The sequence below is a fragment of the Malaya genurostris genome, chromosome 3, assembly GCF_030247185.1.
Source record: "Malaya genurostris strain Urasoe2022 chromosome 3, Malgen_1.1, whole genome shotgun sequence".
NCBI classification, from domain to species: Eukaryota; Metazoa; Arthropoda; class Insecta; order Diptera; family Culicidae; genus Malaya; species Malaya genurostris.
The window spans coordinates 130,985,857-131,130,035 of record NC_080572.1 but is presented as its reverse complement, the minus strand read 5'-3'; the positions used below and the strand labels follow the sequence as shown (position 1 = coordinate 131,130,035).

General features: G+C 38.1%; 1 protein-coding gene across 3 annotated transcripts; it reads left to right on the top strand.

Annotated features, from left to right (window-relative positions):
• The first annotated feature begins 43,137 nt into the window (after positions 1 to 43,137).
• On the top strand, positions 43,138 to 139,001 carry LOC131434746 (uncharacterized). 3 transcript variants are annotated; one of them, XM_058601823.1, is made up of 7 exons: positions 43,138 to 43,435; positions 93,967 to 94,120; positions 94,180 to 94,213; positions 111,847 to 111,960; positions 117,787 to 117,903; positions 125,890 to 126,380; positions 138,638 to 139,001. In XM_058601823.1, exons 4-7 carry the CDS (start codon positions 111,859 to 111,861, stop codon positions 138,882 to 138,884), a joined length of 957 nt encoding a protein of 318 aa, XP_058457806.1. In that variant the 5' UTR covers positions 43,138 to 43,435; positions 93,967 to 94,120; positions 94,180 to 94,213; positions 111,847 to 111,858; the 3' UTR covers positions 138,885 to 139,001. The 3 variants fall into 3 exon arrangements, with proteins under 3 accessions (XP_058457806.1, XP_058457804.1, XP_058457805.1); XM_058601821.1 differs by lacking the exons at positions 93,967 to 94,120; positions 94,180 to 94,213; XM_058601822.1 differs by lacking the exons at positions 43,138 to 43,435; positions 93,967 to 94,120; positions 94,180 to 94,213 and adding an exon at positions 43,445 to 43,636.
• The last annotated feature ends 5,178 nt before the right edge of the window (positions 139,002 to 144,179 follow it).

Below are 144,179 nucleotides of genomic sequence, written 5' to 3'. Positions count from 1 at the left end.
AGCTATGGTTTCACCCCTTAGTTGAAGCGGTAATTGTGCTGGTTCTCGCTTCCTCGAAAATACAACCAGCTCAGTTTTCTCCGTAGAGAACTCGATACCCATCTGAAGAGCCCATGTTGTCGAGAGTATCTTGTAATGGTCCTTGGAGATCGGCAGCTTTGGGTCCTATAATGGACACAACGCTGTCGTCGGCAAGTTGTCTTAGCGTGCAAGATGTGTTGATACATTCATCGATACTACTTACGTAAAAATTGTATAAAAGGGGGCTTAACACTCCTAATACCAAGCCTAAAAAAGTTACGCGAAGCACCAAACCTAAAAAAAAGTTGGAACGGTAACTTCGAGCTATCATAGCTCAGTTGTTACTTGACCAATTTCGATACATTTTTCACCCTCGAATTTTGTGAAGTTTGTAGATTATTTTAAGTGTATCATTATTGACGATCTTTTAGGAAAAACTAATGAAAATCTGTTTTTTCCCGTTCCAAGTTTTTTTTCAAGCTCAAAATGTGCCCTATCTGCATTCATGCAGCACCTGCATCGCGAATCGGATATTGAGAACTTCAACTTTACCGAGTCATAACTTTGTTGTTAGTCAACCGATCTTCAAAATTTGTTCACCATTGGAAAGGTAATACTTCCAGAAATAAAATGCACTGATAAAAACTAAAAAAAGGGTTGTCTACCCAAAGTTATAATGAAAACTGTAGATAGATGACCTAAGAAAAGGTGAGACTTCTAACAATGATCGTAAATATCTCTAAATTCAAAGCGATGACCTATATTTTTTTACACATCATTCGATTGCTAGTGATACCAGCTACAATTTTCGCTGAACTACCATTCCTGCACAATCAAAAGAAAACATTAAAAAATCGATAAATTTATAAATATATATGAAATTTTCATTTTTTTTCACATGTTTGTATATAACTCAAAAATTAAAGCGATGACATGTACATTTTTTTTGATTCAGAATATTGGAATCATAACCAGAAACAATGTATTGATGACCAAAATTATGTATCCGTTTCAAGAAATTTGGTACAAATACAGAGAATTTGTATTATTGGGAAAATTTTGCTAAACAACATAAAATCAAAACTTTTAAATTTTATGACGTATATTTTTGTTTATTATTTTAGTTGGAAATTTATTATAAACAAAATTTACAAAAAAAAACTGAAACTTGGATTTCACTGAAAATTTTAAAAATGTTATTGAATAACCTAAAACTCTAAAAATAGTTATATTTTTGTATTGGACAAACGATCTAAACAATTTTTATGCACAACCCAAACGCAATTGATAACTACTAAAATTCTGATTTTGTTGTAGGTTTGCCGTAGAGTCTCAAAAAATAGGTAAAAGATCGGATATTTTAAAATTTCCGAATTAAATTGCATTGCACAGTGGTCCGGATCCACAATTTAGGGGGACAAAAACATTTGTGGCTTAACCTTATACTTTAGAGCTATGATGTCTTCAACACAAATGATCAGTGAAGATAAGTCATATGTCGATGTACATGGTATTAGGGTGGCTGTTATTATTAAGGTGATCCAAAACTTATTTTCCGGATGTATTGAGATAAAGGACTGCATTCTTCGGCAAAATTGTAGATAAACTTATATCGAGCAGCTTTGCTAAAGACACCATTGTGGTATCTCCAACGGTTTTAGTGTTACAGCTATTTTTAAAGAGCAACTTAGGGTGTTCCTAAAAAAATCAGATTTTTTGCTCTAGTATTTATATTTTTCTCTTTTCGTATAGGTATCTTTAAACATATTTTAAAGTTTGTTAAAACCAATTTTTTAATGACTGGCGTATTCTGGTAGCGATTTCTGAACCGAAGTTATGAGCAAAACTAGTTCAAAACAGGTTATTTTTAAACTGCTATACATTGAGGCAAACGTAAAAAAACCGTTTCTTGTATTTGACAGAAAATATTTTCGAGCATGTTTATAAAAAAGGCGGAGGAGATATTTTTAAATTTTTGCCTTTCTCATATAGAAAGGTTATGCAATCACTTGAAAAACCGACGAGTGAAAATTGGCCCGGAGGGCCAAGTGTCATACACCATTCGACTCAGTTCATCGAACTGAGCAATGTCTGTGTGTGTGTGTGTGTGTGTGTGTGTGTGTGTGTGTGTGTGTGTGTGTGTGTGTGTGTGTGTGTGTGTGTGTGTGTGTGTGTGTGTGTGTGTGTGTGTGTGTGTGTGTGTATGTGTGTGTGTGTATGTGTCAAATAATCTCACTAGGTTTTCTCGGAGATGACTTAACCGATTTTGACAAACTTAAATGAAAGGTCTCGTAGTCCCATACGGAATTCCTGAATTTCATCCGGATCCGACTTCCGGTTCCGGAATTATAGGGTAAAGTGTGTTCAATATTGTACACCGTCACTTAAACCGGCGAAGCAAAAAACGTAAAAATTTTTCTAAACTGGTCTCAAAACTACACAAATCGATAGTTATTATAAGTAGGCAACTAAACAAACCGATTCCGGCTATCCTGGTTCCCGGTATCCGGTTCCGGAAGTACCAGAAATAGTGGTCATATATACAAAAATGGGTCTCACTCACTTTTCTCAGCGATGGTTTGACCGATTTCCACAAACTTAGATTCAAATAAAAGGTCTTCCGGTCCCATACGGAATTCCTGAATTTCATCCGGATCCGACTTCCGGTTCCGGAATTATAGGGTAAAGTGTGTTCAACATTGTACACCGTCACTTAAACCGGCGAAACAAAAAACGTAAAAAATTTTCTAAACTGGTCTCAAAACTACACAAATCGATAGTCGTTATCAATAGGCAACTAAACAAACCGATTCTGGCTATCCTGGTTCCTGGTATCGGGTTCCGAAAGTACCGGAAATAGTGGTCATATATACCAAAATGGATCTCACTCACTTTTGTTAGCGATGGTTTGACTAATTTCCACAAACTAATATTCAAATGAAAGGTCTTCCGGTCCCATACGGAGTTCCTGAATTTCATCCGGATTCGACTTCCGGTTCCGGATTTATAGGGTAAAGTGTGTTCAACATTGTACACCGTCACTTAAACCGGCGAAGCAAAAAACGTGAAAATTTTTCTAAACTGGTCTCAAAACTACACAAATCGATAGTCATTATCAGTAGGCAACTAAACAAACCGATTCCGGCTATCCTGATTCCCGGTATCCGGTTCCGGAAGTACCAGAAATAGTGGTCATATATACCAAAATGGATCTCACTCACTTTTCTCAGCGATGGTTTGACCGATTTCCACAAACTTAGATTCAAATGAAAGGTCTCCCAGTCCCATACGGAATTCCTGAATATCATCCGGATCCGACTTCCGGTTCCGAAATTATAGGGTAAAGTGTGTTCAATATTGTACACCGTCACTTAAACCGGCGAAGCAAAAAACGTGAAAATTTTTCTAAACTGGTCTCAAAACTACACAAATCGATAGTCATTATCAGTAGGCAACTAAACAAACCGATTCCGGCTATCCTGATTCCCGGTATCCGGTTCCGGAAGTACCAGAAATAGTGGTCATATATACAAAAATGGATCTCACTCACTTTTCTCAGCGATGGTTTGACTAATTTCCACAAACTAATATTCAAATGAAAGGTCTTCCGGTCCCATACGGAGTTCCTGAATTTCATCCGGATTCGACTTCCGGTTCCGGAATTATAGGGTAAAGTGTGTTCAACATTGTACACCGTCACTTAAACCGGCGAAACAAAAAACTTAAAAAAATTTCTAAACTGGTTTCAAAACTACACAAATCGACAGTCGTTATCAATAGGCAACTACACAAACAGATTCCGGCTATCCTGATTCCCGGTATCCGGTTCCGGAAGTACCAGAAATAGTGGTCATATATACCAAAATGGATCTCACTCACTTTTCTCAGCGATGGTTTGACCGATTTCCACAAACTTAGATTCAAATGAAAGGTCTCCTAGTCCCATACGGAATTCCTGAATATCATCCGGATCCGACTTCCGGTTCCGAAATTATAGGGTAAAGTGTGTTCAATATTGTACACCGTCACTTAAACCGGCGAAGCAAAAAACGTGAAAATTTTTCTAAACTGGTCTCAAAACTACACAAATCGATAGTCATTATCAGTAGGCAACTAAACAAACCGATTCCGGCTATCCTGATTCCCGGTATCCGGTTCCGGAAGTACCAGAAATAGTGGTCATATATACAAAAATGGATCTCACTCACTTTTCTCAGCGATGGTTTGACCGATTTCCACAAACTTAGATTCAAATGAAAGGTCTTCCAGTCCCATACGGAATTCCTGAATTTCATCCGACTAACCGACTTCGATTATACCGGTTCTCGGGTTCCGGTGCCGGAAGTGCATATAATGTTGAACCCATTTCGTTCTCTTAAGGATGGCTTACGCAATCAAAGCACTGTTTTATTCTGTATGTTATGCATAAACAATCACTTGGTTTCTTTCAAAAATCGAAGAGAAAATTTTTGAATAGAATACCATAATATTATATGTACATGAGAAAGGCATCATTACACCACTAGGTGGATTAAAACAGGTTTTTTATATTATGTTCATACATTGGGTTTTTTCATTGAAAAACATTCGTATCATGTAAGTCATTTATTAGCTATATATGAAAATAAGGTATTTTTGTCTTCTAAAGTGTCAAATTAATTCAAGCGCATATTCGGGAAGAAATCGTTATGCATTCTTCGGGGAATGCAGAACGGTGTCGTTTTTGTAAAATCTCTAAGGCCTCTCGGTGGTTGGAGGTTTTATCAACCGTGCATTTTGGCACCTGCAGATATTTCAACATCCTTTCGGGGATGCAGGACGATTTATTTCTTTATGTTTTGTGCTGTTTTACCACCTCACCCAATTCCCAATTCCCTTCCATGTTCCTTTTATCCTTCCCTTCCCATCAGGAAGTTGATGAGAAGCTACGCAAGGCACGAATCTCCAAATAACTAGGGGAACATGCCACTTGAGCCAATCAGTTCTGATAACATAGGTGCAGGGTTTCATTCAGTAAAAAGCATTTAAACGAAGAGGTTGTTTTGCGAGACGAAGACAACTGTAAGCTGCAAATAGATTGGTTGGTTGGTGCTAATCGCAAAGGCTACTGCAAAGCCAATATTTGGGGCGATTCCAGTTTCATAAGTACCTGAAATAGTGGAACTCACTTCACTGAGAAAGATAGCCTAACCGATTTGAGAACTGTTTCATTTTGTAGGTTACACTAGTTCATGCACTAGCTTTCATGTTTTTCAAAAATCAAAGAAAACTGTGTGAAGAATGCATTTTTTATATGAGAATAAGAGAGATATGAGAAAGGCATCATTATACAACTAGGTGGATAAAAACAAGTTTTACTTAATTTCGTGTGATTTTTTGTGCTAAATTCAGAATTCTACTTTTTCTGAATTGCTTACTAATAGAAAATTCAAATAATTATCGAATTCTATACATTCCGAAATAATTCTAAGTTTGTGATATTTAAATTTTAATATTCTATCGATTATAATTGATGTTGTTTAGGATAGCGGAAAATTTAAGATATATGTTTTTGTTCTTGATTGCTTGTGAAACAAAAATCAAGCAATAATTTTTTTAAATTGTAGTTGGTTTCTTTTGCCATGGGTTAGTACAGGGTGATTTTTTAAGAGCTTGAGAACTTTTTTAAACAATAAAACGCATAAAATTTGCAAAATCTCATCGGTTCTTTATTTTAAACGTTAGATTGGTACATGACATTTACTTTTTGAAGATAATTTCATTTAAATGTTGACCGCGGCTGCGTCTTAGGTGGTCCATTCGGAAAGTCCGCTTTTTTATCGACAAATTTTGTTCAGCGATGAGGCTCATTTCTGGTTGAATGGCTACGTAAATAAGCAAAATTGCCGCATTTGGAGTGAAGAGCAACCAGAAGCCGTTCAAGAACTGCCCATGCATCCCGAAAAATGCACTGTTTGGTGTGGTTTGTACGCTGGTGGAATCATTGGACCGTATTTTTTCAAAGATGCTGTTGGACGCAACGTTACAGTGAATGGCGATCGCTATCGTTCGATGCTAACAAACTTTTTGTTGCCAAAAATGGAAGAACTGAACTTGGTTGACATGTGGTTTCAACAAGATGGCGCTACATGCCACACAGCTCGCGATTCTTTGGCCATTTTGAGGGAAAACTTCGGAGAACAATTCATCTCAAGAAATGGACCGGTAAGTTGGCCACCAAGATCATGCGATTTGACGCCTTTAGACTATTTTTTGTGGGGCTACGTCAAGTCTAAAGTCTACAGAAATAAGCCAGTAACTATTCCAGCTTTGGAAGACAACATTTCCGAAGAAATTCGGGCTATTCCGGCCGAAATGCTCGAAAAAGTTGCCCAAAATTGGACTTTCCGAATGGACCACCTAAGACGCAGCCGCGGTCAACATTTAAATGAAATTATCTTCAAAAAGTAAATGTCATGTACCAATCTAACGTTTAAAATAAAGAACCGATGAGATTTTGCAAATTTTATGCGTTTTATTGTTTAAAAAAGTTCTCAAGCTCTTAAAAAATCACCCTGTATATGAAATTCATATAATTTTACGTTCTATTTCTTATTGTACAAAGCCATTGAAATAATTTAAAAGTTTTGTGTTGCCGAAAAATTTATTTTATTATTAAAAAACAAATTCTACGTCCCTTTGAAACAGATGAAATCAAAACGGATTCCAATATTTTCACTTTGATTTGCTAAACGTTGGAACGCAATAGATATCAGAAATTTTGAAATTTTCGATCTTCTACCGATTTTTTTAGATTTAACGGAAAACCTAAAACAAAAAAAAACTAATTTTAGTAGTTATCAATTCCGTTTGGGTTGTGCATAAAAATTGGTTAGATCTTTTGTCCAATACAAAAACATAGTTATTTTTATAGTTTAGCAAAATTTTTAAGACTTTCAGTGAAATCCAAGTTTTAGATTTTTTGTAAATTTTGTTCATAATAAATTTCCAACTAAAATAATAAAAAGATATATGTCAGAAAATTTTAAAGTTTTGATTTGTTTATTTTTTGGCAAAATTTTCCCAATAATAGAAATTCTCTGTATTTGTACCAAACTTCTTGAGATTCTTTGAACGGATATCTAATTTTGATCATCAATACATCAATACATTGTACATGTCATCGCTTTAATTTTTGAGTTATATACAAACATGTGAAAAAAAAAGATATATATTTATAAATTCATCGATTGTTTAATGTTTTCTTTTGATTTTGCAGGAATGGTAGCTGAGCGAAAATTGTAGCTGGTATCACTAGCAATCGAATGATGTATAAAAATATATAGGTCATCGCTTTGAATTTCGAGATATTTACGATCATTGGAAAAAGTCTCACCTTTTCTTAGGCAGTGTTGTTGATTGCTGAAAATTTGACAGAAGCTGCTCGATTTTTATCTATATTGTATACAACATTTTCAATCCGGTAGAAGATGCTACAAGAATTCGAGTCTCTCAATGCATGAACCTCGAGAGAATTTTTCTACATTTCTTCGCTCCACTTCATACTCTGAGTATTTCATGGCCCTTAAAAAAATTTCAGTCTGATAATGATCGACGCTGTGTGGAATTTACCAAGAGAGAATCGCAAGTTGACAATTATCGCAGAAAATCGAATCGATGATTCGACTTGATGATTCTCATACTAGGTTGCAATATTTCAAAACCCTTGTGTCGAGCATTCACAGACATTTTTATAGACACAACTTATACAAAGGTTTTATGCACCTAGTTAGAATAAGCGGCAATAGTAAAATGATTCTATCGCAATTATCCACTGCCCATACAGAATCGGATCGCGAAACGAGAATAAGCGACCGTTTGTTGCTTCAGAGAGAATCCCCACAGCAGCGTGCTAGCCGTTGATTCTCAGACGGTTCACCGAGAAAAATTCGCTCTCGCACTAGTGTCTATTCTATGTTAAATGTACCATGCCGGTTTTTTTGTTGTTGCGATGATTTCCGATTCTCTTTAATGGCACCGATTTCATCGTGGAAGAGTTGCGAGTGAGCATTCTTTGATACGATAAAAGCCATCCTTGTTCTTAGGTCATCTATTTACAGTTTTCATTATAACTTTGGGTAGACAACCCTATTTTTAGTTTTTTTCAGTGCATTTTATTTGTGGAAGTAGTACACTCAAATACACGTTCGATTCACTTGAAAAATCACGTAGAATGGTTTCAAATGTCAAATTGAATATTTTACGTGACGAAAATGAATGTTATACGAACATCCCCTAAAATGAATAGAGTCATCACATAAGGTTTACGTGAATTGACCAAACGTCAAACAATCTACGTGAATTTCCAACTCGATTTTGAAAATGGCGAGCAGCCCTCGAAGTGTAAGTAGTGTAAATATTTGCGAGAAAAGTTATTTAATTACATTTTTTTACTCCATCGACCGGACCATTCCAGTATGAAAGTTTCCATGTGTTCAACTGGACCGAGTGCCTGCGTGAGTCCGGAAGTTTACCCGCTCCTGCCGAATGCTTCAAATAGGCCGTCGGTATGAAGCTAGAGATACTGTAACCATATAATGCGACTTCAACCTGCATCGGTAGTGTTGTGGGAGTTCTTGGATCTCGACTTCGGCTTCGGTTGGATGGCAGTGACAACATAAACGATTTCTGGAGGTTTGTCGATTTGAGATACCACGACGTTATTAGTTGCTTTTTGAGCCATTGGAATTATATGACAATTTTCTGAAATAAATGTTTTATATTTCATGGCATTTTTCATTTCATAGATTTATATCAAAATCTGGAATCTCCCTTTTGACTTCAACCAATATATAATAGTAATTATCTGGTATCTAAATTTGATATGAACTGATAGATAAATGTGACATGAACAGTACATTACATTTTACCTATGAAACATGTAACTTGTACTGGATTATACATTAAACAGCTTTTAAATGCCAGTCCATTAAAACCTACGTGAAAAGTAGGGTGGAAAATATTCACATAACTTTTCACGTAACTATAATATGATTATTATTTTGAGTGTACCTTTTCAATGGTGAACAAATTTTGAAGATCGGTTGACTAACAACAAAGTTATGACTCGGTAAAGTTGAAATATTCAATATTTTCTATGCGACATTTATGCCACAGGAAAGAAAATTGAAAAGCAGATGGGGCATATTGGGCGCGTGAAAAAGTACGGGTGTGTAATGTCAGAGACATAACTGGATGTCGTGAATACGAATATGACACGCTTTATTTATACTTCCGAATTCGAATTAGTAGTTGATCGATTGTTTGAATTGTGCAACTTCCCCCTCTTTCATTACTAGAATTTTAAACGATGCGCCTAGACTAAATTACAGATTAGTTACATTAAACATTCTGAAACGCAATTAAATATTATGAAATAAGCAGTATAGTTCTTTATAATAAAATAATGGTGGCTCTGAAAAGAACCTTTTATGAAAGCGTTCGTGATGGAGAGTGACGAGTTGAGTTCGAATTCCGTTGGATACCGTTGACTTTCGATGGATACCGCTGACTTCCTTCATCTGTTTCCAGGCTGACCAGGCTGTTGTCCGTGGGTGCAATACTGATATGGTTTGTGTAGGTATGTCGTTCACAATCGATTACAATCTTCCAGTAAAGGAAACTTCAAGTTGCTGGATTGATCAATGATACAATAAGCCTGTGATATGAAAAGTATGAAATATATCTACGGCTTTCTACATTGATGTTCCTAGCAAAAACAAGATCGATACATGTGCCTCCAAGCGTAGTAGCTTGTGAAGGATCAGATTCCATATCCAGCTTCATATACTTGCTCATGAAATCAATGAATTTAATATTATCTTGTTTTGAGGCATCTATATTGAAATCCCCCACAACGATCATCGGTGTAATTTTACGAGAATATAAAAATAAATTACGCGTGATGAAAAATTGCATCTCTTTGTAAGTTGTATCTGGCGAAATATATAGAACAACTAAGAGTGTTTTTATACCATTTAGCATAATATCGATTGCACATATGTCGCCGAAATTGTCAGCCAACAACAAATTTTCATCATATTGCTCACTAAGTTGTTCGAGTTTATGAACAGTAGCAATCAAAGACGCAGTGTCATTTAGGTAAATTGCAACACCACCAGCTCTACAATTAGAACGTTTATATTCGGCGATGCAATTATAGCCTGTTATACTCACTGCAGAACAATTGTCCAACCAAGTTTCACTAAATGCTGAAATATCAACTTTGGTTAGTATACACTGAGCTAAATTTTCTTTTTCACATTATATGATATTCTAATGATTTTGCACTATTAGCATTTCCAATAATAGTTACAAGATGTGTTCAACATCATGTCAAATATATGAGATAATCTTATGAAACATAAAACTCTTCTTAACGTTATTTTTACAGGATTTCCATATAACGAATGAAATTTCCAGTCTGAGTCAAATTTATTGGCGCGTCTTATAACCATTACTAGATATCCGTACAATATACATTGAAACAATTTATGAAGCGCATATTATATTCACTTCGAATTTATTTAGATAGGTTCATATATACCATATGACTAGTTTTATGAAATTTATTTATTCATATATATATATATATATATATATATATATATATATATATATATATATATATATATATATATATATATATATATCTATATATATATATATATATATATATATATATATATATATATATATATATATATATATATATATATATATATATATATATATATATATATATATATATATATATATATATATATATATATATATAACTTTCAATGGAGGTCATACGAATAGCAAATAAGATAAGCAGATAATAGCAGAACTACTTTTCGTTGAGGATTCAAGCTTTACTAATATTCCATTCGGTAAGGGAGCACCTCATGATATTTGCGAAAGAGAAGTGAGATCCCGAGACTGAAAATAAAAAAAAATGAATCTTACTAGACAGATAGAGTAATGAAATGTACCGGATATATATTTCATGGTCCGTTAACGCATATCCTTGAACGAAGTTGGATGAGCTGTCTTGTCAGCAATTTAAAATTACATTGAGATGCGGAACCTCCTGAAGAAATGGTTTGGAGCAGTTGATGAATATCGAGGACACAACTATTCACGACTTTCATTGGATTTCCATATAAATTATATGGGATATTTTCATAACTTTCATTATGATAACGTCCATTTAGATTTGACGTACACATCAAATAAAGATTATAAGTTTCCATATAATTTCTATGAATTATATTCTGCATATGATTCATATGACAAATCTAATGAATATAAATAGGATTTTCATTTCAGTGTATTGTCAGTGAAAATATCTGAAGCATGAGCATTTAAGCTTTGAACATTGAAACTGATTAAGCTTAAACCTTGATTTGTCATAGCGATAAAATCCAACAGTGCGTCACTGATTGTGGATAGTTTATGACTGGATAGTCGGTTCAACTCTGTTCTCAGTTCCGTCATTCTGGGCGAATCACTACCATTTGAGTGCCAAAATTTGAAGATGTTCTTTTGGTTAGTTAAGTAAAGCCTATCCATTGTTGTCACCCGTGACAATTCAACATATACTAGTTATTGTTCCAAAGATTTATCGTAGTCAAGTACAATTTCAGAAAATGTACCTCCCTGCGATTTATGGACCGTGAGTGCACATGCACTAACTATCGGAAATTGAATTCTTTTACAGTTGATGCTACCAAGCTTAATATTGGCTGATCGTTTTAATATAGGTACCCAATCAAATTGCAGTTGACACACTACACTAAAGGTCTAGATTTGACCTTTAAACTGGCACCGATAATATTACTCTCAAATTTTAGCCATAATCGAATAATGCGCTCTTCGGGATTATCATCATCATGTTCGATAAATTTAAGCTCTTCTATGGCCCCGTTAACTAGCCCATCTTCGACATCAATGTTAGTTGAGATCATATAGGGCATTCCAAGCGTCAACCGTAATAGATAAGGTAGACCGTCTGTTTCCACTACGCTCATCTTATGCATCTTTAATCTAGCACTAGCTAGTTGTTCCGCATTTCGATAACCTGTGAAAACATAGTTGACAATAAAATCATAGCCCTCTCGTTCACTCAATGCTTCCGTATTATATCTTTCAACATCCATATTGCGATGGAAGAGACGTATAGCATTCGGAACATTTTGTTTACACCACTCAGCTGTTCGAAAGCGGCTTTCAATACGCTCATTTTCAGAATCAGTAAGTGGCATACCATTACCTATTTTAGTAAGTATGGAAGAAAATTCAATGTCAGCTTGTCGCATAACTTGAACTAATGGGAAGAAATTAAGTGATTGCCAGAGTACAGGTCCAAGAATAGAGTTTTTACATGGCTTGAAAATTGGCCGTGCGTTCACAGGTGGCAGTTGGCGAAGATCACCACAGAATATTATATGAATTCCGCCAAAAGGATCATCATAGTTCCCAGTGATGTCTTGCAACCGAGTGTTAATAATATTAAGCATATCTGCGCCAATCATGCTTACTTCGTCGATAATAATCGCTTTAACGCCTGCAAAAGTATTGCGATACAGTTGAAGTGCTTCGAACCCAAGTTTTGAACTACTTCTACGTGCCATTGAAATTTGAAAAGCAGAATGAACTGTTGTGCCTCCAATAGCTACCGCTGCTTTCCCTGTTGATGCACAGGCAACATATGCGTTTTTAAGCAAATTGTGTGCTTGACTAAAACGATTATAAGTCTCCATCAATATTTTCAGAGTAAACGTTTTACCACATCCTGCGGGGCCAGTGAAGAATATCTGCAAAGGCGTGTTCATACCGTCGAACGCATGCAAAATATCAATCAAATGTAAAATCAATTTTCTTTGATCTACATTTGTGGCCCTGACCATAGCACAATAATCCTGTTTTCTCATGACATTGGTACGTTTTTTGATGACAGCTGACAGAGCACCAGTAGGCAACTGTTCTATATCATCATCGTTGGGCTCCATAGTTATGGCCCGTACGTACTCATTGTGTTTATCGTTGGATTTTTGTTGATCATCACTTTCATTTTCTTCTGCAACACGAAGATATTCTTCGACGATCTGTTCCAACTTAATATCACAATCATATTCCTTTAACTTGTCAAATATGATAGTTTTATTTTGATCATACAAATCAATGAACTTGTTACGATCAAGAATATCACAATATTCATTTCGAAATGGTAGAAACAGAAGAACCATTTCACGCTTGTAATCGTTTAATTCAGATATTTTATATTTCAACCATCGCACTATGCGAGGTGCATTTCGCTTCTTATACGAATTCGTGTTACTGTTATCCTTCGTGTAACACGCTACGAAGTCAGCTAAACAAATGTCATCAAGATCTGCACGCTCTTCATATTTTGGTACTATGTTCAGCGTCCAAACATCGGTAGAATCATCATCAATTCCTTCCTCGTCCATTTGTTTAGTATGCTTTCTAGACTTTACACGTTCATGTGGCCACATGGTGGGTATAAATTGTACTTTCCGGCTGGCTTCTGACATTGGTTGACGTAGTAAGTACCAAGCAGCTTCTTGGGCACACATTTCTACTGAATTTAGCATTTTAATACTAACTTTTTTCAGTAATGAAGCATAATCTTATTCAGGGTATTCTTCTTGTAACTTAACTAATTCCAGATGTAAGCTACTAATACCTCTGTTCATTTTATTAACATATTCAACAACATACGCAGCATATGAATATTCATCTAGAATAAATTGAAGATCCATGTTTGACAGTAATTTGTTTGCAACCCATTTATTATACGGGTTGGTCCAAAGTTCTTCCATGGAACGTTTCAAAAGAATTATAGGTCTTGGTGTGGAGGCACGAATCACATCCAAGTAGTCATCGTATGAACAATAACAATCGCAAAGGTATTCATCTAATGTCGCATAAATTTTTATATTCAAATTTTCGCGCATTTCTTCACCTTTTTTTATCAACCGATTACGACGGGAGTCATTCGATGGCATTGGCAAAATAATTCTAATTTGATCCATGGGCCAATATGGGATATTAAACCGACATCGCTTTTCGTTCCGTTTGTAACAGGTAAATGTATGCTTATGTACCTGATTACTGTTAGAATTGATGGAACAAAGTCTATTAATAAGTTCAATTGTAGCGGGCATGTCCTCTGAAATTGTTTCTTTAGGATCATTGTTTAACCACAGCAAAATGTGTGCATGTGGACTGCCACGATGCTGAAACTCTATTCTTTTGAAATAATCGACCACATAATATTCGCCAAAGGGACTAAATCTTGACGAAGATAATATGTTGAGCAAGGTATCCACGAGTTTATTGAAATAAATGCAACAAGTGACTGGATCCTCACTAACGAGTGTAGCTCGCTGCAAAGCAGTCAGTTGCTCTGCTGGATTTGCTAAGTTAGCGATATGTTCATCAGAAGCGCTATATAAAACCTTCAACAATTCGGGCCATCGAGTTTCGTTGGCACTCAAAGTCATGAATATTGTTGGTCTTCCAAGTTGTCTAATCATAGCGAAAACATCATGCTTACGTTGTTGCCAATATTGAACTGAATTTGGGATAGATTTGAGAAACGATAAATTACGCTCAATGCAAGTCTCCAAGAACTCTCGGTTCTTTAACATTTCGCGAGTTATATTCGCAGTTCCCATACACTTAAAAGTGCTGTGCAAACCTTCTGAAACACGAAGTCGCATTATTTTTGCTGCCATATACAACAGGTGTTTCGGTTTGGCACCTCGCCTATCCTGGCGCCTGAGCTCACTTGTAGCCATCATAAATGGTGTAACATGAACATCAGTTCTATAAGTGCGTGGATGCCCGAAATAAATATCTGGAAATGAGAGTTCTTCCGCAAATTCGTCATATATTATTGACAGAGGAATTCTATTCTGAGCGGGCGCAATTTCCAAACACTGGTCTTCATTCCAAAGGAGCGTTTGTTGTTGTCCAATTAAAAGCTCAAAATCACTCTCAGAATCAATACATTCCAGCTCGTTGTCAGGATCAAGTAATGTTGACGATGAGTGGTCAAACTGGTTTAGTTGATCTTGATTGATGACTATATTATAACGACGGTATAATGGAGTATCAACAAGGTACATAAGCCACTTTTTCACAGTAGCTTTTTTTAACGAATTCATTCAAATAGGATGATTTGTGAATCGAATGCTTCTTAATGCTAACATTGAATGAATAATCATCATCAATGTTTCTAGGAAGCACGCGAACCATCTCAGAAACATCTACTGGTACATTAATAATTTGTCCCATAATTGAATGACTACCTGCAGCATGACGCAAACGGCGAATTTGCATAAAAGGTATTCTTGGTGAGATGAGTCTCTCACTTATGGGATCAAGTGGAGGTAGACCTAGCGGACGATTGGGATATACAAAACCATTCGTTTTTGCTAGCTTAGGTACAACCCCACGTCTCAAACTGCTTCGGCATGTTTGACATGCTCTAAAGTTATCTGTGGACTCAAAAGAAGCTAATGTAATAAGCAAATTTTCCTCTTCTCTGTTAATAGTTTTCAAATCATTTTGAAACCATAATCGATCGCAAACGCTACACACAACACCAAACTCATTATCAGTAAACCGCTTTTTGAACTCGCGATCAGCCCTTTCATAAACACACATCATATCTATAAAGAAATATAAAACCATTCATACATTTCATTCTCGGCAGATAGTAATGGAATGCAAAACTATATATTCTAAGCGTAAAACAATTCATTTTTAATATACTAATATAGGCTGGGTACAACAAATTTGTGAAGTAATTTCATTGAAAACTTTCAAGTACGAAGATTTCATTGAGAGACAATTGCAATGGTCCGTTTTGGAATGTGTACTTCTGTTATGCAATTGTAATTTTGATAATAATGATAATAAAATAATAATAATAATAATAACAATAATAATAATAATAAATAATGAAATAATAATAAATAATAATAATAATAATATTTATAATAATAAAATCATACTAATCGTAATGAACAAATGAATAAATGACATTAAAAGTTTTGAAGTAATAAAATCAATCATATGAAATATCGATTATTCAGCGCGCATTAAGGTTAATCAACAGGATGTAAGATTATTTGAAAATATCAAGAACCGTTATTCTGCTATCCGTAATATTATCACTAGAACTTCGAATGAATTTTATTGATATTTCTAATAACGCTGTCGAAATCCAGGGTAGCTTGGATCTGATCGGAAAATCAATACGTCACTATTCAGAATAAGTGATAATAACATACCTGATCGGATTCCATTCGAGTGCTCATCTTGTACTCCACTCGGTTGCGAACTCAACGAACCACCTCCATCACTCGGCTCTGCTACTGTCTGCTCAACGCGTCTCAACAGCCGACTCGGCTCTTCTTCTGCGAGTTCTGTTGAAGCCTCCTGCTTCTTCCGCTTGCGGTAGCAAGCTTTGTATTTTGCCTGGAGATGCCTCGATCGCGCCATAATCGATACGTTGACAACGACAGCCAAATTCGAAATGAATGGCTTCCGAGTCGGTGCTATGCATTTTATATAGCAAATCAAAAGGAAGTTCTACAAACTGCAACTAATTTAAAAATGGGCTGTATAGAGTACAGAAAAGTAAAATTTCGCTTAATTCTTTGGGAGTATTATTATGGTTCTAAAAAGAACCGATTTGAAGAATTCTGAAATTAATAACTGGATCTGAGTTCAAGAATTAAATTTAGAACATAGAACAGACTCAGAACTCAGTTGGATTTTAGTTCTAGAACTACAATTTCGAATCTGAAATCAGTTCCGGAATCATTTTCCAGAATCCAGCTCAGCACGCAGACTCTGAATTCTAAACTCATATTCCGGAACTAAGCTCTGAAATTTGAAGACGATTTTTCGCCATGAATAAAAAATGGGTTGTATAAAGTACAGTAAAGTAAATTCCGCATAATTCTTTAGGAGTATTAGTATGGTTTTAAGAAGAACCGAATAGAAGTCTGGAATAGAGAACTGGACCCTGAGTGCAAGACCTAAATTTAGATCCAATAACAGACTCAGAATCCAGTTTCAGTCGCTGCTGGTTCTCGCCAGCAAGCGAATAAGAGATGCGACCTGAGCGTTTGAGGTTTTTAACCACGCAGAAGGTGCATTCTCTGTCGCTGCTGGTTGAAAGTTTAACTCTCGCTGGTTGAAGGTCCTCTCGCCTCGATGGCCAGCAAGCGAATGAGAGATGCGACCTGAGCGTTTGAGGTTTTTAACCACGCAGAAGGTGCATTCTCCGTCGCTGCTGGTTAAGATCCTCTCGCCTCGATGGCCAGCAAGCGAATGAGATGCGACCTGAGCGTTTGAGGTTTTTAACCACGCAGAAGGTGCATTCTCTGTCGCTGCTGGTTGAAAGTTTAACTCTCGCTGGTTGAAGGTCCTCTCGCCTCGATGGCCAGCAAGCGAATGAGAGATGCGACCTGAGCGTTTGAGGTTTTTAACCACGCAGAAGGTGCATTCTCCGTCGCTGCCGGTAAAGGTCCTCTCGCCTCGATGGCCAGCAAGCGAATGAGATGCGACCTGAGCGTTTGAGGTTTTTAACCACGCAGAAGGTGCATTCTCTGTCGCTGCTGGTTGAAAATTTAACTCTCGCTGGTTGAAGGTCCTCTCGCCTCGATGGCCAGCAAGCGAATGAGAGATGCGACCTGAGCGTTTGAGGTTTTTAACCACGCAGAAGGTGCATTCTCCGTCGCTGCTGGTTAACTCCCGCTGCTGCTGCTGGTTAAGGTCCTCTCGCCTCGATGGCCAGCAAGCGAATGAGATGCGACCTTTTTTTTTGTTGCATAAATATCTGTTTATTAATCTTATTTTTGTGAATTACATCAACATTTTACAGTACAAGTGTTTTGACCCTTTAGCCTTTCATCTTTGTTGTTCATACGATTCGTTATTAATAATAGGTGTTTTAGTTACTCTTGTTTTACATACTAATGTTTAATCATAATATTTATTTTAATTATTAATAAAATATCTACCTACTTATAACTATCCCTAACCTAATACGTACAAATTTTGAATTATTTGTATTTCAGATTGAGCACCTCTCTTCAAATTTCGTGCAGTATTGTTCGAATTTTTGTTCTAGTATATCCAGGGAGGCCATCTCATGTACTTCACTAGTCCTTGTCCAAGAGGGTAGATTTAGAATCATCTTTAAGATCTTACTTTGAATGCGCTGAAGCCTAAGTTTGTGTGTTCGTGCACAACCCCACCAAACAGGGACTGCGTATTCAATTGCGGGGTAGATGATTTGTTTATAGACAGCCATCTGATTCTTCAGGCAAAGCTTAGATGTTCTACAAATCAGCGGATACAGAGACCTAATGAGTATGCTGCATTTTTGAACGATTTTGTCAAAATGTGACCTGAATATCAGATGTCTGTCAAAGGTGAGTCCTAGATAGATAATTTCATCGGACCATTGGATGACCTCATCACCGAATCGTATTCGGCATTCGTCTGATGGAACAAGTTTTGGAGATCTTGAATGTGGAAACAAGATGACCTGAGTTTTTGCTGAGAGTTGTATTCCATTAAAGCGTCCAGACCTGTCTGTATTTTATTCTTCAGAGTATTAATGACACGACCTTTGTAAAGAATGGCAGTATCATCAGCAAATTGTGACAGAACACCACCACCCGGAATAGGTGGGATGTCTGACGTAAAAATGTTGTATAGGATGGGACCTAGGATACTTCCTTGGGGTACACCAGCAGGGATAGTAAATCTTTCTGAAAGTGCATTATTCAGAGAAACCTGGAATGCTCTATCTGCAAGATAATTTTTGATAATTTTAATAAGATACATGGGAAAATTATACCGATGCAGTTTAAATACCAGGCCATCGTGCCACACATTATCGAATGCCTTTTCAATATCCAATATTGCCATGGCAGTCGTTTTGGACATTGATTTGTTTTGCTGGATGACGTTGTTAACCCTTGTGAGTTGGTGGATGGTGGAACTTCCTTTCCGGAACCCAAACTGTTCATCCAGAAATATATCCTGTTCATCTGCGAAAGCAAGAATTCGCCTTTGTATTGACTTTTCAAACAGCTTGGATAGGGCAGAGAGTAAGCTGATGGGCCGATAGCTCTTGGAAAAGGAAGGATCTTTCCCCGGTTTCAAAACTGGGATAACTTTAGCTAACTTCCACTTTGAAGGGAAGTAACCAAGTTCCCATCACCTGTTGAAAATTTTAGCTAAGAAGACAAATGAACGAATACTCAAATGTTTCAGCTCAATGTTGAATGTGTTGTCGAAACCGGGGGCCTTCATATTTTTGGATTTTTTCACAAAAGCCATCAGCTCATTCGCAGTGACTCTACTTTCCTCAAGAACTAAGCTGTCTGATTGGTCAACCTCAGCTACGCTATCAGCAACGGCTCTTTCATGTGGACTAACAATGTTGAGTCCTAAATTGTGAGAACACACAAACTGATTGCCTAGCGCATTTGCCTTCTCTACTGGTGTGATTAAAGGTATTCCTTCAGCTGCGTCCTGGGGTGGCAGCAAAGGAGGAATAGGCTTCGGTTTTTTCTTAAGCACTCTCGCCAGAAGGGCTTTGAATGTGGGAGAATTTCTCGAAACTTTTGCTGGAAGTTCCTGTTGCGAAGCTCAGATATCCTTTCCTGGATTATCCTAGTTAAGTTGTTATAAGAAGTCTTCCTATCTAGGATGCAAGTTCGTTGATACTGCCTCCGGTAGATATTTCGAAGTCGGATGAGTTTCTTTGTGACACTGTCAATTTGAAGAGAGGAACTCGGCATATTTTGTACTGGAACCGTCCTATCACGAGCGACTGTGATTGAATGCTGGAAGGAAGATAGGGCCGCATCGATTTCCATCGGGGAATCAAGTGGCAGATCAATATTAATAAGTTGGTCGGCGATTTGTTGAAATTGGACCCAATCGGTGCGATAATAGTTCCTCCGAGGTTGAATAGGCACTGTTTCTGGTGAAGATCCCAAAGTCAATATTACTGGAAAGTGGTCGGAAGATAGCTCGTTGAAGACAACCGGAGAGCTGTCTATGGCGATGTTGCTGATGAATATATCCAAAATGGAATGAACTCCCGATCTGGAAAGTCGCGTTGGTTGATCCGGAGCGAGGATGTTGTACTGTCCAGCTTCGTAATCTTCGGCAAGTACGAATCCGTTTCGATTCTGTCTTTTGTTTCCCCACAGCTCATGCCGTGCGTTCAGGTCCCCAGCAATGATGAATTTGTTCTGTCGTCGAGTGAGCATATCCAAATCTCGCTTCAATGAAGCACACGTACCATCTCGAAGATTTGTTTGTTTGGGGCAGTACGCTGTAATGATGATGATGGGTCCCATCGTCGTTGTAATCTCAATTCCGATGGCTTCTATAAGATGCAATTTAAAGGCTGACAGAAGCCTGTGCTGAATGGATCGTTTAACGGCAATGGCAACTCCCCCTCCTCTGGTAGTTGTCCTGTCGAGCCTGTGAATCCTGTAATTGGAAATAAAAATAGAAATATCAGGTTTAAGATGAGTTTCAGTTAAAATAGCAATATCGGCATTCTTCTCTTGAAGAAAGTCGGACAATTCAGCAGTTTTGCTCCTGAGTAAGCAAGCATTCCAATTTACTATAACCAACTCATTATATTGCATATTCGATTATGAGTTTGCCTAAGGCGTTGATTTGATCTAACCGCGTTCTGCAGTTCCGAAGTTTTGTTGTCATTGTTTCAAATATGACGATCAGTTGTTCAGCAGAGAATAAATCACTAAAGTCATCCTTTGCTTGTGGTTGATTATTGCCTTATCCAGGAGGGATTTTTGAAGAAGATTCTTTTTGTGATCAAGCGGTTGAATCTTTTGGGTTGCTGCGAGGAAGTGGCGGCAAATTCGGAATATCCCTCTTCGGTGGGAGCCGTGGGAAATTAATTTCATCCTTCTGTGGAACATTCTTGCGCGTTGATTGTTTACGGGACGCCTGTTGTCGAATTTTTGTGAACTCAGCACGTTTGGGACACGATTTGCTAGTAGATGGATGGTCGCCATCACAGTTCACACATTTTACAGCGATGTCATCTAGTAAGCAATCGTTGGTATTGTGTGATTCGGCACATTTCCCGCACCGACTTTTCATGTGGCAATTCCTCGCTTCATGGCCGTAGTTCAAACAGTTCGTGCACTGTTTGACATCCCGATGTACCGGTTTATACTTTTGCCATTTGATGATTATGTGAAATAACGATTTAATCGTTTTCAGTTGACTCATGGTGATGGAGCCCTTCTCCAGATGAATCAGGTACAGTTGATCTCTAAACTTTTTGTCCGTATTATGTCGCTTCATTTTAAACATCATCAAAGGCTTTAGTCCAGCCTCCGACAGTGCGTGCTTTAGTTCGGCTTCCATCATGTCGGGTAGTCCTCGAAGTACAACCTTCATAGGTTTGTTGGCGGCAATATCGTGTGTGAAGTATTCCGCTTTTGTCTGCTTCATATAACATTCCACTCCTTTGTAGTGGTTCAAAGCCGGAACAGTTATTTTGTAGCCTTCAGTACATAAACGGATTGTTGCCTGTAGTCCTTTGCTGATCAGCGTATTGAAATCCGAGCGTAGAGTTGGTGGGAAGCCCTTCAGGTAGAAAGGCGGCATTTTTTCCTTCTTCTGCAGTTCCTCTTCGACATCAACTGGCAGATCAGCATATTGGTTTTTACTGAGCAAACGATCGTTTACCTGTACATCACTTGGCTTCAGACGCTTAGCATCCATAGCTTGGGTAGGTAGACAACTGCGAATAAAAAATAAAACAAAATCGAAATTAGTCGTAGTAGGTTATTCGTCTATCCACATCGAGTGTTAGATGACAAATGAGATGCGACCTGAGCGTTTGAGGTTTTCAACCACGCAGAAGGTGCATTCTCCGTCGCAGCTGGTTGACTCCCGCTGCTGCTGCTGGTTAAGGTCCTCTCGCCTCGATGGCCAGCAAGCGAATGAGAGATGCGACCTGAGCGTTTGAGGTTTTTAACCACGCAGAAGGTGCATTCTCTGTCGCTGCTGGTTGAAAGTTTAACTCTCGCTGGTTGAAGGTCCTCTCGCCTCGATGACCAGCAAGCGAATGAGAGATGCGACCTGATCGTTTGAGATTTTTAACCACGCAGAAGGTGAATTCTCCGTTGCTGTTGGTTTACTCCCGCTGCTGCTGCTGGTTAAGGTCCTCTCGCCTCGATGGCCAGAAAGCGAATGAGATGCGACCTGAGCGTTTGAGGTTTTTAACCACGCAGAAGGTGCATTCTCCGTCGCTGCTGCTGCTGGTTAAGGTCCTCTCGCCTCGATGGCCAGCAAGCGAATGAGAGATGCGACCTGAGCGTTTGAGGTTTTTAACCACGCAGAAGGTGCATTCTCCGTCGCTGCTGGTTGATGATTCCACTCCCACGACGTCTGCTTCCATCGAACGCACGAAAAGAAATGATCGATTTTCGCATTTTTTTGCATAAATATCTGTTTATTAATCTTATTTTTGTGTATTACATCAACATTTTACTTGTACAAGTGTTTTTACTCTTTGGCCTTTCATCTTTGTTGTTCATACGATTCGTTATTAATATTAGGAGTTTTAGTTACTCTTGTTTTACATACTAATGTTTAATCATAATAATTATTTTAATTATTTATAAAATGTCTACCTACTTATAACTATCCCTAACCTAATACGTACAAATTTTGAATTATTTGTATTTCTGAGATTGAGCACCTCTCTTCAAATTTCGTGCAGTATTGTTCGAAGTTTTGTTCTAGTATATCCAGTGAGGCCATCTCATGTACTTCACTAGTTCTTGTCCATGGGGGTAGATTTAGAATCATCTTTAAGATCTTACTTTGAATGCGCTGAAGCCTAAGTTTGTGTGTTCGTGCACAGCCCCGCCAAACAGGGACTGCGTATTCAATTGCGGGGTAGATGATTTGTTTATAGACAGCCATCTGATTCTTCAGGCACAGTTTAGATGTTCTACAAATCAGCGGATACAGAGACCTAATGAGTATGCTGCATTTTTGAACGATTTTGTCAACATGTGACCTGAATATCAGATGTCTGTCAAAGGTGAGTTCTAGATAGATAACTTCATCGGACCATTGAATGACCTCATCACCGAATCGTATTCTGCATTCGTCTGATTTTTTTGGAGATCTTGAATGTGGAAACAAGATGACCTGAGTTTTTGCTGCATTGATCACAATTTTCCAGCTTGTAAAATATTCCGTTAAAGCGTCCAGACCTGTCTGTAGTTTATTCTTCAGAGCATTAATGACACGACCTTTGTAAAGAATGGCAGTATCATCAGCAAATTGTGACAGAACACCACCACCTGAAAGAGGTGGGATGTCTGATGTGAAAATGTTGTATAAAATGGGACCTAGGATACTTCCCTGGGGTACACCAGCAGGAATAGTAAATCTTTCTGAAAGTGCATTATTCAGAGAAACCTGGAATGCTCTATCTGCAAGATAATTTTTGATAATTTTAATAAGATACATGGGAAAATTATACCGATGCAGTTTGAACACCAGTCCATCGTGCCACACATTATCGAATGCCTTTTCAATATCCAATATTGCCATGGCAGTCGTTTTGGACACTGATTTGTTTTGCTGGATGACGTTGTTAACCCTTGTGAGTTGGTGGATGGTGGATCTTCCTTTCCGGAACCCAAACTGTTCTTCCAGATATATATCCTGTTCATCTGCGAAAACAAGAATTCGCCTTTGTATTGACTTTTCAAACAGCTTGGATAGGGCAGAGAGTAAGCTGATGGGCCGATAGCTCTTGGAAAAGGAAGGATCTTTCCCCGGTTTCAAAACTGGGATAACTTTAGCTAACTTCCACATTGAAGGGAAGTAACCAAGCTCCCAGCACCTGATAAAAATTTGAGCTAAGAAGACAAATGAGCGAATACTCAAATGTTTCAGCTCAATGTTGAATGTGTTGTCGAAACCGGGGGCCTTCATATTTTTGGAGTTTTTCACAAAAGCCATCAGCTCATTCGCAGTGACTCTACTTTCCTCAGGAACCATGCTGTCTGATTGGCCAACCTCAGCTACGCTATCAGCAACGGCTCTTTCATATGGACTAACAATGTTAAGTCCTAAATTGTGAGAACACACAAACTGATTGCCTAGCGCATTTGCCTTCTCTACTGGTGTGATTAAAGGTATTCCTTCAGCTGCGTCCTGGGGTGACATCAGAGGAGGAATAGGCTTCGGTTTTTTCTTAAGCACCTTCGTTAAGGACCAGAAGGGCTTTGAATGTGGGAGAATTTCTCGAAACTTTTGCTGGAAGTTCCTGTTGCGAAGCTCAGATATCCTTTCCTGTATTATCCTAGTTAAGTTGTTATAAGTAGTCTTCCTATTTAGAATGCCAGTTCGTTGATACTGCCTCCGGTAGATATTCCGAAGTCGGATGAGTTTCTTGGTGACACTGTCGATTTGAAGAGAGGAACTCGGCATATGTTGTACTGGAACCGTCCTATCACGAGCGACTGTGATTAAATGCTGGAAGGAAGATAGGGCTGCATCGATTTCCATCGGGGAATCAAGTGGTAAATCGATATTAATAAGTTGGTCGGCGATATGTTGAAATTGGACCCAATCGGTGCGATAATAGTTCCTCCGAGGTTGAATAGGCACTGTTTCTGGTGAAGATCCCAACGTCAATATTACTGGAAAGTGGTCAGAAGAGAGCTCGTTGAAGACAACCGGAGAGCTGTCTATGGCGATGTTGCTGATGAATATATCCAAAATGGAATGAACTCCCGATCTGGAAAGTCGCGTTGGTTGATCCGGAGCGAGGATGTTGTATTGTCCAGCTTCGTAATCTTCGGCAAGTACGAATCCGTTTCGATTCTGTCTTCTGTTTCCTCACAGCTCATGCCGTGCGTTCAGGTCCCCAGCAATGATGAATTTATTCTGTCGTCGAGTGAGCATAGCCAGATCTCGCTTCAATGATGCACACGTACCATCTCGAAGATTGGTTTGTTTGGGGCAGTATGCTGCAATGATGATGATGGGTCCCATCGTCGTTGTAATCTCAATTCCGATGGCTTCTATGAGTTGCAATTTAAAGGCTGACAGAAGCCTGTGCTGAATGGATCGTTTAATGGCAATGGCAACTCCCCCTCCTCTGGTAGTTGTCCTGTCGAGCCTGTGAATCCTGTAATTGGAAATAAAAATAGAAATTTCAGGTTTAAGATGAGTTTCAGTTAAAATAGCAATATCGGCATTCTTCTCTTGAAGAAAGTCGGACAATTCAGCAGTTTTGCTCCTGAGTGAGCAAGCATTCCAATTTACTATAACCAACTCATTATATTGCATATTCGATGATGAATTTGCCTAAGGCGTTGATTTGATCTAACCGCGTTCTGCAGTTCCGAAGTTTTGTTGTCATTGTTTCAAAAATGACGATCAGTTGTTCAGCAGAAAATAAATCACCAGAGTCATCCTTTGCTTGTGGTTGATTATTGCCCCATCCAGGAGGGATTTTTGAGGAAGATTCTTTTTGTGATCCAGCGGCTGAATCTTTTGGATTGCTGCGAGGAAGTGGCGGCAAATTCGGAATATCCCTCTTCGGTGGGAGCCGTGGGAAATTAACTTGTATTGACTTTTCAAACAGCTTGGATAGGGCAGAGAGTAAGCTGATGGGCCGATAGCTCTTGGAAAAGGAAGGATCTTTCCCCGGTTTCAAAACTGGGATAACTTAAGCTAACTTCCACATTGAAGGGAAGTAACCAAGCTCCCAGCACCTGTTAAAAATTTTAGCTAAGAAGACAATTGAGCGAATACTCAAATGTTTCAGCTCAATGTTGAATGTGTTGTCGAAACCGGGGGCCTTCATATTTTTGGAGTTTTTCACAAAAGCCATCAGCTCATTCGCAGTGACTCTACTTTCCTCAGGAACCAAGCTGTCTGATTGGCCAACCTCAGCTACGCTATCAGCAACGGCTCTTTCATATGGACTAACAATGTTAAGTCCTAAATTGTGAGAACACACAAACTGATTGCCTAGCGCATTTGCCTTCTCTACTGGTGTGATTAAAGGTATTCCTTCAGCTGCGTCCTGGGGTGACATCAGAGGAGGAATAGGCTTCGGTTTTTTCTTAAGCACCTTCGTTAAGGACCAGAAGGGCTTTGAATGTGGGAGAATTTCTCGAAGCTTTTGCTGGAAGTTCCTGTTGCGAAGCTCAGATATCCTTTCCTGTATTATCCTAGTTAAGTTGTTATAAGTAGTCTTCCTATCTAGAATGCCAGTTCGTTGATACTGCCTCCGGTAGATATTCCGAAGTCGGATGAGTTTCTTGGTGACACTGTCGATTTGAAGAGAGGAACTCGGTATATGTTGTACTGGAACCGTCCTATCACGAGCGACTGTGATTGAATGCTGGAAGGAAGATAGGGCTGCATCGATTTCCATCGGGGAATCAAGTGGCAAATCGATATTAATAAGTTGGTCGGCGATATGTTGAAATTGGACCCAATCGGTGCGATAATAGTTCCTCCGAGGTTGAATAGGCACTGTTTCTGGTGAAGATCCCAACGTCAATATTACTGGAAAGTGGTCAGAAGAGAGCTCGTTGAAGACAACCGGAGAGCTGTCTATGGCGATGTTGCTGATGAATATATCCAAAATGGAATGAACTCCCGATCTGGAAAGTCGCGTTGGTTGATCCGGAGCGAAGATGTTGTATTGTCCAGCTTCGTAATCTTCGGCAAGTACGAATCCGTTTCGATTCTGTCTTCTGTTTCCTCACAGCTCATGCCGTGCGTTCAGGTCCCCAGCAATGATGAATTTGTTCTGTCGTCGAGTGAGCATAGCCAGATCTCGCTTCAATGATGCACACGTACCATCTCGAAGATTTGTTTGTTTGGGGCAGTATGCTGCAATGATGATGATGGGTCCCATCGTCGTTGTAATCTCAATTCCGATGGCTTCTATGAGTTGCAATTTAAAGGCTGACAGAAGCCTGTGCTGAATGGATCGTTTAATGGCAATGGCAACTCCCCCTCCTCTGGTAGTTGTCCTGTCGAGCCTGTGAATCCTGTAATTGGAAATAAAAATAGAAATTTCAGGCTTAAGATGAGTTTCAGTTAAAATAGCAATATCGGCATTCTTCTCTTGAAGAAAGTCGGACAATTCAGCAGTTTTGCTCCTGAGTGAGCAAGCATTCCAATTTACTATAACCAACTCATTATATTGCATATTCGATGATGAATTTGCCTAAGGCGTTGATTTGATCTAACCGCGTTCTGCAGTTTCGTAGTTTTGTTGTCATTGTTTCAAAAATGACGATCAGTTGTTCAGCAGAAAATAAATCACCAGAGTCATCCTTTGCTTGTGGTTGATTATTGCCCCATCCAGGAGGGATTTTTGAGGAAGATTCTTTTTGTGATCCAGCGGCTGAATCTTTTGGATTGCTGCGAGGAAGTGGCGGCAAATTCGGAATATCCCTCTTCGGTGGGAGCCGTGGGAAATTAACTTCATCCTTCTGTGGCACATTCTTGCGCTTTGATTGTTTGCGGGATGCCTGTTGTCGAATTTTTGTGAACTCAGCACGTTTGGGACACGATTTGCTAGTAGATGGATGGTCGCCATCACAGTTCACACATTTTACAGCGATATCATCTAGTAGGCAATCGTTGGTATTGTGTGGTTCGGCACATTTCCCGCACCGACTTTTCATGTGGCAATTCCTCGCTCCATGGCCGTAGTTCAAACAGTTCGTGCACTGTGTGACATCCCGATGTACCGGTTTATACTTTTGCCATTCGATGATTATGTGAAATAACGATTTAATCGTTTTCAGTTGACTCATGGTGATGGAGCCCTTCTCCAGATGAATCAGGTACAGTTGATCTCTAAACTTTTTGTCCGTATTATGTCGCTTCATTTTAAATACCGTCAAAGGCTTTAGTGATCGATTTTCGACCACGGTTCCCCTTTTATACGCATTCAGTTGAAGATATGTGCCTGACTACCTCAAAATCGTCGTCGTCGCGAAAAACCCAAGCGAAAGTAAAGAGTTTTCCGCGTTGTTTTTAAATTTTAAGGAAACTTAATTTTTGAGTTGTTTGTGATTATCGCACACTGTTCAAAATATTATCCTGAATTCCTGATCATATTTTTGATGAAATGGTGAAAGAATTATGTTGCTACCATTAATACAAGTTGAGAAAATCACGATTAAGTTCTGCTCATTCTTCCATATGGCTAATTTTGAAAAGGCGCCCCATAGTAAAGTAAGTTGTATTCACGACAAAAAACTTGGAACGGGAAAAATCAAATTTTCATTGGTCTGCTACAAAGTTTTGGAATCAATCTACGAACTTCACAAAATTCTTCGCTTTAGCTCAAAACGAAATATCACCAAAAATTTATGCTTATTTCATACTGCGAAGAAGTGAGAGTTCGGTGCACAGGTCCATTATTTCTGCTTCGATTGACTTAAAAACTTTACAAAACATTCTTGATATGTTTCATTATAACAAATTATAAAAGAAAAATCATGATTTTTGGAAAATGTTAGACCCTACGGGATCCCTAGAGTAATATATTGTTTCCTTCGATTTTATAGACATAAAACTTTAAACGCGTTTATCTCGAAAGCAGGTTTTGAAAATTCGTGTCCATGGTCATTTAAAAACTACTGCACCAATTTTTTCCAAATTTTGCACACATTTTCTACATATGAAAAACCAGACCCCAACGTTTTCCTTTTCGATTTTTGTTATTTTTGGGAGGTTTTACAGCTGCAAAATGGTGGATTTTTTCGTTAAAAATCGTACTTTTCGCTTATTTCTCAATAGTTTTCCACGAAAAAATTACAAAATGTTGTTCGAATGATATTTTTTTATCAAGCAAAACATTTGAATTTATTTTGATGCACGATGATTCTGAAAAAAAATTCTCAAATATAATTATTTTATTCAAATCCTACCCCCCTTAAGCAGCAAACAAAGCATTCTGAATAGTCCGTTTTTAAGGAATACTTGAATGTTCACCCGACGCAACAGAAAAAACTTTAAAGCAGTTCTTTGTACAGATTTTATGCAGCGAGGAAGTTTTCTCAGAACTTGTTCTGTATGTTCAAGTTGCCATAGAGTGCTACGCGTACTTTAGAGCTCTAATAAAGTGGATACTTTTCAGGTACTTCGGAATTTTTGGTTGCTTAGAGAGACTACGCTAAAATTTTAATTTGATATTATACCAATTTGAACATTCTTCACAGAATTGTGCGCTTAGTCTAATCTAAATTATTAGAAAGAAAAACGCAAGGAAATTTTCTTAGTGTGACCCTAGCGCTTCTACAGCACAATCTTTTTATTGATTCATTCAAAAATTTTCTGATTTATTAAACTCGCGCCCGCGATGACCAATGAACTGGTAAATGACATCAGACCATTTTCTCCTGCCAACAGCGGTCTTCTAGAACAGTCATATGCATTCCGTCATTGAGTCATTTGGCAGCAATAATTTAGATACCTAATTAAGCACGTGGCTCGAAATGAAGAACCACGAGTCAAGTTTTCACACGCACACAACTCGTTGCGCGCCAAAAGATTCTTTCAACGATCTAGTATTCCTTTCTTTCGACGGCCAAACCGACGACACGATCTGCCACTCGTCTATCTAAACTGTATCGAAAATTTAACTACCCCTCAGTAACTGGTAATGTCAAAACGAAGTTGCTTGAAAATCTATTGAAACTGGCAACAAAAAAAGAAAACTGTTGATTTTAGATAACAGTTACCATAACCTTGGCTACGTATGTTTTTTAATGGAACGGACAAATAATCTCAAAACAAAAACAAAAATTGTTTCTGTGAACCAGAGGATATGCGGATTTCTGATTCTTTCGGACCTCCTATGTACGATGATACGGAACGTGATTTCGTGAATCACGCCGATCGATGCGTCAATCTCTTTTGAAGCTACTATCAAGCGTGTACCGGTCATAATGGACGTATTGTGGAGGATAGTGATTGTACACGTTCTACCTTGAATAACCGTTGTGCCGGGACCTTCCCGAAATTGGAGCGCCATTCTACCGAACGAGAATGGGGGAACCTATGTTTGAATCAGGGCGCGGGTTGGCCTAAATACATTCTAGATTTCAATCCAGACCGTCGGGAACAAATTTTTTTTATTTTTGTATCCGTATTCTACATCATTGCCGTTAGAACATTAAAAAATGCTCGATCGATAAATTGTTTATATTTCTCGATCATGAATTTGATTTTTTACGAAACCATTGCAACTAGGACATGTTGACTGGTTAGCATTTCCATTGCGTACAATTGAATTAAATCTGTAAAAATGTGTACCATTCGCGTATCTTTTGCGTTTTTTTTTAATTGTTTGTTTATTTACTTTCGAGCTCCTTAGTAACAAGTTCGTAGCAACCTAAACAGTGTTGCCCAAGAAGATTATTTTTATCATTATCAAGAGGTCGCTATATTTGCGGTAACTGGCGGTGAATCGTTAACAGACAATTTCATTGCCAATTTTTCTTCGGAGTGCCTGGTCGTGTCGTCGGCCAAACACTTTTGCAACTCGTTGCGCGCCAAACACCAATTGTAGATCTAGCAATCATTGGCGACTTTTTCAGTGGAAAATTCCATTGTCCATACAAAATAACTTTATTGGTTTTTCCCACTTTTACGGTAAGTTTTCCAATTTATTTTAATGTACGAACCCGGTGGGGGTAAAAACTGATGAAACAAAAATAAAAGCATCTCAATCCGTCCATCCGTTCTTACGTGATGCGATTACAAAGAATGATCTCTGCATTTATATATATATATATATATATATATATATATATATATATATATATATATATATATATATATATATATATATATATATATATATATATATATATATATATATATATATATATATATATATATATATATATATATTTATATATATGAATAGATATAGAACTCGCTCAAACTTTGGAAATTTCCGAGGCCCGTTTCCAATCGATTCAGCTCGACGAACTGAGCAAATGAATGAAAAGACGAAGATCTCAAAGATGGCTGCCCCAATTTTGATCGGACTGGTTTCAAGCTTCGATCCGTTGTTTACTTTTTGAGTTATATCAAGTTTTATGTCAAAATTTCAAACCTCGTTGTAACATTTCAAACAAGTCATAGTTTGTTGAGATCCGTCAATTTTTGAAGGCGATATTAATATTTTTGTGAAAATGACTTTTTCTCTCTATCCCAGTAAAATGAGTTATGAGCGTTTCATGATAAATCGATGTTTGGAAGCAAAGTGAAACACGATTTTAAAACTTCTAATACCAAGACTAAAAAAGTTACGCGGAGTTATAACGGAATCTTTGAGCTATCATAGCTCATTTGTTGCTTGACCAATTTCCAATTTTACACCCTCGAACTTTGTGAAGTTTGTAGGTTATTTTAAATATATCATTATTGACGATCGTTTAGGAAAAACTGATGAAAATCTGATTTTTCCCGTTCCACGTTTTTTTAAGCTAAATATATGCCCTATCTGCATTTATGCGGCACCTGCATCGCGAATTGGATATTGAAAACTTCAACTTTACCGAGTCATGTTAACTTTGTTGTTAGTCAACCGATTTTCGAAATTTTGTTCACCATTGGAAAGATTCTACTTCCAGAAATAAAATGCACTGAAAAAACCGAAAAGTTATAATGAAAACTGTAGATGGATGACCTCAGAAAGGATGAGACTTTTTACAATGTTCGTAAATATCTCGAATTTCAAAGCGATCACCTATATATTTTTACACATCATTCGATTGCTAGTGATACCAGCTAAAATTTTCGCCCAACTTCCATTCTTGCACTATCAAATTAAAACCTTTAAAAATCGATGAATTTATAAATATATATGAATTTTTCATATTTTTTCACATGTTTGTATATAACTCAAAAATTAAAGCGATGACATGTATATTTTTCTGCTCCAAAATATTGAAATCATTACCAGAAACAATGCATTGATGAACAAAATTATATATCCGTTCGAAGAATCTCAAGAAATGTGGTACAAATACAGAGAATTTCTATTATTGGGAAAATTTTGCCAAACAAAATCAAGTCAAAACTTTTAAATTTTATTACGTATATTTTTTTTTTATTTTAGTTGGAAATTTGTTATGAACACAATTTACAAAAAAAACTGAAACTTGGATTTCACTGTCAATCTTAAACATTTTGGTAAATATATCTATACTCTAATAACTACAAGGATCCCCATGGGGTTGTTCGAGCCATTGATGTGGAACAAGGCAACCAAAATTTCTAATGATCGACATTTTCAATTAATCGTCACACTTTTGAATCCGCAAATGCACGAGAGTCTGCTTAGTCTTTATTATGAACCAACACCGAACACGCGAACCCAAAATATAGACTATATTTGTATTTGTTTTTTAGCCGACGAAATTACATCAATAGCCCAAATGTATGCAATTATATGTTTGTACATGCTTGCGATTCAGATATCGATATTCAAGCTTCTTTTCGCCAAGCTTGTGTTCAAGTTTTGTATGCAAGTAGTTTTTTTATAGCGTTTCTCTACCATCCATTACTACCATTCTGCGATTTCGGATGAAGCGATAAACTTTTTCTCATTATCAATCGAGTTCATCTTATATAAATAAGAAATTAATCTTATGCACTCAAAATTTACCCTGGGGTAGTTGTCAATTTCTCAGGCGAAACGACATAACATGGGATTTCATCCAATTTTTCATGACACAAGATCAGGGCATAGCAATTAAAGCTTCAAATCGTTTTATGGCACTTTTTGTCTTGCTGTCTAGCAACAACCTACCTCTAGCAAGCTACGTGTAGGACTGAAACGTTAGCTTTAATTTTGCTTATATTTATAGCTTCGCGTGCTTCCAACAGCTTCGCTTTTGCATCGATTGACTAATCAGAGCGCTGCTTTCCCTTTGATATATCGCTTACTCCTTCAAAACCGTCGACTATGGCAGGGAAATCCGGTATGCCGGAGATTTTTTGCATGTAAAATAGGACACTGCTAGCTATTAATCAACATTTCAATGATATACTATTAAAAATACATGGCTATGAACATTCAAATCATTACGTAGAAATATTTCCAATCAAATGGTGACATGATATTAATAATTGATACAAAATTGACTGAGCTGTAGTTGTTCAAAACCTGACCACATTTCTACATGTATTTTTCTTGAGTTTCTGGTTTGCACCCCTATATAGAAAACAAAAATGTGTTCCACATTAAAATAATTATTTTTTGTATTGGACAAAAGATCTAAATAATTTTTATGCACAACCCAAACGCAATTGAGTACTACTAAAATTCTGATTTTGTTTTAGGTTTGCCGTAAAATTAAAAAAAAAATAGGTAAAAGATCGGAGATTTTAAAATATCCGAGTTATTGGATATGTACATTGGTTAAGGGGACAAAAACATTTGTGGTTTAACCTTATACTTTATGAAATCTTCAAAACAAATCGATAGTCCCACGACAAAAGGGCATAACTGCAAATGAGAGCCTCTTTTCGTTTACTTTCTCTTTTGATTATTACGAAGCCATTATTGAAAATTCTCTAAAGTTTCCAATATAAATCGAAAGCTTGTAGTTTTACCCTTAAAGTTTTGCGAAAAGTAAAGCGTCAAATATAAATTCTGTTCAGTAAATCGTAAAAGAAAAAGTAAACAAAGAGATACTGTCATTTGCAGTTAGGCCCTTTTGTCGTGGGACGGTCGAAATGATCAGTGAAAAGTAAGCCATATCCTGCTTGTGAGGAATTCTGGCAACCGTCAGAAGGCTGACTGCATTCCGGCTGTTGCCCAGGCGAAATTGCGTCATTATCTCGCCGTACGTGTCTTGTTTATTTCCCTCCTCTTTCTTTTTTCTTTTTTTTTTATTCGACGTCATTTGATATTCGTCAATCCCGCATGTAATTACAAAAAACGAATCTTGAGACGAGGTAAATGAGATTGAAATATGAGTATGTTTGGTAGTGAGAAAGTAATGTTATTGGTAATAACATTTTCTATGCTTAGTATATATGAAGGGCAATAACTTATTGCCTTTCATATGTATCTTTTATTGAAAAAATAAAACTAAGACGCTTAAAATGTAGAACCGATTCAAAACGGTTCTGCCAATCTTGTATGGCAAGAAACCGACAGAAAAGAACCGTTAATAACCGCTAGGCAGAATTCCGGCAAAAATGGCTGGCAGACATAGCCAGCCGTCTGGGGGGAAATCTGCCCGCCGCGTACTAGTGGGATTTCGATGTACATGTTAGTAGGGTGGCACTTATTATTAAGGTGATTATTTTCCGGACGTGTTGAAATATGGCCGAGTGTCATATATATATATATATATATATATATATATATATATATATATATATATATATATATATATATATATATATATATATATATATATATATATATATATATATATATATATATATATATATATATATATATATATATATATATATATATATATATATATATATATATATATATATATATATATATATATATATATATATATATATATATATATATATATATATATATATATATATATATATATATATATATATATATATATATATATATATATATATATATATATATATATATATATATATATATATATATATATATATATATATATATATATATATATATATATATATATATATATATATATATGTGTGTGTGTGTGTGTGCGTGTTAAACAAAAATTAAAATTTAAATAAACTTATGGTTATTTTTGGTTACGCTGGTTTCTGAATACCGTTTCAGGAAGTACCATAGATAATGACAAACACTTTCCAGAGGAACTCATCGTTTAGATTGAAAGGAATAATATCACAAACGAATTTCCAGACATGACAGTCACGATCTTTTTTTGGCGCACATCTACGGTCCTCCGTGAAACTGGCACCTATGTTGATAAATTGGTTGCACTGCTGAGTTCCCATCATACATCCATAATGCAAATGTCAAACCGTGAGAACCCTTTCGATTCGGTAGCTCATTTGTATATATTGAGATTTTATGGCACACTTTGGTTGAAATGATAACAATGCAATTAACCTCGCGCTCCACCAAGCGGTGAGTGCGGTCATTTCAGAAGGTACCGGGAACGAGCCATGTTTTTTAAAAATATTTATAAGCACGTACATGTCTTTATTATTTATCTTTGATAATATCAAGGTTTCATGCAAATTCTTTCTTCTATTCGTCTTGCAGTTCCAAAATTTTTCCAAATTTTTAATAATTTAATTATTAAAATAATTTCATGAAAACTAAACACAACGAACAATATTCTCGCGAAAAACACATCAATCAACAATGAAGGTATCATCTTACTGCTATGTGGATTAGGCACGTTTTTCTTACTATTTCGATTGCTGGGGTAATTTTCCAACAATGAATCGATTATTTTTGTTTTCGTTTCTTAATCAGAGTTGAGATGAGAAAACAAACAAAAACAATTACTTGCTGAATCGTTTTTCATCAAAATGCACCGGTAATTTAATAAATGTACTTAGCGAACCATTCGATATCAACATGCTCACACATTGAAATATAATGACACTTGTCATACACCCAATCCTTCTTTTACGAACCTTATATATGTATGTATGTATGCTTACACACTCACTCGTTTGCGTATATGTGTATATATTTAAACATATAAATGATCGTTTTTACTTCACCAATATTTATATGTATTAAGAAATACAAATATTTGCTCACATGTGTACGTATATTAATACATATATAAGTTACGTAAATGGAGGTTTGGGTGTATAACGCCACACTTTTAATATATTCATTGAAATTCATTTAATTCATTTAAATCACAAATGAAGCATAATTGATTTTTAGTGCACCAGGAAACATGAAATGTATTTTCAAAAACACATATATAAACCTGTTTTAATCCACCTAGTGGTGTAATGATGCTTTTCACATATCAATCATAATATCATATATAGTACTGGAAACGATATATATATAGTACTGTGGTATGCTTCAAAATAATTTTCTTCGATTCTTGAAAGAATAACTGAAATCAGTTTGTTTGACCGTCTACTGATAAAAACTATCAATAGAAGAAGATTTGCGGTTGATTTGGAATGTTTTTTACAGTTTTTCGTCATTTTCATTGAATGTATAAAATTTTTAACACATGTTACCCTATATTTCAGGACCCGGAATTCGGATCCAGATGCAATTCAGGCATTCGGTATGGGACTGCAGGACCTTTCATTTGAACCTGAGCTTGTGAAAATCAGTCGCGCCATCAATGAGAAAAGTTAGAAAACATATTTTAATTATTTTGCATATTTTACCCCATAACTCCTGAAGAGCTTTCATTTGAATCTAAGTTTGTGAAAATCGGTTCAGCCGTCTCCGAAAAAAGTTGGTGTACTTATTTTCACAAGTTATTGCACATTTTACCCCATATTCCGGAACCAGAAGTCGGATCCAAATAATATTCAGGATTTTTTTATGGGACCACAAGACTTTTGATTTGAATCTACGTTTGTGCAAATCGGTTCAGCCATCTCCGAGAAAAGTTGGTGCAAAAAACGTTACATACACACATACGCACATACACTGGGAACGGGTATAGCGTGATGAGTAAGTCGATGCCTTTCACGCTGCCCACCTGGGTTCGATTCCCAACCCATAGCGTCAGAATACGTTTCTGTCCCGAAGAGGTGAATGACAACAATGTTAAAACCTCTATAATCGAAAAAAAGACGCACATACACACACAGACATTTTGAGTACTCGACGAACTGAGTCGAATGGTATATGACACTCGGCCCTACGGGCCTAGGATTACATAACCTTTCTACATGAGAAAGGCAAAAAGTGCTGATTTTTAGTAGTGTAAGTGTTTTAGATTTTCACAAACAGTTTTATGGTTTTCTCTACTGTTCCCTATAGGCATTGTAATATTTTTCATTACATATATTTGTAAAGAGTAGACATTTCAGCATAGTAGGCAACACTGGTATGAACTCCTTATGAGATAATAGGTAATCAGTTACAGGCATTGTTACAGTGAGCAGCGAACGGTAAAAACGCATTAACCTTACATGGTGTCAGAAGTTAAAAGCTGTACGTTGTGATTTATCCAATTTCTGAAAATCGTCGCAGTTAGCGTGACAACGAAACAATCGGAGATAATTCCCCTTTGCGTCGCTAAAAAAGAAAGCGTCTATTGCATTGTTCAAATAAAAAAAGAGAAAAGTTCGTCGATTGGAATCATATTAAAATGGCAAATATTCTAGAGCATCGTTTACCCCAACCATTGGATTGTTCGAATTTGGCAAAAGAATGGCCAAAATGGAAGCAGCAATTTCGTATATATATATATATATATATATATATATATATATATATATATATATATATATATATATATATATATATATATATATATATATATATATATATATATATATATATATATATATATATATATATATATATATATATATATATATATATATATATATATATATATATATATATATATATATATATATATATATATATATATATATATATATATATATATATATATATATATATATATATATATATATATATATATATATATATGATCGCGAGGAATAAAACTGCGGAGTCAGAGCAAAACAAAATGGCGACATTTTTATGGCTCATTGGTGATCGTGGTGTTGAGATTTACAACACTCTCTTCTCGAATAATGGTGACGTGGATACCATGTTTGGAGTTCCCAATGTGAGAGACGAAGACGCAGATGTCGCGGAAGGCGACGAAGCAGAAGAAGCAGTACTTGAGCAAATTGTTTTGGGGCCGGTTCAACAGTTGCGTACTCTCGCACAAATTATTGAAGCTTTCGATACATATTGTTTGCCACGCAAAAACGTGGCCATGGAGGCTTTTAAGTTCAATATGAAAAACAATCATTCGCGGATTTCGAAACAGCTCTCCGTACGCAGCTTGCTTATTGTGAGTTCAATTGTTTGACATGTCATTCATCGTATGCTGACCGTATGTTGCGAGACCGCATTGTTATTGCCGTTCAGGACAAGAAACTCCAGCTCAAGCTTCTGGATGGAAATGATGAACCCCTTATGAAGATCGTGGAAACGTGTAAAATTTACGAGACAGCGGCTGAAAATAAACAATTACTGGATGGAAAAGTCCCACATGCAGAAGTGCACACAGTCGCCAAGAAAGTGTTGAAGAATGAAGATGGAATTTCAGTAGTTAAGCGAGTAGTAATGTGCTACAATTGTGGTCAACCTTGCAATGGACGACACCAGCGGTACTGTCCATTGCAAGGCCATCGAGCCAGCGGAAAAAATAATCAAATCATCGCCAATCACATCACAGGAGGAAATACAAGACATGAAAAGAAATCTTCAAAAACTGCAATACACAGCATAAATTGGGCAGATGCAGGTTAATTCGTAGATTGGGATAGCATTAAATTCATTGATAGTTCAAACGTACATTATAGAATAAACTCGAAAATTCAAGATGAGGGAACACGCGCCAAAAGGACAAAACAATACCTCAATCAAAACTGGCCGGTTGATTTTAAATTGGATACTGGTGCCGATGTTAATTGCATTCCGTTAAAATATGTTAGTCGACTGAATATTCCTATCATTCCATCAAGCTCCCTTAATGTTATTGATTACAGTTCTAATAAAATTAAAATTCATGGGCAGGTACGACTTTCATGTTTTGATAAAGAAAAAAACACAGCTTACATAGCCAATTTTTTAGTTGTTGACAACTCGTTTGAGCCGTTGATCGGGTTATGCTCTTGCATTGTGTTTGGTCTAATTAAACGATTAAATTTAATACAAGCTGAATCCTCTTTACCAGCTGATCAGGTGTTGTTTAAGGATCAAAATAAAGATGATATGCAAATCGTTGAAAAACCGGATGGCACACTGCGTATATGTCTTGATCCTAAGCCACTCAATGATTGCATCAAGCGAGAACATTATTTGATTCCAAAACCTGAAGACATACTTAGTCGTTTAGGTGGTAAACGTCTATTCACTGTGTTAGACCTTAGAAATGGATTCTGGCAAATGGAACTAGATAGGACCATCTCCGATCTAACAACTTTTATGTCTCCCTTTGGTCGCTTCCGATGGAATAGTGTACCATTTAGTATTTGTAGTGCACCTGAAATGTTTCAAAAACGAATGGTTCAATTATTTGGTGATATCCCAGGGGTCGAAATTTATTTTGATGATTTGTCAATCTCTGGAAAAGATTTCAAAGAACACGATCAAACTTTGGTAACCGTTCTTGAACGCGCGCGGCAAATAACATTAAATTTAACCCTGCCAAAATTCAATATCGTACAAAGATGATTAAATTCATGGGACACATGATAACAGAAGGATGAATCAAGCCTAATAACTCATACATACAAGTCATCACTGATATGCCAAAACCATGCGATAAATCAGCTGTATTGAGGTTGCTGGGCCTTTTTAAATACCTGTGTAAATTCATACCGAATTTATCTCAGCGAACTGCAGCACTACGGGAGTTAACCCACAATAATGTTCAATGGAATTGGAATGAAGCACTTGAAAAGGAATACAATGATATCTTGGCATCTATAACAAAAACTCCAATCCTAGCCATTTTCGATCCCGATACCTCAATTACCATTCAGACTGATAGCTCGAAAGATGGATTGGGTAGTGTGATAATACAGAAAGGCTTGCCGGTTGCTTATGCGTCTCGCACCTTGTCGAAAAGTGAGCAAAAATGGGCGCAGATTGAAAAAGAACTTTTAGCCATTGTATTTGCTTGTGAAAATTTTCACCATTTCCTTTACGGTCGAGATTTAGTGGTTCAGTCCGATCACAAACCTGTAGAATCTTTAATAAAAAAAGATATCGATGACGTAACCCCACGATTACAGCGAATGTTTCTACATTTATTAAAATATCCCGGTATGGTAATTAAATACACACCTGGTAAGGAGCTGTTGATCGCGGATTGTTTATCGCGGGCCGCCTCACAAGATGATGCTGATTTTAGTGCTGAGTTATCGGGCATTATTCATTATATTTCAGAACGCGTATGTTTATCTCCTGATAATCATCGATTGTATAGAGATGCCCTTGATAACGACAAGTCTTACCAAAAGATAATTAAATTCGTCGAACAAGGATGGCCACAATACAATCAATTAGATGACCTTAGTCAATTATTTTACAAACATCGAGATAATTTACATTATGAACAGGGTTTACTTTTTAAAGATCATCGTCTAGTAATACTAACTAAATTGCAATCCCAAATTGCTAAGTGGTTACATGGTCCACATTTCGGCATAGAAAAAACATTAGCCCGTTCACGTTCATAGTTCTTTTGGCCAGGTATGACGAGCGACATCACTGAATTAGTTAAAAAATGCGATATTGGTGATAAATTCACTCGAAATGCTCAGAAAGAACCTCTAGTACAGAACCATATGCCAGAATACCCATTTGATATCGTTGGTATTGACTTGTATGAGTATGGGGGCCATGACTATTTGGCACTAATTGATTCATATTCGAGCTTCATCGTTTCAGAACCTTTGCGAGAAAAAACGGCTCGATACGTGATTGAGACTCTTGATCGTATATTCTGTCGGTATGGCTATCCCATTAAAATAAGATGTGATAACGTTCCCTTCAATTCTTCCGCGTTTGATGCATATGCCAATGAATGTAGTGTGGAATTCGTTTTCTCAAGTCCAAGATATCCACAAAGTAATGGTCTCGCTGAAAAGGGTGTTGCTATTGCTAAAAATCTCCTCAAGCGATGTTATGAACTAGGTCAACGTGATTCCTTCCAATATCGTATTTTGGAATACAACACAACTCCAGTGTGCAGCATGGGCTTAAGGCCATCGTCCAAGTACCATGCGCGCGGGTGGTTTTAGGAAATTTTCGATGGAAATTTCGAAAAATATGACAAAACCAAAAACATACAGACCTTTGAAATACTTTTATCTATCTACAGGGTGAAAATGACTGAAAAATTCGAAGGATTTTACGAGTCTTATCAAAAATAGCGCTGAAAAAATGAGCTTTTTTTGTAATTTTTCACAATTATTTGAAAAAATAATTCGATGGAATGAAATTTTTTTTTCAAAAAAAACCTCATGCTGGCAACAAGGATCACATTCGAAAACATTTTTGGAAAACCTTTTCACGCTTTCCATGGAAAATCAACGAATTTCATATAACCGATTTCGTGGAAATTTTTGAAATTCGTGGATTTTCTATGAAAAGCGTGAAAAGGTTTTCCAAAAATGTGTCCGAATGTAATCTGTGTATCCATAATAAAGTTTATTTGAAAAAAAAAGTTTATGTCATCGCTTTATTTTTCCAGATAATTGTGAAAGATCAAAAAAACACTCATTTTTCAGAGCTATTTTTGATAAGACTCGGAAAATCCTCCGAATTTTCCAGCCATTTTCACCCTGTAGATAGATAAATGTATTTCAAAGGTCTGTATGTTTTTGGTTTTGGCAAATTTTTCGAAATTTCCATCGAAAATTTCCTAAAACCACCCGCGCGCATGGTACTTGGACGATGGCCTTAACACCGTCACAGTTGTTTTTAGGTCGTCAACTAAAAGTACGCCTTCCCATTGTAGGCAAGCTCCTAAAGCGTAATAACTTGAACGAAATGGAAGTCAAACAAAAAATGTATAACAAACGGTTTATTCAGAAACAATACTATGACCGATCTACAAAAAAAAACCAGCCAGTTCTGAATATAGGGGAAAGAGTTAAATTTAAGAAAAATAATAAAGAATGGCACTACGGGCTTGTTGTTAGAAATGTGAATGGTAGATCATATATAATAAAAGATCACTTAGGTAATCATTTCCGTAGGAATAGACGATTTATATCAAAAAGTCAAAACAGTGGGTTTGATACAAGAGAAAAATTATATGAGGATCAACTAGAAAACCAAACCAAAAAAACTTACAACTAACATATCACTTCCAAATCAACCTATTCATGTAAACAAAACGGAACCCATTGAAGTAGGTGGATCGGATTCGGGATCTCCGAATTCATCTATTTATTTTGATGCCGAACAAGATAGTACTGACCGGAACAAATTGTAATGCCTGAAGTGACTGATCTTGATAGCCGTAGTAGCCTACCAAGTAATAATGATACCTATGTTCCTTATACAACATATACATATACAACATATACATATGCGCGGTAAATACATCATAAGAAAGTGGATACTTGTACTACTTAATTCTAATCGACGAAGACAGTTTACCAAGAAGCAGATATCATTACATTATAGATTTGTGTTCGGAAAAATCTGGGGGAAATATCATTCTTCAATTTTGCATCCAAAAAAAATATGTCGGTGAACAAAAGCGGAAGTTTTTGTTATGAATATAATTTTATATGACGATGATATATATTAGTTATTGAAGGTTCTATCTTCTTAAAATCCAAAATGGCTGTTCCCGGGTAGTTGATTTTCTTCCAAATCATAATGTTTCAAGTATTTACGGAACGAATAATACAAGCAGGATTCGAAACTAATTATATCTCAACATTAGTTTACAAATTCGTAACAGTGGTCCACAGTGTTTTTAGAACTTAAATATGAGTGAGTTTGAAATTTGCATTTTTATTGTCTTTTATTCCTTATTCTTTTCTCTATCTTTTAATGTCCTCGTGCTCGGTCGTGTCTTTTAAGCAATTAGTATTTTTTTCATAAACCAGTATTGAAAATTTAAACTTGATCATTCATCGCCAAAGAATAATACAAGACTCTAAAACTAACCACCACCTTAACTGAAATTATGCGATAGTAAGCTTTTTGCTGTGAAAATGAAGCTTTCAGGAACAAATTGTTGCATATGCGCGTAGCGAACATCAAATCTTCCAATTGCTGCTACGAACAGTTATGTACGATACTCAACAGCAATTTGTGATTTTATCTAGTGTCGCATTGTAATGTTTTAGTATGTTCCAAATTCACACCAATTTTAATTACTTCGCAATAACTAACCGTCTTAAGGTGCTCTTCGAACAAACTACATCTATACACCACGTGTTTTAAGAATGCTGCAATAATGAATCCGTTCAATACTGACAGTTGTTGATCCATGTGATGTGAATATGAATTATTAAAAATAGAATATTGCCGATAGCTGCGAATAATATTTCAAAAGTAAGTGAAACGGCACCCCAATAATTCAATAGTTTGCTGGTATGACAGTATCCTTCAGTACAAGGAGTTGTTTCGATGGAATTTTGTTCCAAGATGATCAATGAAAGGAAATTTATAAATTTCCTTGAAAAGAGATATATATGCATATTTAAAATATTTGCACCAATAAACAAGGATGAAAATTGTAACAGGAAATCGGAGGTAAAGTTCATACTGGAGATTTTAGAAGTTTTCTGTGGTTGAATGTATAAATGGCGATGTTGAGCTTTTGAAAGTCATAAAAGCAAGATATGAACAACATAGGTGAACACAGAAAAATAAAGGATTCCTATTACTGAATTATTCAACATTTAATGTATAAACTTAGCTTGATTGACCGATCGTACCAAAGCCAACATATTGCAGATTATTTCAGGAAGGGAAATTTTAGTTAAATTTTTGGCATAGATATATATGTATATATATATATATATATATATATATATATATATATATATATATATATATATATATATATATATATATATATATATATATATATATATATATATATATATATATATATATATATATATATATATATATATATATATATATATATATATATATTATTGGGTATCGGGAGATACCGAAATTTTGGGTATCGAAGGTATCAAAAGGTATCGATACCTGTAAGTATCAATTGATACTTGCGCAGCAATCATTTCAACATAAAATAAAATAGCACACTGTGGCGTGGTTCCACACAGCATGTAAAGAATTGTAATAAACTCTATTCGATTACTAATCAATGTGAATAAAAGACGTACTAAACATGAAATGCAATAATTTTCTGTTTTCAAGAAATATTGCAGATAAATCACACGTTATTACATCAAAACAACGTATTATGTAGTTTACATCAGCTTGACTGAATAATTAGACCATTCTGATAGCGAATTGTGCAAATTTTCGTGTAATATTACAACCTTCAGAACGACAACAACACATTTGTGATATTACATCAAAATTGCTGCGATATAAAATCACAACAATTTTGGTGTCGTTCTAAAGGTTGTAATAGTACATGAAAAGATGCATAATCACAGACTAACAGACAGAACACTCAAATTAGATTCTTTAATCATCGTAACGGTCACTTCGAATAACATTTAGTTGGGACAGTACTCGCATATGGCATGATGGCGCCACGTTAGCCTATCAAAAACATCCTTTCTGTCATCTAGACTGTGTTTATTTTTTTCATTTACCAACATGTATTGATTTGTATACATCCATGCGAATTTCATGCAGGATACAGATTTAATACATATTGCCGAAACTATATACAGAATTGTGCTTCTCGTTCTTCAACGCAATACAAAAATGAACCCGTTTTGTTACAATGTTTACTTACTTCTGGTCTTCCGCCACTTAATTTCGGGTGAAAATTACCAACACGATCAAAAACAGTCTAGATGAACAACGTTGAAAAAATTAAATAGTTACCTTCCAACATAATTAAAAAAAGGTTAATATATTATCAAGGTAATCCAATAATTTATTGTGACGATTCATTTTCAAATATTATGATTAAATCAGGCATCCCTGCAAGCAGCTGATCGGTGTTGACAAACGAGGGGGAACCAACTAGTAAAAAAAACTTTTTCATAACACAAGGGGTGTACCGATGGCAAATAGTTCGCGCAGTACAATATAGGTGGTACTAGTGCATCACGAAAAATTATTGTTATAAGAATTTACTCATGCTGTCATGTCTGTTAGTCTGTGGCATAATTTTATATCAGAATCATATACAGTCTTCAGTTAAGGTGATGTAATGTACTCAACACGTTGTTTCGATGTAATAACGTGTGATTTATCTGTAATATTCCTTGAAAACAGAAAATTATTGCATTTGATGTTCAGCACGTCTAAATTTTTTCAATTGATAATCCCATAGAGATTGTTAGTCAAAATCTTGGCATTACATTCCTTGTGTGGAATTTGGCTTTTCTGTTATAACAGATTTCGTAGCCGATTCAAAGCGTACAGAATCATTGCATGGCTAGTACTACAGGGTCCGGCACTCGAAGTGTAACCAATTAAAAAAGCCATAAATTCAGTTTGGAAAATTACTTTTACTTAATTCAAAGTACAAAATGTGTAAAAATAATACAAAATTCAGAATCAATTCACTTTTGCTCGATATGACCACCTTTTGCCTTGACTATGGCCTTGAGACGGTCAAAAAACGAATCGCAAGTTGCCGAATGTGACTTGCATATATTTAGGCTCACTCGCGGACAATACAATTTTTCAGCGCCTCGAGACTGGTGTATGTTTTAGTTCGGACTTTGCTCTCCAAAATGGCCCAAAGAGAATAAATCCATTGGATTCGCATCTGGTGAATTCGAGAGCCATTGTATGGACGTGATGAAGTTCGGAACGTTGTTTTTCAGCCATTCTTGGTTCACTCGAGCTTTGTGAGACCGAGCCGAGTCCTGCTGAAACGTCCATGGTCTGCCACCGAAATGTTTGTCTGCCCACGGCTTCAAAGCAACCTCCAGAATACTTTCCCGATAATATGTCGCAATTACCTTGACGCCAGGCTCGATGAAAACGATTGGAGAGCGCCCATCTGCGGTTACAGCGGCCCAAACCATTATCTGTTGCGGGTACTGCCTCCTGGTGGCCAATCGATGACTCAAATTCTCGTATGAACGGTCGGTCAAGTAAACCCTATCGTTTTGAGAGTTTACGAATTGCTCAATTGGAAAAATTTTCTCGTCAGAAAATACAATGTTCGGAAATTGACCGCTTTCGGCCAAACGAAGCAACTCCTTCGCTCTCTCAAGTCAAGATTTTTTTTTTCGCGTTCACTTTTGGCAAAATGCTTTCTTGCGCTTGTAAACAATACAACTCCGAACTGTCATTTAGCAAATTTCTAGAGAGCTGATGTCCGTGCGTCAGCTGCGCGAGCGGTCTGAAGTTGGTTACACTGCGAGTGCCGGACCCTGTATGATTTTGTTTTTTATGTATGTAAAAGTTTATTGGTTATAATAATTGTCTAATATTTACAGATCATTTTCTAATAAAAATTGTAGTTCATTTGTATCAACTGGATTTCTATCATTTATATAATTTATGTAGTTGACAATAAGTTTAAGCAATTTCGTTCTGGCTTGTCCTGACGTTCAGTTGAAAGGTCTGATCAAATCTGTGAATTTTAGTCTCCTCCAGTTACATGTTAGTGGAGAAACCATTCTTTCTAAAACCTGCCATGCAACTACTACTCGTGAACACATGTTGAATTTATGTTGGAGTGTTTTGATTGGAGCATTGCAGTGCAAGCACTGTTCTCCATCTACTCGACGCATGGTGAACACAAGACGTCTGTGTTTAGTTTTGCCGTTCACTAAGAGGAACAGATAACTTTTTTGTTTGGATGTGAGTCCACGTGTGCGATGAATATTGTTCCAAATTTGTCGCCACCCCACATTCGGATTCTCTCGTTCCACTTTCGGTGGCTCAGTAGATTTTTTGTAGTAGTTGTGAATATCATCAGCTCAGTTGGTGTTGGAGAGGGGGTAGTTGTAGTTCTTGGCGTATAAGTTTCAGACACGGGCAATCAGATGGTGGTATTATAGAGTGAGAAATGATGGTTCTGTATAACGGTATGGAGTTTATCTCTCTTAAGTGACGGTTAATTAACAAAGATTTGCATTTTAATGCAGGGAGTTGGAGATTAAGGCCACCTTGTTCGCAATCCCTTGCTAGTTGTAGCATCGGTACGCGTGTTGGGATGCTGCGCCACAGGAAGGTTCCCATTGATGCTGTCAACTTGGCTGAGTGTCCACTCGTCGGGGGAAGAATGGATGAAAGGTGATACCATATTCTAGATGTGGCAAATGTATTCAGTAGAATCACCTTATGTATAAGGGTTAGTGAGCGCATCGAATGTAACCATAATAATTGTTTGAATTTTCCTGTTACAGCATCACAGTTGAGTTTACCATTAACCTTATGGAGTTAGCAAAAATAATGCCTAAAATCTTGATAGTATTCGCTGTGTTTAGCCATGGTACCGCCAATCGATTTGATTTTCGTCGACAAGTCCTACATCGATAGACGTTGTTTTTGCTAAATTTAGTATAGCTCCCGAGATACGGGAGAAGCGAGTAAACATGTTCAGAATTCTCTCGATTTTTTCGACTGTTGTAGCGATGATGGTGATATCATCGGCGTAAGCTACTATCAGATCGTCTCCGCACACACTTTTCAGTTTTGCCAATAGCGGGACCAAGTATAGTGAGAACAGGATGGAAGATAACGGATTCCTTTGAGGTACCGATCGTTGGATGGGGAAGGTGATAGGTGACCGTTGACAAGGAGACGGCACGATGTCATATCGGCGAAACGTGAGAGCAATTCGACTAACTAAGTGATTGATTCCGATGGCGCACATGTTGCCGAACAGAAAGCTTCGGTTTACACGATCGAACGCATGGTCCAGATCGAAAGAGATCAGTTTTGCTCTTTGTTAACGTTCGATCATTTGGGCTATTCTATCTTTCAGGGAGAGTGTGGCTTGGAAAATGTTATTTTCTAAATTAGAACATTTTTGGACGTCTCCGAGAATTCGGTGGGTGCTCACGATTTTTTTAAATCTAACCTTGAGGATGCGTGACAAGAGTTTGTAATCGTAGTTGATGAGCGAAATTGGTCTATATGAACGAGCTGTATCATCTGTGTTTTTCTTTTTCACCAAGACAATAACACTTTTGACGAAGACGGCGGGGAAGTTGGACGACAGAGCCTCGTTCATGATGAGATTGAGTTTTCTGTGGATGACGTTGAAGGTTCGCAAGTAAAATTCTCTTGTAAGACCATATGAACAAGGTGACTTTCGTGGAGCGCTTGTTTTAATTGTTGATAAAATTTCGGCAGTCGTTATTTCACACATGCAATCACCGTTCTCTGCATCACTTTCGGGAATAATTCTATCACATGCGTAATCCTGATCACGTCTTACCTCTCTTTCTTCTGTGAATAGAGTCTTGTAGTAGGCATGCATGTGCCTTTACAAACATACGGGTAAATTTTCTTTGGTGTGATAGCATTAGAGTTTTCAGTCGATTGATGATTGATAGCTTTGCAGGATCTCTGTAATAGCTGTCATAAGCTTCCCGTAACTGAGCATACAACCGTTGATGTTCACGGTAGAAATCACCGTATGATAGCTTGGAAAATCGTCGAAAAGGCGATTTTATTTTAGGTTTTGCATATTCTAACCACCAGCTCATTCAAGATCTGAAATTTCGCCTTTGGCGGGTCCAATATTTCCAATTGATTTTAAAATCGTCGATATTTTCTGCCGTTAATAGGTGCGGACGAAGATACCAAAAACCATGTCCAGGCTCTCGACCGAAATTAGGGAGACAAATTCGAGTGGTGAAAGCCTTGTGGCTAGTAAAGGAGCACACATGAGTGTGAACGTTTCTCAGCTGTTCGCAGAGCCCAGCGCTGATGTAGATACGATCCAGTCTTGACATCGAATTGTGTGTTATGTATGTGGGACCAGTCGTGTGTGGGTTTAGTTTTACCCACACATCGTGGAGCTGAGTCTGTTGGGTGAAGATACGAAGAGCTGAACTTATGTTATTTCCCGAAGAGTCGCATTGACGTAAAATACTGTTGAAGTCTCCCGCTAAGATAACGTGTTCAGTATGGTGACGGACAAGGGGCAAATCACTCTAAACTTTGTCTGAACTCAAACAAGTTTTACCGGGAGTAAAAAAGTTTAGCAGGGATCTCGCTGGATTAGAATGGGATTAGAGAAGTTTAGCCGAGATCTGAAAAAGCATTATTCTGACATAAGAAGCTGTAAATGTGGGAGCAGAGATGCCAGATATTTTCATAGAAAATCTGTATTGCTTTGTATAAAAAATCTGTATCTGTATATTTATCTGTATTCACTAATGAAAGGAAATTTCGGAAATAAAATGATGTTTAATGATGTTATTCCATTAGATTATTGTTATAGAATGGCAGATGCAAGGAGCATTCCTTTATATCGTAAGTCCTTGCCGCACTGACAAGAACATTCAACGACGAAATTTAATTGTTTTTGTTATCAACCACAATTGAATTGTAAATCCATATACTTTTTTCGTTTGAAAATGATGACTTGGAATTCAAACGCCCAATACGCAACGTCAAGTCAGGTCATACAACTTTTCAATCTGACAATAAAGTTTCATGACGCCATGACTTCCTCGAACATCAGTTCAAATTGATTTCAAATTATGATATAAATGTATTTCAGCGTTCATCATTAAACAGCTGCACGAAAAAAAATTCATTTCAATATGGTCAATCAAACACGCTCAGACGGAAAAGTTTCATTGTTTCTTTCTTACTTTTTGTGATATCTGTATAAATCTGTATTTAAGGTAGCGCTTCGCCGTGGTCACGAGAGTTCGCTGTCTATCCCGGGGTTTCACGCACTTTACCCAAAATTGTTTGAAAACGGTAAAGAAAACGGAAATTCCAAGAACATACGATTCTAGATAATTAATTTTTCTATCGATTCGTATATAAACTGTGCCTGATAAACGTTTTTATCGAAAGATTTCGTGCGAGTTTTAAAAATAAATGAGTTTTTCCTTATTCTTTCGCACGCACACAATGTCAACGCATGCAAAATCGCACGAAATCTCGCGAAAGAAAAGCTTTCTAACTAATATTTTTCGCCAAATGCATAGTAAAATCATTTACTTACAATCGTATGTTTTTGATTTTTCGTGAATCGGGTTAGTATTGGAGAAATTTGCAATTTAGAGTGAAATTTCGGCGACAAAGCAAGAGGAAGCAGTGAGTTGTCTCGCTTCGACTTGACCACGGCGAAGCGCTACCTTAATTGGAGAAATCTGTACTCTGTATTAAATCTGTATGCGCATGCAACAATCTGTACAATACAGATAAATCTGTATAAATGGCATCTCTGCGTGGGAGCTCGAATGACAGATACACTTCGAACAAGATTGGGCAAAACTAGGTTGGATTAGTTTTAAATTACCCAAACTTATCTAGACTAGTTGGGATTAAATGAGATTAGAGAAAATTATTTTGGAATTGCATGAGTTTATTAGTATGAGATTGTCTAGAGTGTAGAGTGATTTGCCCCTTGGTGACGGAGGTAGAATGCTGTGGCTAAAAAAAACTCTCTCTCTCTCTCTCAGCTCTCATCAGTGCCGGATGGAGCGTAGATGTTACAGAATGTTGTGCTTTGTATTTTTAATGTTATTAAACGACCATCGAGACTTTTCTCGACATTACTGAACTGTATGTGATCTTTCAGTGCGATTGCTGTTCCTCTCCGTAAGTGGTCTATGTTGAAGATGACATTGTAACCTGTAAGGAAGAGTTGTACGTTTGCCACTTCTTGGAGAAAGACAACAAAGAAAAAAAAGGTCCACTGTACGGACGAAAGTATGGAGCGCGTTTAATTTTGTCGCATTCGTGATGGTGTTTATATTTATTGTAGCAATATTGTAGCTGTTATAATCCATTTAGAAGATGTTTGTTTACTGAGAATCATTACCGTTGTCCGGCTGGTGGTCGGCGGCATGAGCATCGGACGTTGTTCGAACTGGTTGATCGGTCAGTATCATTGCCATCGCTTCTACTGTCGTTGGGTGCTGGTCTGCGTATCTGGTCACCTATAGTGATTTGTTGATGGTTTGTTTCGGTTCTCTGATAACTTCTTCGGTTGGTTGTCGGCGTTTTGCTTCGAGGTCTTTAGTAATCAGTTGTGACGGAGGTATTGGTGAGATATCTCGAATACGAGGTGACTGGTTTAGCGGTTGTGATCTCGATTCAAGGAGTGTGGTATTAAACTGTTTGGGTTTTTCGGTAGTTTGCTGACTTAGCTTCTGCCGCGGTGGTTGTTTTACTACTTTGGCATAAGACGTGTAACGTAAAACTAATAAAAACGGTTATGTGCCCTAGCACAAAATTTGGCTAACCCCCGAATACACGTTTTCGTTCGGCACGTCAGAAAAGACATTGCACTCCGTTGCAAAACAAAAAGTGTTCTGTAAGTAGCAGAAACTTTACGTCTGCTCAGCGGTTCAAATTGAACTGCCGAGTTTAGCACTAAGCAGTTCAATTTGAACTGCTCTGCACTGATGAGTCAAAGACGAAACGTAAAACTAATAAAAACGGTTATGTGCCCTAGCACAAAATTTGGCTAACCCCTAAAAGACGTGTTTGCCTGATCTGCTTCGTGTTTTGTAATAGTAGTTTCTTATTCTGGACGCATGAAATTCCACTATGAACAAATTCATTGCAGTGTTTGCACATTTGCTGCTGATCATAGTATGACACGGCTGTTATCTCCCCGTCGATATTGACAAAGGACGGAATATTTTTTTAACCATCATCTTTGCCACCCGAATCATTCCTCTTTTGACATTTTGGGCAATACCAGTTTTCTGGTCTTGGTAGCCGTTTATCGAGTCCAACACAAGATGATTGAAACCACCTGTCGCAATCAACACATTTCAACATTTCGACCAATGCGCGATCTTTCTTCGTGCAAAGGCGACAATGTCCGTTTGGGTTAGAAACAAATTCCATTTTTTTAACAACAAAAGGAAGATTCTAATCTCGAATTTGTTGACAATATCTCCTGTCAATACTTGATTTATTAAATAAACTCTTCCCTTGAAATAGTTTAAAACAACTATTCCCGAGGCTGAATAATCGTAAGTGAATTAGAAGGAGTTTTGCGACACGCTCCTCTCTGGAGCCAAAAAAATGTCAGCTGAACTGAGATTGATTTCTCGTCAGTGACGTTAAATACCACGCAAAATTCCATAATTCGCTTTGAAACTATCGGAAAACAATTGTTTTCCTTTCGCTTAATATTTCGGATATCCGGGAAGAAACTAGCAGGGCATAAAGCGGAGTACGACTTTATGCTGACTACGGTTCTTCAGCGGACTGTACCTAATTTTGAAAAGAGAGAGATTATTTATTAGTGTTGATACTTCCCTGTAGTCCTGGCTTCCTTCTTGGTTGGCGATTGGTGAAACGGCTGGTAGTGACGTCCTTCAGAATTTCTTTCTACTTTGGGTGACTCAAAACACTGACGGTAGAATCTAAGACTACTTCATTTTCAATTTTCTTAAACTATATATACATACATTTTTTCGTAATAGAAATGAAAATGTTGCACGACACGCATTGCAACATTTATTGTTATCTCATTTTCTCCTTCGGTGCTGACGTTGCTATTCGTCAGCACGGGTAAACAAATTCCTGGTGCCTCACTACTACGTAAAATTTGATCAGATGATAACACTTGCATTTCGTGTTATCCCTCGCTATTCCCTAACGGCTGCAAGTGCCCTCTTAGAAGGCTCAAGTTTCAAGTTCAAATCTTGCTTAGCCGTCCTATCTAAACATATGCGGCACCTTATCTGTATGCTTGAAGAGCATGTTAATTATTTTACCAAATATTTCCATGACGGTTGCTAGATCGTCGATTTGTTGCATCCATCATTAGAGACGCATTTATGACTTTATTACCACAACCCTCCGAGAGCAAGTTCTGACCGATATTTGTTATCGATCCTTTTTGGCGTTTGTTTATGTTTTGTTCTTCCGCGTTTCGTCATGGTCCTTGCTAGTTAATTTACATTGCCATCAGCATCAGCTTATCTGGTGTCTCGACCCGAACTTAGGCTTCCGCCGCTATATGAATCAGTGCAATAATAATGCATACGGGATGCGAAATTTGATGGGTAAAATAACAGCTCTCATGACTGCGCTGAGAACGAACTATCGGGTCAAATTACTTGTCATGAAAAGTGCCCCTTTAAGCACGTTTTTATTTTTGTCGTGAATACGACTTACTTTACTATGGGGAGCTTTTTCAAAATTTACCCTCTGAGAGAGTGATAAATTTTTGATCGTGAATATCTCCTGCTGTATCTAATGAATCAACATAATTCTTGCGACATGCTATCGGAAATATGATCGCAATTTTATGATAATATTTTCAGTTGTCTGACATAATCTCAAATGGTTTAAAATTAAACTTTTCTAAAATGTTTGGTATAAACGAGTATCAAAGAAGATAATTCATAAGGCGCGTTTGCCTTTCTCGTATTTTGAAAGCTCATAGTTCAGTGATCTGTAGAAGGATTTATATAATCTAACTACCAATAGAATCGAAAATTTTCAACTTGAACGTGTCTTGCAACAACATTGAAGTTTTTCAATAGTACACTATTGAAAAACCTGTTTGATTGAAACCATTACAGCATCAGCCAATCAGAACGCGAGATGTCTGCATCTATACAAGAGCATCCATATAAAAGTTGAGTGGTTCATTTTTCCTACCATGATTCGTCATCTAACACTCGATGTGGATAGACGAATAACCTACTACGACTAATTTCGATTTTGTTTTATTTTTTATTCGCAGTTGTCTACCTACCCAAGCTATGGGTAAAAACCGCCATAGATCCGAGAAGGATCCAAAGGATGCTAAGCGTCTGAAGCCAAGTGATGTACAGGTAAACGACCGTTTGCTGAGTAAAAACCAATATGCTGATCTGCCAGTAGATGTCGAAGAGGAACTGCAGAAGAAGGAAAAAATGCCGCCTTTCTACCTGAAGGGCTTCCCACCAACTCTACGCTCGGATTTCAACACACAATCCGTTTATGTACTGAAGGCTACAAAATAACTGTTCCGGCTTTGAACCACTACAAAGGAGTGGAATGCTATCTGATGCAGACAAAAGCGGAATACTTCACACACGATATTGCCGCCAACAAACCTATGAAGGTTGTAATTCGAGGACTACCCGACATGATGGAAGCCGAACTAAAGCAGGCACTGTCGGAGGCTGGACTAAAGCCTTTGATGGTATTTAAAATGAAGCGCCATAATACGGACAAAAAGTTTAGAGATCAACTGTACCTGATTCATCTGGAGAAGGGCTCCATCACCATGAGTCAACTGAAAACGATTAAATCGTTATTTCACATAATCATCGAATGGCAAAAGTATAAACCGGTACATCGGGATGTCACACAGTGCACGAACTGTTTGAACTACGGCCATGGAGCGAGGAATTGCCACATGAAAAGTCGGTGCGGGAAATGTGCCGAACCACACAATACCAACGATTGCCTACTAGATGACATCGCTGTAAAATGTGTGAACTGTGATGGCGACCATCCATCTACTAGCAAATCGTGTCCCAAACGTGCTGAGTTCACAAAAATTCGACAACAGGCATCCCGTAAACAATCAACGCACAAGAATGTTCCACAGAAGGATGAAATTAATTTCCCACGGCTCCCACCGAAGAGGGATATTCCGAATTTGCCGCCACTTCCTCGCAGCAATCCAAAGACTTCAGCCTCTGGATCCCAAAAAGAATCTTCCTCAAGAATCCCTCCTGGATGGGGCAATAATCAACCACAAGCAAAGGATGACTCTGGTGATTTATTCTCTGCTGAACAACTGATCGTCATTTTTGAAACAATGACAACAAAACTACGAAACTGCAGAACGCGGTTAGATCAAATCAACGCCTTAGGCAAATTCATCATCGAATATGCAATATAATGAGTTGGTTATAGTAAATTGGAATGCTTGCTCACTCAGGAGCAAAACTGCTGAATTGTCCGACTTTCTTCAAGAGAAGAATGCCGATATTGCTATTTTAACTGAAACTCATCTTAAACCTGAAATTTCTATTTTTATTTCCAATTACAGGATTCACAGGCTCGACAGGACAACTACCAGAGGAGGGGGAGTTGCCATTGCCGTTAAACGATCCAGCACAGGCTTCTGTCAGCCTTTAAATTGCAACTCATAGAAGCCATCGGAATTGAGATTACAACGACGATGGGACCCATCATTGCATTTCGTGTTATCCCTCGCTATTCCCTAACGGCTGCAAGTGCCCTCTTAGAAGGCTCAAGTTTCAAGTTCAAATCTTGCTTAGCCGTCCTATCTAAACATATGCGGCACCTTATCTGTATGCTTGAAGAGCATGTTAATTATTTTACCAAATATTTCCATGACGGTTGCTAGATCGTCGATTTGTTGCATCCATCATTAGAGACGCATTTATGACTTTATTACCACAACCCTCCGAGAGCAAGTTCTGACCGATATTTGTTATCGATCCTTTTTGGCGTTTGTTTATGTTTTGTTCTTCCGCGTTTCGTCATGGTCCTTGCTAGTTAATTTACATTGCCATCAGCATCAGCTTATCTGGTGTCTCGACCCGAACTTAGGCTTCCGCCGCTATATGAATCAGTGCAATAATAATGCATACGGGATGCGAAATTTGATGGGTAAAATAACAGCTCTCATGACTGCGCTGAGAACGAACTATCGGGTCAAATTACTTGTCATGAAAAGTGCCCCTTTAAGCACGTTTTTATTTTTGTCGTGAATACGACTTACTTTACTATGGGGAGCTTTTTCAAAATTTACCCTCTGAGAGAGTGATAAATTTTTGATCGTGAATATCTCCTGCTGTATCTAATGAATCAACATAATTCTTGCGACATGCTATCGGAAATATGATCGCAATTTTATGATAATATTTTCAGTTGTCTGACATAATCTCAAATGGTTTAAAATTAAACTTTTCTAAAATGTTTGGTATAAACGAGTATCAAAGAAGATAATTCATAAGGCGCGTTTGCCTTTCTCGTATTTTGAAAGCTCATAGTTCAGTGATCTGTAGAAGGATTTATATAATCTAACTACCAATAGAATCGAAAATTTTCAACTTGAACGTGTCTTGCAACAACATTGAAGTTTTTCAATAGTACACTATTGAAAAACCTGTTTGATTGAAACCATTACAGCATCAGCCAATCAGAACGCGAGATGTCTGCATCTATACAAGAGCATCCATATAAAAGTTGAGTGGTTCATTTTTCCTACCATAATTCGTCATCTAACACTCGATGTGGATAGACGAATAACCTACTACGACTAATTTCGATTTTGTTTTATTTTTTATTCGCAGTTGTCTACCTACCCAAGCTATGGGTAAAAACCGCCATAGATCCGAGAAGGATCCAAAGGATGCTAAGCGTCTGAAGCCAAGTGATGTACAGGTAAACGACCGTTTGCTGAGTAAAAACCAATATGCTGATCTGCCAGTAGATGTCGAAGAGGAACTGCAGAAGAAGGAAAAAATGCCGCCTTTCTACCTGAAGGGCTTCCCACCAACTCTACGCTCGGATTTCAACACACTGATCAGCAAAGGACTACAGGCAACAATCCGTTTATGTACTGAAGGCTACAAAATAACTGTTCCGGCTTTGAACCACTACAAAGGAGTGGAATGCTATCTGATGCAGACAAAAGCGGAATACTTCACACACGATATTGCCGCCAACAATCCTATGAAGGTTGTAATTCGAGGACTACCCGACATGATGGAAGCCGAACTAAAGCAGGCACTGTCGGAGGCTGGACTAAAGCCTTTGATGGTATTTAAAATGAAGCGCCATAATACGGACAAAAAGTTTAGAGATCAACTGTACCTGATTCATCTGGAGAAGGGCTCCATCACCATGAGTCAACTGAAAACGATTAAATCGTTATTTCACATAATCATCGAATGGCAAAAGTATAAACCGGTACATCGGGATGTCACACAGTGCACGAACTGTTTGAACTACGGCCATGGAGCGAGGAATTGCCACATGAAAAGTCGGTGCGGGAAATGTGCCGAACCACACAATACCAACGATTGCCTACTAGATGACATCGCTGTAAAATGTGTGAACTGTGATGGCGACCATCCATCTACTAGCAAATCGTGTCCCAAACGTGCTGAGTTCACAAAAATTCGACAACAGGCATCCCGTAAACAATCAACGCACAAGAATGTTCCACAGAAGGATGAAATTAATTTCCCACGGCTCCCACCGAAGAGGGATATTCCGAATTTGCCGCCACTTCCTCGCAGCAATCCAAAGACTTCAGCCTCTGGATCCCAAAAAGAATCTTCCTCAAGAATCCCTCCTGGATGGGGCAATAATCAACCACAAGCAAAGGATGACTCTGGTGATTTATTCTCTGCTGAACAACTGATCGTCATTTTTGAAACAATGACAACAAAACTACGAAACTGCAGAACGCGGTTAGATCAAATCAACGCCTTAGGCAAATTCATCATCGAATATGCAATATAATGAGTTGGTTATAGTAAATTGGAATGCTTGCTCACTCAGGAGCAAAACTGCTGAATTGTCCGACTTTCTTCAAGAGAAGAATGCCGATATTGCTATTTTAACTGAAACTCATCTTAAACCTGAAATTTCTATTTTTATTTCCAATTACAGGATTCACAGGCTCGACAGGACAACTACCAGAGGAGGGGGAGTTGCCATTGCCGTTAAACGATCCATTCAGCACAGGCTTCTGTCAGCCTTTAAATTGCAACTCATAGAAGCCATCGGAATTGAGATTACAACGACGATGGGACCCATCATCATCATTGCAGCGTACTGCCCCAAACAAACCAATCTTCGAGATGGTACGTGTGCATCATTGAAGCGAGATCTGGCTATGCTCACTCGACGACAGAACAAATTCATCATTGCTGGGGACCTGAACGCACGGCATGAGCTGTGGGGAAACAGAAGACAGAATCGAAACGGATTCGTACTTGCCGAAGATTACGAAGCTGGACAATACAACATCTTCGCTCCGGATCAACCAACGCGACTTTCCAGATCGGGAGTTCATTCCATTTTGGATATATTCATCAGCAACATCGCCATAGACAGCTCTCCGGTTGTCTTCAACGAGCTCTCTTCCGACCACTTTCCAGAAATATTGACGTTGGGATCTTCACCAGAAACAGTGCCTATTCAACCTCGGAGGAACTATTATCGCACCGATTGGGTCCAATTTCAACATATCGCCGACCAACTTATTAATATCGATTTGCCACTTGATTCCCCGATGGAAATCGATGCAGCCCTATCTTCCTTCCAGCATTCAATCACAGTCGCTCGTGATAGGACGGTTCAAGTACAACACATGCCGAGTTCCTCTCTTCAAATCGACAGTGTCACCAAGAAACTCATCCGACTTCGGAATATCTACCGGAGGCAGTATCAACGAACTGGCATTCTAGATAGGAAGACTACTTATAACAACTTAACTAGGATAATCCAGGAAAGGATATCTGAGCTTCGCAACAGGAACTTCCAGCAAAAGCTTCGAGTAATTCTCCCACATTCAAAGCCCTTCTGGTCCTTAACGAAGGTGCTTAAGAAAAAACCGAAGCCTATTCCTCCTCTGATGTCACCCCAGGACGCAGCTGAAGGAATACCTTTAATCACACCAGTAGAGAAGGCAAATGCGCTAGGCCAGCAGTTTGTCACAATTTAGGACTTAACATTGTTAGTCCATATGAAAGAGCCGTTGCTGATAGCGTAGCTGAGGTTGACCAATCAGACAGCTTGGTTCCTGAGGAAAGTAGAGTCACTGCGAATGAGCTGATGGCTTTTGTGAAAAAATCCAAAAATATTCGCCGAAGGCCCCCGGTTTCGACAACACATTCAACATTGAGCTGAAACATTTGAGTATTCGCTCATTTGTCTTCTTAGCTAAAATTTTTAACAGGTGCTGGGAGCTTGGTTACTTCCCTTCAATGTGGAAGTTAGCTAAAGTTATCCCAGTTTTGAAACCGGGGAAAGATCCTTCCTTTTCCAAGAGCTATCGGCCCATCAGCTTACTCTCTGCCCTATCCAAGCTGTTTGAAAAGTCAATACAAAGGCGAATTCTTGCTTTTGCAGATGAACAGGATATATTTCTGGAAGAACAGTTTGGGTTCCGGGAAGGAAGATCCACCATCCACCAGCTCACAAGGGTTAACAACGTCATCCAGCAAAACAAATCAGTGTCCAAAACGACTGCCATGGCAATATTGGATATTGAAAAGGCATTCGATTATGTGTGGCACGATGGCCTGGTGTTTAAACTGCATCGGTATAATTTTCCCATGTATCTTATTAAAATTATCAAAAATTATCTTGCAGATAGAGCATTCCAGGTTTCTCTGAATAATGCACTTTCAGAAAGATTTACTATTCCTGCTGGTGTACCCCAGGGAAATATCCTAGGTCCCATTCTATACAACATTTTCACATCAGACATCCCACCTCTTCCAGGTGGTGGTGTTCTGTCACAATTTGCTGATGATACTGCCATTCTTTACAAAGGTCGTGTCATTAATGCTCTGAAAAATAAACTACAGACAGGTCTGGACGCTTTAACGGAATATTTCACAAGCTGGAAAATTGTGATCAATGCAGCAAAAACTCAGGTCATCTTGTTTCCACATTCAAGATCTCCAAAACTTGTTCCATCAGACGAATGCAGAATACGATTCGGTGATGAGGTCATTCAATGGTCCGATGAAGTTATCTATCTAGGACTCACCTTTGACAGACATCTGATATTCAGGTCACATGTTGACAAAATCGTTCAAAAATGCAGCATACTCATTAGGTCTCTGTATCCGCTGATTTGTAGAACATCTAAACTATGCCTGAAGAATCAGATGGCTGTCTATAAACAAATCATCTACCCCGCAATTGAATACGCAATCCCTGTTTGGCGGGGCTGTGCACGAACACACAAACTTAGGCTTCAGCGCATTCAAAGTAAGATCTTAAAGATGATTCTAAATCTACCCCCTTGGACAAGAACTAGTGAAGTACATGAGATGGCCTCACTGGATATACTAGAACAAAAATTCGAACAATACTGCACGAAATTTGAAGAGAGGTGCTCAATCTCTGAAATACAAATAATTCAAAATTTGTACGTATTAGGTTAAGGATAGTTATAAGTAGGTAGACATTTTATAAATAAATCAAATAAATATTATGATTAAACATTAGTATGTAAAACAAGAGTAACAGGTCAAAACACTTGTACTGTAAAATGTTGATGTAATACACAAAAATAAGATTAATAAACAGATATTTATGCAAAAAAAAAAAAATTTCCTGCCATTTGCTGCGCATATGTTCCCGAAACAAGACACACGAGAGCAACATCGAGGACCTGTCGTCTCACTGTTTCCCGTTCTGCGTACAAGAAAAGGAATTTTGGCAAAGAGCTCTCTGTGCACCGCTGCTAGTAGCGGGTATAACATGAAATGTGATGTGAGAAATAGCGTCATTTAGATTAAAGTAGCTACTTTGAACGTACGAGACACCGTCAGCACGATGGCACCGAAAACTGGTAGAAAGGCAGCCAAAAAGTCCAGCAAGCAAGGCCCCTTCAAAAAAAACTAGTTGAATTTTGTCGCTTTCCTACCATTTTCCGAGCAACTGTTGCCGAAACAAGACACACACGAGAATTTTAAATAATTTGCACCGTCACTAACACATTCAATTACGAACGGCAATGCGAAAGTGGAAGTCCTATATATAGTTGTAGAATAGTAGCTGTTTAATGTAACTAATCTGTAGTGTAGTGAAAAGGGGAAAGCTTGCACAATTCATACATGAATATCTTTTCGTCGTTCTCAATATCGTGTACGTTGTCGTGTTCATTTACGATTTTTTGGGCAAGAGATAGGTCATCAACCTTTACAAAAGCGCAACCGAGGCTTCGGCTTGGTTGAATTCTTACAACTTGTTCTTTTTGCAACTTGAGAACGCTACTGATAAAATGGTGTAGCTCGTCATACGATGGCTTCCGTGGTAATTGGGAAAAGTCGATACGAAATGTATTTTCTCGAAGACGCATTTCGACACTGGTCGCGAAAACATTTCTTTGAAAGTCGGATTAACGTTGCCTTGCGGCCTAACGAGGAAAACGAGAACGTGCACGTACTCCGATAACAAGCGGATTGAAAGCGTCTACTTGGTTCGGAGATTGAGCGCTAACTGATGATCCTACTGACACTAATGCAGTTTTGTCGTGAATACGACTTACTTTACTATGGGGTGCCTTTTCAAAATTTACCCTCTGAGAGAGTGATAAGTTTTTGATCGTGAATATCTATTGTTGTATCTAACGAATCAACATAATTCTTGCGACATGCCATCGGAAATATGATCACACTTTTATGATAAAATTTTCAGTTGTGTGACATAATCTCAAATAGTTCAAAATTAAACTTTTCTGAAATGTTTGGTATAAACGAGTATCAAACAGGATAGTTCATATGGCGCGTTTACCTTTCTCGTATTTTGAAAGCTCATAGCTCAGTGATCTGTGGAAGGATTTATATAATCTAACTACCAATAGAATCGAAATTTTTAAATTTAAACGTGTATAGCAAAAGCATTGAAGTTTTTCAATAGTACACTATTGAAAAACCTGTCTCATTTGTTCCATGTCAACACCAGCCAATCAGAACGCGTTCTAAGGAAGAGAACAAAATATCTGCTGCTGTACAACAAATCGTCCGGGAAAAATGTTCCGAAAAGTGATGAATATCGCAGTTCCTCAATTTGGTCGTTGTGAATGCTAGAAACGAATCCCTACAGCATATTGATAGTTTCTTTCAATAAATTATGCAAATCCGAAATGAAATAATCGACAATAAAATTCTGTATGCGGCTATTTTTATAGCCGTTAGGACCGCCCATTAGTGAAAAAGCTACAAACGAAATCACATAAAAGGAAATCTCTTAACAAAAATTCAATCAGTTTGGATTCTATCGCCACTGCGAGCAGATGTGTTTTGTGTCGTCTGCACGCTTTCGACAAGAGCGATTATGTCACAGCTGCCAGTCATTAGCATTGGGAAGAAAACAACGGTAGAGAGCATTGCACAATATCAGCCGTTCTAATGGCTCTAAAAGTTTTCTAAAGAACTATTAGGATTTAACGATTTATTAATTTTTAGTTTGACGTAAAGCCGCCATGACTATGTTCAGTTTTTGCAATGACTGAGCGGAAATATATATTGGAGAAGCCAAGTGAAAGAAAAACTAACAGAAAAGATGAATTTATGGAAAAAGATACGCTCAGAGACAGGACTCGAACCTGCGTTCTTATGCATTCCGTGCATACGCGCTACCATTTCGCCACTCTGATCTTGTTTTAGCCACTGCAAAACTCGAAACAGACACAATAGCAACGTACATCGAACATGGTCTACATCCTGGCCGTCTCACCCGACCGATATCTCACATCCAAACATCTTCTCTGTTCATCAAACACTAGTCCTCTCGCTTTATACCTATTTCTCCGATCAAGCATTGAGTAGGAGAGTGTATTTATAATCGCTTGTCACCTTCTTAATGGTGCCAGTCGCTGGCTGGACATCGTCAGCGACAGACCCCTATGAAGGTTGTATTGATTGTCTGCCCTTTCCTACCAGAAGCAGATTCTTACGGAAAATCAAACCGCAATTGTTTTTAACGATTTATTAATTTTTAGTTTGACGTAAAGCCGCCATGACTATGTTCAGTTTTACGTTAGCGGCTTTACGTCAAACTAAAAATTAATAAATCGTTAAAAACAATTGCGGTTTGATTTTCCGTAACAATCTGCTTCTGGTAGGAAAGGGCAGACAATCAATACAACCTTCATAGGGGTCTGTCGCTGACGATGTCCAGCCAGCGACTGGCACCATTAAGAAGGTGACAAGCGATTATAAATACACTCTCCTACTCAATGCTTGATCGGAGAAATAGGTATAAAGCGAGAGGACTAGTGTTTGATGAACAGAGAAGATGTTTGGATGTGAGATATCGGTCGGGTGAGACGGCCAGGATGTAGACCATGTTCGATGTACGTTGCTATTGTGTCTGTTTCGAGTTTTGCAGTGGCTAAAACAAGATCAGAGTGGCGAAATGGTAGCGCGTATGCACGGAATGCATAAGAACGCAGGTTCGAGTCCTGTCTCTGAGCGTATCTTTTTCCATAAATTCATCTTTTCTGTTAGTTTTTCTTTCACTTGGCTTCTCCAATATATATTTCCGCTCAGTCATTGCAAAAACTGAATATTAGGATTTGTTTTTCGCAAATCTCAGGTAATTATCCTCAGTTTAGTGCAAATCAAGAACAATTTGGTTAGATTTGTGCACTTTTCGCTGTGTGAAATTCACAGTAATCGAGATCAAGTGAAGCCTTTTTTTGCGAAAAATGTTCCAGAGTCTAATATCGTAGAGAATTACGCAATTTGACTTTTCTGAATGCTGGAAATGAATCCCTACAGCATATTGATAGTTTTTTTTTCAATAAATTATGCAAATCTCTTAACAAAAATTCAATCAGTTTGGATTTTATCGCCACTGCGAGCAGATGTGTTTTGTGTCGTTTGCAAAGCTAGTTTCGCTTTCGACAAGAGCGATTACGTCACAGCTGCCAGTCATTTCGATGGATGAAAAAGGAATGTTGGAGAGCATTATAAAAAATCAGCCGTTCTAATGGCTCTAAAAGTTTCCTGAAGAACTATTAGGATGTGTTGTTCGCAAATCGAAAGAAAATATCCTCAGTTTAGTGCAAATGTAGAACAGTTTGATTAGATTTGTGCACTTTTCGCCGTGTGAAATTCACAGTAATCGGGATGAAGTGAAGCCTTCTTTGTTTTTGCGAAAAATGTGAAAAAGGGGAATGCTTGCATAATTCATACAATTGATATTCGGAAGTGTTAAGGAACATGTCATTTGTTTTCGTATTCACGACATCCAGTTATGTCTCTGACATTACCCACCCGCCTTTTTCATTGTAAACTCTGGTGGTATGGATTGCTCTTGAATTCTATGATAGTATGACCTTTATGTGCGTGTTTCAGCGCACCTGTGGGACGAAGCGAGATAGTCGAGAACGAATTTTAACGACGGCTAATGCACGTCATACCAATTTTCGCGCAGCCCACTTGGGTTCGATTCTCAACCCCATACCTAGGGTTAGAACGTTTTTCTGGCGAATGAACATACATTTCTATAATTGAAACAAAAAAAATTCCGTCGTAATGGGAATCTGTCAATCTTCAATCTGTCTGATGCGATACCGATGTATATTTGATGTTTATCGCCAGCCACACAAGGCAAGGATGCTTCTGGGATCACCCTCCACTTGATCGATCCACCTTGCTCGCTGCGCTCCTCTTCTTCTTGTACCAGTCGGATTAGATTCAAGAACCATTTTCACTGGGCTGTCGTCCGACATCCTTATGACTCAGGGCTCCAGTAAATCCCGCTTGATACGGCCCTACGAATTCCTTAGCTATTGGTGATAGACGACGGCAAGTGTACCTTGTAGGCGGCATTCAGCGAAGTGATTGCAACAGTCGAGCTTATCGCCCTTTTTGTAGACGGGACATATCAATCCATACATCCATTCCTGCGGTAGAATCTCCTCTTCCCAAATCCTAGAAATCATCCAGTGCAGCGCTCTAGCCAGTGCCTCTCCTCCATGTTTGAGCAGCTCGCCTGGCATCTGGTCATTGCCCGCGGCTTTGTTGTTCCTCAGCTTGCCGATCTCCTCACTTATCCCCGACATATCAGGGGCTGGGAATCTGTCGTCGGCTGAGCGTGCACCCAGATTGATTCCTGTACCGTTCTCTGTATCTTGTGCTTCGCCATTAAGATGCTCGTCAAAGTACTGCTTCCACCTGTCGATCACCTCACGTTCGTTCGTGAGAAGGTTACCACTGGTATCTCTGCACATTTCGGCCTGTGACGTGTAGCCTCTACGTGAGCGGTTCACCTTCTCATAGAACTTTCGTGTGTCGTTTGCGTGGTACAGCTGTTCCATCGCTTCGCGATCTTGTTCTTCCTGGTGGTGCTTTTTCCTCCGGAAAACCGTGTTCTGTCTGTTCCGTGCCTGTCTATATCGTTCCTCGTTCGCTCTAGTGCGGTGTTGCAGCATCCTCGCTCTTGCTGCATTCTTCTTTTCGACCAACTGCTGACATTCGCCGTCAAACCAGTCATTTCCTCGATTCTATAACCTCGTACCTAGAACGGTTGCAGCTGTGCTACTCACGGCGGAGCTTATGTTCCTCCAACCGTCTTCAAGAGTCGCCGCGCCAATCTGCTCTTCCGTTGGTAGCACTAGCTCCAGTTGTTGCGCGTATTCCTCTGCAGTACGAATGCTACGTAGCTGCTCGAGATTGAGTCCCGGCGTTCCTGTGCGACGAGTATTGTGCACCGTCGATAGTTTTGAGCGCATACAAACCGCGACAAGGTAGTGGTCAGAATCAATATTGGCACTGCGGTAGGTGCGGACATTGATGACGTCGGAGAAGAATCGCCCGTCGATGAGAACGTGGTCGATTTGATTTTCCGTATGTTGATCGGGTGATCTCCAGGCGGCTTTGTGGATAGTTTCTCATCTGATAGTGATTATTTTATAACGAAAGGCTGTTTACCATCATAGCTACATTCGTACTATAGAATAGCTTTTTTATATAATTTATTTTACCCCGGTTGGTTAAATTTTGGTCATTCACCTGGGAGGAAAGCTTATGGAATAACGAATCAGTTAATACAAATGCTGTAAACTTATTTCCATCGCATTAGTCGACAGTTTTCTCATTTTACATAAAAATGCACATTGTATGATTTCGTTAATTCAGATCAATGTTGAGAATACTTATTCCCCCTCCCTCTTGTGAATATTAGTTACTAGAAATATGCTGTACTCGTAAAGAAGTATCAATTTTTCGTAAACCTGATCAATTTTCTATTTTTATGTGTTTATTTTTTTTATTTATTTCTTTATTTTTATTTTCAATCAAATGTAGACTTTATATAGATGGTTTATAATGTTTACTTAGATACTACGCATTATTTCTACGACTAAGCTGGAATTTCATTTCATTTTTGGACATACCAAAGTCAAGATGTTCGGAATATCGATTGTAGTTCGATTGATTGGGCTATATTTTGCATAATTTGTTCTAGTGTTTCTTTCTAAAAATAATTTCCTGTTTCGTAATTCACTGATAGGCGTATAAAAATTTAATTGCGATAATAAAGAAGGTGATTGAATGCGTTGAGAAATAATGTCGCTGATAAAAGAAGGCATTGCAAGGTCGCGGCGTGTTTGAATATTGATGAGCATGCAGCGTGCTTCATATAGTGGTAAAGGAAATGCTGTCCAGTTTAATTTACGAAGTGCATATAAAAGAAATTGTTTTTGAATTGATTCGAATAATATTCCAATATAGGTCTGACATATGTACTGTATAATAATTTAATTGTGTATGGGTCCTGAAAGTTATGACTGAAGCGTTTAGTAAAGCCCAGCATGCTATTTGCTTTATTGATTATGGTATTGTAGTGTTCCACAAAAGTGAGTTTGGAGTCTAAGATTACGCCTAAATCTCGTACAATTTTACATTTTTCTACAAGTTGATTTCCTAGATGTATGTTAATAGATATAGTTTCATTTTTCCTACTGAAAGTTATTGAGTTACATTTTTTTTACATTGAGTTGCAGTAGACTTTTGCAGCACCAAATGTGGAATAGATTGATTTCGTTCTGGAATATTACAGCGTCGTTGATATTTTTAATTTCCATGAAGAGTTTCATGTCGTCTGCATATATAAGCACTTTAAGATTTTTGAGTATGAAGGAAATGTCATTTATATGTGAAATGAAAAGGAGAGGCTCTAAGTGAGAACCCTGAGGTACGCCAGAAGTTACATTAATTGGTTCAGACAGTATGTTTTGGAAGCGGACTCCCTGTACACGGTTCGTTAAGTAAGATTTGAGCCATTCCAGAAGAGTATGTTTTATGCTATATTTTTGTAGTTTGTGTTTTTTTTTTTTTTTTTTTTTTTTTTTTTTTTTACAAGGTGAAATGCATTTACGCACGGAGTGTGGGACTCTCCACAGGACTACCCAACTGTTGATTGGAACTACCCACTAAAACACCTTGGATCTCCAACCCTACCTCCCCGGCACCACCGCTAGGTATTACTTCGGGGTGGAAGGCTATTGGTGCTCACAGCACCCTCCCCAGATTTATGCAGAATGGGGATCAGCATCCTGCTCTCGAGGGATCGACCAGTTGGATGACGAGGTCGGTCCAGTGATGCCGGCTGGAGGGTAACTTCCGGTTCACTGGCGCCTCGACGACCCAAAACTGATGCTACGTCGCGGAACTACTCGACTAGTCTCCGCCAAAAGATCTAGTCTACACCGACGGAGGGTTCCCCGACGAGGGAAGTCCTCCCGAACCGACGCTTACGGTACGCGTCTACGACCCGACCGAAAGGATGCCTAAGTCGATCCAATGATTCCGGTTGGAGCGTGGCTTCCGGTTCACTGGCGCTCAGACGATCCTATCGGTATCACGCGACGATCTACTCATCTAGTCCCCGACAAAGGATCTAGACTACTCCGACGGAGATTTCCCCGGCGAAGGAGAATCTCCCGACACCGATTCTCTTACACCACACGGGACACCCGATGGAGTGCCGAGGTCGGTCCCGCGATTCCGGTTGGAGCATGGCTTCCGGTTCGCTGGCGCCTCGACGACTCGAATCGGTGTTGTGGCGGCTACTCGACTAGCCCCCGCCGAAGGATCTAGCCTACCCCGACGGAGAGTTCCCCGACGAAGGAGGCCCTCCCGAAACCGACGCTTTCGATTCCCGTCAACGCCCGACCGAGAGTATGCCTGGGTCGGTCCAGTGATTCCGGTTGGAGGAAAGCTTCCGGTTCACTGGCGCCCTGACGATCCTAGCGGTATTACACCACGATTTACTCGTCTAGTCCCCGACGAAGGATCTAGACTACTCCGACGGAGATTTCCCCGGCGAAGGAGAATCTCCCGACACCGAGTCTCTTACACCACACGGGACACCCGATGGAGTGCCGAGGTCGGTCCCGCGATTCCGGTTGGAGCATGGCTTCCGGTTCGCTGGCGCCTCGACGACTCGAATCGGTGTTGTGGCGGCTACTCGACTAGCCCCCGCCGAAGGATCTAGCCTACACCGACGGAGAGTTCCCCGACGAAGGAGGCCCTCCCGAAACCGACGCCTTCGATACCCGTCAACGCCCGACCGAGAGGATGCCTGGGTCGATCCAGTGATTCCGGTTGGAGGAAAGCTTCCGGTTCACTGGCGCCCCGACGATCCTAACAGTTTTACGTACTACTCGTCTAGTCCCCGACGATGGATCTAGACTACTCCGACGAAGAGCTTCCCGACGAAGAAGGTTCTCCCGGACCGACGTTTATTCGCTGATCCCTCTTGAGCCTGCTACGGTACACGGCTGACCTGTTGTTGATCCGCACTCCATTTCCGCTGCAATATTCCCGCAATTTGGGATGCCGCGGTCGACACTGCGTTCCAGTTCTCTACGCAGTGGCACATTCTCTGGATCAGGTTTTCCGGTGTGGTGTCCCTGCCGCATGCCTCCAGTAGCTCACTCCTTTGAGCCGCGAAACGGGAACATGCGAACAAGACGTGTTCAGCCGTCTCGATCTCGTCTGGGCAGCCAGGACATACAGGGGATGTCGCGTGGCCGAACCTGTGGAGGTACCATCTGAAGCACCCGTGCCCTGTGAGGAACTGCGTCAGGCCGAAGTTCACTTCTCCGTGAGGTCTATCTAACCAGCTCGAGACCCTAGGTATGAGCCGATGTGTCCACCTGCCCTTGGTTGAGCTGTCCCACTCTTGTTGCCATCTGCGTAGAGAAGCGGCTTTGGAGGCCCTACGGGCGTTCCTGTCTCCTCGCATGCTGTAGCGCTCCGCGTCTTCCTTCACTATCAGACCAATAGGCATCATGCTTGCAACCACGCAGGCCGCATCCCTCGATACAGTGCGGTATGCACTGATTACGCGAAGACACATCAGTCTATGCGTACTCTCCAGCATCTGTGCGTTGCGTTCCACATTCAGTGCCGACGCCCATACCGGGCTGCCGTACCTGAGGATCGAAACTGCCACTCCTGCCAGTAACCTTCGTTTACTAGAGCGCACAGGCGAGCTGTTGGCCATCAAACGAGAGAGCGCCGCGATCGCTGTTGATGCGCGCTTGCAGGCGTATTCAACGTGCTTGCTGAAACTGAGTTTGTCGTCAAGCATCACACCCAATTGCTTCAGTGATCTCTTGGAGGGGATCACGCAATCTCCAACATGTACCAGCGCCTCCTGTTCCGATTTGCGGTTGTTTACCACCATCACTTCTGTTTTGTGGTGCGCGAGTTGCAGTTTCCTGCTACGCAGCCAGTCCTCCACCAAGCAGATTGAGTGTGATGCACTCAGTTCGACCTCTTCGATGGATTCGCCGTAGACTGTCAGCGTGACGTCGTCCGCGAACCCGACTATCTTGACACCCGGAGGGAGCCTCAACCTCAGTACTCCATCGTACATTATATTCCACAGGATCGGGCCCAAGATAGATCCCTGCGGTACTCCAGCCGTGATTGGAGTGCTACGTGTGCCTTCGTCGGTCTCGTAGAGCAATACTCGGTTCTGGAAGTAGCTTTCCAGAATCTTGTACAGCCCTTCCGGTACTCCTAGTCGAAGTAGGGAATCAGCAATGTCTGCCCAGCAAGCACTATTGAACGCGTTCTTGACGTCTAGCGTTACTACCGCACAGTAGCGGATCCCTCGTCGTTTGCGCTGTATAGCTACCTCCGTCGTGGTTACAACCGATGTTATGGCGTCCACCGTCGACCTGCCTCTGCGGAACCCGTACTGTTGACTGGACAGTCCTCCTACCTCCTCTATGAAGGGGGCTAGCCTGTTGAGGATGATTTTCTCAAGGAGCTTACCCACAGTGTCTATCAGACAGATTGGTCTATACGCCGAAGGATCCCCTGGGGGTTTCCCAGGTTTCGGTAATAGTACCAATCTTTGTCTTTTCCAAATGTCTGGGAACATACGCTCGTCCAGACATCTCTGTATGACCTCCCTGAACATGTCCGGTTTTGTCATTATAGCCGCCTTTAGAGCCACGTTCGGGATACCGTCTGGCCCCGGGGCTTTCTTTGTATCGAGTGATCTCGCCGCAGTGAGCAACTCCTCGTTCGTCACCTTTACGACTTCATTCGCTGGTAGCGGAGCTGGCTGCCAGGGGGACGTGTCGTGGTGGGGAAAGAGAACCGTTATGATTTCCTTCAACCTCGCCGGACTACGTTCAGGGGGTGCTAGCGCCCCTCTCGTTTTGGCCATCACCATCCTGTAGGCATCGCCCCATGGGTTGGAGTTGGCTCCCTCGCATAGCTTGTCGAAACAGGCTCTTTTGCTTGCGCTGATGGCCTTGTTTAGTGCTAGCTTCGCCGCTTTGAACGCCGTGTTCCTCTCCATCCTCATCTCCGCTGATCGAGCTCTTTGCATCCTTCTTCTAGCCCTGAGGCAGGATGCGCGAAGGCGTGCAATTTGCTCGTTCCACCAGTAGACCGGCGGTCTATTGGTCCTCGGTTGAGCCTTTCTAGGCATGGTCGCGTCACACGCCCGTGACAGGATAGCGACCAACTCGTCCCCTCTCAGGTTCGCGTTGTTCTCCTCTAATTCGAGGGCAGCGCAAAACGTTTCGCGGTCGAAGTTAGCCACCTTCCACGCTAGAGTTTTGGGAGTATTACTCCTCCTTGTGTTTCTCGCCAATTGGCCGATCGTGTTGCGAATGGCTAGATGGTCGCTATGGGTGTAGCCATCATCAACTCTCCAATTAAGATCTCCAGCTAGGCCGGGACTACAGAAAGTCAGGTCGATAAACGACTCGACTCCGTTCCGCTGGAAGGTACTTTTCAGTCCATCATTCGCTAACATGACGTCCAACTTGGCGAGGGCCTCCATTAGCGTCTGTCCTCTCCTATTGGTGAAGCGGCTGCCCCAAGCCGTTGCCCAGGCATTGAAGTCTCCGGCTATCACCACCGGCTTCCGACTCACCAGGTCTGCGGTCAACTTGTCGACCATCCGAGTGAACTGGTCTATTGACCATCTCGGTGGTGCGTAGCAGCTACAATAGTAAACTCCGTTTACCTTAGCTATGGCTACTCCCTCCGCTTGTGTTTTCACCACCTCTTGCACTGGGTATCGACCAGTCGTCAAGATCGCCACCGTCTTGGCTTCGTCAGACACCCAGTTCCCGTTATCTACCGGTGTGTGATAGGGATCCGAAAGAATCGCGACATCAATGCCCCATTCCGTCACTGACTGGTGCAGCAATTGCTGGCCAGCTGCACAGTGATTTAGGTTCAGCTGTACTACTTGCATGCTGTTTTACTCCCTCCACTTGTTGAGCAAGTAGGTCCGCCCATGACGTGGTTTGTGGCCTTCTTCTTGCTCGCGCATAGCATGCAACGTGGCGTTCTTTCGCATGCATACGCCTTGTGCCCCTCGCCGCCGCAACGCTTGCAGAGGTTGCTTCGGTCTGGGCCTTTGCAATTCCACGACTTGTGGCCAGGTTCGAAACACCTGAAGCACATGTCGACCACCGGCGGTTGGTAAGCGGTCACTGGGCATACCGACCATCCGACCTTTAGCCTGCCCACTTTGAGGACCTTATTGGCATCCGTGGCCGATAGCTTAAATGTAGCTATCTGGGTGCCCTGTGGTCCTTTCCTCATGCGGATGGATTCCCGTGAGACATCCACACCTCCTTGCTCCTTGATGGCCATGGCAAGTTCTTCTGCGGTGGCGATTTCGTCCAACCGTTTGCACTGGAGTGCAACCTCGTTACGCAGGGCTCTAACTTCGGCCGTATCGCCCAGGACTTGTTGGGCAAGCGCAACAAGCTCCGTTCCGCCCTGAGCTCCCTTTTTAAGCTCGAGCAGCATCTCTCCCGTCTTCGTACGACGGATGCTGCGAACCTCTTTGCCAAGCTCGGCTAGCTTTGCCTCGCTCCGCATGGCCTTGAGCACATCGGCGTACTTTTCTTTGTCGGCCTTAACCAACAAAGCCTCTCCTTTGTCCCTAGCCTTCCTCGCGGGAATGGGCCCGGCCTCTTTTGGGACCTTTTTCTTTTTCGCGACCTTCACCCATGGATTCTTGCCGGGTTCGCTTACATGGCTCGGGTCCGGGGTTCGAGTGCCGAGGTTTGGGTTGAGCCCCTCGCCACGTTCCTTTGCCCCATCACTTCCGCCATGGTCTTTGCTCCTTTTGGCCTTGGGAGTCAGGCGTTTACTGCCTGGAGAATCCCTTTTGTAGTTTGTGTAGAAGTAATGGTATGTCAATACGGTGGAAGGCTTTGCTAAAGTCAGTGTAAAGAGTTTCTACGTAGTTTGTTACCGTTTGGCTGCTGTCCCCGGGAGCGGGTCATATCGCCGAAAGCCATTTCGCGTAGCCACATTAGATATTTTTTTCATTTTCACTTAACCTATGCAATTGCTTTGATGCTTAGTAGCTAATAGTCAGCAAGTTTTCTTGAGAACTACAATGGTAGGTCAACAAAACGGGCGTTAACGCTATCATCTTTTGTTTGTCTTTAATTTAAATCAGTTCTAATTACGGTTTCAAGACTTTTTCAGGATTCGGCGAAATGACCCTTTCGGCGAAATGGCATTCGGCGAAGTGACCCATTCGGCGAAATGTCATTCGGCGAAATAACCCTTTCGGCGAAATGGCTTTCGGCGAAACGGCTTTCGGCGAAATGGCTTTCGGCGAAATGACCCTGATCCTGTCAATACGGTGGAAGGCTTTGCTAAAGTCAGTGTAAAGAATTTCTACGTAGTTTGTTACCGTTTGGCTGCTGTCCCCTATATACCAGTTGTAAGCAAGCAAGAATGGCAAGAGAGATAGTGTAAAAGATTTTTCACCACAGTAAGCTTAAAATTATAGCAAAATAAAGTCATAGGTACAAATTGTCTAAACTCCCGTCTAATTTGTTGTATATAATAAATGTTCCGTTTATTGATAATTGTGTTGCATAAATAAGGTGAAGTGAGTAAAATTAAGCACTTAAATTCTAGTAGTACGGTCTGTAATTAAAATGTATACAAAATGTAGCAATAAACACACAAAATACACAAATTACACAATATACTCGAAGACGGCGGAAACAGGAAACTCACGGAAAAAGCTGGTTATGGGAAAGTCGAAGAAGTTGGAAGATAGATAGAGAGAGATTGATTACTTGGGAATCATGAACCACGATCATTTGGAACAAATCTGTCGAAGAGAATAGTTGAAGATAGTAAATATTATAGAAGAAGTAAGGAGTTATAAAACGGAATAAAAACTTTTTATAATTGAAAATCAGGTATGAACCACGCAATCCCGGTGAGCCCAATAGTGTTGTAATCTCAAATCCTCTCTCTCTGCTCAAACCAGGAGCCATTAGTGACTTACTAAAGTCATTGGAGTAGCTTATTGTCTGGACCACGAGCCAGGTCACAAGGGCGAGTGAAAAACAAAACCGCGACCAGTAAAGGTCTCAGACCAACACCTCAGGAACAGAAGTTCTGGGGCAATTGGTAACGATCCACCCGCAGCCGACCAACTACATCTGTCGAATCATCCGTTGTCACGAGTAACCAGATACCACCGTGCATTCCAGCCAACTACTGTAGAGTTTTCCCGACCACCACCCAGAAACAGCCGGCCGGCCGAAGAACAGTTGCAACCTACACCCACACAAACACCTTAATTTGTAAGTAAAGTTAAAATAAAACTAGTGTGTAAGTAAAGACCGTGTTTGGGTTTTTAATTGATGTCATCATGTCTTTGAGCTGACCTTGAGCCTTCGAACCTCACGCTTGAGCTCGCCAGGAAAAAGAGGCCTTTGGAGCCCACCCCAGACGGTCCCCGTGGCTCTGACCAAGGACTAGGGGCAATTAAGTAGTGGTCCTTAAGACCCGCTAAGTAACAAATGGCGCCCAACTCAAAAGACATACCAATTAAAAGCTCAAAAGTAAGTGCTGTAGTCAGAAAAGTTGTAAAATTAATGGTTAGGAAACATTCAACTTGCAAAAGCTGGTATAAGGAGAAGTACTGTACGAGGTACAGGGGAACACGATTTGTGAAATTTTACTGCCGTGTGTTTTTCCTTGTCTACTAGTGCGTACACTCGAAAAAGGTTTCAGCTGCAATTGTAAATTTATCAAATAGCGGGTTTTCAATATATTTACCGATAAAGAATCTTTAATGGGCAGGGCTTGCAAATTGAAGCAACGAATATTAACCATCTGTGCTATTCACACACATTCGTATGCCAGGTAGAATTCACAGCGCAACCCAAGCAAGGAAACTGCTTCGTTCGTTCATTAGTTCATAAATATGCCCGCTATCTGAGATCTATGCTTCACGAGGTTAGCATTTGATGAATGGTTCTCATATTGAAGATGAGATGCCTTTGAAGAAACTAGATTCATAACTTTTAGTTCCGATGAATATTAATTTAACCCTTATGCACTCGAATGGGTACCCGGGTACCTTTTCGAATTTCAAAATAAGAAATTTCTGAGTTAGGTTTAAACTAAGATTCTGCAATTCGGTCAATTCCAAGAACTAGTTGGACCATAACTTCTCATGCTTTGACTTTTCATTTTACAGTAAGGGGGGTCGAATGGGGGGGCTCAAATTTTTTTTATTACGTAAACACCCGAATGGGTACCCGGGTACCCACAAATAAAAATGCTTGTAACTAAGGCAAATTCCATCCGATTTGAATTTTTTCAGTACGGGTAAATTCAGAAATTTATCCACTTTTCGATGGCCGTGTATATTGCTGTAGTAGGTTCTTCTGGTTCCCGTTAATCCGGATTTCCGTAGAATGTTCCGACACTTGTGTTTTCCACCATAAATGTCATTTACTAATTTGAAACTTTTCCAAACCAGCTATTTGAGAAAGGCCGTAGGATATCCGGGTTCCTGGGAACCAGGAGCACCATGTCCATCTTTATGGGTACCAATCCCAAAGAGCTTAAGTTCCTGAATCCAACAGTGCTAAAATTACTTCAATCGGTTGAAAAATGCTCAACTTACAGCGATTTAAAAAAATGGGTACCCGGGTACCCATTCGGGTGGTTAAAGGTGTTTTTTTTTCGAGTGCACAACGGTTAAAGAACATTGCTTTTAATGTTTCTAGGATGTGTACACAGTGTAAACTCCCAAGAAACAAATTGATCGTTCTGAAAACGGGCTCAAATGCAAAATTTCTGCTATAAAATGTTTAAAGTATGTTTGAAATGTGATCAAATTTGGTCTTAGAATGCGAACATTATGTTCAAAAATAATTAAGTTAAACGTACACTGTGACAACACCGTAAGCATTGCCTTTTTGACTTTGCTTCGCGTCATGTAGCACGCCGTGAAGCAAGGCCTTCTTTCTCATACAATACTAACGAGAGCGAATCCTACATTTCATTACATTGCCATGGATTGCTTAGTTCATGTGTTAACTGAGACTGAGAGCATAGGCAATTTACTATAGGCAAGGGAATTGATCTGCTCAGTAGCATATACTCTCACGCATTCAGTTTCTCTCTAATATAGGTCTCTAATTCAGCTATGTCAAGCAAAGAGTTTACAGCAGATGTTTTTTTGTTGCTTCGTTCGTTTGAGGATTCACAATACAAGCCCTGTTAATGGGTCTTGATTCTCCAGAATAATTTAAACAATGCGCAATTAACCAAGCTTTATTCAAACGAGTACCTTTTCAAAAATACTTACCACTGAAAATTTTTCATAAAGAACTTATTTATTGATTATCAGTTAACATGGACTTGCATTCATTATACAAAAACTTAAATGTCGCTCATCTATCAATAGATGAAGTGGAGCATGAATTATTAATCAGAGGCATAGCTTGTACACCAGGCGAACATGAGAGTATAAAGCGAAGAAAACTAAAAGATAAAATGGGGGAAGAAAGAAATATTGACACTTTCACAGTGACATACTCACCAACTTGGAAAGAAGTAGCAGGAGAAATTGCGATCATATATTCTAAAGCCATGATAATTAGCGGATTATTAGATAATCCGAAGACAGATGCTCGGCAACGAGAAAAGCTACATACGAGATTGATTTATTATAGAATAAGGATTTTTCTACTCTCCCGAGCTCCCGAAGCTCGTAGACACTCGTTTGAAATCATTAATATAAGTCAGCAAATTATCCAGACGTTTAAAAAGCATTTCCCAAACAGTTCGATTCATTACAAACATGGTGGCGAGAATTCTAGTCAGCTAGAAAACGACTTAAGTAAAGCTATAGAAGAAGTCAGAACAGAAATCGATATTTTAAATAAAACGGTTGGTGGGAAAGATACGGAAATAGAGGAGGGGACAGTGGAAGCAAGAGGAAGGAAAGAAAAAAAATATAGTAACTAATAATTCTGAAACAGATACATCAGCTAATCGATCTAAGGAATTACTAGAAGAATTATCAGAAATTGATCAGAGTAGCAAGGAAATATCAACAGAATTGATAAGGCACTTTAAAGCTTTTGTAGCCCAGACTGCAGAGCAAGAAAAACAACGTAGAGAAAGGGAAAGAGCAGTGGAAGAAAGAATCAGGATGGAAGCAAAAGAGAAGGTTAGTGGAAAGAAAAAACTTGAACAACTATTACTGGATTTCAATGATAGAATTTTCCGACTCGCTTAAGTCAGTCGATAATATTAAGAACGGGCTAGACAATACATCCATGAATAACCTATTTGACAATGAGTCGTCCACGGCGGAAAACTCCTATTCGGAAGGGTTAAATATCATTTCGAATAAAAATTACAAGAAACAAAAACTAAAAGAGAAGAAAAAACCTGTTTTAATCCACCTAGTGGTGTAATGATGCCTTTCTCATATCAATCATACTATAATACTGTGGTATTCTTCAAAATAATTTTTTTCGATTCTTAAAAGAATAACCGAAATCGTTTTGTTTGACCGTCTACTGATAAAAACTATCAATTGGAAAACATTTGAGGTTGATTTAGAAAAATTTTTAAGGTTTTTCCCAATTTTCAGTGATGGTATACAATTTTTAACCCACTTTACCCTATATTTCCGGATCCGGAAGTCGGATCCGCATGAAATTCAGGAATTACGTATGGGACCACAGGACCTTTCATTTGAACATAAGTTTGTGAAAATCGGTCGCGCCATCTATGAGAAATGTTAGAACATATATTTTATTTTTTTTTTGCACATTTTACCCCATAACTCCCGAACCGGAAGTCGGATTCAAATAATATGCAAGAATTTTGTATGGAACCTCAAGACCTTTCATTTGAATCTAAATTTTGTGAAAATCGGTTCAGCCATCTCTCAGAAAAGTTAGTGCACTTATTTCACAATTTTTTGCAAGTTAGTGCAAAAAAACGTTACATACACACATACGCACATACACACACATACACACACACATACACATTTTGCGTACTCGACGAACTGAGTCGAATGGTATATGACACTCGGCTCTCCTGGCCCCGGTTCAAAAATCGGTTTTCATAGTGATTGCATAACCTTTCTATATGAGAAAGGCAAAATGAGCTAGAAATTATAAGCATAGGCAAGAGGGAGAGGGACAAGAGCCGCGAGATCAACGTGTAAACAAATACTCATCTTCAGATACACTAGATAAATACTCAGACACTGAAAGTTCGAAATCGTATTCATTCTCAAATTCGTCATCTGAAGATAGAAGAGAAAAGAAAGGACAAAAGTATAGAAAAGCTTATCGTAAAGTTTTTAAACGTGTACCTATATCTGACTGGAGATTAAAATACGAGGGCAAAGATAATGGACGTAGGCTAGCTGAGTTCCTTAAAGAAGTGAAAATAAGATGTAGAGCAGAGCAAATTTCTGATAGAGAACTTTATCGGGGAGCAATCCATTTATTTGCTGGAAGAGCCAAAGATTGGTTCATGGAGGGTATGGAAAATCGAGAGTTCCGAAATTGGTCAACATTAAAAAGGGAACTGAAAAGAGAATTTCTTCCTCCGGACCTAGATTTTCAGCTAAAAATTCAAGCAACTAATCGTAGACAAATGAAAGGGGAACGTTTTGTTGATTACTACCATGATATGATGAAACTATTCAATTCCATGACCCGACCGATCTTAGAAACAAGCAAAATTGAAATTGTGTAGAGAAACATGCGTTTCGATTACAAAAACGCCATGACTGGAGCCGGAATCAAGTCGTTATCTAAGTTGAAGCGGTATGGCAGAGTTGTCGATGAGAATAATAGGCATAATTTTCCAACGACCTTCAGACAATACTGTCAAGCCCCGTTGTAACCAGGTGAAAGAAAAGACTGCGGAACCAATTAAAAAGAATATTATGAATAAGACACTTAAAATATTTACCAAAAACGAAAAATCTAAACTTGAGCAAAGCTTATCAACTAAATCAAATGAGTGTAAGGACAATGAGAACGGGATGCAAGAAAGCACTCAGTCATCAATGGAAGGATCGAGTAAAGGTACACTCGATAAACTTGTAGAGCAATACAAACGTCCACCCATAGGAGTTTGTTACAACTGCAGAGAAAAAGATCATCACTATGGGGAATGCTCTCAAAAAAGACAAAAATTTTGCCGTCTTTGTAGGTTTCCAGACGTACTTACAAAAACTCGTCCTCACTGTTCAAAAAACGAAGAGAGCTCAGCTTAGGAGAGGAAGCTAGCGATAAACTCTTAAATCCTCTCGGTTACACTGATATGATTACTAGTTTATTGCAAAATGGTTTCGAGCCTGTATCGGAACACGATTATTCAACTGATCACGACGTAGCAGAAATCTTCTTCAAATTAAATGGAGACGAAAGGCCGTTTGTGAAGGTTAATATTCTAGGTAAAGATATCATTGGTCTTTTGGATAGTGGTGTTCAGAAAACTGTACTGGGTTTGGGATCAGAAAAATTGATTAAAGATTTAAAATCAAAAGTGAATCCATCAAATATTTCTGTAAAAACAGCTTCTGGCACATTCATTGATATAAACGGATACTTAAACTTGCCTATCTCATTCAACAATCAATGCCATAACATCTCAGCTCTAGTTGCGCCAAAGCTTAAACAACGACTAATCTTGGGTTACGAAGATTTTTGGAAGGCTTTTAGCTTACATCCCTCATTTTCCGTAGAGGAATTGGTTGAGAGTGATTTGGAGAAAGAGAATTGTAAGGAAGAGAATTTGATCGGGTCGCTCACTGATGAACAGCGAAGGGAACTAGAAGAGGAGAAAAGAATGTTTAAAGTACAGACAGAAGGGGGAGTGCTCGATGTCACTTCAATTATATCACACAAAATTAAGATAAAAGAAGAATTTATAAACAGTGCGCCGGTAAGGATTAACCCCTACCCGACGTCTCCAGATATGCAACGAAAAATCAATTTAAAGCTAGATAAAATGCTAAAACAAAAAATTATCGAAAAAAGTAAAAGTGACTGGGCTTTGAGTACAGTTCCAATTTTGAAACCAACGGGAGAAGTTCGCTTTTGCTTGAACGCCAGACGGTTGAATGAACGCACTAAAAGGGATGCCTACCCCCTCCCACACCAGGATCGTATACTAGGCAGGTTGGGATTAAGCCAATATTTATCAACTATTGACCTAACAAAAGCATTCTTACAAATTCCGCTTGATCCTGACTCGCGACGGTATACGGCTTTTTCGGTACTTGGGAGAGGATCGTTCCAGTTCACCAGACTGCCGTACATTCGAGGCACACCTCGACAGTCTGCGGGAGGTCGCCAAACGATTACAAATAGCTAATCTTTCCATCAATATTGACAAATCTAAATTTTGTTTAAATGAGCTTCCTTATTAAGGGTATATATTGTCGCAGGATGGTTTAAGACCAAATCCGGAGAGAGTAGAAGCGATTGTCAATTATGAACGGACATCGTCGATACGGTCTCTTCATCGGTTTTTGGGCATGGCCAATTATTACCGGAGATTTATTCAAAATTTTAGTGAATTAACTGCTCCATTTACAAATCTCCTTCGAAGAAAACCTAAAACAATTAAATGGCATGATTTAGCTGAGAAAGCGTTCATTAGCATTAAAGAATGCTTGATAAACACCCCGGTTCTTAGCAATCCAAATGTTGGCTTACCATTCCAAATCCAGTCTGATGCTAGCGATACTGCTATAGCTGCAATTCTAGTCCAGGAACATAGCGATGGGGAGAAAGTTGTGGTATACTTTTCTCAAAAGCTCTCTCCTGCTCAACAAGCCTATGCTGCGTCGGAAAAGGAAGGGCTCGCCGTGATTTCAGCCATCAGTAAGTTTCGTCCTTTTATCGAAGGATTTCATTTTGTTGTCGTGACCGATGCTTCTGCTCTCACACACATCACGAGAAGAAAATGGAGAACTTCTTCAAGGTTAAGTCGCTGGAGCATAGAACCGACGACACGACCAGGCACTTCGAAGAAAAATCGCAATAAAAAGTGTTTATGCGCGATCACTATCAGTTACCGAAGTATTGAAAGACCCCTAGGTAATAATGAAAATATATTTTACAAGCATCACTGCTGTGGTTGCTACGAAATAGTCACCATGCACAGCATAATAAACAAACAGGTAATACTTTAAAAGATGTATTATAAGTAAAACAGTTTATTTCAAGTTAGGCTAATTATATTGATTGCAGGAATAAACCAGTTTTTTAATGGCGCTAACAATATGGCGATGTAATGGTGATCTAGCAAAATGGAACATATCCGTATATATATATATATATATATATATATATATATATATATATATATATATATATATATATATATATATATATATATATATATATATATATATATATATATCTATATATATATATATATATATATATATATATATATATATATACATATATATATATATATATATATATATATATATATATATATATATATATATATATATATATATATATATATATATATATATTACCAATGAATTTTTCGTTTGCTATCTACGTATCTATCAAAAATATTTGAATGACAACAGGAATGATAATGTCGTTTCGGGATTTTGGTTTTTTCCTTAACGTGCAGAACCGCGATTTTGCATTTCATTCTAATAATCAAAATACCCTGTCAAGTTGTTCCCACTGATTGTCTCGTCTTCTACTGGCGTTTAAAAAGAGTTTCAGGCCCTAATAACCGTTCTCACTTCCACTTTCACTTCACACTTATATCACTTCACTTGATTTTCCCTGTTACTGAACTGTTACGCACACTGAAGTAGTCACTGTAGTGAAAAAAATCATTTTTCCAAAAAAATTATGTGATGTTCGTAATAACCACAAGTTCATAAAAGTAATTACTTTTTCCTCTGAAGCGACTTTCGTGATAAATACCTACATTCACTTCACTTGATTTTCACCGTGAAGTGATACCTATAATAAGGGTTTTCACCGTGTAGTGATACTGGTAATAAGGGCCTCATTATATGAATTCGATATAAGGGAAGAATTAAAAAGGGACACTCCGTTTCCGCATTTTAGCGTAGGCCACTCGACCTACGGTTGAGTAGTTACGTACATATATCATTAAATGCAATTCATATCAGCGAAGCGCAGATCACAATTGATTGAAATTGTAATCGCAGCATATTTCACCGGTAACTAAACATTTATTTTGTGTAGGACTTTTATATAATTGAAATATTGGTGAAAAAGTCATATAAAATTTGTGAATGCTGATTAGTACATTTGAAAGTATATAAATAATTGCAATCACGATCGAAATGATTCTAACAAGTAGCAACATCATCAAAACTGCAGCATAACACCAACATTCGCGGTCATACTGTTCATCTGAGTACTACAATGCAATTGGTTGAAGATCATTCTGGTCTCGCGGTGAGATTTTCTTCACCCTCTGAGCATCACGCCGTAGATAAACGCAAAAGGGTTAGTTTCGGGTCTTTACGCACTTTGAAAAGAGGCTACAAGAATACATATTATTAGTGAACAGAATATATAATTAAATACAAAATTAGCAAGCCATAAAAACTCTCAATTCCGATTTAGATCCGCAGTCGACGATGAGAACTTCTGAGATGCTCTAGATTGGGCATATGCAATAATGAAACCGAGAACGATTACCTTGAAAAGATAAACAATGGTAACTAGGGTTACTGTAACTGTTATTTTGAAGACAACAATTTCTCTGACCGCGTTACCAATTTTAAACATTTTTCATTAGATATCATTTTGACATTACCAGTTACTGAGGGGTAGCTCGATTTGCGATACAGTTTTAAAAGCGAGTGGCAGGTCGTGTCGTCGATAGAACTGCAAGCATACGATTTGGAAATACGACATCGACGGGGGAGGGATAACATTATTCCTGACGCTCTCTCGCGCGCTGTTGAAGCTTTGCATGTGATGAAAGCTCAAGATACCTGGTACTCATCTCTTTTAAAAAAAGGCGGGTGGGTAATGTCAGAGACATAACTGGATGTCGTGAATACGAAAACAACTGACATGTTCCTTAACACTTCCGAATATCAATTAGTTGATCAATTGTATGAATTATGCAAGCATTCCCCTTTTCCACATTTATCGCAAAAACAAAGAAGGCATCACTTGATCTCGATTACTGTGAATTTCACACAGTGAAAAGTGCACAAATCTAACCAAACTGTTCTAGATTTGCACTAAACTGAGGGTATTTACCTTCGATTTTCGAACAACAAATCCTAATAGTTCTTTAGAAAACTTTTAGAGCCATTAGAATGGCTGATTTTGTGCAATGCTCTCCACCGTTGTTTTTTCACCAATGCAAACGACTGGCAGCTGTGACGTAATCGCTCTTACCGAAAGCGAAACTAGCTTTACAAACGACACAAAATACATCTGCTCGCAGTGGCGACAGAATCCAAACTGATCCAATTTTTGTTAAGGGGTTTCTTTTACGTGATTTCGTTTGTAGCTTTTTCACTAATGGGCGGTCCTTACGGCTATAAAAATAGCCGCATACAGAACTTTAATTTCGATTATTTCATTTCGGATTTGCATAATTTATTGGAAGAAACTATCAATATGCTGTAGGGATTCGTTTCTAGCATTCAGAAGGGTCAAATTGTGGAACTCACTACGATATTAAAAACTGTTCGGAACATTTTCTCGAACGATTTTTTGTACAGCAGCAGAACGCGTTCTGATTGGCTGATGTTGACATCGGTCAAATGAGACAGGTTTTTCAATAGTGTACTATTGAAATACTTCAATGCTTTTCCTATGCACGCTTAAGTTGAGAAATTTCGATTCTATTGGTAGTTAGATTGTATAAATCCTTTCACAGATCACTGAGCTATGAGCTTTAAAGATACGAGAAAGGCAAACGCGCCTTATGAATTATCCTCTTTGATACTCGTTTATACCAAAGATTTAAAAAAGTCTAATTTTGAATTATTTGAGATCATGTCACACAACTGAATATTTTATCATAAAATTGTGATTATATTTCCGATGGCATGTAGTAAAAATTATGTTGATTCGATAGATACAACAAGAGATATTCACGATCAAAAACTTATCACTCTCTCAGAGGGTAAATTTTGAAGAGGCACCCCATAGTAAAGTAAGTCGTATTCACGACAAAAATCAAAGACTTGCCGGAACAAAAAAGGCCTTTAAAAAAATTATCTTCATAAATTTATTCCTTCGAAAACAGAATCGCTTGATTATTGTTTTGAATGGAAAATCTGCCTGTAAGAGGAAACCAGAGAAAATGTTTTGAAAACCGAACGTGAAGAGTCTTTCCATATTGGCTATGAGAAATTGCTTGATAAGGTCAGACGCAGATATTTCTAGCCAAAAATGGCAACCACAGTACGGAAATATGTGGAACGTTGTGCTATTTGCAAAGAGTGCCAACCGGCTAATATTTCACAGCATTCAGAAATGGGAAAGCAACGAATTTCTTCTAGGCCTTTCCAGATACTGGCTATTGACTTTATACAATCACTTCCGCATTCCAAAGCAGGTAATACACACTTGTTTGTACTGATGAACTTATTTTCAAAATACACTTTATTGTTTCCTATGAAAAAGATTACGGCGGAATTGGTTACCAAAAAACTTAAAGAAATGTGGTTTCGACGGTATTCGGTTCCCGAAATCTTAATTACCGACAATGACAGCTCTTTTTTGAGCAAGAGTTTTAAGGAATTTTTGGATGAATATAAGGTGGTGCATTGGGCAAATGCACGGCATCACAGTCAAGCCAACCCGGTAGAACGGTTGAACAGAACTATAAACGCATGCATTCGAACTTACGTCAAATCTGACCAACGATCGTGGGATGCAAAAATCTCCGAAGTTGAATATGCACTCAACAATACGGTTCACTACTCAACAGGGTTCTCGCCTTACCGAGTTCTGTTTGGGCATGATATTGTCGCTAGTGGAGAGGAACATCGGATCGATGTAACCACTACTGGTATCTCAGCCCTCGAAAGGTCAAAGAAGAAAGGGCAAATTGATAAAGAGGTGTATGACAAAGTTATGAAAAACTTAGAGAAAGCACATGAAAAATCTTTAACCGTTGTGCACTCGAAAAAAAAACACCTTTAACCACCCGAATGGGTACCCGGGTACCCATTTTTTTAGATCGCTGTAAGTTGAGCATTTTTCAACCGATTGAAGTAATTTTAGCACTGTTGGATTCAGGAACTTAAGCTCTTTGGGATTGGTACCCATAAAGATGGACATGGTGCTCCTGGTTCCCAGGAACCCGGATATCCTAAATGAGTTCCGACATCGAGGCATTTATACACGGATTTCACGTATTTTTGTAATCTTATCTAAGAATTGCTATATGAAATCAAGTGCTATGCTGAGTTGTTATGTTTATATATTTCAGGGGGCATCCGTTATGTACGTAACATAAAATTTTTAATTCTGGCAACAAACATTTCGAAACATCACGAAGTTACTTCCCAAACAGTTTCGTTCTCATTTATATTTCCTTTTTTTCGTTCTATGAGAGTAAGTCCAGAATAGGCCAACTACCCTTTAGATGACGTCATTTTTCTACAAAAGGTTCATTTTGGTACGGCCTTTCTCAAATAGCTGGTTTGGAAAAGTTTCAAATTAGTAAATGACATTTATGGTGGAAAACACAAGTGTCGGAACATTCTACGGAAATCCGGATTAACGGGAACCAGAAGAACCTACTACAGCAATATACACGGCCATCGAAAAGTGGATAAATTTCTGAATTTACCCGTACTGAAAAAATTCAAATCGGATGGAATTTGCCTTAGTTACAAGCATTTTTATTTGTGGGTACCCGGGTACCCATTCGGGTGTTTACGTAATAAAAAAAATTTGAGCCCCCCCATTCGACCCCCCTTACTGTAAAATGAAAAGTCAAAGCATGAGAAGTTATGGTCCAACTAGTTCTTGGAATTGACCGAATTGCAGAATCTTAGTTTAAACCTAACTCAGAAATTTCTTATTTTGAAATTCGAAAAGGTACCCGGGTACCCATTCGAGTGCATAAGGGTTAAAAAGTTATAATCTTCGCTTTCGAAAATCAGCTCCTGTTTACTTGGTTGGTCAGAACGTATATAGAAAAAGTTTTACATAATCGTCAGCAGGGGAAAACTTTAATGCTAAGTTAGGGCCTGTGTATATACCGTGCAAAATCATTTCAAAACGGTGCACCAATTCCTACGAACTGGAGGATGCCACTGGAAAGAACATTGGTATCTTTTCTGCAGCAGATCTGAAACCGGGGGTTCCAGATTCGACATAATATATGTTTGTAAATTACATCACACAATAAATTTCGGCGATAGAACCCAAGCCATGGATCAGATGCCATTACAGTTCGCGTTTGAATAACCGCTTCATTTAATACAATACCACTTGCGCCAAAGGATCGATGAGAGTTCAAATCTCTCTCTCTCTCTGAACATAACTCGTTTGGATTATCGGAAGAAGATGAGATCTATTAAAGAGATCCGCGATAGGGTGAATGTCGAAATTGATTTGATTTATTATCAAAATAAACTATTTGATACTGGCCGATTCAAATGGTCGTTTGGGGGTTAACCTTATTTTATGCTAGGGCACTAAATGACCATCTCAATCGGCCAGTATTAGCCGAAACTTGTTTTCGTTCGGCACGTCAGGAAAGACTTAACATTTCGGTGCTTATTACAAGTGTGTTGCAAATAGCAATAACTTTACGTCTGCTTAGCGGTTCAAATTGAACTGTTTAAGTTCGCAGTAAGTAATTCAATTTGAACTGCTCTGCACTTTCGAGTCTAAGACGAAACGTGAAGAAAGTTAGAATTTCTGTTTATAAGAAGATATAAGCATTTAATATATTTGTTACACTTTACCTGGATGCCTTCAATGTGATCCTTGAAAGTGAGTTTTTTGTCATAAGCTAACACTAAGTATTTTGCTTGATCAGACCATGTCAATTCCAAGCCATTCAATTTGAGAATGTGATTAAACAATAATAAAGAAGCTCTTGGCTTATGAGGAAAAATAAATAATTGCGTTTGTGCTGCATTTGGTTTAATTTTCCATTTTAACAGATAATCACTGAAAATATTTAAACTTCTTTATAGGTGACTGCAAATCACTCTTAGATTTCTATTTGTACCTAACAGACTTGTGTCGTCACAGAATAGCGATTTCTGACAACCAACGGGTAGATTTGGATGATCAGAAGTGAAAATATTAAACAAGACTAGAGCTACGCTACGGGTTGGTAAACGACTGGATAATGCGCAATTCAGGCCCCAATGTGGTTCTTAGCCTCTTGTCCAGTAACTCCTATCCCTACCTCCCCGCGGTGCCGGCTGGGGTACGAGTAACCATAGGAAAGATCGGATAACCAACCCCGGTGGGACCTTGGTCGTATGCTGACAGGGAAGGGAGGGCTTGCCTTCTCTTCACAGAGAGCGAGCCTACCCGAGCGTCTGTTCTCCACGTTAGGAGCGGCTGATTACCGTCCTTGTGTCAGTGTGGGACTCTGAACAGTGCTGACACGATGGCCCTCCGGTGAGACAGGAGGTTGGTACTACTATAAATACTACTCGGAATAATCGGCAAAGACCTACGCGACGAAATAAGGACTACGATTGGAAACTTGGCACATGGAACTGCAAATCGCTTGGCTTCCCAGGGTACGACCGAATGCTGCATAATGAGCTTCAAATCCGCGGCTTCGATGTCGTAGCACTGCAGAACTTTGTTGGACAATACTCGTCGCACAGGAACGCCGGGACTCAATCTCGAGCAGCTACGTAGCATTAGTACTGCAGAGGAATACGCGCAACAACTGGAGCTAGTGCTACCAACGGAAGAGCAGATTGGCGCGGCGACTCTTGAAGACGGCTGGAGGAACATAAGGTCCGCCGTGAGTAGCACTGCTGCAACCATTCTAGGTACGAGGTTATCGAATCGAGGAAATGACTGGTTTGACGGCGAATGTCAGCAGTTGGCTGAAGGGAAGAATGCAGCAAGGGCGAGGATGCTGCAACACCGCACTAGAGCGAACGAGAAACGATATAGACAGGCGCGGAACAGACAGAACAAGGTTTTCCGGAAGAAAAAGCGCCACCAGGAAGACCAAGATCGCGAAGCGATGGAACAGCCGTACCGCGCAAATGACACACGAAAGTTCTATGAGAAGGTGAACCGCTCACGTAGAGGCTACACGTCACAGGCCGAAATGTGCAGAGATACCAGTGGTAACCTTCTCACGAACGAACGTGAGGTGATCGACAGGTGGAAGCAGTACTATGACGAGCATCTGATTGGCGAAGCACAAGATACAGAGAACGGTACAGGAATCAATCTGGGTGCAAGCTCAGCCGACGACAGATTTCCAGCCCCTGATCTGTCGGAGATAAGTGAGGAGATTGGCAAGCTGAGGAACAACAAAGCCGCGTCAATGACCAGTTGCCAGGCGAGCTGCTCAAACATGGAGGAGAGGCACTGGCTAGAGCGCTGCACTGGATGATTTCTAGGATTTGGGAGGAGGAGATTCTACCACAGGAATGGATGGATGGAGTGGTATGTCCCGTCTACAAAAAGGGCGATAAGCTCGACTGTTACAATTACCGCGCAATTACATTGCTGAACGCCGCCTACAAGGTACTCTCCCAAATCCTTTGCCGTCGTCTATCACCAATAGCTAAGGAATTCGTAGGGCCGTATCAAGCGGGATTTGCTGGAGCCCGCGCCACTACGGATCACATATTTGCGATAAGACAAGTACTCATCTATTCATTGACTTCAGAGCGACATACGACACAATCGATCGAGAATACGAACACGAATAGATAATGCACGAGGCTCTAGAAAAGAAACACTACGCCTCCCACCACGAATATTGATAGACGGTGACGATATCGAAATGGTTGACGAGTTCGTGTATTTGGGCTCACTGGTGACCGCCGATAATGACACCAGCAGAGAAATTCATAGACGTATTTAGGCAGGGAATCGTGCGTACTTTGGACTTGGAAAAATCGTCCGATCGAGAAAAGTATGCAACCGCACGAAATTGACCATCTACAAAACGCTCATTAGACCGGTTGTTCTCTATGGCCACGAGACCTGGACTATGCTGGCTGAGGACCAACGCGCCCTCAGTGTTTTCGAAAGAAAGGTACTGAGAACCATCTATGGCGGAGTGCAGATGGAAGACGGCGTATGAATCACGAATTGCAACAGCTGCTAGGAGAACCACCCATCGTACGAACAGTTAAAATCGGACGTCTACGATGGGCTGGGCATGTCATAAGGATGTCGGACGACAGCCCAGTGAAAATGGTTCATGAATCTAATCCGACTGGTACAAGAAGAAGAGGAGCGCAGCGAGCAAGGTGGATCGAACAAGTGGTGAGTGATCTCAGAAGCATCCGTGCCTTGAGTGACTGGCGACGAGCAGCCATGGACCGAGTTATGTGGATAGGTATGCTTGATACAGCAAAAGACACCCCAGGCCTATAGCTGTTAGGTAAGGTAAGTAAGAGCTACGCTCGAACCCTACGGAACACCTGCTCGTACGAGTAGCAATTCAGATTTACAATTCTGATAGCTAACCTGAAGAGTACGATCAGTTAAATAATTTTGAATCATTTTGATCAAATGAATAGGAAACTGGAAATCAGACATTTTTGCTATTAAACCTTTGTGCCAAACACTGTCGAATGCTTTTTCTATGTTTTGAAGAGCAACTCCAGTAGATAACCCAGAAGATTTATTTGCTTTTATCATGTTCGTTACTCTGACAAGTTGATGAGTAGTTGAATACTCATGACGAAATCCAAACTGTTTTGGTAAAAAAAAGAATTCTCATTTATATGAAGATATAGAAGTTATAGAAGAAAGTAAGCTAATTGGTCGATAATTTGATGTTTCTGCTGGGTTTTTATCAGGTTTGAGGATAGAAATTACTTTAGCGTTTTTCCATCTTTTTGTGAAGTAAGCTAATAAAAACCATTGTTGAAAATTTTAACCAAAAGTCTGAATGCAAGATCGGGAAGATTTTTAATAAGAATATTAAAAATTCCATCATTATCAGGAGCATTTATGTTTTTAAGTTTCCTAATAATTGACTTAATTTAATCAAAATTCGTCTCAATAATGTCATCCTGTAATAACAATTGAGTTGAAATATGATCATATTTCAGTGAGACTTCATATTCAATAGGACTCACAACTGCTGAGCAAGTTTTTGTGCTTTTTCGCCATTTGTAAGAAGTATTTGATTTCCTTTTTTGAGAGCAGGAATTGGTTTCTGAGGTTTCTTAAGAACCTTAGAAAGTTTCCAGAAAGGTTTAGAATAAGAACTTTTCATTTCGCAAAAGTTTAAATCTATGTTTAATTTCTTTTGGTAAATCCTTAACTATGTTTTTCATAGCAGGATCACGAGAACGTTGATAGTGTCGTTGACGAACATTCTTCAACCGAATGAGCAGTTGAAGGTTGTCATGGATGATAGGAGAATTTAATTTAATTTGAGCTTAGGGAACTGAAAGATTTCTAGCTACGATAATGTAATAATTCAAATTATCAATTGCTGTGTCGATGTCCGCAGAATTTTCTAAAATAGTTTCATGATCCACATGATTTTCAATGTCAGATCTGTAATCCAACCAATTAGTTCTATGATAGTTGAATATAGAACTAATTTGATTAATTATAGCTTCGTTGGAATGTCTGAATGTTACAGAAAGATGATCTGAGTCAAAGTCAGCATGTGTAATCGGTTCACTACAAATGTGACTTTGATCTGTTAGAACCAGATCAATCGTTGACGGGTTTGTCATGGAAGAGAAACAAGTCGGATTACTGAGATGAAGAACTGTGAAGTAACCAGCTGAGAGTTGATTATGAAGTATTTTACCATTACTGTTGTTTTGCCTACAATTCCACTGGACATGCTTAGCATTTAAGTCCCTTATTACAAAAAAAAATCGGTCGATATCTTGTGAGTTTTTGCAAATCGCCTTTAAAGAAATTCAATTGTTCGCCGATGCATTGGAATGGCAAATATGATCCAGCGATGAAATAAATTCCATGAATGGTTTCAACTTCGATTCCCAAGCTTTCAATAACTTTAGTATTGAAAGAAGGTAAAATTCGATGTTTAATTTGCCGTTGGACAAAAATGGCAACTCCACCACCCATTCCAGTAAACCTGTCAAATCGATGATCCACATAATGTGGATTACTTTTCAATCTGACATTTGGTCTAAGAAAAGTTTCTGTTACAATGGCAATATGAATTTTGTGAACTTTGAGAAAATTATAAAATTCATCTTCACTCTATTCCAATTCCAATTTAAAATATTCAAATAATACTGTTAAATTTTAAATTAATTATAATATTATTTGCAAATTGTCATCCGATTTGAAATGCTTCGAAAAGTGATGAAGTCGAATTTATTCGAAGTCGATCTACCTGTCAATAAATTGTATTCGTTAGAAGACGAATTGGAAAGCGTACCTGTATTTTGTTCTAAATTCGAAGAAAGAAGTGTAGAAGAATTAGGCGTGGCATTTGTTACGGTTTTTTGATTTTCAGGAATGTTCTGTAAATTTAATGTCGTTGATTTGACTTGTTGTCTAAGCGAACGAGCGTTTACATTTTTTTCATTTTTTTAATTTTGTGGTAGTCTCAATAAAGACTGATTAGTTCGAAGAATAGTTCTTTGAATAGCTAGCCTTAAAAAAAACTGATTAATTTCTTAGTCTTGATAAAGACTGATTAAATAAGAATATCACTCTTTGTATAGCCTTGAGAAAGGCTGACTAATTGTTAGTCTTTAAAAAGACTGTTAATGATTCAGGTAGTCTTGAAAAGGCCAGGTAACCAGAAAAAAATTCCTGGGGCCTAGAGCTATACGCGTGCGGTGCGTACGACTATTCAATACCGACTGTACCTGGATGTTGATACAACGCTGAAGCTCACTGTGGCGATAGAGTACGATGCTATATGATGCTACTGCTTGTCAAGGAAGCACTATGTCACTAGGTCAGGTCACCGGTATGCGTGTTGCATGGCAGAGGAAAGATCGAGTTGTCTTGTCTCGTTCTTCCTTGTGCTCTGCACCGATATGCTTCTGTACCGATGTGCCTTCGCACCTCTTCGATGTGCCTTCACACCTCTTCGATGTGCCCTCGCACCTCTTCGATGTGCCTCCGCACCTCTTCGATGTGCCTTGGCACTCTCTTGCTCAGCTCTTGTGGCCTGGGTAGAACTTGGGAAACATCCTTTGTTGTTTCCTTCACCAGCTTGGCCCAGCACTAGGGCTCTCTTATGCAGCACGACTATACGTTTAACGGTTGATGAAAACAGGACTCTACTTGTAGTTTAACCGTCGTATTTAACGCGTGTAAACCAACCACCGTTATTAAAATGTATGCTACTAGACCCAACCTTTTCGGTTGAATGTTTTTTACGGAATGAAATTTAAGACTGTTGATTAGAGAGTTTTAGAATTACAATTTTAATGTAATCATGTTCGGTCGTGTCTCGTACACAACTTTATATTTTTTCATAAAACCACTGGCTTTTCAAATGTAATTGCCGTACAGAATCTGAGACACAGATCAAAGATTTTGTTACATTGAAAAACAACAGTTTTAACAAATGGGAGACAACCTAAATTTCTATTTAGCAGCTTTGCTTTGCATCTTTGGTTTTGTTAAAATAAACCAAAATACATAAGTTCTGTGAAGTAGATCCGTGGAGAAAGAAGAAATCCGTTGATATGTATCAGTGTAGAAATTTTTCATTTAGGCTGTTCGTAAACACTTTGCACTTGTGGACGTGCGACGTTTATTGAGCATTATCTAATAGCATGCATCAAACAAAGCAAACAAATCACCGGTAGCGCTCGTCGTTAACAGAAAACTTTAATTCTGAACGAAAGCGGAAGTTAACAAAAACAAACTTTTGCTATAAATACTATTATGAATACGTCTTGAACGCACTCGATGATGATATGTTAGTAACTGAAGGTTCTAACTTTCTAAAATTAGCCTTAGAATCCTAGATAGTGTATAACAAATAATTTGTCTATTTTTCAGATTTAAGGCTGGAGATTACAGAGCTCAATCACTTTGTCTCATTTCGTTTAGAGGAGTGGTAGTGACGTGATGTTGTTCCGTTCACTAAAGTTGTAAAATGGTAATCGTGATGTGGTATTTCGTTTCAGTTGGCTATAAATTCTTTTTTTATATAGCCAAAAGTAAAATGTGTGAATTTTTTCGTGTGCAAAATCGATTTGTTTGCTGATCGGAGAAATAATGTAAAAATGTGCTTAAATCAATGACCCGGTTAAGCTTCATGACCCGTTCGAACAAACAACATTTGCTCCATTCAATTTCTCAGCTTATCACCTGCAGAGCCGTACGAAAGCACGCTCGCTAGACACCATTCCCCAGAGAGATAGAGTGATGTGCTACGTCCGAGTATCTGGGACGCTCTCGAGTCTCTTCGAATCTCGAAGAGGACTACGGCAAGGTTATGGACTGTCTTGTATCTTGTTCAATATTGCCTTGGAAGGAGTGATTCGAAGAGCGAGGATCGACACGAGTGGCAATATCTTCCAAAAGTCCGTACAACTTTTTGGCTTCGCTGACGATATTGATATTGTGAGACGTAACCTTGAGAAGATGACGGAAACCTACATCGGACTGAAAGCTGAAGCTACACACTTAAAACCATTTCTTGAGCTCAGCATAATAAAATGCCGAAACTTTGCTGATTACTCAGTAATCAATACGCATGTTTCTGAACTTCGTTAAACGCATTCACTGATACTTCGGTAAAATGCTTCATTTTGCCGAAATTTGGCATAATTGCTTGCTGAATTTATCAGTAAACAACAGATATGCCGACATCAGCAGTTACGTTTGCCGAGATTTCGGAATATGCGCTAGCTTTTGCCGAAATTCAGCACGCCAGCTGTCATTTCTTGCCGCGTTACATTTTCGCTTCGCATTGCGCGGTTATTTTATGGTGAAATAAGTACGTAAGTACGATTGCAACACATTCTTTTTTATATAGAAAGCAACTTGTATTGCTTATTTCTATTAGCGTGAAGTTATCATGGAATTTTTGGAAGTTAACTCAATATATAAAAACCTATTTTTATTTTCATATTTCCAGCTCGACTCAAAGTGGCCGCATCCGGAAGCGTCGCTATTAGTAGTGATATCTGAGGAATTTGGCGAAGGAGACTGCTCTCTAATCTGGAAAGATGTAGTAATTCTCGCGGGACCGGGAGCATTCAATGATCTTTGCATGGCTTATACAGTACTCGGTATTGAATGCGAGCCTTCCGACATTTTTTTCAAAATATTTTATGCCACTTGTTTTCAGGTAGAGGCCTTTTAGCACTACTGGAAAACAATTTGTAAGTCTCCTTTAAGTGTAAATAAAATGAATTTTTGATCTCAAACGGCCTGTTTATAATGTTGACAAATCACGAACTAAATTAATCGGTTAACTTTTTAATGACTGATGATTCAGTAATTAATTTTTTCGTTTTTCTTTTTTTTCATTGCGTTACTGAATACCCAGTGAAAGTTTAACTGAACAAACATTAAATCTTCTGCTGGCGATTTCGGCAATATTTGACGTTTGTCAAATTTGAGGGTGCCGAGAAGTTCAGTAATTTTAATTTTTGCCGAGATGATTCCTCAGCTGTGCGAATCTCGGCATTTTTTTGCCGAGACTCAGCTAAATAAATAAAGTGTATAGGCGTATCGGACTGACTATAAATGCGTCAAAAACAAAATACATGAGAGGAAGAAGCTCTAGAGAAGAAACACTACGCCTCCCACCACGAATATTGATAGACGGTGACGATATCGAAATGGTTGACGAGTTCGTGTATTTGGGCTCACTGGTGACCGCCGATAATGACACCAGTAGAGAAATTCAGAGACGTATTTTGGCAGGGAATCGTGCGTACTTTGGACTCAGGAAAACCCTTCGATCGAAAAAAGTACGCCACCGCACGAAATTGACCATCTACAAAACGCTCATTAGAAGAAGAAGAGGAGCGCAGCCAGCAAGGTGGATCGATCAAGTGCAGGGTGATCGCAGAAGCATCCGTGCCTTGAGTGGCTGGCGACGAGCAGCCATGGACTGAGTTATGTGGAGACGTATACTTGATACAGCAAAGGACACCCCAGGACTATAGCTGTTAGGCAAGTCGGGTAAGTAAGTGAAGTAAGTATTCAGGGACTAGGTCAGTGTACCTAGTTCGACCGATCCGGTTTCTTCTTGAAAGATTTTGTTATTTGACTTGCGTTTTTGACATGGTCCGCTTCGGCTGCAAGTGTCATCTTGATTTGCAGGGCTTTCACTTCGCTCTTGTCACGTAGAACTTGTGAGCTACGTTCCGACCGCCTGTGCTCCTTTATCAAACACTTGCAGCATCTCGTCAGTTCTGATCCTTACTCCGTACACCCTTGAGCCTTATTTCAATGATGAGCAGAGAAAAGCCCAATGTAGTTATAGTCTTATAGTCTCGCACCCCATCAGGCATAAAACCTCTTCATATTCGAAAAACAACAGGCAACAGTAACAGATAGATATATTATCATAAACCTAATACAATAAACAAAAACTAGCCTTCTAACTAAGTTTAGCACTTAAGAACTAGGAATGGAACTTAGAAATACACTACCATGCAAAATTTGATCTACTTCGAAAAAAGACAAAGCCATTACTCGTATTGTTGTATCTTCTAAGCCGCAAGTGACAGCAAATTAGAACATAGAACTAGATATTCATCCCAAGAGTTGCTTTTTAACGAGCCTAAGCTTGTTATCGGTTCAGTAATCTTTAAGAAAATTTAGCTTAAGCAAAAAAGTACGGATGTGTAATGCCAGAGACATAACTGGATGTCGTGAATACGAATAAAACTGACAGTCTTTCTTTATATTTCCGAATATCAATCATTCAACTATCGATTGTGTTAACAGTATAAGCTTTCCCTTTTTTCACTACTAGAATTTGAAACGGTACACCTAAACTAAAGTACAGATTAATTACATTAAATATTATGACATACAACTAAAAACTACGAAATAACTAGTATAGTTCTTTATGATGAAATAATGGTGGTTCTGAAAAGAACCTTTTATGAAGGCGTTCGTGATGAAGAGTGACGAGTTGAGTTCGAATCTATTCCGTCATCTCTTTACAGGTTAATCTGTTGTCTCCGGATGGGATACTGATATGTGTTCTGTGTGAGTCTCCTGCTTTCCGTTTAATATTTCGTTTGGAGATGCCTTGATCGCGCTATAATCAACACGTTCACAATGAGTCGGTGTTGAACAGTCGTTCGCACCGCACGCATATAGCTCTTGGCTCCTGGAAATTTTTTCTGGTCACCTAGAGTTTCATTGATTCAAGGCTTCAGTCTTTTTCAAGGCTACCTGAATCACTAACAGTCTTTTAAAAGACTAACAATTAGTCAGCCAAGGCTAAGAGAAGTGATATTAGAGTGACTAAGTTATACAAAGAGTGATATTAGAGTGACTAAGAAATTAATCAGCCTTTTTAAAGGCTAGCTATTCAAAGAACTATTATTCAAAATTCAAAATTCCATTCATTTCAAAAATGCCTGCGTCCAATCGGAAAGGCAACAAGCCTAAGGCTAAAAATAATTCAATACGGAATAAACCACAATCCGTTATTCAACATTTTTCTAATAAAGCTTGCTTCATTTAGAATTGGAACAAAGACAATTGCCTGTATTTCAGTTATTTATTATTGTATTCAAGATCTTTTTTTATACAAATGTAGCGTTTTCTTCATACTTTTATGAAAAAATACGGATAAAATTATTCGTCACGGTTTTGAAGGAATTCTCGAATTTTTCCTGTAACACGGCTCAGTAGGCGGCGCACACCTTCTTCGTCCATCGTTTTAGCTATCTTATTCTTTGACAACGTTTCCCTTTGCCTTGAGTCTCCTCTTCATGATTGCCCAGTATTTCTCAATAGGGCGGAACTGGGGGCAGTTGAGTGGGTTAAGGGTTTTCGGAACAAACTGAACCACTTTCTCTGCATACCATTCTTAAACGGCTTTGCTGTAATGACAGCTTGCCAAATCTGGCCAAAACATTACAGGATGGTCGTGGGATCGAATGAACGGCAAAATTCGTTTTTGGAGACACTCTTTTTGGTATAGTTCCGATGTCATTGTCTTATTTGTAACAAAAACTTTCGTTTTTTGCCGCAGCTGCAAATGCCCGGCCAAATCATAAATTTTCTTGCAAATTTGTCGGCAAAAACAAATTTAAATTTGGCTGGAACATCCCCCCGAGCCGTTGCCAAGTAAAATTTTTGACCTGGGATTTGACCGAAGTCAGCCTTGACACAGGTTTCATCGTCCATCAGAAGACACCCGTTGAACTTGGTCAGCACCTGGTCATATAGTTTCCGAGCACGAATTTTGACCACACTATTCTGTTTCATGGTCCGATTTGGCTGTTTGCTAGCTCGATACGACTTGATTCCTTCCCGGAGTCTAGTTCTCCTCACGGTACTATGGGCAGCACCGAATTTTCTGGAGAAATCACGGTCCGACAGATTAGGATTTCTCTTAATCGTCTTCAAAATCTTACCACGCAATTTCCGGTCGTCAGTTCGACTCCGACGATCGGCTTGAGGCTTCCGAATCGTTGTCAATGTTTTCTTATACCGTTTGATAACGCGCCATACGGTATTTCTGGGCAATTTCAGCTGTTTAGCTAGCCTAGATGCAGACCACAATGGATTTTCCAAATAACTGTGCACAATTTTTTTTCCTTCTTTGGCTTCCATGTTGATTGTTTACAAAGTGCAATCGATTTTCGGAATGTCAAAAATCATACGTGAAGCTGACAAAATTCCCGACACGTGGGCGCCAAGAGCTTCCAAATCCGTCCACCAGGAGCGCCACAATATGAGCAAAAGTTTGTTCCAATTCTAAATGAAGCAAGCTTTAACATTCACGATCTTATAGAATCTGAATGTAAAAAAGGACTGATTTCCCTTCCGTAGATCCTATGCCGCCTACCAATATTTACGAGATTCTTCCTGAATCCGATTGTAGCGACATAGAAGAAAATTCTTCAAAAATTCCCAAAATGGACACTTGTCGTTCTGGGAAGAAACAACAATCTATGCCACCAGTGACGGTGATGATTTCCGACTTCAAAGCATTCCGTACTGAGCTTTCTACTTTTCTCCCGGAAGTAAAAGTCTCATTTCAAATCGGACGAAGAGGAGAATGTCGAGTCTTGGTTGATGGATTGGAAGATTACGAACGACTTTTTCGATATTTGTCCGAGAAACTTCATAAATTTTATTCATATGATATAAAATCAGACAGACCTTTCATGGCTGTCTTGAAAGGCTTATCAAATGATCAAAGTATTGATGAAATTAAAAATGAAATAAAAGAATTGCTTGGTTTTGCCCCTTCCCAAGAAATACTTATGAAAAAAAGAGCGAATGGTACTTCTAAACCACGCTCTGGAATTTCCCATGAATTTTACCTAATACACTTCAATCGAAGTGATGTAAACAATTTGAAAACTTTAGAAAAAGTACGTTTCATTTCCCACATTAAAATTCATTGGGAACATTATAAACGGCATAATCGTATTGCAAACTTAACGCAATGTCGTCGTTGCCAAGGCTTCGGTCATGGAACCAAAAATTGTCATATGGATATACGGTGTTTGAATTGTGGTAAATCGCATTCGAAAGACGTTTGTCCAATGAATGAAACCACTGATAAATTTTCATGTTCAAATTGCAATGGAAATCATAAATCCAATTATTTGAAATGTCCTGTCAGGGAAAAAATTTTAAACGCTCGTTCGCTTAGACAACAAGTCAAATCAACGACCTTAAATTTACAGAACATACCTGAAAATCAAAAAACCGTTACAAATGCCACGCCTAATTCTTCTAAGGCACCTATTTCTTCGAATTTAAAACAAAAAAACGTGTTTAATCCACCTAGCAGTGAGATGATACCTTTTTTATCAATCCGCATGTATTTTTTGCATGAACATTCTTCGGTGTTTAAGTGTTCATGACATTATTTGAATGACCGTCGTTTTAAGCGATAATTTGAGATTTTAATCACTCATTACTCTGTAATGTCGAAACTGCAAATCGGATCGAATTTGAATCTAAAAGTGTGATAATCGATTAAACATGCCATGATATGTAAGCTCCACTTTAGAGTTTACGGTAATTTAAGGTACTTCCAGAGCGGTATTCAGGAACCAGCATAACCCAAACCGATTCGTATGGTCATGAATTGACTTGACGAATAAATTACAAAAGTTTTAAGTCCAACTTTGAAGCTTTTCGGGATTGTCATCTTCTATATCGGTTTGAAATTTAAAAATTCATCATCATGTGATTCGAGAATCGGAAGTCATAATAGAATAAAATTAATTAATTTTGCATAAAAGTTTATTTTAATTTTAAATTTTGTTTCTGAAATTTGATTAGGCTTTTTTTGAGGAAATTATTGAGCTTTGAGAAACGATTTTATACTGGAACCGGAATTCCAAAATCGGTATGGCCGAAGTCAGATAAATTCACCTGAGTAGCAGTATAGTTTACATTTGTTTCAAAATATTTGAAAATCAGAGAAGACATCTTTGAGAAATCATAGCACGAATTAAATTTTTAGGTGCCTTCTGAATCGAAAGCTGAATACCACTAAAACTGAAAAAAGTTAATTTTCTTTTATCTACTATCCAAATCTGCTAAAACGATAAACCTGATTAATTTATGTGAAATGGACATTTTCATACTAATCACCCTGTATCTCCTAAACCGGAAGTTGGATCTGACTGAAGAGCAAGATGTTTTATAGAATCTTGAAACTTTTCATTTGAATCTTAGATGATTCTTAGATTTCATTTGAATCTTAGATCGGTTCAACCATCTACGCGAAAAATGAGTTACTCAATTTTTATTTCGTTTCACATATCATCCTGTAGCTCCGGAACCAGAGGTCGGAACCAAACATAATTCAGAAACTTTGTTTGGGAGCATACGACTTTTCGTATGAATCTGAATTTGTAGAAAAGAAATTTTCCGAGAAAATTGAGTGAAATTATTTGTCACACACGCATTTGCTGATCTCGACGAACTGATTCGAATGGTATATGGATGTTATATTCCTCCAGCATTTTTTGCTGTAAGTAGTTTAAAACAATATAATTTAAAAAAATCTGCCATCATCTGGTTTATATATGTCATATTCGAACGATCATGTTGCCAAAAACGAACCGTGCTAAAATCGGCCCGAGGCTAAATGTCATGAAAAAGGATGCTGTACACAGTCTATTTGGTACTTAGAAACAATTGTATGTAACAGTATAGAAAATCGTGTTTTCCGTTGCTCCCAAGCATTTCTTTGCCATACAGCGCTCAAAACTCCTACTGCTAGAATAGGGGGAAAAGTCGTTTACACAAAAATTTCCATATCTCCGTTAAAAATGGACGGATTTTAACAATCTATGGCTTGTTGGATAGGTATTACCGTGCGGAATCTAAGTCTGAAAACATATTTTGTTTTCAATGTCAATTGTGACAGATACTGTCAAAAAACTGAAAATATTAACATAAAACTTCGTATAACTCAAAAAGTAAACATCCGATCTCAAAACCATTCAATAGCGTTTTGGGTGACGGGGAGACCTTTCATTTGCGACTAGTTTGATCAAAATCGGTCCAGCCATCTCTGAGATCTCGACCTCTTAGTTGACAACACACATACAGACACACACACATACACACACACATACACACACACATACACACACACACACACACAGACATTTGCTCAGTTCGTCGAGCTGAATCGATTGGTATATGCCATTCGGCCCTCCGGGCCTCGGAAAAATATTCTAAATTTTGAGCGAATTCTATACCTATTTTTTATATATATAAAAAAAGGTAAAACAGGTACGCCTGCCTCAAAACACAGGACCGCCTTGCAGTCCATCTTCTAACGAAAACAATTTATTAATAGGTAGACCGGCCAAATCATCTTCTTCTAATGGCAGTCTACCTACAAATATTCCTTCAATGCCATTCGCTTCTTTAAACGAAGTCGATTTAGACGATATAACTGAAAATAAAATGATCTACCTACAAGATCAACTTTTTCAAATGATCATCCAAATGAATTCGACTTCATCACTTTTTAAAGCATTTCAAATCGGATGGAAATTTGCAAATAATATTATAATGAATTTGAAATTTAACAGTGATGTTAAATAATTATTTGAATATTTCAAATTGGAATGCTCGATCTTTGAAATCGAGTGAAGATGAATTTTATAATTTTCTCGAAGTTCACAAAATCCATATTGCCATTGTGACAGAAACTTTTCTTAAACCAAATGTCAAATTGAAAAGTAATCCACATTATGTGGTTCATCGATTTGACAGGTTTACTGGAATGGGTGGTGGAGTTGCCATTTTTGTCCAACGGCAAATTAAACATCGAATTTTACCTTCTTTCAATACTAAAGTTATTGAAAGCTTGGGAATCGAAGTTGAAACCATTCATGGAATTTATTTCATCGCTGGAGCATATTTGCCATTCAAATGCACCGGCGAACAATTAAATTTCTTTAAAGGCGATTTGTAAAAACTCACAAGATATCGATCGAAAGTTTTCGTAATAGGGGACTTAAATGCTAAGCATGTCCAGTGGAATTGTAGGCAAAAAAACAGTAATGGTAAAATACTTCATAATCAACTCTCAGCTGGTTACTTCACAGTTCTTCATCCCAGTAATCCTACTTGTTTCTCTTCCGTGAAAAACCCGTCTACAATTGATCTGGTTCTAACGGATCAAAGTTGCATTTGTAGTGAACCGATTACACATGCTGACTTTGACTCAGATCATCTTCCTGTAACATTCAGATTTTCCAACGGAGCTATAATTAATCCAATTAGTTCTATATTCAACTATCATAGAGCTAATTGGATGGATCACAAATCTCACATTGAAAATTATGTGGATCATGAAACTATTTTAGAAAATTCTGCGGACATCGACACAGCAATTGATAATTTTAATCATTATATTATGGAAGCTAGAAATCTTTCAATTCCCAAAGCTCAAACTAAATTAAATTCTCCTATCATCAATGACAATCTTCAACTGCTCATTCGGTTGAAGAATGTTCGTCGACGACAATATCAACGTTCTCGTGATCCTGCTATGGAAAACATAGTTAAGGATTTACAAAAGGAAATTAAACATAGATTTACTCTTTTGCGAAATGAAAATTTCGCTAATGAAGTTGAACAAATTAAACCATATTCTAAACCTTTCTGGAAACTTTCCAAGGATCTTAAGAAACCTCAGAAAAAAATTCCTGCTCTCAAGGAAGGAAATCAAATACTTCTTACAAACGGTGAAAAAGCACAAAAACTTGCTCAGAAGTTTGAGAGTGTACACAATTTTAATTTGAACGTTGTGAGTCCTATTGAAAATGAAGTCTCACTGAAATATGAGCATATTTCAACCCAAGTGTTATCACACGATGACATTATTGAGACGAATTTTGACGAAATTAAATCAATTATTAGGAAACTCAAAAACATGAAAGCTCCTGGTAGTGATGGAATTTTTAATATTCTTATTAAAAATTTTCCCGATGTTGCCTTGAGACTCCTGGTTAAAATTTTCAACAAGTGTTTTTCATTAGCTTACTTCCCAAAAAGATGGAAAAACGCCAAAGTAATTCCTATCCTGAAACCTGATAAAAATCCAGCAGAAACATCAAGTTATCGACCAATTAGCTTACTTTCTTCTATCAGTAAACTTTTTGAAAAAATTATCTTGTTGAGAATGATGTCTCATATAAATGAGAATTCATTTTTTTACCAGAACAGTTTGGATTTCGTCATGAACATTCAACTACTCATCAACTTGTCAGAGTAACGAACATGATAAAAGCAAATAAATCTTCTGGGTTATCCACCGGAGTTGCTCTTCTAGACATAGAAAAAGCATTCGACAGTGTTTGGCACAAAGGTTTAATAGCAAAAATGTCTGATTTCCAGTTTCCTATTTATTTGATCAAAATGATTCAAAATTATTTAACTGATCGTACTCTTCAGGTTAGCTATCAGAATTAAAAATCTGAATTGCTACCCGTACGAGCCGGTGTTCCGCAGGGTTCGAGCGTAGCTCCAATCTTCTATAATATTTTCACTTTTGATCTTCCAAATCTACCCGTTGGTTGTCAGCAATCGCTATTCTATGACGACACAAGTCTGTTAGCCACAGGTAGAAATCTAAGAGTGATCTGCAGTCGCCTACAAAGAAGTTTAAATATTTTCAGCGAATATCTGTCAAAATGGAAAATTAAACCAAATGCAGCAAAAACGCAATTAATTATCTTTCCTCATAAGCCAAGAGCTTCTTTTCATAAACCAAACAATAATCACATTCTCAAATTGAATGGCTTGGAATTGACATGGTCTGATCAAGCTAAATACTTAGGTTTAACGTATGACAAAAAACTTTCAAGGATCAAATTGAAGGAATCCAGGCCAAGTGTAATAAATATATTAAATGTTTATATCCTCTTATAAACAGAAATTCTAAGCTCTGTCTAAAAAACAAGTTGTTAATTTATAAACAAATTTTCAGACCAGCCATGCTTTATGCAGTACCAATTTGGTCAAGTTGTTGTTCCACCAGGAAGAAAACGCTTCAAAGGATTCAGAATAAAATTCTGAAAATGATTTTGAAGCGTCCTCCCTGGTTTAGTACAAATGAGTTACACAGACTCACAAATATAGAACCATTAGATGTAATGTCACATAATATTATAAGCAAATTCCGACAAAAATCGATGCAATCTTCAATTGAATCGATTCGCTCTCTGTATTAGTTAGTAAGTTAGTATATAAGTTCCTTTTCCCCATTACACAATACAAGTAGGTTTAGAATTTTCCCTACACAAAAATCTCAGAATTGCGGAAGCAAATAATGTCCTCATGGTAATAACCAAATCATATATATAATAGGGCTGAAAAGTCACCACTTGTGACTAAACACCCAATTTAAATCTTAATAATTTAATTTTAATTCATATTCCAATAAATAGTTATTTAAAACCAAATACGTTCACAACGACAGTTTCACTGTAACTATCGGGCTGATCGGACACAAACTCGTGTCTTTCCAATCGGGTGGTGAATTGTTTTATTCCGTTATCAAGGTCATTGCGTATTCTATTGTCTGCATCAGTGCGGTCGAGTGATAATTCGAATTAATCCGTTCTTAAGGCCGACTGTGATCTTGTGTAAAGCAGCACTGCGTGATGTGGTACCGTTAGCCAGCGCCAGCTGAGCGCTGCGTATATATCGTTTACATATACATTAGAAACAGTGATAAATATATATAGTGATAAAAAGAGAAACGTTTCGTTGGACAGTGCAGAGAGAGAGAGACAGAAAAAAGTGCTTTTTACTCAAGAACGGACACTTTTCCGTGCATGTCAAAAGGCTCAGCAATGCCTGACCTCCCTGCAGATGGAGTCATCTGGTAGCAATAATCCGATACGTATAAAAAATTATCCCGATGGGCTTGCTTGGATGGTTTACATCTGGACCAAAGCAAACGGAAAAAAATTGAACATCCTTAGATTATCTAAAGACCAGACCTCGCGATATTCTACAATACAAAAGATTGAAAAAGTACGCCCAGACAAGCTTCGGGTCTTGTTAGCCAGTGCAAAACAGGCTAACGAGATCGTTCAATGTGAGCTCTTCACGCGGGAGTATCGCGTTTACATTCCAGCTCGCGAAGTCGAGATAGACGGCGTGATCACCGATCCGAGTCTGACTTTCGAGGACATTCTTAAGCATGGGGCAGGCGGTTTTAAAAACCCCTTATTCAAGAATGTTAAGATACTGAACTGCAAGCAATTGCGCTCAGTATCGATCGCTAAGGATGGGACTAAGTCCTACATCCCATCAGACTCGTATCGAGTGACGTTTACCTGTTCTCCTTTTTGTGCCGCGGGTCATGAACTGCACTAATAGCAAACAATTGGGACATACAGCATCCCATTGTTGCAATAAATCCCGTTATATCAAATGTGGAGGAAGTCATGCGGATAACTCCTGCGGCGGAGACATTGAAAAGTGTCTCTACTGTAAGGAGGGACCGCATGACCTCTCGGCATGCCCCGCGTACAAACTGCGCAAAGACAAACTTAAGCAACATTCGAAGCATTCCTTTGCTGAAATGTTGATCCCCTTGAAGGTACATCTTCGGCGGTTCCTCATAGCTTCAGAAAGAGAAGAAATAAATCTTCTAGTAAGCACCCTAGTAAGGGTTCGAAGGTATCTTCTGGTGGGTCTCAAAAAATTAAAACAACTGGAAGTGATGCAAAAAACCGGAGAAAAAAGCTCCAGGGCTTGGGAAATTAAATTCCGAGCAAGAATTTCCATCACTTCCAGGGACTTCAAAACCCCCGAAAGTCCCTAAAGATCAGTGAGAGAATTTACCAGATACTGGGTTTGTTAAATTCTCCGATATCGTGGACTGGATCATGACTGCCTTCAATATTTTAGAACCTCTTAAAAGTCTATTAATGGCTTTTATTCCTACAGTTAAAACATTCTTGAAGCAGTTGACTGCAAAATGGCCCCTTTTTTCAGCGATCGTATTCTTCGATGGCTAAGTCACCCACCGAGGTCACGGATACAATCACTGTTATACAGTGGAATTGTAGAAGTATCATTCCAAAAATGGATTCATTCAAATTTCTAGTGAATAATATGAAATGTGACGCATTTGCATTATGTGAAACTTGGCTAACTTCTGAAATAACCTTAAACTTCCACGATTTTAACATTATTCGTCTGAATCGAGATGATCGTAAGAGTACTTTTAGGGATCAAAAAGCGCTATTCTTTCTATCGCATTAACCTCCCATCGGTACCAGGTATTGAAGTTGTCGCATGTCATGTTACAATCAAAGGCAAGGACCTTTGCATTGCTGCCATCTACATTCCCCCAAGAGCCTCGGTTGGGTATCAGGGGCTCAGTGATACCATTGAGCTCCTTCCTGCATCGACGTTGGTTTTAGGAGACTTTAACTCACACGGTACGGGATGGAGCTGTCTTCTCGACGATAACAGATCAACTATGATCCATGATATTTGCGACAACTTCAATATGACAATCTTGAATACGGGAGAAATGACACGAATTCCTGCACCACCAGCAAGACCAAGTGCGCTAGATTTATCCCTTTGCTCGACATAGCTACGGTTGGACTGCACGTGGAAGGTGATCCCTGATCCCCACGGTAGTGATCATCTACCTCTCGTGATTTCAATCGCCTACGGATTAAGACCATCGGAGACAATCAATGTTTCGTATGACCTCACACGAAATATTGATTGGAAATGCTACACAAATTCGATATCGGAGAAACTAGAAACAACACAAGAACTTCCTCCGGAGGAAGAGTACACGTTTTTGGCTGGCTTGATTCTCGACACAGCGACTCAAGCTCAGACGAAACCTGTACCCGGCGCGAAAACTAACATCCGTTCTCCCAACCCGTGGTGGGACAAAGAGTGCTCAGAATTAAACGCGGAGAGAGCTTCATCATTTATCGAGTTCAGGAAAAACAGATAATTTTAGAAACTACGCGGCATTGAACACAAAAATGAAAAGCATGATTAAAGCGAAGAAAACCGGTTATTGGCGTCGATTCGTAGACGGATTATCGAAAGAAACATCAATGAGCACTCTTTGGAACACAGCCCGACGAATGCGCAACGAAAACACCACGAATGAAAGCGAGGAATATTTTAACCGCTGGATATTCGATTTCGCTAAAAAAGTATGTCCCGATTCTGTTCCGGAACAGACGATCATGCGCGTCGCCTCTTCAAACAGAAACGAAACACCTTTTTCGATGGTACAGTTCTCACTTGCGCTTTCATCGTGTAACAATAAAGCTCCGGGGTTAGACAAAATCAAATTCAACTTGTTGAAAAATTTGCCTGACTCTGCCAAAAGGCGCTTATTGAGTTTATTCAATAGGTTTCTTGAGGATAATATTGTCCCACATGACTGGAGACAAGTAAGAGTTATCGCCATTCAAAAACCAGGGGAACCAGCCTCCGATCACAATTCATATCGGCCGATTGCTATGCCGATTTCCTGTATCCGGAAATTGTTCGAGAAAATGATTCTGTTTCGTCTAGACAATTGGGTCGAAACTGATGGCTTACTTCCAGATACACAATTCGGCTTCCGCAGGGGCAAAGGAACGAACGATTGTCTTGCGTTGCCTCTCAACCGAAATTCAAATGGCATTTGCTCGTAAAGAACAAATTGCGTCAGTTTTCCTAGACATCAAGGGGGCTTTTGATTCAGTTTCCATAAAAATCCTATCTGAGAAGTTGCATCAGCATGGTCTTTCACCAATTTTGATTAAATTTTTGTATAGTCTATTGTCCGAGAAATACATGTATTTCGCGCATGGTGATTTGTCGACAATACGATTCAGTTACATGATTTCAGTCTTCCTCAGGGCTCATGCTTAAGTCCCCTCTTAGGGGCTGTCCATAAAAGACGTCACGCCGCAAGAGGGAGGGGGGTGTTTCATAAAACGTGACCTTTTGTGACAGTGGGGAGGGGGAGAGGTTTTTGGAATGTGACGTCCAATATTTTCAATGAGCGCATTTTTGAAATACCTAGTTATATTACTGCTTTGCACTATTTCCTGAAAAAATCTCCACAATAAACGTTTACATTCTATAGGAAAACGTGTATTTTTTTATGTAGAAGCTTCTTCTTGTAAATTTGGAAATGAGTGATGCAGGAAATCATTTCTGTTGTGATCGCCAAAGTGCACGGAGGAGCGAGTAAATTAGCGAAATTAATAAATTTTGCCTAATATGAGAAAAAAATAAAAAGATGCCTTCAAACGGTTTAACTTAAGATATGCACTGACAATTTTTTCAGTAATTTGATTTTCTAGCATTGATAATAGTATATCATAAGAATTTCTCCTCTATGATTCTGATGCAGTTTATTCAATTGTACTCCATTTGAAAAAGGGCGGGAGATCAACGATTTCAGACGTAGATCATGTCATGTCTTATTTTGATCATATGTGATTTTCCTCCACCAACATCAAAGCTTATCGAATCATCCAATGATTGAACTTACATAAATCAAGAATCATTTTAGCTCAAAATCACTACCAGTTTTGTGTGACGGAAGATCCGTACCGATTTTGATTGATGTGATTTAAAATCCACTGATGAACTGATCATGAAAAGATTCTCCGGCAGTGATCTTGTTTTGATGAGGTTTTGGTCTTTATTTTCTCAGCCCTGTATGCTACACTAAGGAAATATTATTCTTTACCTAAAACAATAATATATCTGTGTAACCCTAGAAGGAATAAAACAGATGATTTAAATGTTTCATCAATTCCAACCAAATACTTTTGTTAATAAAATAATTCCGATGATTTTGTAGTTTTAGGGATATTTTTTAATCTAATGACAGCATGTAATAAATTGATTTTTCCCTCATATTTGTATGGTTTGTCATACATATTGAGTGGGTATTAAATGAATTTTATTTATTTTGAATTCGTGACATGTGACATAGAGGGGGTGGGGGGTCTTTGCTTCTGTGACAATTTGTGACAAAGGGGGGATGGGGAGTCAAAAATCGTCAAAAAAGCGTGACGTCTTTTATGGACAGCCCCTTATACAACTTTCACGTAAACAGCATTGATCAATGTATCAACACATCTTGCACGCTAAGACAACTTGCCGACGACAGCGTTGTGTCTATTATAGGACCCAAAGCTGCCGATCTCCAAGGACCATTGCAAGATACCCTCGACAACTTGTCGACATGGGCTCTTCAAATGGGTATCGAGTTCTCCACGGAGAAAACTGAGCTCGTTTTATTTTCAAGAAAGCGAGAACCAGCACAACAACAGCTTCAACTAGGTGGTGAAAACATAGCTGAGGTCTTCACGTTCAAATATCTCGGGGTCTGGTTCGACTCCAAAGGCACCTGGGGATGTCACATTAGGTATCTGAAACAAAAATGCCAACAGAGAATCAATTTTCTTCGTACAATAACCGGAACTTGGTGGGGTGCCCACCCAGGAGACCTGATCAGGCTGTACCAAACAACGATATTGTCCGTAATGGAATATGGATGCTTCTGCTTCCGATCCGCCGCGAACACCCATTTCAATAAACTGGAAAGAATTCAGTATCGTTGTTTGCGTATTGCCCTAGGTTGCATGCAATCGACTCATACGATGAGTCTCGAAGTGCTCTCGGGCGTCTTACCGTTGAAAACCCGATTCTGGGACCTCTCATATCGATTGCTAATCCGATGCGACATCTTGAATCCGATGGTGATTGAAAACTTCGAAAGGCTTGTCGAGCTCAATTCTCAGACCCGGTTTATGTCCTTGTATTTTGATTACATGGCTCAGAATATTAATCCTTCTTCGTTTGTTTCCAACCGTGCTCATTTCTTGGATACTTCTGATTCTACTGTGTTTTTCGACATATCCATGAGAGAAGAGATTCTTGGAACACGTACGCCCTCGAGAGGCCCCTAATATATTTTATAATAAATTTAGAACAGTCAACTGTGAAAACGTGTTTTACACTGATGGATCAAACATCGACAGGTCCACAGGCTTTGGCATCTTCAATCAGAACATCACCGCTTCGTACAAACTCAGTGATCCGGCTTCAGTTTACGTCGCAGAATTAGGTGCTATTCAGTACACCCTCGAGATCATTGAAACCTTGCCCAAAGACCAGTACTTCATTGTCACGGACAGTCTAAGCTCAATAGAAGCTCTCCGGGCAATGAAGCCAGGAAAGTATCCCCGGTAGCCAGGAAAGTAAATACGGGAACACTTGCAAACTTTATCTGAACGGTCATATTCAATATCGTTAGTCTGGGTCCCTTCGCATTGTTCCATTCCGGGCAATGAAAAGGCAGACTCATTGGCTAAGGTGGGAACATTAGAAGGTGATATTTATGAAAGACCAATCTGCTTCAATGAATTTTTTAGTATCTCTCGTCAGAAAACTCTCGAAAGTTGGCAAACTTCATGGAGCATTGGCGAACTGGGACGATGGCTACATTCCATCATCCCTAAGGTATCGACGAAACCTTGGTTCAGGGGGATGAACGTGAGTCGCGATTTCATTCGTGTTATGTCGCGGCTTATGTCAAATCACTACACTTTCAACGCACATCTCTGGCGTGTTGGGCTCGCGGAGAGCGTTCTCTGCACCTGTGGCGACGGTTATCAGGACATCGAGCATGTCGTGTGGTCGTGCGTAGAGTATCGTTACGCCAGGTCGAAGCTACTGGAATTCCTTAGAGCCCGAGGTAGACCGCCTGAGGTTCCGGTTCGGGATGTGTTGGCGAGTCGGGATAGTTTATATATGCTTCTCATATACCAGTACCTTAAACACATTGATGTACAAGTGTAATGTCTCCACCCACAGGTTCGACACTAACTTTCGCCCGATTCTCTCGATCCCCGTCCCTGTCCACCATCTTCATTGGAACTAACAAGATCTTTTTTTTGTCACTAACTTTTTCGTTCCCCCTTCCCTGTCTCTTCACCATCTCGATGCAACTAATTAGATCTCTGTCGTTTTCAGACATTTTGTTCCCACATCCCCTTTTTCATTCTCTTCCGTAACATCACCATCACCGCCCAAGGAAGACCGCTCCAGTTGAAAACCAGTATGCGGGCCACCGTAGCCTGGGGGTGTTTCCCGCGGACCCACCAATGCCATCTGGAAGACTCAAGCAACAATCAATTCATCGACCACTGCCGATCGCCAGCGGAAAGCTGGATTGACGAGAACTCGAGATGACATAGTCTAATGATACTATTCTAGTGTTAAGTTAGTCGTTAATTAAGATTAGAAAATACCCTTGGCATCTTAGAGCTTAAGCAGTGTGCCTAAAATTATATTACATTATTGAATAAAAAAAAAACGTTCACAACGACAGCCAAATTGAAAATAAATGGCCTCTGAGTCGGTGCTATGCATTTTTATAGCAAATCAGCAGAAAGTTCTAATACAAACTTCAAATAGTTGAAAACCGGATCGTATACAGAATAGCGAAGTAAAATTTCGCATAATTCTTTGGGTATACAATTATGGTTCTTAATAACAACATACAGAATATTGTTGTCGATTATATCATTTCGAATTTGAATATTTCAGTGAAAGAAACTATCAAGGCTGTACGGTATTAATTTCTGGCATTCAGAAGGACCAAATTGTGTGATTCTCTAAGATATTAAACACTGTTTGGATATAAACGATACTAAACACTTTTGCGAATTTGGCACTGCGAAATTGCACAAAGCCAGTCAATTTATCCTAGATTTGCACTGCACTGATGGTTTTAGTTTCCGATTTGCAAAGAAACAATCTTAATAGTTCTTCAGATAACATTTGGAACCATTAGAAGGGCTGATTTTGCATAATGTTCCCCATTGTTGTAAAATTTTCGTAGTATTTTGCTCCAATGCAAACGACCAGAAGCATGAAGAAATCGATCTTCTTTGAAGATAATCTTGCTCTGAGAACTGTGCGTTTGAGGTTTTTTTATTACCACGCAATAGATTTGTTTGCGTTGCCGACTGCTCCTTTTGACGACCTAAGTCCAAATGAGAGCACGACTGAATTATATTTGAATCATTTTCGTTAGTCATTAAAAAAACCCAAATACATAGATTCTAAAAAGTAGATCCGCAGAAGAACCAGTATCTATAAATATCCGTTGGTATTGTAGATTTCCATAGCAGGCAAGTCAGGAACAATATCTTACAATTTATTTCTTTAATACAAATTTAAATCTATTAAACGATTGGTTGATGAATTTCTCATAAATTTAAATTCATGTATAAAGTCAATTCCATTTTACTATTTCCAGGTCAAATAAACAATGGATGTAATTTCCGAGGGAAAAAGCTTTGTTCTGGTAAAAGATGCGGATTTGCATAATGTTCTCAAAGTTCTGGAAAAATATTTCCCTCACTCGGTTAAAGTAAGTATTAAGAAAATTGTTTGGTGTTTTTGTCGAGTAGATGCAGCAATCTCAACTTCCTTCTTAGTTCCACCAATTCATAACAAACCGATGCTTTCTTATAATAACAATATTTGTTATCCGATCACTTCAAAGTTGAAAAAAACTACTACTTTCCTGATTGTGTTTGATTATATTTTTTATACTATAACATAATTAACTTTACTGTGTGTCTTTTTCAATAAACCTTAAAATCCTCTCTCTACGTCACCTAGTGGTGTGATAAGGCCTTTATGTTGTCATTCAAACAGTCTTATATTCGATAACACTCTTGAAACCAAAAGTATAATATATTAGAGATTGAACACCTTTCTGAAAAAAGTGCGGATATAAAAAAAATGTGTTATTTCGGTTACGTTACTTGTATCATTCACTCTTCTGTAGTGTTCGACGATTTATTGTAATTGGCTTTTTGGTAGCTCGACTATCCGGTTCTTCGACTTTTGGTTATATTCGACCTTCTGTTCTAATACATTCGACGATTTGTTACTTTCAATATTCCATCATACGACTTTTTGTAGTTGGATATTTTGTCACTCGACGTTTTGTTATTCGACGTTTTTGTTTAAAACCATCATACCAATAAATCTCCGGAACCGGAAATGATTTCAACTTTATCATTGAACTTTAATCACAACCTTAGAGTAGCTTTCAAACGAGCCTAAGTTTGTAGATATCGGCTCAGTTATCTTGAGGAAAATTGAATGGAGAGAAAAAATACGTTTACGACACTTATACCATTAAATCTCCGGGACCGGAAGTGACAGCAAATGGATATTCGAACTTGATTCACAATCCAATAGTATCTCTCAAACGCGATTAAATTTGTTGTTATGAAAATAACGTTATTTTTACCAATATATCTGTGAAGTCGGAAGTTACAGCTGATCTTCGACCTTGATTAACATTCTAATAGTAACTATCAAACGAACCTAAGCTTGTTAAAATCGGTTCAGCCAACTCCGAGAAAAATCTTAAAACTCTCAAAAATCTCAACATTTTCCGATCTCGTCGAGCTTCATCGAATGGTATTTAACAGCAGAGGGCTCCGGAGCTCCGATCGAAAGTCTGTTTATTCTAGCAATTATATTGTCTTTATAAAGGGAGTTGTAAAATATTCATTCATGTTGCGGAAAGGAATGAAAATTTTTTAAATAATTCTTTAAGGGGTAGCTAAATCGATTTTAGTCAACTTTAATTCAAATGAAAGGTTGTATATCATTATTTTTATTCAGACCCGACTTTCGGTTCCTCGTATACAGGGTTAATAATGTAAAAGTGGTCCTACATATTTTCATGAACATAGGTCTTACAATCAATTGGTTACTGATCCTTTTTTTCTGGATTCGGGTTCCAGTTGCGGTATTATCGAAAGATGCATGTTTGAAATTTTATTACGAGAATTGGAATAAGATTTTAACTCTGGTGTGGTATCATATAAGGATCACTTCGTAATCGGGGTTGGTCGGTACCGGAATCGTTCATTTTGAAAGCTTTTACACCGCTCCCGCAGTCTCCTTCATAGACTAGACGTTTCTGTGCCATCATTTGAAACAGTCGAAAACTCACTTGAATCTACAGTTTTGAGAAGAAGTTTTCCACAATCAGTTGAATCTTTTCCATGCCTTCATTAAAGTTCTGGTGATTTATTCGAACTCTTTAAAGCAGTGTTTCCCAAACTGGTCATTATAGCCCACTTGTAGGCATTAGCTCATCTTCAGTGGGTAGTAAACTAAAAATTGTTAACAGATGGGCAATAATTCGCAAAAAGTAAGCTTTGATACTTCAAAAAACTTTCTGAGAAAGGCCCTGAGTAAAATGCATTTATAACAAATTTTTGTAGACATGTGGGTAATATTCCATTCTAATTCATCAGTTGCAAAAATTATGATTAGTTCATCATTCAATTCTTGTGAGATTTGTGAGAAAGAAAACAAAAGTAAGAAGATGAAAATTCAAGTGCTGTTACGTCCAAGGATTGATCAAATAGGAATGAGTGTAAATAGTTTCAATGTTTCATTTGAAATTCATATCATGTCTATATTCCAAATTGAATTCATACAAAATACAGAAAAATAATCAGGTCCACGTTCAGAATCCAGATGGTCAGAATTATTCTCAGAGGTCGAGTCCAAAATCTTGTTCAAAATCCTGAGATCAGATCCAGAATTCATATTCATGTTCGGAATTCAGACCCAGAATCCTGCTTCTCGGTTCAGATCTAAAATTTTGAATTCAGACCCAGAATCTAGGCCTGATATCAGAACTTATGTCCAAAACACACGAAAACCTATGTATTCCTGTCAGGACTTCAGGTCTATAACCCAAGTCCAAAATGCAGGCCTAAAATTCGCATCCGATTTTCGCTCAATAAACCAGGTTCAAGTTCAGAATTCAGGTGAAGAGTCAAGAGTCAGGTTCAAAAATTCAGTCAGGAGAACCAAAGTCCAATATCAGGTTGAAAATTAAATTCCAGAATCCAGATGCAAAAGTCAGGTTCAGCTAAAAAATCTCTATCAATAATTTTGATCCAAAATCTGAATCGAATTCCCAATTTTAGGTTCAGAATTCATATTCTGCACTCAGATCACAAATCTATGTTAAGATGTTAGGTCAAGTTACTTAATTCAGGTCCAGTTTCTGAGTTCCAATTCTAGTACGGAATTCTGGTCTGGAACTTAGATGTTTTGGTTAGAATCCATGTACAGAGTCCAGGTCCAGATTCAGAATCCAAATAAAGAATTCTTTATCATTTATCAGGTCCATAATCATGCTTCGACATTTTGGCCCAGAATACAATTCCAGAGTTATGTTTCTGAATCCAGTTTCAGGATTAGAATCCAAAATCAGGATTCAAATTCCAGGTTCCCGATTCTGATGCGTTCCCAGTATCTCTGTCAAATTTTTGGAGTAAAAATCTTGTTTGGAAACCTGAATCATGCCCAGCCAAGAAATCAGGCTCAGGAACCTCTGTCAGAATTCTGGTTCAAAAACCATGTCCAGATTCAAATCCCGAAACCTTGTCGGATATCCAACTACAGCGTCCTGGTTCAGAATTCTGGTCTAGGTTTAGAAGCTCAATTATTTTGGTTCAAGTTTAGAATTGAGGAATCCTAGAGAACTCAGATTCAGAATCCAATTCAGGCTCACAGTTCAAGTGCACAATAGGTTCAAAGTTTAGTTTCGGAAACTCTGTCAGAAATTCAGAAAACTGAATTCTGATGCAGAATCCAAGTCCAGAATCTAGGTTAAGGTCTCTGTCAGGAGTTCAGATTCACAATCTAACTCCAGGTCTAGAATCCGGATTCATGTTCCGAATATAAGTACTTAATTCTGTTTTAAGTTCAGAATCCATATGTGGATAAAGAATCTCTATCAAAAATCCAGGTTCAGATTCAGTATTCTGATCCAGAAACCTTGCTCGATAGTTCAATTTTCTAATCCAGTGTTCAGGACCAGAATCCAGATCATCATATCGCTTAATTATTAATGGGTGAGACGACTTGGAATTTTTACTAACAATCATGAAAAAAAAAATACTAACAAATGTAATAAACACAGTCGTGTACATCTTTATCAATAAAACTTATTTTTTGTCGTAATTTCACCTGTGGAAAGTCTTCGCTTGAGAGTCGCAAACAAACTGTTTGACCGCAAATAAACTGTTTGATTTAAAATGTTTTCATTCTTGTCTCTCACACAAGAAGTATAACCACAAAGAGAAATGACTCGAAAAGTTACCTTTGAGCAAGCTCTTGAAAAAATCATAGTGTTGTACAGATACGCCACAAGAAAACGATCTGAAATTATGACTGATAAAATGGAAACAATGAAATCCAAAAACTGGCGCCCTAAACTTTCAGAGTCCGTTCAGAAATCCGTCGGCAACCTTCTCCAATTCGGGGAAATAACTCTGCCAACTGAATTACTGTGGATGTTATGATACACAATGCAGAAGACTTCCGGCTAAAAAAGAACTTGGTATTTGATCTGAATGTGCACTGTCGGTTAAGTTCACATTTAGTTGATCCCCTGTGATTAAATTTCGCACTCAAAAATTTCATTCCGCTAGCAGTCGATCTTACTTGAATTCTCCGGTTGAGCAATGATATGTGAGGTTTTTTTGTCGTTTTGCTTACCCAATGTTTGAACGATAGGGTCTGAAATTAATCATTAATTTCTACCGCGTTGGGATTGGGAAGCAAATTGTTTTTGTATCAGTTATGTTCAAATCTCGAGTTAACTGCAAAAATGATGATTGCCGCTGAACTTTAATAATTCTTTCTACTTAGTGGGCAGTAGAACAAATAATATATTTAAAATGGGCGTTCAACCAAAAAAGTTTGGGAACCACCACAATCATTTTCTTATTTTCTAAATTTTAACCATTGACGCAACAACGGGTCTTCATCGTGTACTTTCGGAACCGAAAATTATATCCGGATAGAATAAAACCGCATTCAGTGAGGTAGAAGATAGTTACTTGAATCGTCCTGTACTTCCAGACCCGAAGATCGGATCAGAATTAATTGGAGATTTTATTCATTGCTGTTGGTATTTCCGGAACCTAGAATGGGGGACCACTAGTACCGAATTAGGTTTCTATATCTACAATCTAACAAGTTCTTCAAACTAGAAGCTTTATCAGTCAGTTATATGAAGCTGCACTTGTTTTTGCCACCGCGTGTTTTTTGACATTTTTTGTGAAAATGTACTCTTGAAATCGAAAATTTTCAACTTATCACGGTGGATCCTGAAGATCCGTTGCAAGAATTCTGGAAATTTTTTAAGAAATATAAGACTTTTCAATTGAATCTTAGGTTATGAGACCTTTAATTTGAATCAAAGTTTGTGAAAAACGGTTTGGCCATCTCAGAAAAAGCTAGTGCTTATGCACTAGCTTTTTCTGAGATTGCTTAACCGTTTTTTATCTCCATGTTTTTCTTGGTGCATACTACCCTGTATCATCGGAACTGGAAGTAGTTCGGGATGAAATTCAATAGCAGGCAACGTGACCAAGAGTCCTTTCATTCGAATCTAAATTTTTAAAAATAGGTTCAGTCATCTCCGGAGAAGTGAGTACACATTTTTGTTACATCTATACACACGCACACATATACATTTTCTCAGTTCATAGAGCTGAATCGAATAGTATATGACACTCGGCCCTCCGGACCTTGGTTGAAAAGTCAGTTTTCATTGTAATTGCATAGCTTTTGTATACGAGAATGGCAAAAACGGTCTCGTCACTCTCAAACTCTCTGTCGGAAGTTCTATCGCACTGTGTTTTTTTCCTTAGCAATTTGGGGCCTGTCAGTCTGTGATTGATTCCAGAGATCTGTGGAAATCTGTACCATTTTTAAAATCTGTACACCATATTGAGAATCTGTGAAACACAGATTTATCTGTGAACCTGCCATCTTTGGTTATAGACAAGGGAATGACGGACCTTGTCTCGGTGTACCTTTAAGAACATTCTCTGCGAATGTCGAATCGTTTCGAAGTCTTCAAAAGTTTTTTTCCTCGTTGAATTCCCACACTAAATTCCACACAAACTCTAAAAATGTGGCCCGAGAACATAGTTTCACCGATCGAGACAAAATTTTGCATGAGACCCAAAACTAACACGAAAAGATTGGTGAAGTGGTAAATTCATCTTTTTAATTTTTTCCATACAACCTTCTCCCGCCCTAGTATCCATGCTTTCAAGATTAATTTCGAATAAAATTATATAATTCGATCGAACAATATTTTTATCTGTGTGAACATAACTTTTGCTTGTTTCAGTTTCATCAAACCATTAAGACGTATCTGACCGATAGAATCTGGCAATTCCACTTTTATGTGTGCAAAACATGGCCAACGGATCCTGTTTGTTTACATTTCCCTGGATGCACTTTGACCGTAAGTATCAATTCAATTCTACAGGTATCTTGGTTCCACGTTTTTTCGTTATAAAATTCACATAAATTAAAATTCTTATATCAGTATCAGTATCTGTTAGTTTGAATAATTAGCCCGAGTTGGCGGATAGGGCATAGGTTTTACAAGCTAATTATCGTATGTTCGAGAATCTCGATCTGGAAAGATTCTAAGTGTAAATACAATCATAGTACTAGCAAATACGAATGCTTCGACAAATTTTCAAGGACACATTTTGCATCGTGCGGTACACTGTAATGATACTCTGTCAGAGTGACGGTGTACCTTATTGAATTTCATATAAAACTGGCAAGTCTGATGACTGTTAGTGTCGTCAGGGGAAACGCAAGACTTGAATTTCTAACCTTGATGTTTTATAGAAATGCTCAACTATTGAACGAACGCACAGTGGGGAAAACGATCAAAAACGCGACTTTGCTCAATAATTTTATATAAATATGAGCAAATATTTTCAAAATTAGTATTTCTTATGCAAATTTTTCTGTAGAATCGATTTATGATAGTTAGAATATCCGCAAAATTCACTATCATGTCCGATTTGCTCCATTTACTCTTTTTTCTGACCTTACGTTGAAAACTAACTGTGAAACTCAGGAAAAAATTCAATTCCACAAATCGGAAGGTATTCCTGACATGCTCATAAGTTAGATAAATGGATTGTTTTTAATAAGATTGACCGGAAACAACTGTATTCTGTTTTACTCCCAGTCATCTTCTTCCGTGAATTTACAGAATAAAAAGTTCTACTGATCGGTGTTTGGACCAATTTTGGTTAAACAAGACAATTCTATGTTTCGCATATAACCTAAAATAATAATTTACAGATAGTGTTCATGATCGCATGCTTCGTGCTACATCGTTTTACCCAAATTTTTCCACAAATATAATTTAATGTTGAATTCAGATTTACAATCCCGAAGCAGATCCAATATGACCTACCAATATTGGTTGATATCACGTACAAAACATCTGTAATTCAATCAAACACAATGGGAATGACAGTACTAGCCTGTTTAACCCGTTTTACCCCAATTTATTTCATCAGTCGTTTTTCTGATTAAGCGTTATATAAATCGATTTTCATCAACCACAATCAGCCTGTTAGGGTATGCAGAAAAACGTTTAACCAGAAATACGACTTATGAAATAAATTGGGGTAAAACGGTATAACAAGATTCGTGCGGTCATTGAATACATTTGTAACTCTATTTTCAGGTCTTTCCTTGTAAGGTAATAGAATTGCTGGAAAAATCGACTTTCGAACGGAGCCTCGGAGACCCATAGTGTTATACAAGATTTAATTCAATCCGACGAGATCGGAAAATGTCTGTGCGTGTGCATTTTTCGAAGATATTTTTACCGCTCAATTTTCTCAGAGATAGCTGAACCGATTTTAATAAACTTAAGCTCGTTTGATAGCTACTGTCGAGCCGTTGATCAAGTTCAATGATCAAATGGCTGGTTTCGGATATATAATTATATAAGTGACATAACCGACAAAGCGTGTGTTTTTCCGCACATGTTTCTCGGAGATGGATTAACCAATTTTAACAAGTCTAGATTCGTTTGAAAGCTATTGCTAGGCCATTGATCAAGTTCGAAAATCAAATGGATGTGACTATTGGTTCCGAAGATATGATTGTATAAGTTAAGTTACCCACAAAATGCGTTGTTTTTTTACCGCGCAAGTTTGTCGCAAGATTTTAACAAGCTTAGGCTCGTTTGAAAGCTACTATTGGGCCATTAATCAAGTTCAAAGATCACATGACTGCGATTTCTGTTTCCGAAGATATAATGGAATAAGTGACGTAATCGACAAAACGCGTTGTTTTTACCGCTCTTTTCTATAAAAGTGCCAATATTTTGGGATCACCTCTAATTTCGTAAAGCGCCACTGCTCAAAAGTTTAAGCACCTCGAAAATAGTCGCCATGCAAAATTTGAGCTAAATCGGACATGAGTAAGGGTGCTCCCGGCAGTTAACGTTTAAAATTTGAATTTTTGAGCGGTTATTGGAATGAAACAAAACCGTCTTAAAAAAAAGAAATGATAGGTTCCTTTAGATTCCACTATGAAAAACCTGTTTCAATCCACCTAGTGGTGTAATGATGCCTTTCTTATATCAAACATACTATCATATAATACTGTGGTATTCTTCCAAATAGAATAGTTCGATTCTTGAAAGATTAACAGGAATCGGTTTAATTGATCGTTTACTGATAATGACTACCAATTGGAGCAGTTTTTTGACCGATTTAGAATTTTTTCATGTTTTCTGTTTAGCCCGCGTAAAGGTATAACATTTTTAACACACTTTACTCTATAATTCCGAAACTAGATTTCGGATCCGGATGAAATTCTGGAATTCCGTACAAGACCACAGGACCTTCCATCAAAACATAAGTTTGTGAAAATTGGTCAAACCATCACTGAGGAAGATAAGTGAGATCCATTAGAGAATATATGACCACTATTTCCTGTGCCTCCGGAATCGGAAACTGGGAACCAGGATAGCCAAAATCAGTTTGTTTGACCATCTTCTGACAATGACTATCGAATGGAGTAGTTTTGAGGTTAGTTTAGATTTTTTTTACGTTTTTTTATTTCGCCTCTCTATGTGATGGTATAAATTTTTTTACAAACTTTTCCCTATAATTCCGAAACCGGAAATTGAGAAAAGTTGGTGCATTTATTTTCACAATTTTTTACACATTTTACCCCATAATACCGGATCCGGAAGTCAGGTCCAAGTAATATTTAGGAACTTTGTATGGGACCACAAGACCTTTCATTTGAATCTAAGTTTGTGAAAATCGGTCCAGCCATCTCCGAGAAAAGTTAGTGCATACAAACGTTAAACACACACACACACGCACATACACAAACATACACATACTTACATACACAGACAGACATTTTGCGTACTCGACGAACCGAGCCGAATGGTTTATGACACTCGGCCCTGCGGACCTCGGTTCAAAAGTCGGTTTTCACAGTGATTGCATAGCCTTTCTATATGAGTAAGGCAAAAACTATTTCGTTATGATACTAACGTAATAGTGAACGACCAGCCTATGCAACCACTGCACAGTGGTCCGGATCCACAATTTAGGGGGACAAAAACATTTGTGGCTTAGTCTTATACTTTAGACCGAAGATGTGTTCAGAACAAATAATCACACGGAAAGACCGAAATTAGAATTTTGGCAAAAAAAATTTGTTGATTTTCTGATTTTAGTTAGTTATTTTTTGAGACAACTAAAAAAATCTTACTTTTGCTAATTTAGATTTTTTAATTCTAATTCTCTTAATAATAATAAAATATTTGTTGAAATGGCTATTTTTTTTAGTTGAATTCACCAATTAAACGTGCTGTCATTTCTTAGCTAAGGCACGCTTCATATCCATTCAACTAATTTTTTAGTTGAATTAGAGAAATAAAACGTTATTTTCAACCAACATAAATGGTTGAGTTGGTTTCTGTAATTAGCAGCTATATGGCGCTCGTTAACACCGTAATGACTACTAGCCACTAGATGGCACACTACTACCGAAAAAAATTTCAGTCGCGGTTATCTTTTCTATATTTGCAGGTATAAATACGATGTTGTATTGGAGAAAAAGACATAAGCGAAACATAAACTTCTTTTTGAAAAATTTTACTTCTAAATTGCTGTTTTCTTCATTCGACTTCGCGAAATCGACTCTCTCACTGAAAACTTTGAGCACTCGGAAAACAAAAACCGAATACATATACAATTAGAATGCAACAGACTCACTTCACTGTTCCGCGTAAAAACATTATTACGCACAATCGCTTCAAATGCGCACAAATTCTGAATAAATACACTTTCTACTAAGATTTTACGTCATTTTTACACATCAGTTCAGAAATTTATATATGGATATATCGTATCACATGTGAAAAACTTCAAAACAATTTCAAGACTCTCCCTTTTAGCTATTTAATGGATTGTTTTGCCCGGAATGAGAAGATACAAAAAAACATCATTGTTTTGCTTTGACACTGCTGTCCTTCAGTAATGACGGTGATAGATAAATAGAATCAAAGTTTCTGATTTTAATAACGAAATTAGTTGTCAATGAGAATTTCGTGTTGGATTGAAATATTGCTGGTTTGTGTTCAGAATATTCGCCAACTAAACACATTCTCTAAAAATAAGAGTTTTTTTCAGCACAGATAATTCTAAATTTTAACTAATTTTATAGTTATTTTGGAAATTTTGTTGTTAAAATCAACTAATTCAAAAACAGTAATACGAATTAGGCGCAGAGCTAATTTCGGTCGTTTCGTGCAGTGACAGATAAGCCATATTTTTATGCAGATAGTATTTGGATGGTTGATATTATTAGGGTCATCCAAAAATTATTTTCCGTATGTGTTGAGATGCATCCTTCGGCAAAATTGTAGGAAAACTTATATCAAGCAACTTTGCCGAAAACACTATTGTAGTACACCCAAACCTCCATTTACGTAACTTATATATGTATATATGTATTAATATACGTACGCATGTGTGCAAATATTTGTATTTCTTAATACATATAAATATTGGTGAAGTAAAAACGATCATTTATATATGTATAAATATATACACATATACGCAAACGAGTGAGTGTGTAAGCATACATAAATACATATATAAGGTTCGTAAATGGAGGTTTGGGTGTATATCTAACGGTTTTAGTGTGTGTAATGTCAGAGACATAACTGGATGTCGTGCACGGAACCACCCGCGATCCCATTTCGACCAGAATATTAGTTGATTTTCTGAATTCGATTGGTTAAAATTTGGTACAACTAATCGATTGTCGTTTTAACTAAACTGTCATATTTTTTTTTCGATTAGCAGAAACGATGGTTGAAACAACTAATTTAACTGTTTGGAAAAAAATGCTGTCAATTAGTGAGGACACATACCTTTCAATTTCAACGAATATTTTAGTTGAAATAACTGGTGTTGTTATTGAAACAGAATTCTGCTGGTTGAAAAATAAATCGGTTTTATTTGTTTTAGATGTTGCAATTAGTTGAATCAACTCGAACAATGTTATTGATTTGGGAAAATAATCAAAATATACTTACTGATAAGTCCAAATTCTAAAAAAAAATACTTCTGATTCGATCGGAAATGATTGATGTAGAAAAACGTTTTTAATCAGCAAAAGTGCCCGGAGGGGCGAATAAATTAGCGAAATTAATAAATTGACCTAAAATGAATATTGAAAGATGATGCCTTCAAACGGTTGAACTAAAGTTATGCACTGATAATTTTAGTCAATTTATATGAGCTTGGGTGCATCAACCGCTAGGAATTGGAATTTTGCTACGGCAATTCAAAGCGTTCTGTGTGTTTGAAACCTTTCGCTCCTGTTACTTTTATAAATCAAATTCATGTCAAAAAGCGTTTTATTGCTAATTCATGAACATCATCATCGGTATCAAACTGCTGGAAGTAAAACAGTCTTTCGTCGCTCTACTCACTATATGTGGTGTGAAATATTTTTTTTACTAATTTCGCATTGGGATTGCTATTGCGAAGTGAATGCTGCCAATGTGATTACGATGTAAAGTTAGTATTTGCATGAAACTTTCATCTAACATTCATTTCTCTTAATCTGCCATTTTTTTTATTGTGAATCAAATAATCGGTTATGAATTCGAACACGGGGTGCATCAAACGAGAAAATATGTTGAAACTACATAAGCCGTGCCGTAACGAAACCTGGGGTGGCATTATGTATCTCGATTCGATTCAATTTTTTTCGAATCGACCATGTTTCGTATTATGGTTCTCGATTCGAACTCGATCATCGAGCTTCGTTCGACTTCACTAGAAGAGGTATTAGATTATCGAGAAGTTTTGGTATTATGAAACCAAAACAATCGAGCTCGTAAACGACTAAACTCGGTAAGAAATGGTCGAAAGCTTTATTGCTATCGACTTTGAATTTTTGAATGCGGTTCTTTTTATTTAAAGGTAATTATCGATAGCATCATGGGTTTTCATAAACATATTAGCGTTGAAAATCTTTATTCTAATGTATCGTTATATATGTTGATTTGATATATTTTGTACGTTTTGCATATTGTTTAAAATCATATCAATTGAAAGATGCATAGCTTTTAAAAAAATAACAAGAGTAAGTCGAAACTAAACTATGTCCAGTAACTTTGGTTTGTAATGAAACTTCTGGAACCGGTGAACGGAAAACGTTACTCAAACGGATAGTGGGGAAAAGCGAAGGAAAATGGGATTTTTTTTTATTTAATTGTGTTGTGATTTTCTGCGCTATGTTCGATTTATATTAATCAATTAATCAATAATCTTAAAATGAAATATGAATTTCGGGGAGTTCGAAATTGGGTATTATTTACACATCTGGAAAACTCCTGGTTTAATTGGTTGGATTTAAAGATTAATTGCTAAATTTTGATCGAAATTGATCACATTTATCAGCTTGCACGGGTAGTATCATTCAAATAAAATTTGTAAGTATACAAACAAAATAAAATTTGATCCGAAATTTTCAAATATATTAGGCATACAAAACGTGAATAATGTTTTTTATTTGTTAGGTTTCATAGCTAGTAACACCTTCAAGAGTATATGGAATATGTCAAAAGTATCACCACCCTGCAATCTCATGACAAGCACGTAAATTTGACTCTTCAATAAAAGATATAAATACTACAATGAATGATTTACTCCTGGCATACTACAACGAAAATTACAGAACCTAAAAGCTTTTGATTAAAACTACATATATGGACGACGTAAATTGTATTTGACTTGCAACAAAGCAACAATAATTTCAAAGGTTTATCTTTAGATTGTGTACAAACATCGGCGTCTCAATTGATTTCAATTACAGAAATGTGGTTAAATTGTTCCAAAAAGAAATTTCGCATGGCAAACATTACTCTTCTTTTCGGTACATGAACTAAATAATCAAAGTAATCAAAAATATCCAGTTTCATTTTTTTCGTGATTGCAATTATTGCAACAGCTGGGTTTGTTTATTTTTATTTGACAGTTCGAACAGCGCTAGTCGAAATCTAGTACCACCTTGTTAGGGTCTCGATCAAGCGGTCGAAAGCGATACGTAATGCCACAATTCAGTCGAATCGACTTCGAAAATAATCGTTTCGAGAAACTCGATTCGAGATGCATAATGTCAGCCCTGTATTTTTCCCAACTCTGGCGAGAAAGAGTGTTAGAGGAGCATTTTCCAAAGATACAAAATTGACAATTTTCCATGATTTTGAAAATCTCATTGGCACGTGTTACCCTTAGGAGCACGCAACATCAGCAAAATAAAACAATTTATCGTTAAATTTTCAGTTTTCTTTGCAAATTTTTCATAGCAAGACCAGATCTACTCTCTATTAATTGAAGTTCACAGAAGTGTTCGCTCACCATCACGCGCCAGTGATTACTTGGGTGTATTTAGGCGAGAGCACGTGAGAGTGATTCGTGCCAAGAGAATGTTATTCTCTCGCACCAGCTTCTTTCAACACAAGCACGCACTCAAAGTCTGTCTGTATGGACACTGAGAAGAAGTGCACTTTCCTCTTTGTGTGGAGCGGAGCAAATGTATCCGCAGTGTATAATTGAAACCTACGCCCTGGTGTATCACTCTAGTGAAATGCCATCTCTGGATGTGGGTACCTGAGAATTAGTATAAATTTTATTCCGTATGTCTAACTGAGTTCAGTATAAAACAAAAATATTCATGATAGATTCTTCCCACTCCTTCGAGAGCACGATTCAACAGATTTACATGATCATATATCCACTTTCTGATGAATAGTTTAGAAAAGACTCCATTCTAACGTTAAATGCATTCACAACGAAAATCAAGAAGAATACTTTTTATTATAGCAATCAACTGTCGATACCGCTAACATTTGTTTATTTTGCAGCCTTACAACAAGACATACGAAAGTGTTGGAATATTTTGTCCTCCAGATCAACTGGATAAAATGTGCCTAATAGAGCAAGAGGATGTGCTTTTTAACTGGACCGAGCCTATCTATATGAACTTCACTCACGTCGGCATAATGAATAAAATGGACTCCATTTTCCGCACAAAAGTTAATGGTCAGCTTGTAGGTCACATTTATGGTGATATCTATGTGCATGAGTATTCTTCTGACTTAGAAATAGAATTGGAACCGCTCCCAGCAAATGAAGCTGTTATCCAACCTCTAAGAATGGGAAATATAAAGGATATACATGATTTATATCCTGCCAGTGATATCGAGAGTGTCGAATTGTTTGAAAAATTAGTTCATCAACTACCAGGCTATGGTGTTTTTAGTAAAACCAATAATGAATTAGCTGCTTGGAGCCTCCAATCTTACTACGGTGGCATGTTTTCAATGCAGACAAAACCCGAATTCAGGCGAAAAGGGTAAGTTTGAAGTTTTTTCATTCATTTATTCTAATAATAGTTCATATTGTTCCTTACTTTGAGAGATTCATATCAAAACTGAAATAACAAACAGAAGTAATTCAGCTTTCTTCATGTTTCGTTTTCAACTCGGCAGTCCATAGTAACATATGTGCCCTAGCACAAAATTTGGCTAACCCCTAAATGACGAAACCTGCATCGGCCAGAAATAGTCGAAAACACGTTTTCGTTCGGCACGTCAGAAAAGACATTGCACTCCGTTGCAAAACAAAAAGTGTTCTGTAAATAGCAGAAACTTTACGTCTGCTTAGCGGTTCAAATTGAACTGCCGAGTTTAGCACTAAGCAGTTCAATTTGAACTGTTCTGCACTGCTGAGTCAAAGACGAAACGTAAAAAAAGTCCATAGTTGTTATAATGGTCGAATTTATTAGTTCAGTTTGAATCATCAAGGCTGTGAGCTTTTCCTTGATTTTTTTGAGAGAGATAAATGATAAGCTTTTGATCGTAAATGTCTCTTGTTGTATCTAACGTATCAAAATTGTTTTTCCCACATCCGGTATCAAGAATTCCGTTCCTGAATATAGTTTCAATATCAAAATTCAGTTCTAGATACAGAATTCAGTTCCAGAAACAACCATTCAGTTCCAGATTTTAGTTTCAAATGGAGTAGTCATATTCTGTTGTGCCTGCGTTGTACATTCGAGAAAAATGTCATCAATACTGTGGAGCATCGAAAAACTTAATTAATTATTTCTTTTCAGTGCCTCCACCAATTTTCGTAAAGAATTACTGAGCAATTCTACCGCAAATGAGAAATTTTTTTTTATATTATTTTTGTATATTTCGATTCGGCTCAAATTTTGCATAAGCGTTATTCATGGCCAAACGAAACAATTTGCATCATCAATTTGCCCTTTTTACTCTAGCCTTACTTTCGAGAAGGAAGTAAAATCCCGGTGGGTCGATTTGGTGTCTTCTGCAATGTTTTAGGTAATTATAAAGACTATATAAACAAATTTATACCGTTGAAAAAAAAATTCGTTTGATTTTTATCTTGAATAGAACACTCAAAATTCAAATATCGCAAAAAGGTATTTTTGAATAAGTTTTACCTTTTTTATGAATATAAAAAATAGGTATAAAATTCGCTCAAGCTTTAGAAAAATTTTCCGAGGTCCGGACGGCCGAGTTTCATATACCAATCGATTCAGCTCGACGAACTGAGCAAATGTTCATGTGTGCATGTGTATGTGTCTGTGTGTGTTTTATCAACAAAGAGGTCGAGATCTCAGGAATGACTGGACCGATTTCGATCAAACTAGTCGCAAATAAAAGGTCTCCCGTCACCCCTAACGCTATTGAATGGTTTTGAGATCGGATGTTTACTTTTCGAGTTATACGAAGTTTTATGTCAAAATGTTTAGTTTTTTACAATATCTGTCACAATTGACCTTGAAAACAAAATATGTTTTTAGATTTATATTTCGCATGAAAATAGTTATCCAACAAGCCATAGATTGTTAAAATCCGTCTATTTTTAACGGAGATATCGATTTTTTTTTGTGTAAGCGACTTTTCATCTTATTCCAGTAGTAGGAGTTTGGAGTGCTGTATGACAAAGCAATGCTTGGAAGCTACGTGAAACACGATTTTTTATACTGTTACATACACGGGCAAAATTTCGATTCTAGAAATGAGCAAAACGAGTCATGATTTGGGGAGAATAATTTATTTTCATGTTATGATAATACACCATGATTGAAACTTCACGGATCATGATCCATTTGGACTGATTTCGCTGAAATTTAAACGTAACGCACTTGACGTTGTTGGGTATAACTTCAGGCGTGTTTCTGCTACGATGGAATTTTCACAACATAAATTCAGGCGTGCATTATCGTCTTATTTTAAATATTTAGGTGAATCAATACAGCTTGTGTTGTTATATCTATGAACCAAATTAAACAAAGTGGTTCAACAAAATATTTCTCTGATTTTCATTAGATGGTGTTCCAAATTCGCTATCGAATTTGGTTCACGCTGACTCTTGGAATATTATTCTTGCAACAACTGTCACATCAAATATGTGAAATTATATTCAAACAAAATGTAACATTGATGTTTGTGAAATGAAAAGTGTAGCCGTGCTTAGTCTCTTATGTCAATTTTCGATTTATTATCTTTGTTTTCATGTTATGTTTAATTCTTTATCAGCCGGTGCGTAAAACAACACGATTATTAAATGCACATGCTTCAGGATCAATTTTCAGTAGATCTTGCTTTTCAATGTCTGCTTTTTGCTTTACCATTAATCTATTTAGCAGTTTATCACATCACTTGATGCAGAGGGTTCAAAGCGATATCCGGGTATAAAATTGGAGTTACGAACTTTGAAAGAATCACATTCCTCAAGTAACGCATTTTCGAACCATGATTAATTTTCATGGGAGAGGAGTTATTACTCATGGTTTCATGAGGAGTTAAAATGATTAGTTTCATGATTTTCTAATCATGACAGCAGTTACGGATTACTTTCCGTGTACAATTGTTTCTAAATACCAAAACGACTGTGTATAGCATCCTTTGTCATAATATTTTGCTCGGGCCGATTTTAGCACGGTTCGTTTTTGGCAACATAATCGTTCGAATATGACATATGTAAACCAGATGATGGCAGCATTTTCGAGTTGAAAGCAATTATATTAATTATATTGATTTATACTACTTACAACAATAAATGCTGGAAGAACATAACACCCATATACCATTTGAATCAGTTCGTCAAGATCAGCAAATGCGTGCGTGAAAAATTAATTTCACTTAATTTTCTCGGAGATGGCTCAACCGTTTTCTACTAACTCAGATTCATATGAAAAGTCCTGCAATGTTGCTGAATTTAATTTGGATCCGAATTCTGTTCCCGAAACTATTAGGATGATAAGTGAAACGAAATTAAAATAATAGAACTCATTATTCTCGTGGATGGCTGAACCGATCTAAGATTCAAATGAAATCTAAGAACCATCTAAGATTCAAATGAAAGGTCTTAAGATCCTATAAAACATCTAGCTTTTTAGTCACATCTAACTTCCAGTTTAGGGGATACATGGTGATTAGTATAAAAGTGTCCATTTCACATAAATTATCGGGTTTGCAGATTTGGATATCCAACCAAATAACCGATAACCAAAAAAACTCATATCAGTTTTAGAGGTTTTTAGTTTTCGATTCGGAAGGTAGATAAATATTTAATTCACACTACGATTTCTCAAAGATGTCTACACTGATTTTCAAACATTTTGAATCAAACGTAAACTATACAGCTCATCAGGTGCACTTAACAGACACAGATTTTTGAATTCCGGTTCCAGTATCGAATCGTTTTCTCGAAAAAGGGAAAATCGAATTTCAAAAACAAAAATACAAATTAAAGGATTTATGGTCTCATACAAAATTAATGAATTTTATCCGATTCTTATTTTGTATTCTGGAATTACAGGTAATAAGTTCTTACAATTCAAACCGACTCAAAACTATTGCAATTGATTCGTCATATTAATTTATGTCTATACGAATCCTTTTAGGTTATGAGGGTTCCTAAATACCGGCTCTAGAAGTACCGTAAATAACCGCAAACTCTAAAGTGAAACTTACTTCGACATTTCATGGAATATTCAATTGATTGTCACACGCTTAGATTCAAATTCGATACGATTTGCAGCTTCAGAGTAATTAGTGATTAATATCTCAAATGGCTGCTCAAAACGACGGTAATTAAAATAATGTTATGAGAACTGAAGCACCGAAGAATACTCATGCAAAAAAAAACATATGCGGATTGAAAAAAAAGTATCATCTCACTGCTACGTGGATTTAGCACGTTTTATATTTTTTGATCTGTTGTAGCTGAAGTCCATATTAAAATACTCTCAAATTTCAAGAATGGAGATATAATATTTGAAAAAGTTGCATATTTTCAAAATATTATGTAAATTTTTGAAAATCATGACAAACATTTTTTTTTAATTGTTCAACAAAATTTAATGAAAAACCTGTTTAAATCCACCTAGTGGTATAATGATGCCTTTCTCATATTAATCATACTATCATATATAATACTGTGGTATTCTTCAAAATAATTTTTTTTGATTCTTGAGAAAATAACCGAAATCGGTTCGTTTGGCTGTCAACTGACAAAAACTAGAAATTGGAGAAGATTTGAGGTCGATTTAGAAATTTTTTTTACGTTTTTTTGCACTTTCATTTGAACCTAAGCTTGTGAAAATCGGTCGCGCCATCTGTGAGAAAAGTAAGAACACATATTTTAATTTTTTGCACATTTTACCCCATAACTCCGAAACCGGAAGTCAGATCCAAATGAAATTCAGGAATTTAGTATGGGACTTAAAGAGCTTTCATTCGAATTTAAGTTTGTGAAAATCGGTTCAGACATCTCCGAAAAAGTTATTGCACTTATTTTCACAATTTTTGCGCATTTTACCCCATAACTTCGGAACCGGAAGTCAGATCCTAATAATATTCAGGAATTTTGTATGGGTCCACAAGACCCTTGAATCTAAGTTTGTAAGAACTGGTTCAGCCATCTCCGAGAAAAGTGCAAAAAACCGTTACATACACACATACGCACATACACACATACATTTTGCGTACTCGACGAACTGAGTCGAATGGTATATGACACTCAGCTGTCCGGGCCTCGATTCAAAAGTCACAGTGATTGCATAACCTTTCTGCAGGGTCCGCCATCTAACTTTTATTTGAACTAGCGGTTATTTCTCGAATGAGGCTCATTATCATCTCGGCGGGTATGTTAATAAGCAAAATTGTCGCATCTGAGGGACGGAAAACCCGCACGTTATCATGGAGAAACCGATGCATCCTCAGAGAGTGACGGTTTGGTGCGGATTTTGGTCTGGCGGCATCATTGGGACATTTTTCTTCGAAAATGAGGCAGGAGCCGCCGCCACGGTCAATGGCGAGCGCTACCGCGCCATGATTAGCGAATAGTTCTTCCCGTTACTTGAAGAGGAAGACTTGGACACCATTTGGATCCGCTCGACAAGACGGCGCTCCGTGCCACACAGCCAACGCTGAAATAAAGCTGCATACAATCTAAAATGTACTGAAAAACTGGACCGACCGTATGGCGTACTGCAAGGCCAGCCGAGGCAGTCATTTGAATGAAATTATATTCCACAATTAACCGGAAGGATTGTACTTTAATATGAAAAAATAAATTTTGAAATCGGCAGAACCGTTTGTGTTTTATTGCATGTTTAAAAAAAAGTTATATGGCGGACCCTGTATATAAGAAAGGCAAAACGCCAAGTTTGAAATGTTGATATGCTACGGTGCTCGAGATACAACGGTTCGAAAATAAAAATCGGGATTTTTTTGTATCGATTTTGGATGATTTTTGAATCTTCATCCATGCAAAAGTAACATTAGAACTGCCCAACAACCTTTCTCATGTATCATCCAAATTATACTCCTTACGCTTGACGATATATTGTATAGCTGATTTATGGTATACGTTCATGCATATAAGCAAATTTGTTTGAAACAGTAAAAAAATGTTGTAAATGCAAATGCTTGTATTCATTCTATGTTATGGATTATAGAATGTATAACATGTAAATGTCACTGCGAATCAAATGATAATCAAGTAGAAACAAGAAATAGCTCGGAATTGAAGAATGAAGTATGAATAGTCAGAATTGAAGAATGAATATGAATAGCGTTTACAGGAATTTCGTAAACGTGTTTTTTAAAAAGTGTTCTAAAAATTGCCGAAATCTCACGGAAAATAATATTGTCAAATTAGCTGAATTTGTTGAAAAAAATTATTTAACAAAAAATTTAGAATTTCCGATTCTTGTCGTTTGGAGTTGAACAAACGAACTGCTCTATTTAGTAGCGATGACCTATCGAGTAGAGAAGAGGAAGATGCTTGTAAGGATGTTCAGAATCAGGAAAAAATATACGCAACCACAGAAACACCAATAGAGTCAACAAATTCCAACATGGCTGAAAATAATTCAGTCAGGAAATATTAGAAGTGATGTCAGCAACATTAATAAAGACAATGAACTCAAACGTTTTAGAATGCATCCAAAAAGGTAATATTGATATTTTCAATGAATCAATCTCTAGTATTGCCATGGCCATAATTGACAAAATCAAAATTAGTTCTGTTAAATATATTATAGAGAAATATCACGAGATAATGAACAGGATTAGAAGAAATATATTTGCTCTAAACAAAGAAGTTAGTTCTGATATAGATGTTGAAAGGCATTTTTTCGTAACCTTGCATGGTAAGGGACAATGTGATATGTGGAAGAATAAAACGCATGGCTACAAGTTTTGCTAAGGAACGTGAACATCCTAATAAAATCCGAAGGAACTATTCGATTGGGCTCAAAAGCCAAAGGAGGAGGGACATTAGAGTATGAAAATACCAAAAAACATCCTAATGAACAATATTCAAAAGAAAATACTATTCAAGGAACACAACACACATTTAAGTTTCTGTAGATAATTGTTTAGATGATTTTAAATTTGTAATGCTAGTATACTGCCCATACTAGCATATCAGTCCCATGTCGATTTTCGCCAATTTTTAGTTAGCTTGAAAAATGAAATCCATCCTCACTATACTCTTAGAAATTGCAATAAAAGTTGAGGGTTTGTACAGTAAAATGTGAAACAATATCAACTCATGTCTGTCCATGCAAAGTACCCACATATCAGTCCCATTCAGTGCAAATTTCAATAATTTCATTTGTTTCAATATTGAAATAGCAAAGGTGTATTACCGATATTTCATGTTATACCATGATTTAGCATTAGGTAACACAATAAATCGAAAAAATCGGAAATAAAATTTTGATCGTCTTTTTCTCGACATGCCGATTTTCCATATGGGACTGATATGCAAGTATGGGCAGGATACATATTATTAAACAATGCAGTATATGATATTATTAAACAATAAAAAATCTTTAATAAATGCGACACCCGAACATTGTATCACAACCTCAAATAAAATTATTTCGGGAAAAAAGCTTATTTTTAATGAACTCAAATAACCATCCGAATATTGTTACAAAAAAAAATCCCAATTTTATCCTTTTCAAACCGTTGTATCTCGAGTAGCATATAGCAAAATTTTGTTCCATCAAAAGTTGGTGTTCTCTAATAAAAATTGAAAAAACAATTATTTTCATGATTTTAAAAAGTTAACATTTTATTGAAAATATGTAACTTTTTCAAATATTATTTCTCCATAATTTTTTTATATCATTTATTTATACCCGGATTTAACCTAGTTGCGGTCGTTCACCGGGTTTTCTCCATTCTTGAAATTTGTGAGTATATTAATATGAACTTCAGCTACAATATGTATAAAAACAAACAAACAAACAAACATCCTTTTTTGAGATAAGTGTTTTAATCAAACGGTATTTTTTCAACGGTACTAAATTTTTTCACCTAGTCTTTACAATTATCTAAAACATTGCAGAACACACCAAATCGATCGGATGCACATATATTCTCGTTTCTGAAATACATGTTATTGAAAATTTTTAAGAGATTTTTGCTTAGTCCCTTCTTAAAACTAAGGTTATGTATGATGCAAATTTTCTCTTTTTACCATAAAGAATGTATATGTAAAATTTTAGCCAAATAAAAAAAAACCTTTTTTAATCCACCTAGTGGTGTAATGATGCCTTTCTCATATTACTTATATTTTTGAAAATATTACGAGAAGATTCAGCGAAGAATTTTTTTTCCATCTTGAACCAAATAAGACGCTTTCTTTGGGTATAAATTAACATAACCTTTCAATTTGTAAACAGTTATGTCAAGTTAATAAGAATTTTTCAAAATATACATCGTCACACTAAATGAATAAACACACTTTAGTTCTTGAACCGGAAGTCGAACCCGGACAAAATTGAATAGCAACCTATGAGACTATGGGAACTTTTATTTGAGCCTGTTTGTGGAAATTGCTCAAATCATATCTGAGAAAATTAATTCCTTTCGTGACCGTCGTATCGATCGGATGGTAGTTTGCATTAGAGCAGCTGTGCGTTAATCCATTCTAATCCGTTTCAAGGTCAATACAGTATAAACAATAAATACCGTTAGACAGTGCCGGGTGTTATTGTGTTAAAACAATACGAACAGTGAACGGACGTTTAGTGTGGTGCCGTGAACCGGTGCTGTGTGCATATTAATTCTCAGAGGTCGTTGTAACTAACGCTTGGCCTCAGCGGCCGAGTTGCTACAGATCATTAGCTAAGTATTATATTTTTTCCCTTCGTGTCCCTTTATCGTCTTATATTTTGACTCCCCCTATAATTTGCGCGGAACCTCAACCGCGCTATGGCAAGTCCATTTAATACTCCCCTGCCCCCCGAAGATAAAATGGAAAAACAGATTCTAAATCTGCTCCAAATAGTAAGACTCACCGGGTTAAACAGTATCCCGAAGAGCCTCCACCCTCGGCCGGCCTTTATGTGGTTTATTTCCGGACCAAAGAGAAGAATAAACCGCTTAATATTTTGAAAATTTCTAAAGACTTGGCGTCAAAATATACAACCTTGAAATTTTGAGCTCAGGGTCTCGTTGACCAGTCTGAAACATGCTAATGAGATCGCTCGAAACGATCACTTTACGCGGGACTACCGCGTTTACATACCAGCTCCCGAAGTCGAGATAGACGGAGTGATCACGGATCCAAGTCTGACATGCGAGGACATTCTCAAACATGGGGTCGGATGTTTTAAAGATCCCTTGCTTAAGAATGTCAAGATACTGGACTGCAAACGTTTGCATTCAGTATCGATCGCCGCGGATGGGACAAAGTCTTATCCCCACTCGGACTCGTATCGGGTGACCTTCTCCGGCTCGGCTTTGCCGAAATTCGTTCTCCTGGACAGGGTTCGTCTGCCTGTACGACTTTTCGTACCACGGGTAATGAATTGCACTAGTTGTCAACAACTAGGACACACAGCTTCCCATTGTGGAAATCGGCCCCGCTGCTCGAAGTGTAATGAGAGTCATGCGGATGGCGTTTGCGACAGAGACGTCCTTTTTCCTGCTAGCTAATGCTACATTTTTAATCTCTTTCCTTTCAGCTTCCCCAGCAGCAGCATCATAGAACATCCGTTTAATTTCCAATATCGGCTTCGCACATAACTCCTCATTGGATAATACCACCAGAGCACCTTTCACATGCCTATACCTTTCCGGTATGGCAATCAGCAATGCATGAACCTTTTCTGCCACTGTTAGTGTCGATCCCATGCGTTCTAGTTCACGAATGATGAGATCGTATTCATCAAATATTCTTGACAAGCTGCCAAGATTTCGCTGTTTGATGGAATACAAACGATCCCGCATGTTCACCATCGCGGATGTACCGGCTTTTTGGTACGTCCTCACTAGTGTCCATCGCCTCCTTCGCGTATTGCAGTCCGATCAGTTTGTTCAGCACAGTGTTGTCTACCATCATTACAATGGCATCGATGGCGTCGACGTCTTCATCTATTCTGTGCTTTAGCTTCAATTTTCGTTGTTCGGCTTCGGCTGCAGTTTCCCCAGGGACTTCCTTCGCGTAATCTTCCTCCTCCGGTGTACGAAGAAGTGTGTGTGAGAGCTTCATCTTTGCCAGGTGATGCTCTAGACGCCATTTTAAGGCTGTGAAATTGGCTTCGTCACCATCAAAAACGTTTAAATGCCTCAGCGAGGAGAATACTGCATGGAATGGTATAGTGCGCTCGAGAGTTCCCCTCTCGTAGGCACCAGTTCTTCGCGATCCACCTTCTCCTGCTTCGCTGCCGTTGTCAGTCATGGTTGACGAATCAGGTTATCCTTGTCAGCAGTGTGACCTCCGCGCTGGATTATGCAAACTGCCCGTTTGCACAGTAAACAAACTGTCCGTTTGCTTCAATCGATCTATTCGATTGTACTGTCTCGTAGGTTAACCACCTACTAGAAATGATCAAATAACTTTCGATTTTGGTTGTCAAGATGTAAGGAACCGAATAACCTTCGAACCTTATAATCCTGGGCCCATAACCTTGTTGAAGTGAATATAACAAAATAAAGCAGAGTACTTCACTTCAAGTTAAATTGAGGTAACTTAATTTACAAGCTTAGCCTAGTTCTTAATATAATACATATTACTCATGCGATGTTTAACTATACTACAATGATCGGCCACTGTCGATCATATCATAACAATAGTTCAGCAGCAGTGCGTATCGTATCCACACAAAGAGAGATAGCTACTATTGTCTTGTTGTTTATTGTGCGCAGAAAGCTTGCGTTCCCCGCTTGCTTTCTGCGTCACTTCTTACTTCTTGTGGTGAGATATCCTCTCGCCGTATTTTGTTTGTGCTGATAGCGATTCACAAGCACATATTGCCAAGAATGACAAATTGACCGCTACCACGGATGAAATGTATATTTCAACAATAATTAAGTACCCAAGTATCTCAAGAACAGTTACTTTCAGAAGAAAGAATATTATGAACAAATTTATTGCCTTTAACCTGTAGAGTAATATTCTACTGATTAAATGATTTTCTTTCAACGCGAGCGTGAAATTTCGAATATATCGATAGATATCGAAGATGGGATAGCCATCAATCTGTAGGTTTTGATAAGAGCCTTAAAAAATTATCAACAAGAATCGAAACCCTGATTTTTCTTAATTCGAATTATTTGGTTAATTTTGAAATTATAGAGAAAAAAAATCAAATTTTTTTTCAGTGTATTTTTTTAGAGTCCCTACAACTTCCTCTTGGACGTCATACTTGTACGATTAACGGTTTCCGAATTAAAACGAGAAAAACTTGATCATTTGCATGCACCCATAAACTGTTTTAACTGTAACTTCTTCATTTTTCAGAAGGCATGGATGGGATAGCCATCAATCTGTAGGTTTTAATAAGAGCTTTAAAATAAAAAAAATATCCAAAAAATCGAACCCTGATTTTTTTTAATTTATTTTTTTTGGTTCATTTTGAAATTATTGAAAAAAAAAATGAATTTTTTTCAGAGTATATTTTTTTAGAGTGCCCTATTGATTCCCTACAACTTCTTCCTGGACGCCATTTTTGTACAATTAACGGCTTTCGAGTTACAACGATTCGAAAAAGGCAATTTTTGTGAAATGCAAAAATACATAGGCCCTTTTTAAAAATCAGTCGTGAGTCGGATTGACCTCTCCATCGGTTCAAAACTTATGGTTTTCCATACTGAAGCCATGTGCAATCATCCAAATCGGAGAAGGTTGATTCTGATTTTGTCAGTTTTTCGTCTACTCATTTCAGGAATTGCTCAGTTCAGTATAATAAAAATTAGATATTTATTAATTTATTAGTTCTGATTCAGGTTTCCTCAATGGTCCTTCTCGTCCGCTGGCACACATGTTAACTAATGCAACTAATTCCTATATTATTGCTAGGTAAATCGTGTTAGGTATGCGGGTGTGTTTAAATAACATTAGGAATGCGATTCTTCTATCATCATTAATTACTGCAATACCCATTACCTGAACTCAAGTTTAAGATGAATAGACCTTGTATATAGTTCTGAAAGCGAGTGGTGCATGCTTTCATAACAAAATACCATGCGTCTCCATCTGATCATAATTTGATGGACACGCATGGTTTTTCGATTGATTTTTTTTATATTATACCCGTCCATATTTTTTAAAAATCTGAAAATAACACAGTGTAATGTACCTATAAATGATTTATTTTTTATGTAATAACAGCGAATATAAAAAATTCGAAAATTTTGAACATATTTTTACATGAAATACATTTTTTTGTTCCGATTACAGAGGTTTTAACCTTAAGGTAAAAAAAATCAGATGAACCACCATAACCACACAAATATGGCAGTTGAAGGGTTAAAATTTTGGGAAAATCATCTCCAACATAAACCCTTTCGAACAATTTATATAAATTTAAATTCTGTTTTGTGGCAGTTTTATATGCATACCCCGCTACACCCTTTTAAGAATGATTTCCGTTGGAACCGATCCATAGCCTTACTATGTGAGAAAGACAAACAGCTACAACTAAAGAATAAATTTATTACCTACACAAACTGATTAATCTTCTTTCTTTTTTGTCAACAGTGCATCAATTTGATTGATGATAATTTGTTTTTGAATTGTGATTTGAAAATATTTTGTTTTTATTTTTAGGTACGGCATTCAACTTGCTCAAGCCCTTACAAAACTAGTCATTCAACGAGGTTATGTACCTTTCGTGGTAATCAGACCAGAAAACACGGCATCGCGAAGTCTTTATACTAAGCTAGGCTTTAGGAAAGCATTCGAGAGTGTCAGAGGTGTTTTTAAACCAAATACATTTAATGTTGAAGATGACAAAGAAAACGAAGAGAACCTGAAATATGGTTCTAATTGTGACAGGGATAAAAAATATTGTTAGGCTGAGATAATTGCTTCATCCATCTATCTTCTGCACACGTAATCTTTTATAGCTAGCGTATTCCGGATGCAATCAATAAATCCTTTGCTTTACACTCGAGACAATTGAATGAACAAATATCTGTATTTTTTCTATAACATATATTGTGAAACTTAATCCGAATCTTTTCGTTGTATCTAAAATTGATGCAAATCCCAACTTCAAATTAGAATTTGAGAAAACCTCTTCTTAAACCACATAGTGGTGTGATAATGTCTTTCGCTTGTCATTCTAATAGTACCATTATAACTTTTTGACGAGAATACATTTTACTTTACTATGGGACGTCTTTTCAAAATTCGCTTTATACAAGAATAGGCAGAACTTAATCGTGAATATCTCTTGTTGTAATTAACACTGCAAAATATGTTCTCCATATCGCAAATATTATCAGTATTTGGTGATATACTGCCGACCACAAAGTGGAGACTGGATCCCCCAGACTTTCGGCGGTCAGCACACAACAACGTGAACCGAATACACAATGTTATATTTCAAGAAATTATCCTAGTCTTAAGTTCTTTTAAGAAATGCCTTTTGCATCTTAGAACTAAAGCAGGGTGCCTTATTTAATATAGTGTTAAATAAATAAAAAAAGTAATTGATGATGAAGAATTAGTGGCGAGAAATAAACACAAATAACTCGAAATTAATGTTTTGTAAAATGGTAAGAAATGCTTGGCACAGTATAACAGGCAGGACACTGAAATTAAATTCTTTAATCATTTTAACGATCTTTTCGAATATTGCTTTAGTTGGGACAGTAGCCACATGTGTTATGATGGCGCCACGTTACCCCATCAAAAACATCCAGTCTGTCATCTGGAGCATGTGCAGCGCCCTCAGCAAATTTTCCTTTGAATTTACTAGTATTGTAGAAAAAGTAGGAAGTTGTGAAGGAAACTCATCAAGCAAACTCTCATATCAGCGTAATCGACATTTCCAAGCATTAGTCAACGCAGCAATGATGTAGAAACAAAACACGGACACTAGTCACTGCCACTGGCATAGTGAGAGTGGTCTCGGCTCTTCGGTAGAACTTCGGGAAAACGTCGGATGAACTTTCTACTTTTGCAAGCTCAGCTTGTACTAAAGACTTCGGGCTCCACCCGAAAGTAAATGTTAGGAGCTTAAAAACCCATAGTTGGGAAGAGTTAGCCGGCAGTTTCAGAGAGTTCGCGGAAAATATCCGTAAGTCTCGGGCGTCGTCCCGTAGACAGTTCACGTGAGTTCAAGTCAGTCAGTTTTCGGATAATGTACGGATAGTAGTCCGTCAATCAGTTTTCAGAGAGTCGCAAGTCACGGTCGTCATAGTTTAGAGCGTAGCCAGTGAAACTTTAGGACGAAATAAAATATTATTCATTGCGCGATTAACGCTAAAAAGTAAAAGGTCGTTCTTGTGTTAATAATCGTTCTCAAGTGGACCATTTCGTATACAATAACGTTGTGAGAAAACAACCTGTAAAATGTGGCTGAAAGAAAAGCATGAAAACAGTTTTTGAATAGTGATAAATAAAAGTAAATATCGGATTTGTCAGCACATAGCCTGACGGTAACAAGTGGAAGAAAAAACATTTACTGTGGGGTAATAGCTATTTTTCGTGAACAAAACATACAGCACAAGAAGCATAGATCCACTTTAATGCTACCGAGAAAAGATAACAAGTGATAATGGTTTTGCGGAGCTGGCCGCTGGGAGAAAAGAAGCGGTAAGGAAACGCCAACTGTGCTAGAGGAAAAAAAATTGAGGCAAAAACGATGATCAACGGATTAATAATAATAACATGCTTTTATCATGTTCGTTACTCTGAGAAAGTTGATGAGTAGTTGAATGTTTATGACGAAATCCAAACTGCTCTGGAAAAAAAATTGAATTCTCATTTATATGAGACATCATTCTCAACAAGATAATGTTTTCAAAAAGTTTACTGATAGAAAAAAAGTAGTCATATTATTCTGGTCGATAACTTGATGTTTCTGCTGGGTTTTTATCAGGTTTGAGGATAGGAATTACTTTAGCGTTTTTCCATCTTTTTGGGAAGTAAGCTAATAAAAAACACTTGTTGAAAATTTTAACCAGGAGTCTCAAGGCAACATCGGGAAAATTTTTAATAAGAACATTAAAAATTCCATCATTACCAGGAGCCTTCATGTTTTTAAGTTTCCTAATAATTGAATTGATTTCCTCAAAATTCGTCTCAATAATGTCATCTTGTAATAACACTTGAGTTGAAATTTGATCATATTTCAGTGAGACTTCATTTTCAATAGGATTCACAACGTTCAAATTAAAATTGTTTACATCACTCTTAGAAAAAATGAAATTTACGCTTGACGTAAATTCAAGTATGCCGTAATTTCTTCGGTGGTGGCACAATATTACATCTACTAACATGTAAACATATATTTTGCGTCTGTGTCGATGTGAGTTTCAGCTAAAACAACTGTGAAGTTAATGATATGACTTATCTTTAAATGCTTTGTATTGTGAATGTATGTAAATCGCGACGCTCCTTTTATGTGCATCTATAAAGATGTAACATTTTTTAAGTGTGCACTCTCAAACTGCTGAGCAAGGTTTTGAGTTTTTTCGCCATTGTATTTGATTTTCTTCCTTGAGAGCAGGATTTGGTTTCTGAGGTTTCTTAAGAACCTTAGAAAGTTTCCAAAAAGGTTTAGAATATGGTTTAATATGTTCAACTTCTTTAGAGAAATTTTCGTTTCGCAAAACAGTAAATCTACACACTTAAAAAAATCCCTGTGATTTTACATCTTATAAGATGCACATAAATGGAGCGTCGCAGTTCACGCAAATTCACATGCAAGAACATTTAATATTGTGTCTAAAATTCCATGACATGAAATTCGGTGAAATAAAAAAAGAATACTGATAGCAACCACTGCGACTTGAACCGAGAATCATTGGATCGCAAGTACGTCTGTCGACTGAGCCACAGAAGCATACATCTGCTTGGTTGGTAAAAAGTACATTTAAATTCATACAGTCGCACCTGCTAGCAGAATGCAAGTTACATTCGAAACCAGTAAAATTCAAGTTCATCTAACATTAAGTCATAACAAATAAAATTTTCCGTCATTTGACAAATTAGGTCTTTATGAATTACATCGTATGAGGGATTAAGTCACCTGTAAAATTCAAAATTTTTTAGATTGTATGCTTAATTTCTTTTTGTAAATCCTTGACTATGTTTTTCATAGTAGGATCATGAGAACGATGATATTGTCGTCGACGAACATTCTTCAACCGAATGAGCAGTTGAAGATTGTCATCGATGATAGGAGAATTTAATTTAGTTTGAGCTTTGGGATCTGAAAGATTTCTAGCTTCGATAATGTAATGATTCAAATTATCAATTGCTGTGCCGTTGTCCGCAGAATTTTCAAGAATAGTTTCATGATCCACATGATTTTCCATGTGAGATCTGTAATTCAACCAATTAGCTCTATGATAGTTGAATATAGAACTAATTACCAGTTCCAAATCAACAGTCGATGTGATCGGATGCGTATTTACGTTTCTCTTAACATTTGTCCAGTCGAGCGTTTTAATCCATTCTCAATGTCATTTTGCTCTCTCTGTGTGCTAGCGAGTGATAGTATCAATAGGCACAGTTGGCCAGTGCCGGGTGCTATTGTGATATCACTGTATATTGTGTTCTGGTGAAAAGTGCCGTTATACGTTGAACATTATAGACAATTGTGTTTTTTTTCCTCGTGGAGGATTTTTACACACCATCTGCGATGATACACCGATCTGCAAAAGCGAGAACTTGGTGAACGATCAGCCGGATTTCAAGATAAGTACTGTCTTCTCATTGTTTATTCTCCCGCCTTTCTATTATCGGTTCCTCATCATTTTATCCTCACAACTATCCGTGAGGACATGAGCAACTCTGAACCTCCCCCTCCCGATGATCAGATGGAGACCTCTGCTGACAGCAGTAAGATTCGCATTAAGAGCTATCCGGATGGGCTTGCACTCCCGGTCGGACCTTATGCTGTATATTTCCGGACCAAATCAAACGACAAAAAATTGAATACTTTGAAAATATCTCGTGACCTGTCCTCGCGATATTCTACTATAAAAAGAATAGATAAAGTACGACCAGACAAGCTCAGGGTCTTACTAACCAGCTCTCAGCAGGCAAACGAGATTGTTCGAAATGAGCACTTTACGCGGGACTACCGCGTGTACGTACCAGCTCGTGAAGTCGAAATAGACGGCGTGGTAACCGATTCGACTCTGACTTGTGAGGACATTCTTAAGTACGGAGCAGGTTGTTTTAAAGACCCCTTACTTAAGAATGTCAAGATACTGGATTGCAAACGCTTGCATTCAGTATCGATCGCCGGGGATGGAACAAAATCTTATCCCCAATCAGATTCTTATCGAGTTACCTTTGCTGGCTCGGCTTTACCCAACTACGTCCTCTTGGACCGGGTTCGTCTGCCCGTTCGTCTGTTTGTACCGCGAGTAATGAACTGTACCAACTGTAAACAATTGGGGCATACAGCTTCTCATTGCTGCAATAAGCCCCGGTGCGCCAACTGTGGGGGAGGACATGCGGATGGCTCTTGCGGTAAGTATACTGAAAAGTGCCTCTATTGTAAGGAGGGTCCGCATGACCTCTCGGCATGTCCCGCGTATAGACTTCGCGGTGACAGAATGAAGCGTTCTCTGAAAGAACATTCTAAACGCTCTTTCGCCGATATGCTGAAGAGTGCCACTCCCCCCAAACAAATAACGAACCCATATGCCTGCTTGTTAAATGACGAGAGTGATTATGACGACCCTTTGGAAGGTACATCTTCGGCTGTCCCTCAAAGCTATAGAAAGAGAAGAAATATATCCTCCCACAAGCTTCCTAGTAAGGGTTCGAAGATATCCTCAGAAGGGCCTCTAAAAGTTACAGCTAGAGGAAGTGGTGCTAAAGCAAAACCGAAGCAAAATGCTCCTGGTCTAGGAAATCTAAATTCTACGAAAGAATTCCCACCACTTCCTGGGACATCAAACCCCCCAAGCGTCCCCGAAAATCTATCTGAGAACCAACTCAGTGCTGGGCTTATCAAGTTCTCAGATATTGTGGACTGGATTTTCAAAAATTTCAACATATCTGACCCTCTTAAAAGCATTTTAATTGCATTCATGCCTACAGTGAAAACATATTTGAAGCAGATGACTGCAAATTGGCCCCTTCTTTCAGCGATCGTATCCTTCGATGGCTAAGTCACCCT

Coding starts and splice junctions, on each gene's coding strand:
- LOC131434746 (XM_058601821.1), top strand. CDS start 111,859: ATGGATGTAATTTCCGAGGGAAAAAGCTTTGTTCTGGTAAAAGATGCG. Junction 117,904..125,889: donor TCCCTGGATGCACTTTGACC/GTAAGTATCAAT, acceptor TTTATTTTGCAG/CCTTACAACAAGACATACGA. Junction 126,381..138,637: donor CCCGAATTCAGGCGAAAAGG/GTAAGTTTGAAG, acceptor TTTTATTTTTAG/GTACGGCATTCAACTTGCTC.